This window comes from Salvia hispanica, chromosome 6 (genome assembly GCF_029641045.1).
Source record: "Salvia hispanica isolate PSC_SH4W2 chromosome 6, Shi_PSC_v1, whole genome shotgun sequence".
Lineage (NCBI taxonomy): Eukaryota > Viridiplantae > Streptophyta > Magnoliopsida > Lamiales > Lamiaceae > Salvia > Salvia hispanica.
Genome location: NC_142697.1, coordinates 19,025,668 through 19,156,462, shown reverse-complemented (window position 1 = coordinate 19,156,462; position 130,795 = coordinate 19,025,668). Strand labels below are relative to the sequence as shown.

General features: G+C 36.5%; 15 protein-coding genes, 2 long non-coding RNA genes and 4 pseudogenes across 30 annotated transcripts; 9 read left to right on the top strand and 12 right to left on the bottom strand.

The window, feature by feature from the left end:
* The first annotated feature begins 11,280 nt into the window (after nucleotides 1-11,280).
* On the top strand, nucleotides 11,281-12,938 carry LOC125208622 (uncharacterized). Of its 2 annotated transcripts, XM_048108275.2 has the most exons (5): nucleotides 11,281-11,482; nucleotides 11,840-11,924; nucleotides 12,029-12,351; nucleotides 12,437-12,590; nucleotides 12,672-12,938. In XM_048108275.2, exons 1-5 carry the CDS (start codon nucleotides 11,477-11,479, stop codon nucleotides 12,689-12,691), a joined length of 588 nt encoding a protein of 195 aa, XP_047964232.1. In that variant the 5' UTR covers nucleotides 11,281-11,476; the 3' UTR covers nucleotides 12,692-12,938. The 2 variants fall into 2 exon arrangements, with proteins under 2 accessions (XP_047964232.1, XP_088917135.1); XM_089061009.1 differs by lacking the exon at nucleotides 12,672-12,938 and having other exon boundaries at nucleotides 12,437-12,665.
* Nucleotides 12,939-13,074: 136 nt separating this feature from the next.
* On the top strand, nucleotides 13,075-16,510 carry LOC125204804 (uncharacterized). Of its 2 annotated transcripts, none has more exons than XM_048103538.2 (9): nucleotides 13,075-13,624; nucleotides 14,478-14,558; nucleotides 14,642-14,730; nucleotides 14,886-14,960; nucleotides 15,255-15,373; nucleotides 15,450-15,527; nucleotides 15,652-15,729; nucleotides 15,861-15,932; nucleotides 16,146-16,510. In XM_048103538.2, the coding sequence occupies exons 1-9, from the start codon at nucleotides 13,502-13,504 to the stop codon at nucleotides 16,253-16,255; spliced, it is 825 nt and encodes a 274-aa protein (XP_047959495.2). In that variant the 5' UTR covers nucleotides 13,075-13,501; the 3' UTR covers nucleotides 16,256-16,510. The 2 variants fall into 2 exon arrangements, with proteins under 2 accessions (XP_047959495.2, XP_047959494.2); XM_048103537.2 differs by having other exon boundaries at nucleotides 15,825-15,932.
* Nucleotides 16,511-17,360: 850 nt separating this feature from the next.
* LOC125207909 (vesicle-associated membrane protein 722) lies at nucleotides 17,361-19,745 on the bottom strand. The gene is made up of 5 exons (XM_048107422.2): nucleotides 19,321-19,745; nucleotides 18,545-18,686; nucleotides 18,321-18,441; nucleotides 18,138-18,200; nucleotides 17,361-17,797 (listed from the first exon to the last, which is right to left on the bottom strand). Exons 1-5 carry the CDS (start codon nucleotides 19,508-19,510, stop codon nucleotides 17,645-17,647), a joined length of 669 nt encoding a protein of 222 aa, XP_047963379.1. The 5' UTR covers nucleotides 19,511-19,745; the 3' UTR covers nucleotides 17,361-17,644.
* Nucleotides 19,746-22,600: 2,855 nt separating this feature from the next.
* LOC125207195 (uncharacterized) lies at nucleotides 22,601-23,502 on the top strand. Of its 2 annotated transcripts, none has more exons than XM_048106437.2 (3): nucleotides 22,601-22,808; nucleotides 22,896-23,047; nucleotides 23,186-23,502. In XM_048106437.2, exons 1-3 carry the CDS (start codon nucleotides 22,655-22,657, stop codon nucleotides 23,450-23,452), a joined length of 573 nt encoding a protein of 190 aa, XP_047962394.1. In that variant the 5' UTR covers nucleotides 22,601-22,654; the 3' UTR covers nucleotides 23,453-23,502. The 2 variants fall into 2 exon arrangements, with proteins under 2 accessions (XP_047962394.1, XP_047962393.1); XM_048106436.2 differs by having other exon boundaries at nucleotides 22,601-22,817.
* Nucleotides 23,503-23,628: 126 nt separating this feature from the next.
* On the bottom strand, nucleotides 23,629-27,292 carry LOC125207193 (guanine nucleotide-binding protein-like NSN1). The gene is made up of 9 exons (XM_048106434.2): nucleotides 27,153-27,292; nucleotides 26,821-27,065; nucleotides 26,387-26,483; nucleotides 26,096-26,269; nucleotides 25,594-25,820; nucleotides 25,192-25,456; nucleotides 24,918-25,097; nucleotides 24,278-24,489; nucleotides 23,629-24,039 (listed from the first exon to the last, which is right to left on the bottom strand). Exons 1-9 carry the CDS (start codon nucleotides 27,169-27,171, stop codon nucleotides 23,815-23,817), a joined length of 1,644 nt encoding a protein of 547 aa, XP_047962391.2. The 5' UTR covers nucleotides 27,172-27,292; the 3' UTR covers nucleotides 23,629-23,814.
* Nucleotides 27,293-37,533: 10,241 nt separating this feature from the next.
* LOC125204319 (uncharacterized) lies at nucleotides 37,534-44,716 on the bottom strand (annotated as a pseudogene). Its single transcript, XR_016133019.1, has 10 exons — nucleotides 44,412-44,716; nucleotides 43,720-43,914; nucleotides 42,356-42,600; nucleotides 42,050-42,294; nucleotides 41,600-41,746; nucleotides 41,388-41,512; nucleotides 40,436-40,640; nucleotides 39,208-39,458; nucleotides 38,462-38,631; nucleotides 37,534-38,021 (listed from the first exon to the last, which is right to left on the bottom strand). The product of XR_016133019.1 is annotated as an uncharacterized LOC125204319 (transcript).
* A 2,608-nt stretch (nucleotides 44,717-47,324) lies between these two features.
* On the bottom strand, nucleotides 47,325-57,772 carry LOC125204722 (uncharacterized). 3 transcript variants are annotated; one of them, XR_007173621.2, is made up of 8 exons: nucleotides 57,415-57,772; nucleotides 56,137-57,330; nucleotides 52,556-52,626; nucleotides 52,243-52,319; nucleotides 52,060-52,142; nucleotides 51,898-51,990; nucleotides 49,727-51,043; nucleotides 47,325-47,339 (listed from the first exon to the last, which is right to left on the bottom strand). It is a non-coding gene; the product is annotated as an uncharacterized LOC125204722 (long non-coding RNA). The 3 variants fall into 3 exon arrangements; XR_007173622.2 differs by lacking the exon at nucleotides 47,325-47,339 and having other exon boundaries at nucleotides 50,742-51,043; nucleotides 52,556-52,719; nucleotides 57,415-57,770; XR_016132709.1 differs by lacking the exon at nucleotides 47,325-47,339 and having other exon boundaries at nucleotides 50,742-51,043; nucleotides 56,209-57,330; nucleotides 57,415-57,769.
* On the top strand, nucleotides 54,425-55,177 carry LOC125204720 (uncharacterized). Its single transcript, XM_048103435.2, has 2 exons — nucleotides 54,425-54,676; nucleotides 54,758-55,177. Exons 1-2 carry the CDS (start codon nucleotides 54,446-54,448, stop codon nucleotides 54,983-54,985), a joined length of 459 nt encoding a protein of 152 aa, XP_047959392.2. The 5' UTR covers nucleotides 54,425-54,445; the 3' UTR covers nucleotides 54,986-55,177.
* Nucleotides 57,773-61,255: 3,483 nt separating the features above from the next.
* Nucleotides 61,256-62,522, bottom strand: LOC148923321 (putative inactive poly [ADP-ribose] polymerase SRO2 pseudogene; annotated as a pseudogene).
* Nucleotides 62,523-64,223: 1,701 nt separating this feature from the next.
* LOC125205594 (transcriptional corepressor LEUNIG_HOMOLOG-like) lies at nucleotides 64,224-71,436 on the top strand. Of its 4 annotated transcripts, none has more exons than XM_048104632.2 (18): nucleotides 64,224-64,382; nucleotides 64,941-65,038; nucleotides 65,399-65,496; nucleotides 65,676-65,785; nucleotides 65,896-66,182; nucleotides 66,278-66,353; nucleotides 66,450-66,558; nucleotides 66,967-67,016; nucleotides 67,106-67,354; nucleotides 68,435-68,506; nucleotides 68,752-68,973; nucleotides 69,153-69,291; nucleotides 69,381-69,487; nucleotides 69,709-69,858; nucleotides 70,164-70,319; nucleotides 70,424-70,543; nucleotides 70,642-70,839; nucleotides 70,993-71,436. In XM_048104632.2, the coding sequence occupies exons 2-18, from the start codon at nucleotides 65,007-65,009 to the stop codon at nucleotides 71,134-71,136; spliced, it is 2,319 nt and encodes a 772-aa protein (XP_047960589.1). In that variant the 5' UTR covers nucleotides 64,224-64,382; nucleotides 64,941-65,006; the 3' UTR covers nucleotides 71,137-71,436. The 4 variants fall into 4 exon arrangements, with proteins under 4 accessions (XP_047960589.1, XP_047960590.1, XP_047960591.1 ...); XM_048104633.2 differs by having other exon boundaries at nucleotides 64,240-64,427; XM_048104634.2 differs by lacking the exon at nucleotides 64,224-64,382 and adding an exon at nucleotides 64,434-64,660.
* A 3,231-nt stretch (nucleotides 71,437-74,667) lies between these two features.
* On the top strand, nucleotides 74,668-76,255 carry LOC125207746 (cyclin-dependent kinase inhibitor 3-like). Its single transcript, XM_048107222.2, has 3 exons — nucleotides 74,668-75,098; nucleotides 75,773-75,919; nucleotides 76,012-76,255. The coding sequence occupies exons 1-3, from the start codon at nucleotides 74,806-74,808 to the stop codon at nucleotides 76,079-76,081; spliced, it is 510 nt and encodes a 169-aa protein (XP_047963179.1). The 5' UTR covers nucleotides 74,668-74,805; the 3' UTR covers nucleotides 76,082-76,255.
* Nucleotides 76,256-77,618: 1,363 nt separating this feature from the next.
* On the bottom strand, nucleotides 77,619-80,074 carry LOC125204443 (BSD domain-containing protein). The gene is made up of 5 exons (XM_048103106.2): nucleotides 79,822-80,074; nucleotides 79,635-79,738; nucleotides 78,627-78,724; nucleotides 78,084-78,257; nucleotides 77,619-77,987 (listed from the first exon to the last, which is right to left on the bottom strand). The coding sequence occupies exons 1-4, from the start codon at nucleotides 80,027-80,029 to the stop codon at nucleotides 78,113-78,115; spliced, it is 555 nt and encodes a 184-aa protein (XP_047959063.1). The 5' UTR covers nucleotides 80,030-80,074; the 3' UTR covers nucleotides 77,619-77,987; nucleotides 78,084-78,112.
* Nucleotides 80,075-91,622: 11,548 nt separating this feature from the next.
* Nucleotides 91,623-98,286, top strand: LOC125205763 (eukaryotic translation initiation factor 3 subunit A). Of its 2 annotated transcripts, none has more exons than XM_048104866.2 (14): nucleotides 91,623-91,751; nucleotides 91,978-92,051; nucleotides 92,594-93,075; nucleotides 93,529-93,744; nucleotides 93,853-94,221; nucleotides 94,308-94,337; nucleotides 94,502-94,729; nucleotides 94,820-94,981; nucleotides 95,688-95,909; nucleotides 96,015-96,221; nucleotides 96,306-96,512; nucleotides 96,670-96,750; nucleotides 97,220-97,421; nucleotides 97,636-98,286. In XM_048104866.2, the coding sequence occupies exons 2-14, from the start codon at nucleotides 92,006-92,008 to the stop codon at nucleotides 98,064-98,066; spliced, it is 2,883 nt and encodes a 960-aa protein (XP_047960823.1). In that variant the 5' UTR covers nucleotides 91,623-91,751; nucleotides 91,978-92,005; the 3' UTR covers nucleotides 98,067-98,286. The 2 variants fall into 2 exon arrangements, with proteins under 2 accessions (XP_047960823.1, XP_047960824.1); XM_048104867.2 differs by lacking the exon at nucleotides 91,623-91,751 and adding an exon at nucleotides 91,803-91,902.
* Nucleotides 98,287-98,371: 85 nt separating this feature from the next.
* Nucleotides 98,372-99,873, bottom strand: LOC125205768 (P-loop containing nucleoside triphosphate hydrolases superfamily protein). Of its 2 annotated transcripts, XM_048104874.2 has the most exons (5): nucleotides 99,766-99,873; nucleotides 99,255-99,296; nucleotides 99,137-99,179; nucleotides 98,971-99,050; nucleotides 98,372-98,877 (listed from the first exon to the last, which is right to left on the bottom strand). In XM_048104874.2, exons 2-5 carry the CDS (start codon nucleotides 99,268-99,270, stop codon nucleotides 98,447-98,449), a joined length of 570 nt encoding a protein of 189 aa, XP_047960831.1. In that variant the 5' UTR covers nucleotides 99,271-99,296; nucleotides 99,766-99,873; the 3' UTR covers nucleotides 98,372-98,446. The 2 variants fall into 2 exon arrangements, with proteins under 2 accessions (XP_047960831.1, XP_088916183.1); XM_089060057.1 differs by lacking the exon at nucleotides 99,766-99,873 and having other exon boundaries at nucleotides 99,255-99,758.
* Nucleotides 99,874-100,124: 251 nt separating this feature from the next.
* Nucleotides 100,125-102,103, bottom strand: LOC125205766 (uncharacterized). Its single transcript, XM_048104871.2, has 5 exons — nucleotides 101,732-102,103; nucleotides 101,162-101,270; nucleotides 100,991-101,082; nucleotides 100,631-100,889; nucleotides 100,125-100,539 (listed from the first exon to the last, which is right to left on the bottom strand). Exons 1-5 carry the CDS (start codon nucleotides 102,088-102,090, stop codon nucleotides 100,309-100,311), a joined length of 1,050 nt encoding a protein of 349 aa, XP_047960828.2. The 5' UTR covers nucleotides 102,091-102,103; the 3' UTR covers nucleotides 100,125-100,308.
* Nucleotides 102,104-103,608: 1,505 nt separating this feature from the next.
* LOC148923320 (serine/threonine-protein phosphatase 7 long form homolog) lies at nucleotides 103,609-104,471 on the bottom strand. The gene is made up of 2 exons (XM_089061462.1): nucleotides 104,046-104,471; nucleotides 103,609-103,977 (listed from the first exon to the last, which is right to left on the bottom strand). Exons 1-2 carry the CDS (start codon nucleotides 104,454-104,456, stop codon nucleotides 103,609-103,611), a joined length of 780 nt encoding a protein of 259 aa, XP_088917588.1. The 5' UTR covers nucleotides 104,457-104,471.
* Nucleotides 104,472-108,980: 4,509 nt separating this feature from the next.
* Nucleotides 108,981-111,253, bottom strand: GLY2 (Metallo-hydrolase/oxidoreductase superfamily protein). 2 transcript variants are annotated; one of them, XM_048104872.2, is made up of 7 exons: nucleotides 111,121-111,253; nucleotides 110,935-111,057; nucleotides 110,620-110,826; nucleotides 110,407-110,485; nucleotides 110,003-110,116; nucleotides 109,308-109,484; nucleotides 108,981-109,195 (listed from the first exon to the last, which is right to left on the bottom strand). In XM_048104872.2, exons 1-7 carry the CDS (start codon nucleotides 111,165-111,167, stop codon nucleotides 109,121-109,123), a joined length of 822 nt encoding a protein of 273 aa, XP_047960829.2. In that variant the 5' UTR covers nucleotides 111,168-111,253; the 3' UTR covers nucleotides 108,981-109,120. The 2 variants fall into 2 exon arrangements, with proteins under 2 accessions (XP_047960829.2, XP_047960830.1); XM_048104873.2 differs by having other exon boundaries at nucleotides 110,665-110,826.
* Nucleotides 111,254-111,634: 381 nt separating this feature from the next.
* LOC125206343 (protein transport protein SEC23 A-like) lies at nucleotides 111,635-113,763 on the bottom strand (annotated as a pseudogene). The gene is made up of 5 exons (XR_016132874.1): nucleotides 112,495-113,763; nucleotides 112,159-112,365; nucleotides 111,995-112,066; nucleotides 111,754-111,899; nucleotides 111,635-111,668 (listed from the first exon to the last, which is right to left on the bottom strand). The product of XR_016132874.1 is annotated as a protein transport protein SEC23 A-like (transcript).
* On the bottom strand, nucleotides 113,729-118,451 carry LOC125206342 (ABC transporter B family member 21-like). Its single transcript, XM_048105609.2, has 10 exons — nucleotides 118,213-118,451; nucleotides 118,043-118,097; nucleotides 117,795-117,970; nucleotides 117,448-117,669; nucleotides 117,120-117,358; nucleotides 116,523-117,048; nucleotides 116,164-116,437; nucleotides 114,927-116,068; nucleotides 114,579-114,842; nucleotides 113,729-114,506 (listed from the first exon to the last, which is right to left on the bottom strand). Exons 1-10 carry the CDS (start codon nucleotides 118,417-118,419, stop codon nucleotides 113,865-113,867), a joined length of 3,747 nt encoding a protein of 1,248 aa, XP_047961566.2. The 5' UTR covers nucleotides 118,420-118,451; the 3' UTR covers nucleotides 113,729-113,864.
* Nucleotides 115,767-116,628, top strand: LOC148923319 (uncharacterized). Its single transcript, XR_016132720.1, has 2 exons — nucleotides 115,767-115,905; nucleotides 116,013-116,628. It is a non-coding gene; the product is annotated as an uncharacterized LOC148923319 (long non-coding RNA).
* A 1,966-nt stretch (nucleotides 118,452-120,417) lies between the features above and the next one.
* On the top strand, nucleotides 120,418-122,268 carry LOC148923318 (uncharacterized; annotated as a pseudogene).
* The last annotated feature ends 8,527 nt before the right edge of the window (nucleotides 122,269-130,795 follow it).

The following is a 130,795-nucleotide window of genomic DNA, read 5'->3' as shown; positions in this document are numbered from 1 at the left end:
CTTCATCTCGTCGTGGTGGTGATCGGGGCAAGGGAATTGCCCAAGACCAAGATCAAAGTGGTCGTCGGAAATCAAGGCACCCTAGTCGTCCTGAGGTTATGGATGAGGTTTCCCGACAAACCACTATACGTTTGCAAGTAAGTTGTTCGAACATTAATTTTACAAATTCTTTTTAAATTCACAAGTCACAACTATATATAATATATAAATATATTCTTGTTTTTGGTACTATACATTATTTATACCGTTTGTATATAATATTTGTAGGCCGAAGAAGATCATAGGGCTGCCATGGTACTTAGCCACATGAGTGGCGGCGCTGGCGGCGAAGGTTACGAGTCTTATCACTCTTATGGCAACGTGAATTTATCATCCGACGACGACGATGGTAATGGCGGAACTGGAGGTGGAGGATCTGAACAATATCCTCCGACGAGCGCCAGACAAGTTGGTGAAAATGATGAAGCGGTTCCTCCTCCTGAAACTCAAACCGGGCGGGGTAAGACTAATAAGAAGGCGTTGAAATCGGATATTTTTGTTAAACATTGTAAAAAAGTCTCGGTACTATATCCAACCACTCAACAAGAGACTAATGAATTTGTCGCATATTGTAACTATTGCGATAAATTCTACCCCTTTTTTGCCGGTGGGGGCTATGGTACTCTCCATCGTCATTTAAAGGCAAAGCATCCGATCGAATATGGAACCGCCAAATCTCAAACCCAACTAAACTTCCCGTCCGGTGCGTCTGAAACAACAGGTACGCCTCTTTTTAAATATGATCATAAAGTCGCTCAAGATGCTATGGTTAGATGGGCTGCAATGAAGCATTTGTCTTTCAATTTTTTTGATGACAAAAAATATGAAGTTACTATGCAAACCGCTTTTAATGTCGGTGCTAAATGAATACCCGCAACTTCACATCAAAGATCTAACAACAGACAATTTTTTGAGAAGCAAAGAGAAGTAACACGTTTTTTGTCCATCTTGGGTCACAAAGTAAACATTTGCTCTGATGTGTGGACTGATGCTTTTCAAAGAAAGTCTTATATGGGCATTACATGTCATTTTTTGGACAATAGTTGGACGTTGCACAAGCGTTTGATTGGTTTTAGACAATTTCCTACGCCACACACCGCACCCGCGATTGTTGCTTCAATTATTCAAGTTTTGAATGAATATAGATTGTGCAATAAGGTCTTTTCTGTTGGTTTTGATAATGCAACCGCTAACACTGCAAGTATTGCCGACTTAATTGCGGCTTGTGCCCCGGTTATAAATGGTAAGTATTTTCATCAAAGATGCATTTGTCATATTTTAAATATACGAGTCTTATATGATTGACAAATGGCTTAAGTATTTCAGTGAGATTCCAATGGTGTTTTTTATTGCAAAGGTTTTGGATCCAAAATGGAAATTAGTCGGTACCTTGAAGATTTTAGAATTTTATTACAACAATTTGAGTTCTATTGACCTTCAACCACTTCGGTCTTTGCAATCGGACACCAATGAGGACTACAACATAAATTTGTCCGAAACATTCCAAATAAACCTCCCCAATCTCGCTGTCATCAAACATGCATTTGAGTTTGAGTTGCGAACTCTCTTTGCGAATACGAAGCCAAGTACAACAGTACCTACCAAGTGAGACAACGACCCATCCCTCATCAACAACACAGTTTTGGGTTCTTTCAAGTTGATGACCCCGACGCACAATCCCAATTGGCCGACCTATACGGTTACACCACCAGCGGCAGTTCGTCGACAAGGCCGGTAAGTGAGTTAGATTTATATTTTGACTCATGTTTTTCTTTGAATGAAGATGAAGGTCCCGTTCCCAACCAAATCGACATCCTTGATTGGTGGGGAACACATGAGAAAGATTTTCCCATACTTTCTAAATGGCCAAGGAGATTTTTTCAATTCCGGCTTCCACTATCGCCGTCGAGTCCGCTTTTACTGTTGGAGGCAACGTCTTGGATGATAGAAGAAGTAGACTATCCGGCCAAAATATGGAAGCCACCATGTTACTTGACGATTGGTGTTCGGCTGGCATTAGAGACCAAGAGCTAGATTGGAACACCCAAGTACAAACCGACCAAGACTACTACCCCGACGAAGAAGAAGAAGAAGAAGAACAACAACAATGAGGTGGAGTGGGAGGTCTACCGCCGATTGCCAAATAGGTAAGTAAAGTAAGAGAACTACGTGGACTTTGATTCCTTAATGTAATTGAGCATAAATTTAAGTTGGGCTCAAGTCCTTTTCCTTTATTTCTTTTTTTTTTTTCAATTGTTTCAACTTTAAAATATACAAATACAATTATATAATTGTATTTGTATATACTCTAATCGGTGAAGAAGACTTCTCTATAAGACTAAATCCGGGGGACTTTTGACAATTCTACCATGATTGTTGATGGTTAAATTAAACTCAACAATTAAGGTTGAATTGCTAAAGGTATCCTCAATTTAGTTATCTAGAAACATCTCATTCGCCGACTAAGAGTATATATATACTATCTATTTACATTTATAATTTATTGTTTTTTACTTCAAGTTTTTTTATTTAAATTGTTATACAAGCTAACAAGCATGTATTATGTTATGTATTAAGTCTTTTGACTCTTTTGTAATTTCAATTTTCAACATTTGTATTTGTAATATCGACATCGACATATCGTTAAATTTGTACAATTGTATCAATAAAATTCCAATTGTCCAACTCCAATGTCGACTTCTACTCTATTTGTCAATTGTCATTCTCGTTTTATTTATTTATTCGATAGTAAAAGACTACAACTACAAGGTGTAATTTGTAATTAGTACTATAAATGAATAATTTTTTTTAAAAAAAAAAAAAAAAAAACCGAACTTGAACCGGCGGTCCAAGCCGGAACCGGTCCGGAACCGTCTGGAAATCGCCGGTCTTGAACCGGCTATGAACCGTGTCTGAACCGGTTCAAGAACCGGAACCGCCGGAACCTAGGCGGGCCGGTTCAGGTTCGGCATTTTTTCGAACCTGAACCGTGGTGACCTTTATGGACCCTAGTGCGCCCCTATTTGAATAATAGTAAAAGTAAGTTACAACAGGCGGTTATTTGAACCGTGGTGACCTCTATGGACCATAGTGCGCCCCTATTTGAATAATAGTAAAAGTAAGTTACAATTAGAAAAAAAAAAAAAAAACAATTAGTTTAATACGGATCAGACAAAAAGGAAAAGATTATCTATTGATATAAAATAATAATACTACAAAAGATGTAATGTGTTTCACCTTAATTCATTCAAATAAAAAAAGGCTTTGTAATTTCACCTTAATTTCGTAGTACTACAAATAAAAAGAGAGAGGCTTTATTTGACTGGCGTGTATATTGGTCATTGACTTATTGTATTGAAATATTAGAACTATAGATTCATGTGCACATAGTCATATTCCCAGTTGATACAGAATTCTAATCCTAAGAACGATACCACTACAAGAAGTACAAAATCAGGAGTACATGAGTAGTGTTTATCAGGAAAATAAATATAAATTTCTATTTGAGAATTTTATATATTAGTTATAATTAAACATTGAACAATTTATTATACCTCAGAGTTTTGCTCGTCAGACTACTATTTCATGCAAAAGCTATGGGTCATGTAACATGTTAGTGGAGTACTATTGTAATGCTATTCCCAGCTTATAATAAAACTGGAAGTGCCATTTCCCATTATTTTTTATAATTAAGGTTTTCTTGTAACTATAATTTAATTTTACAATTAAAGTATGGTAAAAAGGTGAGAGGAAGAAACAGGCAACAACAATATGGGAGGTTGGTACGGATTTGTGGCGGATCCTGGGGGCAGGAGGGGGTGACTGCGAACCGCCCCTCCCTGGTGATACGCTATCATCATAGCCCTGGAAGTAATTTTCCATTATCGTCTCTTCCGATAGCTTTCGACGTCGCTCTTCCCTCCTCCGTTAGCTTCCTATAAATTTTATTTCGCCCCCTTGATCCTGAATACGCTACTAATAAGAATTATGTGGGACCGTACCCGCTACATTAACATGTGAGTTATGAGTGATGGCAGTCACTAAATTCTCTATCTTCAATTATTATTCTATTATTGCTTTTTAATAATTTTTTGCCTATAAATATAATATAGGTTTAATTGCTTAAGAAAAGAAAACGAAAAGGTTCGGCTACACAGTAATTAATTAATATTATTAAATAAGAATTTAATATTATTATACTTTGTTACTACTCCCCCGTCCTTAAAAACTAAATTAATATGTAGTTTGACGTGTTTTAATGTATAATTAGTAAACTAAAAGAGATAGATAAAGAGTTATGGAGAATGGCTCCACACATTAGTAATGTAGTTCAATGGTATAAATTGTAAATCAAATGATGTATAAAAGTAATATGTTGTGTAATTATTTTAAAATTATTTTAAAATTAAAAAGTTCATAGCAAGAAAATAGTTCATACTTTAAAAAATTTAGAGGAGTATATTTCACCAATCGGCACCTTGCAGTTTGCAAACGCATAGACTACCACAAGGAGAAACAATTGAAATGATATTTCTATGAATCATCGTCAGATATATTGAAAACTGCCACGCATAACTGAATGTAGATGCTAGATTAGGCAAATACAATTATCAACACAAAAAATTCACATTTACATATTTTATGAATATTTTTTAACACGGATTTTGTGAAAATGTTGTACTACTACTACTTTTTAAACCTTTTTCAATGAAATATGACCTTCAAGACCGAAGACACTAGATTCTTATAATTCAATCCTACTACCGTTCATTTTATTTCTATAAAATCAACACTAACTCTTCCTCTCCCCACTCAAAAAACATAAAAACTCCATTCGTTCCTAAAAAGTACTATGAGCTATTTTCCTTTTAGTTGGTCCCTAAAAAGTACTACTATGAATTTTCTAATTTTAGACACTCATTCCTCTATAATGAAGTGAGACTCATTCTTCACTAATAATACATTAAAAACTTTTATTTCTATCCCTCAATTACTTTTTCAATTATACTTTAAAACTCGTGTCGAACCAAATGTTCATACTCTTTAGGGACGAAGGGAGTAGTATTTATTAAAAATCGTATTATCCATAAATACCATACTCCTTATGAACTGATAAAGTAATAATAGTACTTAAGATAGGGGAGTGATCAATTATTAACTCATCATTTAATTGTTAACTACAACAAATTTAAGGCCATAGGATTTTAGAAAACGTGCGGTCTACAATTTGCCACGTGTAATTTTCGTTTTTATTAATAAAATAAAATAAAAAATTAAAAAAAACTCCAAATTAGGGTTTTGGATGAAAATGTCAATATAGTGTTTAAAAAATATCAACACAATGCTTTGAGAATGAACACAATGCTTTAAGAATGTTAACTCATTGCTTATATTGACATTCTACATGTATTATATTGACATATTTTATATAGTATGTTGACATTTCTGCTGTACGAAAAAATTAAAAATTTTCAATTTTTTTTTTCAAATTTTAACGTCGGAACATATGCATGCAGGATATCGTTGGAATCCTTATGAAATTATCTTTAATTTGATATATGTTATATGAATTTAAAGTTTTGGGATTTCTTTTAAAAGTTAGTTATAACTAAACATGTAGTTAATTGACATTAATACCCCTATTGATATTTTTTGGAATTATTCATATGGTCTTATTGACGTTTTTCATTGACATTTAGGGATTGATGATCTAGGCCCTTAATTTGAATATCTAATGACTATTATTTAGTTGTAGTTAGCAATTAAAATATGAGTTAGCTATATAACACTCTCGTAAGATTAAGATAATATGCAAAAGCTAATGTAGATTCCCATCATCTCTACGATTAAAAAGATGACTATGGTAAAGAGATATACAGAAAATAAATATCATCTCTAACAATTCGAAAAGAAATATCATCTCTAACAATTCGTAAGATAACTATGGACAAAAAAAACAACTTTAGATTCCCTATCATCTTTTTCAAAGCGTTTTACATATAGTTTTGGGACCATACCCAATTCAAAGGTCAAATTCTCAACTAACCAATTTTCGACTTTCACATTGTGCAAATAAAGCATTCAAACATAACAATATTATTCGGACATAGTGCATTATATTAATGTAAATTCTTAACATATTCACTTTACACACACCGTGGTGAGAAGTTAACTAATTTCGACCGAATAATTTGAAATTGTTAAAAAGTGGCTTAAAAATGAACCCAATATACTTATCAATGTTTTAAAAATTGGATTAAACGGTTTAAACCCAACTGGCTCGATTGGTTTGTCGCTAATGGGCGAAAATGGAAGTACATGGTGTATTGAAAATTTATTACGGAGTAGTATTTTTTATGGAAACGTGTTTTAGTTTAAGGGATTTAAAAAAAAAACCTTCGCATACACTCTAGTGCAAAAATCAAACAAAACAATTTCCCCACAAATATTCAGTGAAGCGCCACATATTTGAGGTGGGACAAATGTCTATTTGACTTTGCTTTCAAATTCAAACACAACAATGACTCTTATGAGCCAACCAAGGAAATTAGCTTACTATAATTAATTAGTAGCATGTGTAAAGAAGATCAAAGAAGATCAAAGATGAATCTAAGCATAAGAGTGTAATCAGTAGCATGTGTAACGAGAATAATTAAGCCACAAAGTTGTATCATGATATTCTTGAGACTCTAAAAAATGTACATATAGGCAGTGACGGAGCCAGAATTTTAATGATGGGGGCCCAAACTGTCATTAAAATTCGTTGAGTTTGTTTAGTTCTAACGATGCGGAAACAACTCGAACGTGAACAATATAAAAAGCCGCGCTGAGAAATGGATGATGAGAAAATTAATTAGTGAATAGTTTTTTTTAGCGCAAAGCACATATTTTTACTAATAATTTATGATATATTTTTATACTCCTAGTATTCATTATCTACTATTATAGATTTTTTATAATAAAGGGCATCATATTAAAATTGATTTTATCAATATCATATAGTAATATTTTATACTAATATTTATGAAATCAAAGAATTATTTTATAATCTTAAATTATAGTAATAATTATTCTTTTATAATTATAAATTAAAATGATTTATGTAAAAGTTTACTAGTGAAAAAAATCAAGTTAATGTAAGAAAATTCATAAAATATAAATGAATATGAGAAAACTAACAAAATTGCTACTTGATAAAATAAATTAAAAAACGTCACAAATGAATTATGTGTATAACTTTAAAATCAAATTTACTAATATTATTTATTAGTGTATATTTATTATCACAAGTAAATATTATTTATACAAAATTACTACTTATAAACCTAATAAAACATAAATGAATACAAATAGAAGAAATAGATTCTAAAATAAAAAAAAAATACCCAAAGGGAGGACTAGGGACTCGAACTAGGGACGTCCCTGATGAAAGGCCGAAATTCTAGCCAACTGTACTAGTAATTTATACTTTTAACCTTAGTTACATATATTATATATACTAAATAATAAAATGGGTGAGGGACCCAAGGGCCCTCCTGGCCCCACCCTGCCTCCGCCCCTGCATATAGGTACGGGAGTGCTTCAAAAATAACTATATTAATTATTATAACATCCTTTCATAAACGGCTCGGTGGCTCGGTGGACTGGATCCAAAGTTAAGAAATTTGTAGCCCCATGGGATGGGCTTCGCAAGGCCCAATACATAACTTACTCACCACCAAAACATTCAATGGGCTTCGCAAGGCCCAATCCATAACTTACACACCACCAAAAGGGGTTAATCAAAGTATCAAACCTTGCAAGTGAATGCGCTATTTTCGTTGTTCAAATATGGAGTATTTAAATTCGATGCAAGAACAAATTTCCAATGAACAGTTGAATTGAAGAAATCTAGAGATTATAAACATGAAGTGATTCCCTTCTGGATCAACCACATTACTTTCAAAATGGTTACATATGCCCATGCAATCACAGACATAAATATCAATCATTTAATTCATATGTTCGAATATATTAAATGTGATCATCTCCCAGAAGTGAGATGGATATGTAACAACGTGTACTAAAATCCATCCACAGGAAAAATTAATAGGCGACCATGCATTGTTATTACTTTTTCCTAAATAACTACTTTGTCATTTTTTTTTATGACTCACCGTACTTTAGAATTATTTATCACTATGTCATACACATTTTAGTTTTTACTTTACCACATTCTTGTATAAACTTCCATGGCTAAATATTTTTTTTAAAATAACTTTTTTAGAAAGTGCTCCATATAAACCACCCAAACAAAAAAAATACTAGTATTAAGGCTTGAGAAAACAAAAACTATAATACAATATAATTACTACTATAGTATTAATATTTAGGATATGTTATAATTATTTAAACATTAAAAAAGTAGTTTTACATACCAATATTATAGTAAAATACTGCTATAAATATTTCGTTATCTGCTTAAAGATTAGTCATCTAGGTCATCCATAATATTTTACATCTCTTCTAAAAATCACATTAATACTCATATATTATATTACAACATATTTCATAGCAATTAGGCCATCCACATCCCTATCTTTTTTCCATCTCTTTTAATCTCATCTCTTCATGAATATTCAAGGGCTCCCACTGTAACTTTCACCTTATTTCTTAACTAAGAGACAACGCATGCATCCCTCCATCTCTTAACCATCTCATCCCTTAACTATTCATTCAATTTCATTTTTTATTTTTATTTCCAACAAATTCAATTAATAAAAACACACTTTATTATACAAAAGAAAATTACAATTTAAAATCCTAAAAAAAATAAAAAAGACATAATTTAAAATACTAGAAATTAAAAATTGCATACTTAAAATAATTTAAAATCGACGTTGCCGAGCATCCTGGGGAATCTTGGGATGAAGAATGTGGAGCGTTTGAGTGAGAATAAAGAGTTTTTTTATGGTGGATAATTTGTGGGAATGATTTGGTATTTATAGAAGTGATTGGAGACTTAAAAAAATTGAAAAAAAAATAGAAATTTGAAAAAAAAAACGACTATAAGCAGCTAGTATAATTTTTGGGATTTTTTTTAAAATTTTTATTTTTATTTTTGAATTTTTTCTGAATTTAAAAAAAAAAACAAAAAAAAAACAATTTTAACGGATATAAACGACGCCCACTCGCGGGCCGGCGAGTGGGCGTCACGGACGAATGGGAGAGTGCCACGTCGCCACGAGACAGCTCGTGAACCTCCTCTTCCGGAAGAGATAAGAGACGAGATAGGGACGAGACGGAGCTTGCATCGCCGTCTCGATGCCATCTCGTCTCTACGAGATGAGATGGGGACCGCATCGAACACGCGATGCGGATGCCCTCGCAATCGATCTGCTTGTGGTCTGTCCTCTATAATCTTACAAACTTGGTATACACCATGTCTAATTTCTGGTGGACTCAATCCTACATGTCGAAATCAAGTTGACGTGGCCGGAATTAATCCCACATGGCTAGCACAAGGAAATTAAAAGCAATAAACATAATTGGGTCAAAATTAAAATTAAAGAATTTGGTGATTCAAGACGATATGTAGTTATCATTTGTATCCCAAACACTTAATTTCGTATTGTCATTTGTACATCACCACCCACTACCCTCTCACCAGTCACCACCATCGACCTTCCGATAATAAACACATAGTCCGTACATATAAGATTCCATTTTAGAATAAATAATCCAAAATTGTGAAAATAAAAAATTCTTATGCGTTGTTTCCCACATCTTCGGATCAAAGTAATACACCAAGCTAAATTACAGCATTAGAGATTGAGTATTCTAACGATAATTTGACAGAATATACTCACTCCGTTCCATAGTAATAGAGTTAATTTGCCGATATTACTCTCTCCGTTCCATAGTTTTAGAGTCATTTTGCCGATATTACTCTCTCCGTTCCATAGTTTTAGAGTCATTTTGCCATTTTGGTACGTTCCATAGTAATAGAATCATTTCCTTTTTTAGTAAAAGTCAACACATTTCTTCACACATACTTTACTCTCTTATACTTTATTCTCTTTTCATCTCTCTACCTTTTTCATTTTCCACTTTATTCTCCCTATACTTAACTCACCTAATACAATTTTCTTAATCTCCGTACCGAAAAGAAACGTCTCTATTACTGTGGAACAGAGGTAATACAAAATAATCTATCCGTTCTCTAGAATATGTGGTAGATACCTCGAAAATAGTTTATTTATCCAAATTATCGCCCAAATAAAAATTTTGTATGTGTCTATACTCTATAGCATAAATAAACTTGGTGGTATAAATTAATTGAAACTTGAAAGGCCCCATTGTTGGTAGAATAAGACATGACAAGTATTTGTTGATCAATACAAGCGACATTCCTCTTCGTGGGATCCATAATCCATTACTCGATAACCCTTAATTGCTGCCACGTGTTAATATGGGATGCAAACATTAAGATCCGTTGAAAAATTCCCTTTTTTCTTAATGTTATTTTAGTACTAGCACCTTCTATAATCGGAAAATTGTGTTTAACTCTCTTAAAATTAATTATCTGCCTCTACTTCTACACATGCAATGATGCAAACATAGCTAGCTAGTTTCTTTAATGGCAATATAGGTGTATGTTTCTTTTTATTTTAGCACCTTTACTTGATATTTATTGAAACTTACGTTTTGGTTGGTTTAAGGTTTATAATCTATGTTTCTTTTTATTTTACGTGATATGCTAAAAAAATTACCTATAAAATGCATGCTATGCTCATTGTTAAAATACATGCATTACAGCTTTAGCATGCTCATTGTTAAAATGGCAGGCGCATGTGCAAGATCAGTGATAAAATCATCATGTTTGACAATCGAACAAATTTTAGGTATATTTGACAATCTAATTTTATAGTACTACTAGAAATTATATCTATTGATCTCATTAACTTAAATAATCATTTTCTTAGCATTGCATCTTCAATTGAACAACAATTGAGAACAACGAACTCATCAACTCAATGGGCTTATAAACTTTTAAAAATAGTTTATAAGTTGTGTGTTTTCTTTTTGAAAAAGTAGTGACAAAGTAAAATAAAAAGATGGGTTGTAAAATAGGGCCCACTTATAATTAAAGAAAGACCACAATAGCACTACAATTGTATGGTGAAATGAAGTGCCAAATAGTTTAATTGTAACACAACGATCATTCTATTTCTATATATAACCAAAACCTTGGCATGTTAGCTTCACCAATACATATTCACTCACACTACGCAATCACTTGACATTTTCGAACTCGGTTCAAATTAATTTTCACTCGTTTTGTTTATACAGAAGGAACTAAAACAGCCAATATCGCAGCTTGAACAAATATATTTGTGTCACACACATCCCAATACTGCATTTATTTGCAAACGGCGCCAACTAAAATATATACGTCATGCAGGTGAGTAAGCGTTTGCAGTTTCTTTTTCTTTTTTCTTATATCATACTAATAAGTACTTAGTACTAATAAATTATATGAATTTTTTATAGGAAGATGATTAAAGTATAACTAATCTTAAATGCATAACTTGAAATCATGAATTTAGTTTATTACATGAACGAGTTCACTATAATTTATAGTGAAGTATTTACTCCGTAAAATATTTAGTTCATTATAATGGCGTTTTGTTTACTCCATGTTTTCAAATTCGTTTGATCTCTATAGTGAACTAAATCACTACTCCTCCCTACCCTAGACTCGTTAATTAGTCTCCGCATAGTACTTAATTAATTACTCCTTACTGTGTGTATGTGACAGATCCTTCAGTGGCTGTTGAAGATACCAGAGCAAGAACCTCCAAGAATAGCATCAAATTCAACTAAAAAGGAATGTGATCATGAGGGTGAGATAAAAAAAAATAAAAATAAAATCAATAAAGTAATATCTTGCATCATATAGAATTAGTTATGAATGAGAATGAATTTCCAATTCCTTGTTGGCACTCAGAAAAAAAAGTAATGCCTAAAGAGTTAGTGATATTGGTGAGCAAGCGGAGAAAAGACGTGCCGAAGAGCAAAGTGAGCTGTGAAAATTTGATTCTTCTCCGTTTCTTCAACCAAACACTTAACCTCAAGGGACTAGGAGCCTTCAAGGGATACCAAAATCCATTGCAGAAGAAGCCGAAGAAGAAGACATCAGAAAACAAGGTTTTACCTATTGGCGAGCCTTGGTCGAGCAGCAATCAGGTTGCTGGTTCAGAGAAGACGAAGAAGAAAAAGAAAGCAGTTTCGAGGATGAAGGAGTTACTCAAATGGGCTGCCACTGCCAAGGTCACACTCACACTCACACACACATAGACACATTCTTGATTTATTGCTTTAAATTGACAAGGTTAATTGGTGTGGCCTTGATCAGGTTTTGAATTCGAAGAAAGAAGGTGTAATTGGTTCAAAGCAGCTGGGGGAGGTGGATGATGATGTGGAAGAGTCTCCCAAGATCAGCTTTATCATAGATATGGAGGAAGCAGCTGCAGCTGGCATTGGAAACTGGATCACCTCTGATTCTGAATGTATATATGCCCTTATACTACTCTCTAATTCACATTCAACTTCAACGCCTTTTTTCTAATCTCTTCATTTGATTTTGCTAGTTGTGGTGCTCGAATTGTGAGGCTGTCTCGATCACGCGCTTCATCTCTGCTTCTTCTACTATTTATTTTGTAATCTGACTCTAATCAAACATTTCTTTCTACTACTACTATATCTAAGAATTTCATACGCATAATAGTAGTATGTGTTTGTAAATGGATGAATGTATTGTAACATTTTTTTGGTTCTATTACAAGGAATATTGTAACGTTTTTCTTGGATCATAATTGGGGAATTTACATTAGTTAAGATTTTTTATGTTGTGGAAATCGTTCCTCGTTCTCTCGTCCAAGTCAATTGTGTCGAACCAATTACAATTGCAGAAATAGTCCCTCTCATATTTTTTTCTCTTCATCCAATTATGATTGATTGCACACACCACTTGGCAATATGTTTGGATCTTCCGAATTTTTACATCGTTCTCCCAATTCTCTGTCCCATTATTAGCATCTTATTAAATAATAAAAAACATATGTAGGTAGATAAATGTTAGTAATAATTGTCTAATTAGCGTAAATTGCAATATATTTTTGTTGAAGAAAAAATGATTATAAAAATGATATGTAATGCGATGCATAGAATTATGAAGAGCCCAATTGTTGAAGTAAATAGCGACGATGTGACACGTCGAAAAATGGGCCCGTAAAAAGCGGGCCGAGAAGCCCAAGAAAGCTCCAAATTGAGGGGTGGTGGCGTGCGTCATTTAGTTCACCCATACTTCTCAACTGACTGACTATGGCTATATACATTTACATACATCATTCCCATTTCCATCCTTCACACTCCCAAGTCTTTCTCTCTCTAGGGTTTTAAGGGTTTGAGTTGAGGAAAAATGGATAGATACAAAAAGGTGCGGAAGCCGAAGCCTGAATCTCCAGTTAACGAGAATGAGATCCGTATCACGTCTCAAGGCCTTGTTCGTAACTACCTCACCTATGCCTCCACCCTTCTTCAGGTTTATCCTTCTGCTAAGTCACTCCTTTCTGTGTGTGTTGTTTCTGTTGTTGTGTGAGTTAGATTGTGACATTTCATCTGATTTCGAATTTGTTTAGAAGGATTCTAGGCGTTTGCTATGTTTTTTCTTCATCTATTTTATTAGGAGAGCCAGGAGTTTAGATAATGTGTACAATGTTCATGCATGTATCTTCTTATAATTTTGTCGTTTAACACATAATTTATGCATTTGATATTTGAATAGAACAAGCATGCTATTTCCTTATGCGTTCTTCATTTTGCTGTTATTGCCTCCAATGTGATTATTTGTCATTTCTGAATGGACTACTAATTTACTGTGATGACTATTGCCCGATGACCGGTTACATCGTGAGCCTTGACATGATAGCTCTAGGGCGCAGTTTTGGATTTCAGTTCTTGACCTGCATACTCACAAGTACTATCTGTTTCTCTTGTGTTGATGAAGGTGATTAGTTTAGTCTTGCTTTATGTGATGCGGAGTATTGCACAATGGCTTGTTAATGTGATAAAAAGTAGTCTCGTGAGGGTGTACTCATCATTCTGTCTCAGACACAACATGATTTATTGAACTCTATCAATATGCGTGTGTTACTGATCTTCCACTCCAGTTGTATTTCTAGCTTTATCACATGACCAAAGGGGGATAGAATTTCCTGGATATAGCTTGAGGGCCTTCTTTCTTTGGAGTGGTCAGTGGTGTTTGTATTGGGATCATTTATGTTTAGGAGGATTTTTCACGCATGTCTTTATCAGTTTATCTGATAGATCTTTTGTTGTTCTATCATACTGTAGTTACTTGCTAATAATTATTATGTTAACAATCTATTTCTCAGGATAGACAAGTGAAAGAGATTGTCTTAAAGGCAATGGGTCAGGCGATAAACAAAACTGTGGCTATTGCAGAAATCTTAAAGGTTGCTATTTGATTTCCTCTGATACTTCTATCTTTCTACCTCTTATACAATGTGAAGGACTCAGTGCTTTCCTCTGGATATAGAGAAGAGTTCCTCAGCTCCATCAGGACACTGGCATCAGCTCAGTCAGCATAACTGATACATTCGAACCCATTGAAGAGGGCCTTCAGACGTGAGTTTAAAGTTTTTTGCCCTTTTGCTGCAACATTTCTGTCCTGATGCACATTTTGTTGTAGCATCTATCTCTTTATACGATCAGTTGTATGCATTATCTGCATCGACATATTCTGCAACTGGAATGTCTAATGCAGATATTTATGTCTACAGTGTGGAGCAGACTCGGCATGTGTCCATGATTTCAATTACTCTGTCGAATAAAGAGCTTAACCAGAACTCTCCTGGGTAATTTCTCTTCGATAGTATATTAGACCCTCTATACAAGGAATATTGTGCATGTGCTGGTTGCATAGGCTTTCAACCTGATCCTTAGAGTTGCTGACTGTGGTTTTCCCAGACATGTTATGTGATACTGTCATTATAGTTAGGAGCTTGTGTTAATGTGTTATGCCTTCTTCCATCAATGCATGTCTCTTTGTGTTTAAACAAATCTAATTCCTGTTTTAAATAAGGTTGTTTCAATTAGAAGTTTATTCTTTGTCATCGTCTCTAATATATTATCAATTTATCATGGATCAGGTATCAAGGTCCATCTAATGTGGATCATCAAACTAAACAGCAGTATAGCAACTATAAGCCACAGCAACAACATCAACCTCCTAGGCCAGCACTTGCAAATTATAATGGTGGTAATGGAGGTAAGAAATTAACTGAGTTGATTATCATAAATATTTGCATGTCCAACCATTAATTGCATGTACTTTTTATTTCTAGATACATATGGACAAGGAAGAGGCCGTGGTAGAGGGAGGGGACGAGGTTGGCACAGAGGTGGATATTCAAACTACCAAGGTACTTCATTCTTTAACTACAAGTCATGCGGTACTATAAACTGCCTTATAATTTGTGGGTCCACTGATGCATTTATGGCTTTCATATCTTCTTTGTTATTTACATGATTCTTCTTCCCCTACAGAAAATGGTGGGTATTCAGGTGGCTATTATGGAGGCTATTCTACTCCAGGTGGCTATTCTGGTGGATATTCTAATTCAGGTGGCTATTCTAAACTGCCTTATAAATTGTGGCTCCAGTGGTGCTTATGTGGCTTTATATCCTTTGTTATTTACATGATTCTTCTTGCCCTACAGAAAATGGTGGGTATAATGGTGGCTATTCTAATCCAGGTGGCTACTCTGGTGGATATTCTAATTGGGGCCGGGGTGGAAGCCGTGGGGGTTGGGGTGGAGGCTATCGTGGTATGTTCTTTTAACCTTGAAACTATTAAGTCCATTTTTAGAGATGTGTTAAAAATACTTTAAATTCTTCAGTTAAACTTTAGCTGGTATGGATTTTCCATATCTTGTTATTGCAGACTGATAGATAATTGAAAGGTGCTATAGTTTGACTATTTCTGGACTGTTTGTATACACTCCATGAAGGTTAATGAGCATATCAATTTATTAATACAGGTGCTGTATCTGGAAGAGGTAGAGGTGGAGGTGGCAGAGGTTATGGTGGCCATGGTCGTGGAGGGATGGGTGGCCGTGCGACTCCGAGGGGTGGTGGTAACCAAGCATAGTCGTTGGTAGTTGGTTCTTGTTTGTTTGCTCTGTGGAGAAGTGCTTGCCTAGTTTGCTATGTTTGAAAAGTCGGTTTGCAGGTGATGAAATAGTGGCTTTATTTCTTGAGGTTGGTTGGCAGGTGATGGCTATTTTGCCATAAAATATCTCTGTGAAGGGCAAGCAATATTTTCAGATGTTTTCTTTATGTAAATGTCCAAGAGCAAGCAACCAAATTCTGACTAGCTATATAATTCTTTTGTTTCGTTTTTCCATTTCGTCTCTTTCATTTGGCTAAATTTATAAACATATTAGAATCTTTATCTTAAGATATTTCAAGAAAATGATATATGTAAATGACAAAATATAATTAATTAAGATACTGAAATAATGTGGTAATCAAATTTTTATTTTAGGGGCTTTGTTATCTTTTGAACTTATTTGACGTCTTTAAGACTGTTCCAGATCTTATTATGTTATATAAGTATACTGTCCTATGTTTTTAAGAACTTGTAAAATTCTGAACTGGAATATTCATAATTCAGTGCATACTGTGCATGTAAAGCTCATCGAAACAAAACTTGGTTTTATATTAATGGCTAGAATATTATTTTGATTATTAATTTATGATTGTAAACAAGGATAATTTCAGATAATATATGATTATTAAAGTTATTTAGTTAGACAACTCCACTCCACATGTCTTCGGGCAAAATAAGCCAAGCCAGCATGTACCACAACTAAAAAATTGAGCATACAAATGAAATTTTAGCCAAGGCACCAGATCACAAAATCAGATCATCCAGGCAAAAGAGTCAAAACACTAAACCAAATGATAAGGACCAAACTCCAAATTATAGTTATGAGCATATGAGTTAAAAATATAAAATGCATTAACAAAAAATGGAAAACATGGCAACAAAATACAGATATTCCAGAGAATGACTACCTAAATTCTTTGTTTGAACAGCATTGGTCAGCCAGATATTACAATCGTAGAAAATTATGCAAATGTATGACTATGACTCTATGAGATATCATGAACTTTCTGACAACCTACTGGTTTATTGTACAACGCGTAACTTATTGACTAAGCAACTGCAATGACAATAAATACGGAGTTACTAAAAATAGAAATACTAAAATTTCATTCCCAAAAATAAAATGCTTCTCTGATAAGCTATTTTCAATGTAAAAATCCAGAGCTCGTTGCCGCAAACGACTCTTCTAATACAAGTCAGAATACAAAATATACAACAAATATTATCTCACAAAAATACAGGATAGAGCAAAAGGGCAAAACATGTCACCAAAAAATTTAGGGGAAACAAAGCTCGTGACGCAAAGAAGCATTATAGTGTGTGTGTTCTGTCTGTCAATGAGGACAACTTATATATGCAAACAGGCACTTACTTATTACTGCAATTGAATCCACCACACACCGATAGAACTATGATTAAAATCAAGGCAATGATAATGGCAAGAACAATAAGCTTTATCTTCATATTCTGCAGCCACATCTTTCTTCTCATCTGAGTTCCCTGTGCCCTAAAATCTTGAGCCTGTCCAGTAAAAGAAATAACACATCACAGATTGAATCACCTAATATTACTACGAAAAATTCTGAAGACAACACATATATCAAGAGGATACAAGAATTAGGGATACAAATAAAAGTGATGCAATTGGCAATGGCACCCTAGGCTACCAACCAGTAAGGTAGAATCAAGCACCCAACATCAACTACAAACAACCAAAACCGATACACCACAAACTAATTTAACTCATACTAACTAAAACATTTCTAATATATGAGTGAAGATGCATTACTAATTAATTGCCCATCCAAGAAGTTCATGTTTTACAAAAATCTCTACATGAATGTAACATCCAATTACGGACCTGGGAACGAAGATTCTCAGTTTTATCAACAAGGAGCTCAATTTTCTCTCCGCGATCAAGCACCTGGAAAGTCAAAAGAATTGATATTAAACCACATAATATTTACAAAGGACCTACACCCAATCCACATCAATAAATGAAACACACGATGATATAATAAGATATGCATCCACAACCACTTGCCTTTTCAATGTTTTCCATCATAACTCCTTTAACTTCTGAAACTTGAGCTTTCACCTTCGCAAGTTTACTGATCTCGTCTGGGTGATCAACACAGTACTGCATTTGCTCTTTCAATTTGGACCTAAGACATCATAAAATAAGGTTATATGTCTGCTATGAGAAATACTAATAATTAGGCCAGGGTAATATTGATATGCGAAAAGGAACTTAATGACAAAAATTACCCAAACTCTTTATTCAGGCTGTTGGCAACAGCTGTAGCAGCCTTTCCTCCACCATATTTCTTGGTAAAATCCTCCTTGATTCGCTCAAGAAATGCAATAGGAAGCTGTCTTCCAACAGATTCAACAGCCACAACACAATATGCTATCATTCAAAAAAAAAAACAAGTGAACACTAGTCCACCAAAATGAAAACCAAAAGCATAAACAATTGAGTATATGAGCAATGTACTAGTACACACAGAATTTATGCTGAGGTGATAAATATTGATCAATCATTTTACTGAGGCAAAGATAATCCAAAATCAAATTGTCCAAAAAGTGTAGGATCAATCAGTAAACCATCTTTGTGAACTCTATCCTCTTATAACGCAGCTGCGGGAATCATCAATTAGAAAAAGCAAACGTTTCATGCAATTTCCATATGAAATTAGATTTGAAAGAAATCAATTGCGCCAATATATTAATCCTACATGAAGTGAAACAAACTTTATATCTCGCTGAACTTTCAAACCGATCCATAAACACATCCGATAACTTCAGCATCTATTGAAAAAAAGAAATCAACAGGCAATCAAGATCTGACTTCTTCAAACATAATAAAAAGAGTATTAATCAAAAAACCACGAAAATTCACTGCAATCCTCCAAGTATCAGCCATCAAACGATAACTACGCATTAATCAAAAGCAGACACATATTTGAGAACGAATGACTACGGCACAAGAAATGGAAGGGAAAAAATGAAGAGATAGACAGATCGGAGGAAGCGGCGCTTACTGAATCCATCCTCAACGAGGTAATTGAAAGTATGGCCGTCGCAGTTGTAGGTGAACTTGTTGTTAGAGGCCGGGAGTTTCTGAAGGCACTGCGCGGCAATTCCGGTGAAGTTGCCGGTGAACTCAGTGTACTCGGCCAGGATCACGGTGCCGCGCGCCACGAAGCTGTAGATCAACGACTGCTGCCCCATATCTGCTGCTCTCTCTCTCTCTCTCTCTCTATCTCGCCGGTAAACCCTAGGCGAAGCCTCTACGGTCGTAGCTATAACCGTAGTCCGTAGAGATATAGATTGGGGAAAATGAGAAATAACGGTGTGAAAAAAAGAGTTGGTGTATTTATGTAAGGGGAGACAAATCTAGAGAGAGGAACATTTGGGAGAGGAAAGCGTGGGACGAATATTTGATATTCAGGAGAGATTTCATGAGAGAGAAATTCAAAGTAGGAGTTTCAGTTTTGAGTTGTGACTCTTTTCATTTTGTGCGAACAACGATTTGGTGTAAGTTGTTAAACCACATCTGCCACTCTTGCCACGTGTAGTTTTCATTGTTTTCATCTTTATTTTTGAAATTTTGAATATATCGACTGTTGCTGCTTTGACGAAATTGATCTATTACCCTCATTGTTATTTCCAAATTTGTTCTTTCCATAATTGTTTCCTTCACATTCCTTTAAATTTTTCGAATTTTCGAAAAAGTAAAGTAACAGTCTTTATTTATTATAGACTCTGAATTGAATTGAATAATCCATTCTTAATTAAAGTTTTCTGGATAACTCGAAGATGAAAAAAACATTTGTTGCTACATTTTGCAGTCCATAATCGAATAAGCATATTTATTTTTTAAAGTACATATGTCATTTTCTATTTTTTTTTTATAAATTTTGTCTATGATGAAATGTACATCTCTATTAATAATATTTTAATATTTTTTTTCTAACTAGTACAGTAGTATACAATTTCTGAAAGTTCCTACGGTTTTAAGTCCTTGCACTTAATCTTAATCTCTCGATTTTGTTAATATGTTAATTATTTGTAGTCATGCATTGACACTCATCTCTCAAATCTCGTATCAACAAAAATATAGATCAAATATGTGGAAGCATTAAACACAACAATAATAAAAATAAAACAGAGTCTAGATAAAAATTCAAACAAATAATTACCCTCATTCAAATTTCTAAAATAACTGGTTATACATATTCACTTTTGAAAGCAGAATAATCAGTATACTATATAATTCATGTTCAATATAAAACAAAAAGCTAATTAAAAGGTAGTAGTAAAATTTTGGGGTATTGTATATAGTATAAACACAAAATTCATATGTGTTGGATTTCTGGAATTACAAGAGATAACCGGGCGTAATACAACCCAAGAAGGAATACAGAAAAGAACTGAAATGAAAATTACAAACGGAAATCGAAACTATAAACCGTAGAACAAGAAATAGCCGAGTCGAGGAGGCATCTTTTCGCAAGACGAGATACGCCCCGGTAGTGCTCTTCGGATTGGCGTTTCGTCCCCAAAGATAAAACGACTGCGTCTCTGGTGAAGCAGCACCGCTATCAACAGAGCTCCGGCGAACTGGATGGAGGGAGGAGAGAGTGTATGATACAGAATGTGGATTCTAGTTTCTGTGTCTAGAATGCTAAAATAACTAGCCTATTTATAGGCTCAGTCCACTGCAGGGGTCAACACAGCCTTGATGGCTGTCATCAATGCTAGACCGTAACGGTCGTCGGTTACGAGACGTTACAAGCCGATACAGAGCTTAGAGTCTGAATCTAGAAGCTTCTAGATTCGTTCATGACGTGGACTGTCACGTGTCAGCCACGTTGGCTTACCGCGTCATACTGACGAGGTGTCATCCCGCTTGACTCGCTGACGTGAAAACGGTGGTGGTCTAAAAAGAACTAGACCCACTAGCCTTGGGCCAAGCCCAAGCACCAAGCCCACGGGCACAGGCTCGCAGCTAGCGGTGCGCGTGTGGGCTCTTACAGCCCATCTTAGTCCACTATAATTATTACATGTAATAATCATTTTTTATTAAAAACTAGTTTAATAAGGTTGTAACTTTCAATGTGGGATAATTAACTCTCTTAATTATTCCCGAAGCTTCTCTCATAGTTCATTAAGTTTGCAATTTTGCACAACTTTAATCCATTATTTCTCACTCCACCGGGAATCGGATTTGAGAAAATGAATATACCACGGTCATCTACTCCGAATGTAGATCGACGCTATATCATTTAATTTCACAAAATTTGTTGGATATTTTAGTGTAATTGGATTAACTTGATTGATCGGTTATTGTTATAATGATACATCATTTAAGTATGGAGGTGCGGAATGCACGCTTCGCCCCTAAACAGATGAACGGGGGTCCGGGGGCAGCGCCCCCCGGTAGCGGGGTCCAAGGGGCAGAGCCCCTGGCTGGGGTCGAGCTGTTTCAACGAAGTTGCTGTTTCAGAAATTCATCCGAAAATGTAATTTCTGAAAATCGAAGGACTAATTTGCAATTTCGAAACCTTTTTGAAAATCGGTTATTTTCAGTTAAATCCCAACAGATGCACTGTTTCGTCAACAGCTGCATCGGTTCATCTTCTTCAAAATCCGATCAAGTCTTCTGGTTCATTATTTCGAATACACATAAGAAGGTTCTGCATTCTCTGAATTTTATCCGATCAAATAACTTTGGTAGAACCACCGAAATTGATTTGATCTGAAAGTGTTTTGTACGACTTTCAGATATCTGTTTTCTTGTTCTCTATATTGAATCTCCCTAACAAAATTAAATGTCTCGTTGAAATTATAATTTGATCAAAGGGACTTGACCGGCATAGATACCAGCAATATGTACGATGTGTGCTATCACGCGGGGCATGTATTGGGTTCTGGACAAATCGGTGGTCTAACACAATCCTTTCACCCATTTTAACACCTATTCTATTCAAAACTCAACAAACTCATTAAACAACCCAATAATACTTAAACATACTAGTAATAAAATGATTTCGCACAAATTTTATGTGAATTTAATTGTAAAAGCTTAATCTACTTCTTTTGAAGCTAAATGTGAACAACCATTTAAATTATTCCTTAAAAAAAACCTTTAAAACATACCTAACAAGATAAATAATTGGGTTAAACATAAATATGATACATGCATGTTTCATGAGCCGCAAATCAATTATGTTTGTAGCTTGCTTGTACGATTCCATAGTTATGACCATTTAAACTTTCTTGAAAAATATAAATTAAATATCTCATCTTTCTATGCAAGCAGCAGTAGAAGAAAAGGCTAGGAATCAAGAGCTGCATAAACAGGAGAGCGAGATGGCATGTCCAAAAACATATACAGCAGCATTTCCAGCTTCAATAAATCGTGGTTTGTTTGTCGTCCCACCTGCTCATGCATCGATCCCCAACTCGAACTCATTCCGATCCCTTCAAACTTCCAGGCTCGATTTATTACGATGTAACACTAGTGGTGATTCCGGTACACCTTTTTGCTGCATGAAATATGCTAAAATTATTTTAGTTATAAGGTCATGCCAATTGATTAAGCATTTTGTAGGTGAGAGTGGATGCAAAATGTTAGATGCATTTTTCTTGGGTAAGGTTATTGGTGAAATACTTTATGAACGAATAGAATCAAGCGTGGGTGAGTTTGTGGGCGTCATTGGCAGATTGCAATCCGACCAACTGAAGCATGTAACACAATTTCAGGTATCTATATCAATATGATTATTTAACATATCATGTCACATACCTTACTAAAGCTCTTTGATTATTGTTTTCAATTTAAGAGAAGTTGTTTGATTCATATCACATCACATCACATCAGAATTAATTTGGAATGTGCAGGAGGAGGTGTTGGAAAAGACAAAGCGAGCGAAAGAAGAAGCAATGGGGCTGGGACTAGCTTCGACAGTGAAAGAAACGGCCGAGGAGGTGATATCTGAGGCAGCTCAACAAGTGACAGATGAAGCACTGGGACTCATATCTGAGGCAGCTGAACAGGTGACCGAAGAAGCACAGGGGATCATATCTTCGGTCACACCTTCTGTCATTTCCAAAGCCTCATCCTTGCTGTTGGACCGTGCAACCCAAAACCCTTTCAACAAGGACTGATTCATTCTCAAATTCTACTTCAATTTTCTACCATGTCTTTCTCCCCTTGTGTCTAATATACACGTTTGCTGGTTTAATTTTTCGTTTTCATTTTCTAGTAAATTGTCAACTTTTTTGTAGAAATAATATGCTATATGTTATTGAATTAATTTTAAAATTTGTTAACAATGTTAGGATAAAATACAAGCAGCATATAAATAATAAATCTATGTAAGATCAAATCCATGTGGGGGTATACAGTAATTTACCAAAACTTATCACACTTTCTCTAACTCATCTCTAAACTCGCAGAATGGGCTCTCTTTTTGGTCATTCCTTGTCCAACTCTATACTCTAGAAGGTAAGTCGAGTTTGTTGTTAACTTAATTTGCTTCGACCTCATCTCCAGTTTCCATGGCTGACTCCTTCACATAGTCAATCTTGAAGTCATAATCAGCGTTGCCATCATGTTCCATTGTAGATGGCTGATTGTTGTCCTTTACCCGCCTTTTCGCATCTGCTTTTCTCCTCTTTGCATCACCTTGTTCGTCTTCTTCTCCAGATTCCATGGGTTGATCTTCATCATTGCCCTGGGGCGCCTCTTTATCCTGGGTGTCGTCAATTATGGTGAATTCAAAGTAATTGCATAACTGAACAAGAGCTATCTTGATCAATCCATTAATAATAAGTCACGCTGTCTATATCAGACATGCATTTTCTCATCAATAAGACGCAGAGATCACATCTGATCTAAAGTCTTTTGAGGAGATAGACACAGGTCAAGATGATGTATGCCCTATGATCTATCATATGAGATGTACTTCAGAGTTCAGAGAGAAAACCAACCTCGAGCATCAGCATATCAAAATTCAAAGGGGAATTTGAAGGAACTTCAACTGGATTGAAATCATTCATGGATTTCAAACTGCCAACAAAGGTTGTTTCACTGCCATAAACTTCATCTACATTAAACTCCTTCCTGATTTCAGTGACAATCCTTGCCTCGGAAGGCTCATCTGCATTCCTCGTGGGAGGCATGGTATAATATGGAATTTTACCTAAAGTGGTAAAGAAAAACAAGATTAGCAGAGCTTTGTATTATAGGTAAGAAAACACAGTACACAAATAACCCCAAGATAAGTATTTCCACTGAAGAAGTTTTCGTAGTTTATTTTTTAATAACTGGACTGGGCATATATATATAAGTAAAAACTGAACATATGCATTCCTGGAAAAGTAATATAAATGAACTTTTCGCTCCTTATGGGAATTAAAATTTTGAACCCTGGTGCTACACTCATCCACTACAGATCTTCATTATTAAATGGCTGAAAATGGTTCTCCATTCTCATTTTAAATAGGTTCTCAACTGAACTCTTCCCGATGTATGTATATCCAATTTAATTTCATAGTAAAGTGAGAGAAGAGGTAAAAACAACTCTTTTAATGATTTTTTCCATTTAAGTGGTGGAAAGTAGACATGTACCTTCATTCCAGTCGTGCAAAATGATCCTAGCAGTAGCATCAACATCCACACCACCACCCTTTTTGAGCTTTCCCCGAACTGTAGCAACCTTCTCAAGGAAGTCGTCAACAGAATCAAAACTCGGGATCTTGTAAAGAGTTACCAATACATTATCTGGACAAATCTTTAGGATTTCCTTAACTGCACAGTTAATTAAGTAGCTAAATCGTTAACAACCGAAATGTGTTATACAGCATAAAACAAGTAGCTATGCCAGAAACCAAAGTGGACCTACCAGGACCAATGGGATCATCCAATTTTTCAATTCTTTTGCAATTCCTAAGAGCAATTGAAGCATCATTTGCTGCAGACTTAAGCATCACCAGACCAGGACAGTCCAATAATTTAATGTTTTTATCAAGATGAACTTCTTGCATAGATCTTGTCAACCCCGGAGTTGCTCCAACATCGACAACATGAGATCTTTTCAAGCTATTAATTATACTACTTTTACCAACATTGGGGAGTCCTACAATTCCAACAGTAATTGACTTCTTGATCTGCATCCAAATAAGTAATAATAGAAAAAATGTTCGTGCACTCAGCAAAATGAAGTTAATACATGTGATCTAACAAAACAATAGGCTTCCGATCACATAACCAACAATGCCAGCCTATTAAAAAAGCTTAACCGTACCTCGTGACTTCTTGAGTAGTGTTTCAGCAATTTAGTAAGGGTTTCAGCTCCAAGGCAGTCACTCGTTTGCAGAACATTGCTAGCCTTTCCACCCTTACCAGCCTTTGGAGCTGATTTCCGTCCAAGATTTGACTTCTGTTTCTGAGTGCTGCACTTAAAGGCAACTGCCGGTAACTCCTCCCTAAGGTATGTGAGCCACTTCTCTGCAGCCTCCCGAGGAACAAGATCTGTAAAGTATATAAGCACGGTTTTAAGGTTGCCAGTTTAAAATGATTTCTACAAACTTCTGTTGATAAAGAATCGCAATAGTATCAAAAGAATCTTCGTGAAAATCCAGAAAATCCCAACACATAATCCAGATAGTCAACTGCGTGTCGGTAGTACAAAGTTCACAAGTCACATAATGTTCAAATTTACGACAATCCAACTACTTAATGCTGTGAGAAATAGCTACCATATTCAAACACCACAAGCAAAATTAAAACTCATAAATAAAGTATACCTATTTTATTAAGGAGGAGAACAAGTTGCTTATCAGGCCCCGCACTCAACACCATCTTTTCCATGTCAACACAGCGAGTACCAAGAGGATCACGAGCATCAAGAACCTCCAATATGACATCAGAAGCCTCGATGACTTTCACTAACTCCTTGTAGAAAGCTCTATCCGGATTATCTGCAACAAAGCTCAAAAGAGCAGAAGGTCCATAAACTGAACATATAGGCAGAAGGATTATAGAGAAAAAAGCATTTCAAACTACAATAAAACCAAAAACAGATGTCCTCGACGTACCTGCTTTCCGAGTAACACTAGTGGGATTCACATTCATCCCCTCCTCTCCCCCTTTGATTTCTTCATCCTCCAAAAGCCCCAATTTTCTCTTCTTAGCCTACAAAATCACTAAAAATCACAATACATACAACTTGAACAACAAGAAATGAACCAACAGCAGCTCACCATGCAAATCCAAACATAAACCCGATAAGGCCATGTTTGGTAGGGGTGATAACTCATCTAGGGATGGAATTTTATGAACAAAAATGCCATAAGTATATTATATCGCAAGTACAAGCTAGAGCAAGCCTATACAAACAGAGTGACTATGTTCAAATAGCTAAAGTAAACAAAATATAAATTTTATCAGGAAAACAGTTTGCATTGTGATTCGAGCAAAGTGAATGCATCGACTGAATCAGATAGAAGGAAAATGGAAGATAATCGCATACCCTCTCCTTTCGAGCGGCTTTCTTTGCCTCGAGGTCGTCAATTGCGCGTTGGCGGCGGACCTCAAGAGCCTTGAGCTCCTGCTCCTTGAAAGGCCAATCGTTGGGGATGCCGGGATCTTTTTCAACTTTGGGCCTTTTGTTGATCCCCAATTTCTTGGCCTCTTTGGTTTTCTTCTTCTCGTGCTCCTTCACCTTGCGTATGATCTTGTATTTCTTCCTCAGCGGCACCCTCTTGCTCTTGCTCTCTGTTCGCCCAATTCATTCAGTCAATCAAATATTAAGATAAGGAACTTGTGAATTGATTCAAAAAAACTGAGTATATTTTTGCTTACTTTTGCTCTTCTTCACCATGTTTACGTTCGGACTCGCGACTGGACTGAGTTGAGCGTAAGAGAGAGGGGGATATGTAGGGTTTATGGTCGGTAAGAAAAGAAGCAAAGCGGGTCGAGTCAAACTGTTCTACATGGGCGGGTCGGGTAACTGTGAAGATGATGGGCCTTGGTGACTGGACGGCCCAACGTAAGTGAATATTTGTGTAGTGAAAATAATTACTAGTTCATACTATATGGTATTACACTTAAATCATCTATAATCCTATATGGCAGTACCACAGTTTTTAATTTGTTGATATTTTAATTATCATTTGATTCCTTTTGAAATGATTTTTTTTAGAAAATTAGAATATAGGATGAAGAATAATTAATAACCTATACACAGGATTTAAACCAAGAAGCTCCAGTTAAGATACTATTGCAATTTGTTAACTTTTCCACTTAAGTTAGACCTTATTAGTTATTTCTAAAAAATTTAAACTAGTAATAAGTTATTGTCCTATCGCATCATATCTACAGACTACAATCCTACATGACATTGCCATATATGGTTTTAATTCTTACGTTTCTAAATGTTTCGTTTATGCTTTAATTATAATCAATCATTTTTCGAAAATTCCAATAACTATCCAAAAATCTGCTCGTACTCAATTAGCATCCATAAACTATTCAAATTTACTCGGTTAGTTTTCACGTTATTATTCACGAGTTATTGCTGGATTATACGAATAATTTCTGATTGATTTGTTTTTTAGATACATAATTTCAGGTTTTTAAAGTAATTTTGAAGCGAAATTTCGAATCATGTTGTTGTCATAAAATGTGCTGAAGGGGATGAATGAATAATACAGAGCACAACTGCACAACTATCCAATTCGTGAATATATTTGCTCGAATAATTTTTACGAATTGGATCGAGCTCCACGTAGGCTTGTCTACAAAGCATTATACTAGTATTTAAATTATATATTTATACTTATCGTGAGTATTAGTTTCAGTTAAACTAATACTACCATTTAATTATAGAATAAAAAAAATATTCGATTACAAATTAATATTTGCATTAAAATCTATATTTAGAAAGCTTGTGTGTGGACTTGATCAAGCTCTTGAAATCCAAATTAATGAGTTGGACAATTGAGAGTGAGCCCAAAACAAACGAATTATGCTATGAGCCTGATAAAGCTCGACTATGCTAAAAATTTAAGTAATTGAAATTATATTTTGAGACATCAATACCACCAGTTAAGGGGGAACGAATCTAAATTTTAGGTGTGGCAGGAAATGGGATGGGCTATACAACCAGAAATTTAAAAACAAGAAAATGAAACTAGCTTTGATCCATTATATTTATTTCAATAATTCTCCCAGAATTGTCCAGATACCTTAAATTTCAACGCCAAATTATACAAATTGAGTTGAATCAGGATTGAATCAGGATTGATTTTGCCATCTAATATTAAACTGAATGTGCAACAAATTTTGGGTTAAAATTGGTTCTATGAATTTGGATCAAATTCGGGTTTGACTGCTAAACATGAATATAATGAATGCCCATTTTCTGAATACAGGAAATACTTCTCCTTACCAATTTCCTATAAAAAAAACTAGTAGGATATATTTTAATTATCAGTAATTACTTGTTTATTTTTATGATACCACATCTATTAATGCCTGTAGCTAGTCTACATAGTAATATAATAGTACTACTACTATATTTTATTGATATTGTGAATCAAAGAAACGGTGATTATGAAATGATAAGGTGATAATAGGGAGTAGCTTTTTTGTACACATCAACTTTAGTTTTTCTTGGATGCTGTCTGTGAGAAGACAAAAGCAAAGTTCAAAGCCATTCAAATTACTATCCAGGCAAAACAACAAAAGTTTTGCCACCCACCACTTTATAGACCATTAATTCTCCTAAATCTTTCAATATGATTATTTAATTAGCATGATAATATGCATTAGAGAGAGGCACAGTACTCCCGTGGATCATCAAGCATCCACACAAATTAAATCTTAATTACCAATATATTATAATTAAAATTATTAAGTCCTGCAATAATATACAAAAACCTATCAAATTCTCAACACAAAAGATATGTGAATTATAAGGTTTTCCCTCCTATATCCATTGCTAAAAACCCTAAACCTGAAATCCCAATAAAAATCCTCTGAATTAACCCACTAAAGTACCAAACGCACAAACACAACAAGAACTATTTTTCTGAATCAGCCTGTAAATTTAGCATTTCACAGTATTGGATGAAAAGTTGAATCAAAAGGCTTGATAAATAAAATTAGTTGATTACTGTTACTATTATAAAATGCAGCTGCGGCTTTAGAGAGGTGGAGATAATTGAAACATACAGTAATACAGAAGATTGGAACAATAGTAGTATCACACAAAAAAGTTCTCAAATCCAACAAATACTACCGCAATTCAAACACCACCATCACAACATTAATTTAGCTGAGACATGAACAAGTAATAGTAGTATATATAATCTGAGTATATATGTCTCTCTAGCTATACAATTCTAAGGAATTAAACCTTTAAATTAAACAAAAGTTTACACATAACAATTAAAAAAGGTATAACAAAACTCCTCACTGAGCACACATAGTAGTATTGATAACGAGACTTTTATATATAACTATGTAATGACTCGAGCGATTACGAAAATAAAACAAATCATCATCATCATCATCATCTTCTTTTGTTCATATCCATAGCAATTACCTGTTTTGAATAGGGTTTGGGCCACTTGGAACTTCATGATCGCCTGCTTCAAACTCGCTGCGTTTCGATTTCCGACCTTCCCTCTTTTTGGGCCGAAAACTATTTGATTTTGCAGCAGATGCGGAAAGGGTTGTGTGAGAGGGAAGACTAGTACTCGTAGTTGAAGCCATGCTTGATGATGCGGAGTTCACAAGCGCGGCGAGGATGAAGATGAAGACCATAAACACCACGGCAAGGTGGTGGGATTTTCTAGCTGTTTCAAGAATTGATGATGGTGAAGAAGAAGAAGAATTGATTTTCAATCCTTTTGCCATGCAAGATTTTGGAAAACCTACACCCCCCAATAGATGGTGAGAAATCAATATCCATTAACCAGAAAAATGGATATGGTTTGAGGAAATGAAGGCAGCCAAGCCAAAGAAAATAAACAAGGAAGGGAGGGGGGAAGAGAAGATTTTATTGAGGCTAAAGTGGTGTATGGAAAAAGAGGGTTTGAAATTCCTTACACATTTGGTGAGAGAAGGGAGAAGAAAAGGAAATACTATAGCTTAGGATGGAAGTTTAGGAGAACAAATATATGGGGTGTGAATATTTATCAAATAAAGGCTGCAAAATGCGGACATTGACTTTGGTGCCCTACTTTTTAGGATTTGTATGCCTTCATTTCAAGTTTTACGAATTGATTTTCTTGGCCAGATATTAATTCTTTAACGGCTACATTAATTTCGTGTCAAATTAAAACTCCAGCAACAATTAATAACTTATAAGTTGAAGCAATATTCAGATTTCCAACTTTTATGGCAAAAAAATGAATATCACAAATTTACAAATTACTTGATATATAGTATATATGCTAACTAAAGTGTATTATTCACAACTTTCGTGCGCCATAGTAATTCCATTTTAATCGAAGTGACAACAAGAATATTTTTGTCATTGTAATTGATGATATTGTTCTCTTTGTTGTACTAAAGAATACCATATCTTTGGCGTTTTAACTTGCCGATGAGGCCTAATTAATCAAGTGTCAAAGTTGAGACACCACCACGAGAGTCTTCTTAGTAAGAGATATTGGGTATGCGTATGGTATACTGTATTTCCAACATCTCATTTCTTCTTACTCCTCTTTTGTGATACATGCTTTTTGGACACCAAAGTTACGCACACATTTAGAATATATCGAACTAAAGCAGACATACTGATAAGATTTTCCTGGATTTGTTTTATACTCCATATAGTATAAAAGAAGAATTAGGTGCATCAAACATAAAAATTACTCCATTGGTTGTGCTTCTTTGTTTACTCTTCTTTTTTTCTTTTTTAAGAAGATAACTTCCTCTTTGTTGGTTTATTGGAGATAATAAAAACTGATAACAAATGCTTTGACTGCTCTGTCCTTGGGCTTTTTACATGTTTGGAGAATTGCCATTGCCTTTGAACGTTCTCTATATCATCTAAAATCTTTAATTCCAATTCTCTTGCAAGTACCTCAGCCAATGTATTACTCCCTCCGTCTGCCATTAGGAAACTCATTTGAGTTCGGCACGGGTTTTAAGAAATATGAAGAAAAGTGGGAGAGAAAAAATAGCGGAATGTGATATCTATTTTTATATTATTAGTTTTAAAATAGAATGTTAGTGGAATGAGTTAGTGAAAAGTGAGGTACCTACCAAATAAAAATGAACCGAAACTTCTAATGATGGACGGAGAGAGTATTATCTGTTGAAATTTGACTGAGTGCTATGCGTAAACATATTTTATACTACGTCTTTATAAGATGCTTAAATATTTGAACTATTAACCAATAAAGTGTAGAGACAGAAATTAAGAACCGTGAATGAGGTCAAATTGAAATGATAATGGCATGCATGTCTAACAAATTTAGTAGAGTTACTTTTCTAAATTGAAAAGAAGGATAAAGTTGATGATTTATTTTATCTCTTAAATTTAATTTAGTTTTAGAAAACTGTACTATTTGATTTTCGAATGAAAGGAGAAGTGTGCAAATGCTGTTGAAAAAGGGGAAGAGAGTAAAATAACCGAAATCGAAAGTGGAGAAAAGAAAAAGGAGAGAGAGTAAAATGCATGTTACGTAGTCTCTCAATCACCTTATCATATGCAAACAAGGGCCCCACAATTCCTTTAATTTATTTATTTTTTTCTTTATGTTATATTTTTCAAATGAATATAGTTAAACCAAAAATTAAATGTATACTTAGTCTAAATTATCCATAATGAAAACAAAATTGGGTTTTGTTTAATATATTTCACATTAATCAACATCTCTTTACATATTCATTATTCTTTAATTAGACACAAAGGAAGCTTAACAGAATCATATAGCACCATATAAAAACACTTGCTTCTTATCTTTTCAGAATCCAAATCCTTTCAATAGAATAAAATTGGACATGTATGATTCACACGAGCACACGCAATAATTAATTAGTGAACGAAGAGAAACGGTCAAATACTAATAAGGAAAAATTTGGCCTGCGAAAGAAAAGGATTCACCAACTCTCATGTGCCTATTCTTCCAATTTTAGACAGTTTATTTCTAAAGTCAGTGGAGAAGATCTCATTACATTATCATTAAGAACATCATGGATTTTGGTCCCCCAAAAATTAGGAAATGATTCTCAACTTTTTGAGACAAGACACCATAAGAAATAGATAAATAATGCAGTGCTGAATGATAAATCTATATTGATGTTCACTAAAGGTTTTACCCGTATTAGGTGCATTAATTTTCAAACTATTATGCCCAAATTTGTCAACAAAATTGATGTAAGCAATACTCAATTATGCAAAACCTACAATAGGCTTAGTGTCACTATGAATTCTTTTCCATGTAATAGCTGTGCAATATTATTTGATGATTTCGAAAAGAAAGTATTTGATGATACACGCATGATTATCATAAGAAGAAATAATACTGTATAAAATTTATACATAAAGGTGGTGTTCGGTTGTCATGACTAATAATCATGAGACTATCCATTTAGGATTAAGTTGTGGGATTATTTTAGTTGGAGGGGGAGGCTATGACTAATTATCATGAGACTATCAATCTAGGATTAAGTTGAGGGGGTCAATCTTATGAACCAAACATGATATATATATAATCAGGAGATTTAGTCTTGCTAACCGAACACCCCCCAAATAGGTTGTTTGGTTTGCAAGATTGTATCTCGAGATTAAATATGTAATGTGTTTGGACGTTCATGAGAATGATTCCCACAACTCAATTCAAGATGGATAATCATGTGATAATTAGTCATGACCAACCCCCTTCTAAAATAATCTCACAACTTAATCCGAAATTATATCTTGGTATTATTTTATCTAGCAAATCGAACACTGCCAAAAAAGCAAAAGTTCATTATTTTTACGAAGAGAAATTAATTTATGATAATAATCCCTATTTGGGATTTGTTCATTTCCTTCTAATTGCTACAGAACGTTACTCATATACTCCATGTCACACACACAACCTTGTGGCATCATCAACAATCCCATCAATAAATAAATAAACTTACCTCAAAAAAATCCCAAACCTAAACCACGTCTCATTTTCTTTATCACCGTGAATAATAAGTTGTCCCAAATTTTTGTAAGTGCTCCTTTCACTAAAGTAATAAAGCGTTTTCACCAAAACCTTTTTCCACTTCAACCCAATATCTGGTTGGATTAATTAACTCCGGTCAAGGTTTACTCTTCAATTTATATATATGGAATTTCAATAGTCCTTCATAGGACTTAGGAGTATTAATTATTAGTAGTACCTCTTGATAAATAAGATATTGACCTCTAACAATTTGTTTCAAATTGACACTGTATTGCATATCTATTTAAGCAAATTACTACCTCTTGATTCGGAAAATAAAGATTAAGTAGGCTGTATTAAGTAAACCACTAATATAACAATTATAGTATTATATTGACACAAATTGTCTTGATAATGACTATTGATCTACCCTATATTATGCCACTTTTATTTCTCCTTGATTAATCTTTCGATTCAAGATATCCCATCCCATCACTTTCTAATCGACTGATTTGCTTCTTAATGAGACAAATCAATGCCAGATAATCATGCTTAATGTAATGATAATCATTTATTTTTATAATTGAATGGTGGCCCAAATTCATTTTTGCCTGGTCATTTATGGAACTTAAGATTTCAAAATCTTAAAAAAGTCTATGGATGGAAAGATTATTGTGTTAGAGCTAGATCTCTTGATGTACAAGAGAGTTCTCTAAATGCAAATCTTTGGTGCAATTGCCTAAAATCTAGAAGAATTTTTTTTTAAGCAAAGAAAGAACAAATGACATCACACATTTTCTCTTTTGGAAATCAATGGCTTAGAAAAGAGAACGTTTCCAATTATTTTGTTGTGTAAGAATTTACTTTTTCCTCATTTTACCCAAAGCGTCTATGGAATAATTAAGATTCAATAAGTCTACTGATGGAAAAATCATTGTATTAGAGTCTTTTGGGGACCCAACTTTTGCTCTCTAGAAAAGATGATCTTGTCTACCCTCCAATCGTACTATTTCTTAACTTAATTATTTGAAGAAAAAAAATGCATCAGCATGACCACAATCCTATCATACCCCTAGACCATCACGCACTATGGTGCTCTCTCTTAGGAATCCAACTGCATCCAAAAAAAGAATGTGTCCAATAATTTAGTAATTTTGTACGTGATAAAGTTCATAAATTTAAAATTTTACTTACTGTCAAATTCTGCATGTGTGTGATTTATATGTATGACGGTATGAGTTAAATGTTTTCTGCATGTGTGTGATTTACATACTATCTTTGCAATTGTTATCAAATGTTTTTTGAAGTCTTGAGTTTCTATTTATCAAAATATCTCTCAAAGTTTTACTAAGTAATCTCTTTGTATTGTCCCAAAAGAGGACTCAATGATTATTCGGTCACCGAAACTAGAAGTAAAAAATTTGGTGGATAAGAATCCCGTAAAAACTTCTTTCGAGCAATGGACCAAACTAAGTCATTTTGCAAGAACACACCTGATCCTACATGCCGTTGCTCACGATGACCAATACCTGTGATTTAATTTAACAGATAAAATGCTTTTAATGGGGGAGCTGAATTTTAAGTAGATGTTATATGTATACAATTGTAGAAGTGGATAGTCGTCCACTGGTGTTTTGTATTGTTGTATAATCTGCATATTTTGTTGTCCCTCTTTCTACTTTGTAAATTGTAATTGGGAAAGAAGCTTAAGAGCATCCGCAGCGGTTTCGTTTTGTCGTCCGTCCGTCCGTGCCGCTGAGCACGAGCTCGTCCGTCCGCCGATGAGAGCTGTCCGTCCGTGCCGCTGAGCAGCCATACGTGGCGTCTTCTTATTGGCCAACGGCTATGCCGTTGGCAAATTCGATTTTTATTTTTATGTTTTTTAAAATTCATAAATAATTCAAAATAATACCAAAAAATAAAAAAAAATATTTTTGGATTCCAAAAAAATAGAGCCGTTTATAGACGTTTTTTTTGGGATTTTTGTGATTTTTTTTTTAATCCAAAAATCATCTATAAATACACACATTCATCATCCACTTTCCACATCAAATTATCTCTCATTCATACTTTTTCATACTAAATCATCTACATCTTCCTCTCTCACCCAAACTCTCTCTAAAAAATTAAAAAATGGATTTCACCAATCTCATTGCGGAAGCGGAGCGCGAAGAACAAGAATATTATGAACAATATCATGCCGCCTATGAAGCCTATGTCGCCGCCAATACCCCCGCCCCTCCTCCTCAACCAACTAGAGCAAAACGTCGCTACATCCCTCGTGATCGAGAGGGAGCCCATGAAAGGCTCGTTGCCGACTATTTTTCCGACCAGCCGCGGTATCCAGAAGATTATTTTCGGCGCCGTTTTCGCATGTCAAAATGGTTGTTTATGCGTATTGTCAACACATTGTCCACTCGCGTTGAATATTTTCAAGAAGGTGCAGACGCAACCGGTCGGCAAAGTCTCACGGCGTTGCAAAAGTGTACTTGTGCCATCCGACAACTTGCTACTGGGCAAACGGCTGACCTCTTCGACGAGTATTTGCATGTCGGTGAGTCAACTGGAATCCTATGCCTCAAGAATTTTTGCGACGGCGTTCGTTCTGCTTTCGGCGAGGAATTCCTTCGGGCACCCACCACCGACGATTGTCAACGGTTGCTTCGTCTTCACGAAACAGTCCACAATTTTCCCGGTATGCTAGACAGCATTGACTGCATGCATTGGAAGTGGAAGAATTGCCCGACTGCTTGGAGGGGGCAACACTTAAGCGGCCACAAAGGTGGCGGCCCAACGCTTATCCTTGAAGCGGTCGCCGACTACCGCCTATGGATTTGGCATGCATATTTCGGTGTTGCCAGATCCAACAACGACTTGAACGTGTTATATTCTTCACCACTCTTCGATGGTGTTTTGAATGGTGTAGCACCGGCGATCGACTTCACCGTCAACGGAAATGCATACCACATGGGTTACTATCTCGCCGATGGTATTTACCCAAGGTGGTCGACTTTCGTGAAGTCGTTCAGCAATCCACAAGAGCAAAGACGGATTCTTTTTGCGCAGCGTCAAGAGTCTGCTCGAAAAGACGTCGAAAGAGCTTTTGGTGTCCTTCAAGGCCGATTCAACATTGTGAAGTCCCCTTCCCGACTTTGGTACGTTAAGAATATCGCCGACATCATGTACACGTGTATTATCTTGCACAACATGATTATAGCTGACGAAGGACCGATGGCGGGTAACTTTTACGACGAGGATGAAGCCGGAAGCTCAACCGCGAGGTCTCCCCCACGCCGAGGTGTGCATACAACGGTGAACGAGAGGATGAAAAGAAGACACACAATGCGCGATACAAGAGCCCACACTGAGCTACAAAAAGATCTAATCAATCACATTTGGGCGAAATTCGGCAACGGGTAGTGTAATTTTTAATATTTAGGATTTTATTTGTGTAATTTTTAATTTTTAGGATTTTATTTGTGTAATTTTTAATTTTTAAGATTTAAATTATGTAATTTTTAATTTTTAGGATTTAAATTATGTAATTTTTAATTATTTTGTAATTTGTAATAGTATTTCGGATATTTTAATGTATTTTAATATTGTGGAAATGTTTTTATTTAAATTGAATAATATAATGGTGGGACCCTTGAGCTTGTCCTTAGCTAAGAGCACGGATGTGGGTGTTGTGCTCTTAGTTAAGGACAAGCAATAAAAGTGGATCTGAGCCCACTTCCCTACTCTTAGCTAAGAGCATAGATGGGGATGCTTTAATGAATTGGGTTTGGGTACCTAGAGAGTGAGGTCCACTTTATAAAGATGAGCGAAAACAAAGCATTGATTATTGAAAATGAAGAAGTTTCTTTAGAAAGATTTTCATGTCGTGTAAAGATTGGTGGGCCACAGTTTTCTGAAATGTATTTTTGGCTTTTAGAAAGAATTATTACTCCATTAGCTATTGCGTGTCGTTTTCCCATGTCCCCCACCATTGCTTTCACTTCCACAATTTCAAAAAATACTACGAGTAGTACTAATCTTGCTCACTAAAACTACAAGACACGGGCATAAAACAAGGTTTAATCACACAATAATTCGAAACCAAAATTCATAAATCATATTTTCAATAACGTACACAGCAATCAGGAATCCAAGGCCAGCATATGTAATTATAACATCCTTGCAAGATTTTTCTGAGAACACACACGAAGTAACAACCCCAAACCTATTGATCGGAGGAAGGATCGTCTTACTATTTGAGCTGTGTATCGTCATTAGTACAAGGCTAAGATCATACGAACTGCGGAATGTAAATCACACTTTGGGTGGACTATAAGGCGATAACCATACGTCCATTTTAGTATATATATTAATGCATGAGCAAATAGCAGATTCTCATTATCCTGCAATATTTTATCATCACCTTGAAAACAACTTTACAGTCAAAGTAATGTATCTTTGCTTGCATGGCTTATTGGAATCACTTTTCTTTAGGGCCCAATATTCCATTCTCGTTGCCCAGCTCTGATCACTACTCCCCACACTAGCTAGGTCCCAATCACAGATTTCTAGCAGAAACCTATCAATGGACGAAAAAGAATCGTGTTATTCTAACAATTTTTTTCCAGTTATTATAAAGTTCAAACTCAGCTAACTGTAAGAAGTCCAAAACCTTGCCTTAAAGACAGCAATCCCTTGATCATCTATCCAATGTATAGATATGCTAAGCCTCTTAGTAAAGTACTCCTACATTCGTTCTCTTATTTAAAACAAGATAGGATCATAGTAATGAAATGCACCAAACATAAACAGGTTTTCAAAAGAATCCTCTAAGTTCTTCAGAAGTGAAGGAATGTTCCATAGTAGATATGGTCAAACTGCAGGAATTCAAGTTTTTATCTTGAATCTTCTAAAAGGCAGTTTATCACTAAAAAGAGCCTTCAAAATAATTCACGATTCATTATCTTAATAAGCAAAATGACAAGGGAATTTTGAACAGATAACCTGGCACATTTATACCTTACTTCAGTCGTAAGGAGTTCCTAATACCAGAGTAGATTAGCCCCAGTGACCTTCCTATCAAGCTGACAAGGAAGAACGATATAGCATCACTGACTTTTGCAACAACTATTTTGACAATTGGCATGGTGATGTTGGCCAGTTCAAGGAAGAGACTAAAGTAGTACCTCCTGCAACAGAAATACTGTGTGTAATTGAGTTGAAAAGTTAGAAGATTGATTCTCATAGCTGCATCTAAGGAAGAAGGAAGATGCAAAATTATGGATCCATTCAACATATTATAGAAATTTTTTAAGATTACGATCAAGAAAAATGAACAGGAGCAACAACTCATCGGCAAACTATTCTTCCAACTTTACAAAGCATTTTCCCCAAAATAATCCACATGTTTTTAGTTTTCTTCACTATAACAATAGAGCACATGATGATACAGATGACTGAGGTACATATTAGACGAACTAAAAAAAGATAGATATCCTCTTTCTTCACGAGGGCCACAAGTCAATGTCAATAGGAAGCATTTCCATTAAACAAGATTAGTTTATAATTCACATTTCCACAAATATCCTGATATATGTTTGTAAGCCATATTTCAGCTTCTGGAAGTGAAAATTTATTCACATTTATTCTGGAATGAGCATAAAAAATGAGTGCATGTATCAATATTAAACAACCACGGAAGGAAGAAAATCATGGATTTATTAACTCAGTCACGCGAATAGTCATGGTAACAGAGTAGAACGTACAACCCAACCAAGGCCCTCAACTCCTTGGTCCTTTTAACAGGTAAAGAGATGCTATTGATGGTAGCATAACTTAGTGATGATGATATGGGGCCTGATCTCACAAAACTAATCTTCTTCAACCAACCAAACTTTTCAGTCTCATTGCCTCTGGACTCAATAAGTTGGCTTTTAAGGATACAAAGGTCAAATCGGTCCTCATACATAGATGCCACTGCAGCCATGTTTTGATGCAACCATTGCTGCAATGCCACCTGTCAACAACCAGAAGTCATTTCCTGTCATAATCTGTAAAAGAAGATACAAACGGAAGCAAAATCCTATTTTCGTAGTTTTATAAATGCACCACTTGCTAAACCATATCCTAGCCATCAGCCCAGTGGAGTAAGAACACCAGTCTCATCCTAAACATACATTAGCTAATAGACCTAATCTTGCTTTGAACTTCATGTGTCGCCCACTATTTAGAGAGCTGCACAACCATCCAGAATTTGATAGTGACCCTCTGACCCTTGTCTACTTAATGAAGGATAAGCAGTTTGGTTAACTAACTTTGTGCTAGTCAGTTAATCTGGTTGGGTTGGAACTTACAAGATTGTTTTCATTCTTTTTTAGTTCATCAGAGGTCATCTTATATCTGCACTTACTATCTACATGAGGACTAACCATTAATTGACAAGGCTAAGATAGGAATTAGTAACAGGTCCCCCTAGTCTGGATAGTAACTATAGCAGATTTGTTGGACATGACTTTGTTATTAATGGGGTTCATCCCGGTTTCGTTTATTGAATTAATTTTTGGGATAACATTTACAAGCGTTATCTGGTTAACAGATTTCATTTTACACCTTGTGAGTTGTAACTTGCTCAGGTCCTGACTCTATCAGAATTGTATTTGTATTATCACTATTATCTAAAATGAAGTACATTGTATCCTCCAAAATGAAGTGCAATATGCAAAGTTTTTCACTACATACATATGTTACTGCATCAAAAGAAAAACATATACATATTATGCTTCATCGAACTCACTTTGCTTGAATCAGAAATCATGGCTATGAATTAAACACATCCAAATATATCTACGTTGAGAGAATTGTGGTAATACAGACTCATCCTGCTTCCAGAGACAGTCGAGAGAAAAAATGAGTTCATAGTGGCATGTATAGAAACCTAAAGGATGGAAATTACAAATGGAAAATAAAAATAAACATGAGTTCATAGAGCAATACCTCATTACGTAATCTCTGAAGTGCTCTGGTGGAGAGGGTACAGAAGCTGAAACCAAGATTGTTCATTTCATTGGATAAGCTACTATCCACAGATATAAGCTCCAAGTACATGCTTGCAATGCCATCTGCTAACGTGATAAGCAAATCCTCTAATATAGCTACTCCATGCTCAATGAACAAGGTAGAATTATAGTAGCCACCTTTCCTGTCAATGCATATGTATAGGTACATTCAGGGTATTGCTGGAGTATGGTCATATTGGACATTCTTATACAGTGTTCAAGAAGCATTTGACATCACTTTAAATCATCATAACTGTCCTAGCTATTAGACATGGTCGCATGGTTCACTATACACAAAGTCGAGCACATTAACACAATCAACTGTCTAACACATGAAAAGTAAACTAAAAGTCTAACGGGGCTGGTATGATGGAATGGAAAGGGGGAAGGAAAGGAACCATGTTGAAGAAGAAATGGATATTCCTAATCTAGAAGGAATGGTGATTCTAAGAATTAAGAGGTAGGAATGACCATTCTATTCTCTCATTCGTTTCATCACACCAAGCACCCCCTAAATACCCGAAAATAAAAGGTGCTAGGTACAGTAAGTGACGCAATACAAGAAGGATATGAAGAAAGATCTAAAAGATTCGAAACTCATAAAACCTTTTCAGATTTGAAAATTAGTGATTGGCTCGATTCCCACCACAAAATATAGTATTTTTTAAATGACAAAGAAAGGAGTGAATTTCAAAATATATTATTTTAAAACACGAATCTTAAAACAAAAATCAGAAATTTGTGCTTGTTTTGTTGTCGTGTGTGTGTGCGCGCCTTGCAGGTTTCAATACAATGTAATTCCTTCCCAAAAGTGAAAATATGTGTTGGTTAAAAAAAAAAGCAAAAGAGCCCCAAAATCCCCCCAAAACACAAATTTATGTTACTTTTACCTGGAAGAACCAAATTTAAGGGCATATATCAACTCTGCATATAGATCCTCCTTGCCTGAATTTCTGATATTTAGAACTATGCTGTCATATCCATTCAGCTTACTTTTGGCCAAAGAAAGAAGGTCCTGGGGAAATTAAAGAAATTATAGTAATGGATTACTTCCTTTCATGTCTTTTACATTATTTGTAGGGGAAACATCACATAAAGATACCTTGTCAGGTTTTCTGGAGATGAGGCGAATCTCCTCTTCAAGCCATGCCATGCATAGAGGGCTGCAGCAGTTTTGAAAAGATTCAGTAAAGACAGCCAAGAACTCGTTTGTAGACTTTGCAGCAGAATTTGCAGAAATATTGGTCACCTGAAAGATACAATTCCAATCCTTTACTGGTGGAGGAAAAACAACATAGTAGTGGCATGGAAAGGAAAGAAAAACTATGTAGTTTGGCTAAATATTTTCCCATATTCACAAGGACAGCCACTTGCTCCATAGCTGTCAGGATAGTGGGAAGAAGAAAATCTAAAAGATCCCTTTGCACACTTACCACTGCCTACCTTCAACTATGACTTCAAAAGAAAAGAGTAATAAAAAAATTGCCCTTATCATGATGAAAGTAGTAATAGTAGAATACAAATAAAAAGAAACAATACACAAAATGCTTGCCTCTTTTTTGAGCCGCTGAAATGATCTCCAGAGAAGTCTAATTCTAGGACCTTCAGAAACAGCTTATAAGCTTGATGGCTGTGTGGCAGGGTTTTGTTCAAGTTTCCCTATGTTTTCACTAGGATTTACCACATTATTAAGAGCAGATAATGAATCCATTAGCTTGTTTCTCACAACATACCAGGCAAACTGCAACCAAACCTCATCATCAATTGTCACTGAACTGCAATTAAATAAACCAGTATCTCAAAATAGAACTTTAATTTCAATGAATAATGGTGCTTCTATCATCTTCTACTCAGATACTCGTCAAGCTATGATGAGACATACAAGTAAGGATAATAGTAGCTAAAAGGAGGACTTGATCAATGAACGGAACCCATTCTGAAGTAGCAGCTGCAGCATCAACATTGGCTAGGGCATTCAAGCAATAACACCTTGTAGTCTTCCTCATTGGACTTCCATTCAGGATTTTTCTTTGAGGTGCAATGATCTTGCGGGCTTTCCAAGAAGACAATCCACTAACTATTTTCCTTCCATTATAGAAGCCCCTGTAAAGGAGATGAAGAGACAAAACTGAGCAGTTCATGTAAGCAGCAGTCAGTGGCGAAACCACATGAGGGCCAGGGGGGCCCATGGTCCCCCCACCAATTTTAGTATTTACTATATTATACATGCATGTATCTTTAAATCAATAACCCATACATAGCACATGTGGTTGATTACTCCCTTATTTGCATCAGTTTTAGGCGACGAAGAAACAAAAATATCTCACAATCATGAAGAGTAAGTTGGGCCTTCCAACATTAAAATTCTGGCTTCGCCACTGGCAGCAGTGGCATGCTTCAAGAAGCTTAAGATTTTAATGAAAAACCAAAAATTTTAAATATATGCACTTTTGGTATACAGACAGAAACTGCCACACAGAATGTTACTACTACGATTGATGCAAGGAGCTCAAGTTTATGGATTTTTGTGAACCTATTCATTGTTGGAAAACACAGATGCACAACTTGCATGCAATACATCATTCCTACGATTACAAAAGGTCAAGCAAAAAATATGACTTGTAGAAAATAACACATACACCAGCCAAGGTAAAACCAAAACAGGTGATGGATTCAATCAGCATAATAAGAAACGCCGAATATAAATATTTTATTTTAGAAATCATGAATCTCGTATAAGAAGTCAAATGTATTGCAGGGTTACCAATGGGTAGAATCAGCTATTTTGCTGAAGGATAGGCAAGACTGAGGGAATATATAAAGCATCAAGATCGTCATGAAGCATATAACACGAAAGACAGAATTGTTTTTATGTGCCTCAGATTAATAGTAATAATAAATTACCAATCTAATATTATATGCATCCAAGCCCATAAGTCATTGTATGCAGTCTCATTATTCTTCCTTCTCTTTATTCTTCTTTTCTTTTGGTTTTGTTGTCTTTCAGTTTCTCGGTTCTCTGTTCTAATGCTTCTCGTGAGTCATTATATATTGGAGAGAAACTACACGGTATTTTCCTAAAAGTAAAGCCGGCATCTCAGCTATAGTTTATAGTTTCGAGCCAATTCAATGAGGTTGACGACCATTGGCCCTTCCAACCCGCTAACAAGATGTTGAATGCTATTATATAAGAAAATCAAGCTATAGGGAAGAAGATCAAACCTTTTGGCAGGGAGAGAGGGATTTTTTGGCAGACAAGACCACTCTTCTAAGAGAGTACCATGAACTTGCAGCTTCACATGGGGTAGAATGGCTACATATTCTGTCATTTGCAAGGTACAATACGAGTGATCAGCTAGTCCTTTTTGTAGACACCATAGAAAAAAGCTTGATTTCTTATAGGTTTTAGATTAGCACCTAAAAGAAAAACCAATGTTCTGTTATTACTCCTTATTTAATAACCATAAAAATTGCAATACACATGAAACACTGATTCTTATACAGTAAAGTTGCATAAGTGATGGGTAGCTGAGCAATCAACTTACAACAAGATACCCTGTTTTCTTAGGTTTACATGCGATAGCAACTTGCTGTTCACTTTCATAGTCAGTCAGAGTTAAAACCTAATGATAATCTTGGCAATCAGAGAGCTAAACAGACAAGGGGTTTCAAGTGTTTCAACATTCTTCTTCTAGCCACTAGGTCTATGACACTTTTACAAAATAATCAGTGTTGACCAATACGCACGAAACAAATCGAGCCAATAACACACAAAGCATAACAAATTCAAAGCGTGTAGCTTACAACAAAGGAAAATAACGCCAGATATAGGCATTGTGCGAATATAAGACTTATAACCCCCCAACCCAACTTCAGAATTGGTAAACTGCAACCAGCCACCCACGACACCGCACCTGTCCACATCGGACCGGTTGGAGCACCCCTAGCCACTGCAATAGATCCAACGAAAAGAGCCACAGCGCAGCTGAAAACTTCCACTAATGCTCAGGCCTCAGAAAAATATGTAAAATTACAGTGGAAGAGCAAATCAGCTCTACATTTGTTCATTCAAATCTAAACCCCAAATGGCGCTAGTTCATTCAAATGATAAAATAATTCGAAATTACACTGGTTTTCAACTTCCATGAAATTTGGATTGGCCGGTACTAATACTTTAATTTGTACAGAAAGTAAAATGCACATAAGAAGTCAATAAAACTTTTACCAAAAACAAAATTATGATTCGTCAGCCACGATGAAAATTCAGGAACTGTGCTAAATAGTGAATAGGATGAGGAGAGTGAGGACTCCAGTAGTCATAATCCATTTTTACTTTCATACTCACAATAAAATAAAATAATATTATAAATATGAGCAATTTTAATAAGTGATTATGAGTCCATTTTATTTTACTGTGAGAGAAAAACAAAGAAATGTGACAAGATGGTAGAAAGCTAAGAAGTTATGGGGACCGGAATGGAAGTGTGCAAACCTCACCTATAACATCTTCTGTTACATCCACAAGCATGATAAGTACCTATAATATTTTCTATTCTAGAGTTTTGATATATGTAAAATGAAAATCCATTCTTAATACAAAAATACTGAACCAAGCATACAAAGGTCATTTTTAGGTCATCGAAAGCTTATTTTTACGTCATTATAATAAGGATGGCATAAAATGATCTTAACATCTGAAACCCGAATTTTATAATATGACCTAACACTTCTTTATAATGACCCACCTCAGGATTTGGTCTGGATTTTGTATTGAGATGCATTTTTTGTATTGATTATTTCCCTTCTATTATACACACAAACATATGATAAGTATGATATGTTTGTCTGTGTGCAGCACGAGATGTAGTATTGCATTTTACTAGTGAAATTTTTCCTAATTTATTCTCTTTCTCTAAAATTGATCAGCACTAATTATTAGTGGTTTATTACTGTGGTGACTCGAATTCTCGATCTATTGATTAGAAGGAGTATTTACTAACCGACTACAAATATGTTTCCATTATATTGGATCGTGTACTAAAATGATGGAGTATATCATAATCATATATTTTCAAATTTGGCATCTTAAATCTTAATGACCTTTTATCCAGTGTAAATAGCATAATCATACTATGATTTTTTGTTAAAAATTTAAACTCCTATGTTGTGGACATGTAAAAGATACCATATGCGAATTTTGATGTGACACGTAATTAACCGGATGTCAAAGTATTTTTGTTGAGACATATACTTTTCATAAATGTTTGAATATTTTGTTGCATTTTTATATGTGTTGGGTAAATGTTTGAATATTTTGTTGCAATTTTATATGTGTTGGGTAAGTGTTTGAATTAGGGACGGAGCCAGGAATTCAATTAGCAGGGACAAAAATAAATACATGAAGAAATTTTAGAAGTTTGAGGTGAGACATTTATAAAGGAAATTACAAAATTTTAAAATTTCGTTAACAAATTAGTATAAGCTAATTATATTGAGGTGGGGCAATTGCCCCTTAATCCCTCCCTGGTTTGAATACTTTTCATAAATTATCGATACTCATATTAAAATAAGGAGAGGTTGTAAAGTTGAATTATAAATGGCTCGAAAATGAAAAATATGGTGCGATACTTTTTCAGATTGATAAGTTTGTATTTCATACCTATGGATTTAATTTGTTAGTAGTAAAATGCTAATTAGTTGCAAATGCAACATCACCAGCTCAATGGAACACAATATTTTATGACTCGCTACATTACAATAAAAATTAATAGACCTTAAATAAGAATACCAAAAATGTAAACACGAGGCTTAATTTAATGACATGACAATTGGCCAGATATTTGAACCTGTCATGTAGAAGTAGTAATGCTTAAGACAAAATTAGATCATTTCCCATACAATAGTATATAGTATTTCGGGAGAACTGTTGTGTTGAGCGACGATTCGTAAGCAATATGCGGGCGAATGCTGATGTGGCAATGTAATCATTATTTTTTTAATTCAATTAATATTACTGATAGGTTGTATTTTTTCTGAATATATTAAATCCATACAGCTACACCCAATTACTTCATCCCGTCGATTACTACCAATTCTCCGTCTCTTCAATAAATTTACACTCACCATTAATAATCTAGGTAGCCATTGTAAAGGGAACTTTTGAAGGAAGTCTCTGTTCTTTCTTCGACTATGCAACTCAGCAATGATTTTTTCACCATAAGATTAATACTTCCCACAATTTAATGAAAGGCAATTCATTCTTCCAGTCAATGAGTTTCAGTAAATGTTTTTGCACAAAATGGATTTCTATTAATTCTTCCTAAACTTTCTCGAAATAGTTTTGCAAATGTAGTTCATTTATGCAAGATGGATTGTAATTCTGAAAAAAATAGAGCCAACATTCATTATTACCGTTTTTTTAACGTGTTATCAGATTTTGCAATTACATCCATTTTAGTAGCATTCTCTCGTTTAATCTAAATTACTGTCACAAACTCGGAGGAGAAATTGTTTTCAGAAATCTATTAATATATAAAGGGGCAGTTTTTTCTAATGCCACCTGGCAGCATTTGGCGGGAAAATGAAGTTTTTTAGTTTTGTTTTTCATTTTTTTTTGCGTTTTTTATGTGAATATTGTTGCTGTCATTGTTGGTTTCAATGCTGTATGTTTTTTTGGTTATCGTTTATTATCATTTATTTAGCCTTTGTTTGATTGGTTTGTGCATTTCACTTTATAGCATATGCCTATTTTATTACAATTCCAAAACACAATGAGGTCACACTTTTTAAAGGTGATTCATATATATATATATATCTTCTCCAAATTCCAATGCTTCATTTTCCTACACAGGTGTAAAGGATATATTAGTACTGCACATTTACAACATTAACAAGTGATTAAGTGAAATAGCAAATACATAATGATTAGGATATGCTGATATTCAACATAGATTAATACATCTACTATTACTCACTTTGCAAGTGTATGCATATAGTGAACTGCACAAACATGGAAGGGACTGAGAGAAATATCATAGACATAAATCAACAGGATATGCGTATCTTCAATACAAGATTAACACAACTGATTAAAACTCACTTTGCAAGGATGCTCCTATAGTTTAGCTTGATAAAGTTAGTATGATATGCATATGTACAATAAAAGATGAACTCTATTGATTACTACTGATTTTGCAAGGCATAAGTTGAATCTGTGTACAGTATTAGGGAGGATATAAATATAAATATTGGATCAGTTAATAATGTTCACTAATAGGCCTTTAAGAATAATATGCAAAAAAAGTTAAATCTATAATTTTGTAAACACACGTTGATGTAGGTCATTTAAATTACTGGAAAAATTAGGTAAAGCTCGGCCCATTTAATTTCATAAAGTTCAGAATTATATAATTTCATATAAAGCCTACTTCTTCTATTATATTACTAACTTAATCATGTGTATATAGGTGACTCATTTAGTTGTGACACAAAAAATCCCATAATATAAAGGAGCCACCTCTCACTCTGCAGAATAAGGAGAGAGAGAAAGTCCTAGAGAACTGGAACGCTGATAAGGCTAATTTCATGCATCGGTTATATGATGAAAAGTCACCTTTTTATTGGGTCTAACACAATTTTTAAGCTAGGTGTGTGAAGGAAATCGCTAGGTCCAGGAAGAGCTGAAGGCAGTGGACCAGCAAAGAAAAGCGAAGGAAAGTGAGCAGAATTAAAGAGAAATATGGCTGGACGAAGGGAGTCAAAAGCTAAGGGCAAGGAAGACTATTCACACAAGAGAGCCTTGCTGGACCCACTTCCACGCCTATATATAGAGGAGCATGCAACACACGATAAGGATGATTTTGCTCTCAGCTCACACACTCACACACTCACACACACTTGGAAAAATGGGGATCCTCACGAAGGGCGAAGATACAATCATTTACATTCAGTTTTTGCACTGTTATTCCGTCGAACTTCAACGTTTCTGAAGTCGAGTGGTTGTTTGCTACTTACCGTTATCTATGCATTTAGTTTACGTCACGATGGTGTTTATTTTGTGTTGATTTACGTTGATTCTGTGTTTTGAGGTTTTATTTCAGAAGTTGAATGTTATTCTCTGTTTTGAATGTTATGTGCTTGATCTGGGAAATAGGTTGTGAATCTGTGCCGTTGTTGTTGATCTGTGGTTGATCGGCGAATCTGTAGCTATGGGTATAATTTTGGACGAAGTTTGTTTCAGATGCTTGGATCAAGAGTGGATTTAGCATCCGAAGTGTGGATCTGAACAGGGGAACCGAGTTTGCATGGATTTTGAACTTTCTGCTTTCTTTTTACTTTGCTTCGTCTAGTAGTCGTAGATTTGCCTTAGTTTTAATTGTTCTTCGATTTTGTCGCTTTAATTTTTGTTGCTTCGTTTCGAATTACATTCTCACTCTGTTTTACTGGATGTTTCATGCCAATTGTTGGAGAAGATGATGTCGCTGTTAGTTAGTACTTTAGTTAGTTGTTTTCCAGTTTTTCATCCGTATTTTACCTTTTCAGTAAATGGTCCCCACTGTCATGTGTTTTCCCAGGTCTAGGTTAATTTAGGAAGTAGTTCTTTCGATCCAGTTGTTAGATTAGCATATCTCAATTACCAAGTCTAGTTAATTTCCTCAACCCAAATTGCGTGGCAGCAGCCAACCCAAAAATAGTTCCCGAGTCTTTGAACATGTTTATCTGCGCATTCATCTCTGTGGGATCGATCCCTACTTCCCTGTGCTAATTTTAGTATACGTGGTTGAGGGTTTTGAAGAGGTATTCTGTGTGTCCGACGACCGAGATCTTCCAACGATCCGTGAGTTCCTAGACCATGTGATCTAGTGGATTCACTGGACCCAGGAAACTTGATATTCCTTATTGTGCACACAGTCAGAAAAAGTACTGCCTTCAAACGCCAATATCCACAAAGAGAGCACTGATAACATGGCAGGCGTGGGTGCCTAAACTGATGTTTAATATTGGAAGGGATTAATAGAATTATCCTCTGGACTAATAAATATATTTCATGTTTAATAGGGATTAATAGAATCTGTCTAGCCACTTGATTTTTTTTTGTTCCAAAGATGGTGATTAATACATGGATGTCAGGGCTAATGCATTTTATTAAAATCATATGATTGAAGAACCTATACATTCAAATTTTCAAAACTATCAGACTGCTTAAATGTGTATAAATTAATGAACTTACTTTTGTTTTGATCCTTCCTCTTCCTTAGTGCACAAATTGGTGTATATTCTTAATGTCTTCAAGCCTGTCTGTAATTATATGTTATGGTAACCTGCAAATCGAATTAATTGTTGGTGAGTATGTTAATATAAATTATACCTCCTCCTCCTCCTCCTCCTCCTTCATTTTGTAGATTGTAAGATGTCAAAATTCTGTCTTCATAGAATATATGAAGGAATCCTGCATATCCATAAGAAATATGGATTAGGTTCTTAAAAGGTTTAAGAAATATGGATTAGAATATTAAAGGTTTAAGCGTGCATATTCTTTGTTCTTTCTCTGTGTAATGATTCCATCCAATATTCTCTCTCTTTCTCCTTCACATTGAGACGTATTTGCAGATTAGGAGAGGTATATAGGTGTGCATCTTATGCCTGCTTGGTTTCTATTGGTTGCAGCAGGATTTTCTCTCTCTTCATCCTTGAAAATGAGAAGCGGCTCATCCTTGATTGGGGTTTTTTTTATCTCTTGGTTAGGGGTGGGAATACGGGTATCCGTGGATACCCGACCCAAAAAAACTGGGTACCCAAACCCGAAAATCATCTAAATGTCTATCCAAAATTCGACCCGATGTATTTTCGGGTACTCCAATACCCGCCCTGGGTATCCATACCCGACGTATCGGGTACCCAAATACCCGACTCTTTACATGTGTAATAACTAGTAATAAAAAAAATCAAACTTTATTATATTAATATAAATAAAGAAATATTTAAATTTACTGATATCTTTAATGGTGCATTTATTTTATAGTATAAAACTACAAAAAAATGGGTTATTTTTATTTTAAAGTATATGATTATAATTATGGGGGTTGGTTATTCAATATGTAAGTAAAATAATAAAAGTTATGCATTTAATTAAACTGTTGAAACAACCAATAATATAATTTTAAAAGTCAAAATAATTAACTAAAATATAAAAACCACTTGAGTTGGTTATGCAATACGTAAAACTTGAGAGTTTGGAGAAGTCGTGACCTAGAATAAGAGAGATCGACTTATTTTATATAAGTTAAGAGAAAGTTAGTCTAGTAGTAAATAAATTAGCCCAGCTCTTAGAAGTCTAAAATGGCTAAACCTAATTTAAAAATACTTTAAATAATAAATTGGATATTCGGGTAATATCCGATACTCATTCGGGTTACCCGATACCCGATTTATCTTAAATTTCAATATCCAATCCCATACCCAATCCCATAAAATTGGATATTGGGTATCCAATACCCGGTGGATATCGATCCCGATATCCATATTCCCACCTCTACTCTTGGTATACCTGCAAAAATAGGATTGATGTTAATAGGGAAACATCAACTACTACTCATTTATTACTCTGTCAGGAGGCCCAATTAGTTGGCCCTATATTTATTACAACATGCATGAAAATCCACATTGATTGAATATATTTAGTAGTTCTATTAAATAGCATATTACTTTATATCAACATATACTTGGATATCTATTTTTTTTTCTTTTATTTTTGATTTTGTTTTATTATCATCTATTTTTGTTATCTGAAAGGTCTCACTCGTGATTATATCTGATTTCTTAACTTAATTGTTTTTATTCTGATGTGTCTGCAAATAAACAACAACAAACAACTATAAATACCCCATTCTACTGCAGTTTCATTCACTTTGCAATCGCTTCCTCCCTAGCTTAGAGTACCATTCTACTTTTGGTATATGTCTTTCTTCCTTCTATGAAATCTGTATAATTCTTCTACACCACTTCTATACTGCCTAATCTTAGTTTTAGTAGTTTTAACTAAATGATGGTGTTCTCATATTGCTACTCTATTTTAGTATACTGCTGCTTCAATCTTTATATGTAGTTGAAAATTTAGTAGTTCAGTATAGTACATCTCATCTTTGATGTCTTGGTATCTTATGTTGTTTCCATATTTATCTTTGTGTTTTAACCTTTTCCTGTTGATCATTACTATTTTCCACTTTTATCATTGATAGATGATGAATATCTGCATTTGATAAGAAGAAACTTATGTAAAAAAAAATGGATGAATTTTGTGATAGATTATGTTCTTTTATTAGAACTATATTTTAGACAATGCCAATACCTCAAATGTTATATTCATTTCAAGGAGAAGAAGTTTAGCTTAGTTGTTCTCACCTTTGATGTGTTATATCTTCTATATGTTCTCTCTTTTCTTTGTTCTCAACTTTGTTCTATTGATCTTGATTTCTTCCAATTTGATTTGTGCACCTGTAAAAATGAAACAAAAGTCAGTGATTAGTTGTGCTTATTGTGTAGTCTGCGATTAGAAATTTTTACCTATCTTTCAGAAATTGTAGTTCTCTTCCCTGCATATTGGTCATCTTCTTATATTCGTTTCGTGGAATATTTATGTTGTCCACCTGAAAGCAATTGAGATTAATATTAGTGTGTATTTATATCTTACTGTATTGTCTGTTTTACTTTATCAGAATCAATCTCCACTATGGCTCCCTATGTTACCTTGCTTCAGAATCTTTACACTGCCATTACTAACTCAATTGTTAAGGTTCGTTGCGTTCGTGTCTTTGGAGGTGTTCCTGATGACAACAAGGACATCAATATAGAATCTGTTTTCCATGATACTAAGGTATATTAAAAATTTCATTGTATTCAACAGTATACTAATTTTTTATCTGCTATATCCTGATCTATCCTAATCTTATGTATAGAGTATATAGTTCTATTTCTTCATTATTTTTCTGCAACTGTACATTACTACTTCCTTAGTCATACTTAATTGAATGCTACTTCAGTTTAGTATAGAAAAACAGACCTATATTTGTTTATTACTTATGTTTTCATTCTTCTACATCTTTGCACTCTTCCTATTCCACAGATTGCTTGCTGCACAGTTTAAGTTTGACATTTGGCATTCAATGTCATCATTCTTGATCCTTTTTGGAATCTGTACTAATAGTGTTTATAATAGATCTTTACCTGCAAAAGAAAAGACATATAATTTATTGTATGTTAGGATTCTGATTTATATTTATATATCTAATATGTAATATCTTTCATATTGATCTTTTTCTTCTATCTGATTTATTTCTAATCACTAATATCTAAATTATTTTTTCTTATCAGGGGACATACATTCAAGCCAAAAGAAAGAACTTCAAAATCTGGAACACAAACTTACTGAAGGAGGCATCTACTTCATAAAAAACTTCTTTATTAGGGATAACACCCTTAGAAACAAGGCTACTAATCATCCATATAGACTATGGATGAATTACAGGACTGAGATGTATAAAGTCAGAGATACTGAGTTTCCAGCCATGGTTTTTTCATTTAAACCATTTGGTGCAATGAGAATGCAGACCAATCATCCTTTTTTGGTATAAATGTTTTGATATATTTTGTTGTTCAGATCTTATTTTTTAATTCTAAGTATACTGATGTCATCTTTCTCTTGGCAGACATTATTGGGGGTCATTACTTCACCTGGAAGAGTTGTTAAGCAAAGTAGATATAGGTTGATTGAAGTTGAAATAAGTGATGAGCAGTATGTCTTCCTTCATTTTTAAACATTTAGGTATCATCTATATAGTTAACTGTGTCTATATTTGAAACACTTTGATATATTTGTAACAACCATAACAAAATATTGTGTACAATTTGGGACTCTAATGTGGAATCCTATTTGTCTCAATTGTCAAAGGCTGAAGGGATAGTTCCTATAATTATAGTACAGTTTTGTAAGCCTAATGTTTTCAGAGGTATGTTTCTATCTTATTGTTGTTTATTGATGTTTAGTTAAATGGCTGTCATGTATTGGTTTTAAGATTTCTTTATTATATTTTTAGGTGAGATTGGTGTATCCACTCATTATCAAGCTTCTAAAATTTTAATCAATGCTGATATAGATGAAATGAAGGAGTTTAGAAGCAGTTACTGTATTTTATTGGATAAATATTAGTGACTTAATTGTGTATGATAATAATAGATTTGATTTGATTTGATTTATATTATATAGGATTAAACATAATGATACATTCCTTGAAACTATTTCTGTTGGTCAACCTGGAATGATGGTTAGTAGAGAGTTTGATGATATTGATGTCAAGGCTCTCAGTGATGTTGTTTATTTGGAGGTATATAATCATTTCTTAAAGCAGATTGTGTTTATTTTCCATATTGTCTTTTTGTTTAATGTTGTAGCAGTTTATTTCTGATTTTGGTCATCGGGATGGATCTTATTGGGTTTTTGGAAAGTAGAATCAATCGAACCTCATTTTGGAGAATGGTATTATTTAGCATGCAAGACATGTGTGAAGAAAGTCACGATTTTGGATGACAAGAAGTTTAGGTGTGACTTTTGCATTAAGAATTTTGATGTAGCTGTGAAGAGGTACTAATCTGATTTCTTTTTTTTTTTCTTGGTGTGTCTTTGGTTTCTTTTCTTTTATTTTGCAAGAAGTTATTAATTGACTACATTTTTCCTCTTATTTAGGTGTAGGTTTGTTGCGAACATTGTTGATGACTCAAGTAATGCATCCCTTTTGCTTTGAGATAGAGAAGTTGTTCAACTGATTGGAAAAAGGGTGAATGACTTGATAAGGAGTAATATGGAGGTAATCTGCCTGTTTAAATAAGAATTTGTGATCAGTAGTAGTTATATTTTCTATTTTAATGTGTTTTATTGTTGTTATAGCATTGTGCCATGGAGTATGTTCCTAAGAAGATTGAGGAGCTGCTTGTGGGTCAAGAAGTGATGTTTAAGATTCAAAGTAGGAATATCAAGGAATATTATCGTAGATATCCATATACGGTTAACAAAATCTGTAATATTCCAGAAGTAGTGGAGAAATTTGTTCCTCAGAACATTGTATCACAAGTTTTCAATACTGATGTCAAGTTAGCTGATTTACTCTTCGGATTTGATATTGTTGAGGTATTTTTTTAAGTAAATTAACTGAAATAAGTATAAATATGCATTAGGGCAACTGTGTTTCTCATTTATGGATTTTTTTAGGTCTCTGGAAAAGGTTTTGTAACTCCTGATTTATCAGTTGTTACTAAACAGAAGGGGATTGAATGCTTTGCTGAAGGAAGTGTGAAAAGATGCTTGGTAGATGAGTTTGATAGTTGTGATGATATCTGTTTTGAGAAGATAAAAAAGAAGATGAAGAAAGTGAATGTGTTTGAAGATGAAGATGAAGCATCTGTCAGCTATACTCAAGATTTGTCTGGTGCTGATTAGAGTTGGGAAATTTTTAGAGTCAATCTGTTTTTTATTTCTTGCTTAAGTGTTTTGAACATGTCTGAAATTTCAGTTGTGTTTTTTGGGGGTTTTGTTGTTGCATTATGTTATATTAGGTAACAATGCTGGATTTTGGCTGGGATCATTATCTGTTTTGGTATTAGTATACAATTCTAAGTTGGTTTTTATTTCTATTGATGGCTGTTGGATGTCTTTTTTGAATTATTTATATTGCAGAAGTCTTATCTTTATTTTGGTCTCCATTACTTAGCATAGTCATGGCAGGATTTATTTGAATCTTAAATATGTTAAATCAACAGAATCATTCTGTTCAATGGAGGTTTATTGAGTAACTCATAGTTAAGTATTCATTTCTAATGAATAATGCAAAGATGATTTTCAAGAAATATCAAAGTTAAATATCAACTTAAAATTCCAAAGTCTGAAAATCAGAAGTTATTAATTCAAATCTAATAACAACATTCTTAATTTTTAATCAGGATCCTATTCTTTCACTTTATTTGCAACATGTGTAGTATTCATTTACAAATCTGGTGTAATAGATATGAAAATCTGCTTGAATAGTTATTTTTTGTAAATCTAATTATCTGCATTCAAAATAATCATCTATTACATCTAATTATCTGCATTCAAAATAGTCATATCATTATCAACTAATTCTTAAAACTATTTATCTCCTTTATTGCAGAGATGCATAATTTAAAACAAAATATTGCTCTAAATTTAATATATTTCAGATTTCAGATGTGAAACTAATTGTGAACTATATATCAGGGTAGACATATCTACATTTTTTTGTCATTCTTATAAATACCTTAAATTTCTATTTATCTCAGTAATGAAGTTCTTCAATTTACTTTTCAAGCATGCATATCCAGTAGGATTCAAGCCCAAAATGAATCTCAAACCCTAATTGTAAGGCAATTGAATGGTCATGTTGGAATTTGTGTTGCGTTCCATGTAAACACCTTTTTAAGAACAGAATTTCTTTAAATAAATGACACATCTGTTGTAGTAAAATCTAATTGTCATTTACATGTGTATGCAATGAAGAAGTTGAAGGCTTCCACAATAATCAAGGGTTGCTCCTATGAAGGTTTATCAAATGAAGCCCCAGGTCAGTATTTTACCTCTGTTTGCATTGATGAATCCACTGTAGATTCTTTTTTTCCTTCTTCTTCTTGCATAGGTCAGTATTTTACCTCTGTTTGCATTGATGAATCCACTGTAGATTCTTTTTTTCCTTCTTCTTCTTGCATATAGCTTTGTCTTTCAAGTTTACTCCTGTAATTAGACAGTTGTAAGTGTTTTTTTTTTTGGAGAGTCAGTTGCAGTAAAGTATAAGATCCAATGATAGTATTTATAGAATGTTTATATCAATATAGTTCATAAATTCAGAAAAACTGATTTTGTGCTTCTTCTTTTGAGCAATTTGTAAATGATCTTTTTCCTCTTTCAAAGTGGTGAATTCTCCCATTGTTCAGCAGTGAAATTTCTATAGGAAAAGCATTTGATATATGAAGTGAAAAGTCATAACACTCTATAATTTGTAATAGACTTCTAAATTTTCACAGTTTCATAAATTTTAATAAATCCTCTTATATCCAAGTTTGTTGCATCAATCTGAAATCTCATAATGATATAAACATAAGTGTGTATTTCGTGCCCTTTTTAAGAAACAACTAAACTTGTAGAAGCTGAAATTGTTAGAGTCACGAATTATTAGAATGGAAAAGAAACTCAGCTCAATTGACTCAATTGATATGCCAGCTGGAGGCCACGCCAGCTCAACAGAAATGAGATAGAAGGAAAGTTGAGGGATCTAAATGCAAAGAAGAGAAGAAGGAAAATGGATTGGGTATAAATGCAGAGACTCTCATCTTTGAGAGTATCCATGAAATTTGTGTGAGCTTGCGAGCTGTGGTCATCGTGAGAATCCGGTGATCCGGTGATTCTCCGTTGAATATATCGTGTTCCTCTTATCATTGTATCTTTTGATTCCATTTACATTTAAGTTCCATTTGTGTAATCCTCATCATCAATGAAGTTCTTATACATTCGTTCTATCAGTTTGTGTATATGATTTTGGTTTAAGTTGCATCAAATCATGGAGGTGTTGATCGATTGGAGTTCGTCGTGTGGTTATTACTCTGATACTGAAATAAGGATGCAACAAAAAATTTTTGTGAAATGAACTTATTATGAAGGTACTTATCTTATCTGGCATCTTAGGTTGCAGCTTTTCGAATTTTTGTTGTGTTTTTGTCCAATGTTGTCGATCTTTTTGTTGAATCGTAGAAAGTGTTCCACCATTCTGGCCGATTCTGGAAACAAAGCCAAACAAAAGGTCAAAATAGGTGTATTGTTCGACATTTTTGAATAATAATTGAAATCTACCATAGTGTTACCTTCAATCGAAACCGATTTTGATATAATTGATTTTTATATCGGTGGTTTTTTGCTGTTTTGGATCGGCTTTGACAGCACCGTTCGTCGTTTAAGTTTAATCGCCTATGGAGGAGTCGGTTAGCCGTCGGCGGGGGTATCCTTCGTCGTCAATTGATTTTTAGAAAACTAGGGTTTGAGATTGTTTTGGTAGTCATTTAGGTCTAAATCGTTGGATTAACTGTGGGAAGGGGTTGGTATGGACTTTGTAAGGTGTAGTAGAGTCTGCTCCGGCGGTGATTTGGTGGTAGGCTGCAGTTTTTCCGGCGAGAATCGGTGCTGGTTTCTATGGTTTGGAAGAGGCGCCGACGAAGGAGGTGAGAGAGTGAAAATGGTTTATATATGGTGTATAAGATATGGTTTTATTCCTAAGTATGTTAATTAATTGTGATATAGTCTAATTAGTATAATTAGTTCATCACTAATGATAAGGTTCAAATTGGGCTCGGTATTTTTGGGCTTCCATTGTTTAGAAGCATGGGCCAATTTTAATAAAGAAGTTGGGCTTAGACCATTGTGTGTTTTATGACCATTGTGTTGGGCTATTAGATGGTCTAAATAGAGTTTTATAATTGTGGTATAATAATTAGCTTTAAAATTTATATATAGTTTCTATATAAATTCAAAAATTTAATGAATTATTATATTTTGTTGAAATTTTTTATTTAATAATTTTGTATTAATTATTAATGTTGCTTATTTGAATTGAATGTCAATATTATTTGATCTAATTTGGTATATCGTTGTCTACGAAATGAAAACTATTTAGATTTTTTTCCTTATTTACGATTCTAATTTAATTTAAGATATATTCTAAAAAAATTTAAGATTATATTTTAATTTATTTGAAATATTAAATCTTGGGTTTTTCTTGAGTAAATTTGTTTAGGATTGTTTATTAATCTATGATATATTCTACAAAATTTAAGATTATATATCCCTTTTTTTAAATGTTAAGGCTTGGGTCTGTGGTTGAATAAATTGGTTTTGGATTATATATTCATATGTTGGGTATAATTTTTCATGTGTTCGCTCATTTCATTGTGTATTGGTGTATGTTATTATGTTGTATTATATTATAGGGATATTGACATCTAATATCACGAAATTTTCAAAAAGTTGGATTTTTCCCACGAACTTTAAAATTGGCAAATAATATCATGAACTTTACTCCGAGTTTGTTTTTTCCCACGAATGAAAAAAATTCATGTTATTTTAATAGATTGAAGAATAATTTTGGAGGGTGTGCTTCCAGAAAAATTATCTTCAAACATTGAAAACCTTGAAGCTTTCAAAATTGTTGTCGAGAAATTACGAAAAAAAATCCGTATCATAATATTATTTGGGGGAATTTTTTCATTCGTGGGAAAAAACAAACACGGTGTAAAGTTCGTGATATTATTTGCCAATTTTAAAGTTCGTGGGAAAAACTCAACTTTTTGAAAGTTTTGTGATATTAGATGCTAATATCCCTATATTATAAACCTAATATTTGTGTTTTTAATTAAATTTTTTGAATTGGGTTGAGTTTGGGTTTGAGTAAATCTGATTGTGTTCGTATATTGTTTTATTTGATATGTTTGTATGTGTTGGTCCTATTATTTGTAATAGTTGTTATAATTATATTATAGAGACTATTAAAATAATTATTTGTTGTAGTCTTATATTAATAAGGATAAAATTATATTCATTATATCGTGTACTTATGTTTATAAATTAAAATTGAAATTTATGTTATTTACCTTCTTTTTTTTTTTTTTACTTTTTTAAGTATTTTGTTGATTAAGATAAGGTGAAGTCTATAATGTTATAATGTATAATATTCTGGTTTCATGAGGAATTATATGATTATATTTCTGTTTATTTTTTGTTGAATTATTCTATTTGCATTTGTTGAAAAGTTTGGTGAAATTTATAATCTTAATAATAATGAAACTATTTTGTATGTATTTAATAAAGGCAAGTTGTCAATTATTTATTTGTTAATATTGTTGTATTAATTTTTTTTTTGTTTGAAGCCTTTGTTGGTGGATCTGTTGAGAATCCTATTCTTATAAACGATGTTATTAGTGATGAATTTGGTACATCTATTACGGAAGAGTGCACTGTTGTGTCATCATCTTTGTTTCAATATGGAGGTATATTTCTATCATTATGTAGATTGTGTTGTATCAAATTGTTGTCATGCTGAATATTCCCTTTTATTATTTAGTTTAGTTGTTTAAAAAAATATTTTTTTTAATGCAACTGAATTAAATTAATTGTTTTCCTATATGTAGATTATTGGGATATTGGTGATGCTTTGTGCTCATGTTCGCATATGGTGTGATTTTTTGGTATGAAGAACGGCTTAGCAAACTTAATAAACCCTAGGTTCCAAGATATTTCCTTTGTCGATCTCATCCATTTCATTACAATATGTTGATAGATTGATACACGTAGAAGTAGAAATATTGGTTTTAAATAGATACAATCTTATTAATACAAGGTTTAAGTGCAAAAGTTTATATACATGATTTTTCAGTAATTCTTTCATTACATATACAATTTTTTTTAATTTCGTTTCATTCGTGATAGATATATTTTTATATTTTTTGAAAATTTTATGGCCCGTGCATAGCACGAGTAGTAAAACTAGTTGATAGGAAATGAAAAACTTGAATAAGTGAGAGAAACTAAAATAAAAGGAAAGTGAAAATAATGAGCGTAAAATTAGAAGTAATAGTGGGTTAAAATATCACTATGGCAAGAGAGAGAAATGATGACATCAACAATCGCCTACCAAGCGCTCATTGAGGGCGCAGCGTATCAATCCTCAGTTTACTCCCTCCGTTCCCTATTAGGAGTAGCATTTTGATCGGGCACGAATTTTAGAAAAATGTAATAAAAAGTTGGTTGAAAAAGTTAGTGGAATATGAGATCCATTTTTTTATATTGGCTTTATAATAAATGTGAGTGAAATAAGTTAGTGGAATGTGAGACCTATTTATCATTTATGGTAAAAATGAAGTGCTATTCTTAATTGGGGACGGACAAAAATGGAAATTAGTAACTCTTATTCGGGGACGAAGGGAGTAGTTTTTAATGAGAGAACATCTTTTTTGGTCCACGAACTTTGTCAAAGTATATTTTAGGTCCGTGAACTTTGAAAATATAATTTGAGGTCCATCAACTATGGGTTAATTTCATTTGAATTTTGAAGTACTTTTTTACTATTTCCTAGTTTTTCTGGGTGAAAATACCCTCAATACCTTAAAGAGTATATATTTTTAATAAACTTATCATATACTCATATTACTTATAAATATCTTTACAATATATTTTTGACGAATTTTCTAAATATAATCTGACCTTCAATATTATCACTTTTTTGTGACATGCAAGTCAAATTGCTTCTTCAATTTTTTATATTAAAGAATTTTAAAATTGAATAAAGAACTTTCTTTAATAATAAAAAATTGAATAAGGATCTTTTCTTGCATGTCATAAAATTAAGTGAAAAGATTAAAGGTCAAATTATATTTAGAAAATTCATCAAAAATATATAGTAATGATATTTATAAAAAATATGAGTATATGATAAGTTAATTAAAAATAGAGTAAATGCCAAAATTGGTCCTGAACATATGACCATTTTGCGTTTTTAGTCCTAAACATTATCTTTTGGATTGTGTGGTCTTGAACATATGGAAATTTGATCATTTTGGTCCTCCGTCAACATTTCCGTTAAAAACTAACGGTCAACGAGTTTAATCCCAACTTTGACCAAATTTAACTTTTAATTTTGATTTTTTTACTCCCTAATTAAAGAGGAAAAAAAACTTCGAAAATGTGTGAATTCAAATAAGCACCCCAAATTGTGTATTGTAGAGGTGGGATGAGATTGTCGACTCCAGAGTCGAAATGTGTGGAGCTTGGCCGGAATTTCCGCGATCTAGCCACGGTTTTCTCCGTGTACCCCAATATCACGCGACAGAGCAGCAGGTGTTGCACTCCAAATTCATCTTCCTTCGCTTGCAACGCACTGCCAAACATCACCAATTTTGGTGATGTGAGAGAGTCACCAATCAACCGGAAAATTCGCCGGAGATAAATAAACCCCAATGCCGTTGGAAACACGGTCTTCAAAATCGGCACACCTCCCAAATCCATGAGTGACAATCCCCAAGATCTCATCCCGCGCACCGCCGTACCAAGCATACCTAATATTGGCATCGCCGCCGCGCTTCATCGCTACCGCGCGAGAGTAGAGGCGGAAAGCTTCAAGCCTGGCATGCCTGGCGATGCTGGAGGAAGAATTCATGTGTAGAGCAACCACATTAACTCCCTCGCCGAGAACCCCTAGTCCAGCCCTAAATTAGGGAATTAATTAAAAGTTAAATTTGGTCAAAATCGGGATTAAACCCGTTGACCGTTAGTTTTTAACGGAAATGTTGATGAGGACCAAAATGATCAAATTTCCATATGTTCAGGACCACAAAATCTAAAAGATAATGTTTAGGACCAAAAACGTAAAATGACCATATGTTCAAGATCAATTTGGCCTTTACTCTTCAAAATATATACCCTTAAAATATTGAGGGTATTTTCGTCCAAAAAAAATTATAAACAGTAAAAAAGTACTTCAATTGATATTAACCCATAGTTGGCGGTCCTCAAATTATTTTCAAAGTTCACGAACCTAAAATGATATTTTGACAAAGTTTGTGGAAAAAAAAAGATGTTCACTCATTTTTAATTAAACACGTGACAAATTTTTGGTGTTTTCGACATTAGTGCACATTTATTTCTTTGCCATGTTTTATTCATATTTTCTTCCTTGTTTACAATTTCAAGACACATGTCCCATAATTTTTATCTTTCCACCATAGCACACTCTATATAATAAAAATGGATCTTTTTCACTCATAAATACTCCTTCCCCACCTATTAAAATTATAAGTGATATGTACTCATATTTTATTAGATTGTCCCACTATACGTGGGTCTAATGCAAAAAAGAGAATTGTGTACACACAAAAAAATTAATCAATTTTAGTAAACCTTACCATTCTACACACAAAGCACACATTTCTTATTCACGACAATTCAATTAGGCAACTGAGACTCTGAGAGCAGGACATAATGGGTATTTACAATAACTAATTAAGTCTATCAACAATCAATATCGTTTACTGACTACTGTGGTCTTATATATATATATATATGTCTGGACTTACAAAAGTATATATATATATATATGTCTGATTTACAAATGTAAATCAGAACATAGTCTAATATATTAAACCAATTGCAAAAAGCTAACGTAGAGCCACTTAAAACAACTCTAACTTATCTAGGAAAAAATTTAAAAATCGATGTATTTATATTCAAAAAAAGAAAGTTCAAGGAGAAAATCATAAAGCATCAAAAGTTCGCGTATTATTTTAAAGACAAATGACTAGTCATATTGTTTAACCACATTTCTCTATGTGGAAAATAATATGTAAATTACATTAACTTTAATTTGACTCAAAATTATATACGAGAAAGAAAAAAAACTCAAATTATTTACGAGAAAAAGCCATACAATTTCGAAGTTCATATACTAATAAAATATCGAAAATCCATTTATTTATATAAATATGAGTATTTTCTAAAATATTGTTTAGCTTGACTACAGATGTGACCATATATTTATTAATCCAAACCTCAAAGTCATAAGAGCATCTCCAATGGTCGGCTAGCGACCGGCTAGCCGATTCGTCGCGCTGGCCGATCGGCTAGCCGAACCATTGGAGTCGGCCAGCGTAAAATCGGTCAAAATTTCGGCGTGCGCTGGCCGATCGCTCGGCGCTAGCCGATGCGCTGGCCGCCATTGTGGCGTGCCGATCGGCCAGCGCCGATTTTCGATTTTTTATTTTTTTAAAAAAAAACCTATATAAACGCGATTTTCTTTCTCTCTAAATTTCTGTACAAGAGCAACATCTAACGATGGACAATAACAACTAGGCCCAATACAAAATTAAGAACTAAAACAGAAACATGTCATACCGTCGGGCCGGGGGCCTCTCCGCGCCCCCGGACCCCCATGGCAAGGGGGCGTCGCCCCCCTTGACTCCCTGACTAGACCCCCGTTCGGCTAGCGGCAAACTAACATAGATTCAAGGCATACTAACATTTTTTAATGTATTTTTTTAATAAATTAGTGAGGAGTAGAGTGGGGCGGTGGCTCGTGTGTGGAAGCCCAAATTTTTTTTTATTATGTAATTTTTTTGATTTTTAGTTAATGTACTTTTTTTTATTTAAATAAAATTAACGAATTTTTTCCGTATATATGTCGTAAATTTAATTCCGTATTGTGATTTTAATTCCATAAATATAGTATTTTTTGAATTATTTTTATTGCGGTTGGCCTATGGCTGACTTAAATCTGACGTGACAGGTGGATTTCTAATGCTGCTGACGTGTGGCAGGGGGAGAAACTGCTGACCGATTTTTGGTCGAAGTACCATTGGAGATGCTCTAAACTTTTGAGTACCCAAGCCAATTGATTTAAGAAAAGAGATAAAAAAAAAACGAAGCACCACAGCTTGCAAGACCAATATTGCTTCCAGATCAGCAATTATGGTGAGACCCATATCACAATCAAAGGCGCTTAAACATCGAACACCTCTCATCATCAGGCCAGCACTGGGCCCGCGTGTAAGTCCACTGCCACTTCACTAATATTAAAGCTGTTCGATATATAATGCGCTCACACTTCTACCACTCCGAACCTCTTATTTGAAGGAGTCCTCACTCCGAACCTCCATCCGAGCCTCTGCACCTATATAACCATCGCGTTTGATCCCCCCTCCCAGAGCTCAGGCTCAGATCCCGACATGACCTCTTTCCAGCAATTTTTCGGACTTCCCGTAGCCGATATTTTCGCCTATCACCCTTTTAATCAGTTATGCTCCCTTCTTCGCACTGGAATTCATGAATTATAAATTCGGTTGTTAACATCTCCGTGAATTCTGCTCTTTATTTGTTTATGATTTTAGAATCATAAAATTTATATTTGAAAGAGGTGTTAAAATTGAAATAGTTGTTGAGAAGCATGTTAGCTTGAAATTGAGAGGTATACAACTGTCAGATTGTTTGGGAGAACCAGGAGAAGCTTGATTCTGTATCACGATAGATTTGAAATTTGGAATTCTGGTGATTCGACGGACAAACTTTGACGAGGTTTTAACTTTTAAGCGTCTGTGATTTTGTGAAGTCACCTTAGGAATAAGTATGCGAACTTGACCATTTTATGTTCAGTTGAGATCTTATCGACAATTTGTGAATTTAGTTAGATTCCTGTTAATTGTGCTGTGAATTTAGTTTGAGGTCGGTTCTGATCAGGATCCTGCATGGATCGTAATCGCTGGGTTTGATCTCTCTAATTTGTGAGTTTGTGTGCAAAATTAGGGTTTCTAGCTCTTTTGAGGTAATGGGATTTCTGATTAAATTGCATTTTTAGGCGTGCTTGATTACGTTTTAAAGCTGGATTGAGGAGCTAATTCTCGAAAGAAAAATAAATCAAATCATGGCTCAGAGTAACTGGGAAGCTGATAAAATGTAAGGATTCTCAAACATTTAGTTCATACCTTCTCTCCTTTATTTTGCTCCCATTAGCAAATAAGAAAGCTTACCTGCAGAATACTTTCTTACTGTAATCTGTTTATTGTTCTTTCTTTACCCTTTTACGCCCGAAACTGGAAAGTTTATATGTTTATGATTTCCTGATTAGGAACACTACCCTTTTTCCAATAGTTAGCATTATTGATGACTAAAGCCTTTGATTTAAAGGCTCCAGAGCTCTGTTTTCTGCTCATTCTTTTGCCCACTGAAAAGAGCTTACAGTTCTAAATGTGTTCTTGTTTTGATTACTAGGAAGCACCGCTGAATAAGACTCACACTTTCTATAATGTTTGACAGGCTTGATGTATACATTCACGACTATTTGCTGAAAAGAAAACTGCATAATTCTGCAAAAACTTTCATGACAGAAGGAAAAGTCGCTACAGATCCTGTGGGTAAGGGATTTGTTAATTATTTTATGTGATTGGACTATTTTTTCGTGTCTTGTGCATTTGGATAAGCATCTTTTTGTTAATTCTTTGCCTTATGCCTGCAATGCATTCTGCTTCCTCACATTAGAGATACGTGTGTTGTGGATAATATCTTTCTTTCTAACTACTAGTTCTGTTTTTAGCTATTGATGCCCCAGGAGGATTTCTTTTTGAATGGTGGTCTGTTTTCTGGGACATTTTCATCGCAAGGACAAACGAGAAGCATTCTGAACCTGCTGCAGCTTACATAGAGGTTTGTCAAATTTTGCAGCTGTTATACAGTTTCATTATGAACTTGCACCATGCTGTTTGTGTCAAACGCACCATTTAATAGGTTCTTGTGATTTTTGCTACTAAACTTAGACACAACAAATCAAACAAAGAGAGCAACAACAGCAGCTTCAAATGCAGCAGTTGCAACTCATGCAGCAACGCAGTGCCCAATTACAGAGAAGGGATCCTAATCATCCACCACTTGGTGGTCCCATGAATTCTGAGGGGATGATGGGCCAACCATCTGCCAGTGTATTGGCTATGAAGATGTATGAAGAACGGATGAAGCATCCCCACCCCATGGATTCAGAGACATCTCCAGGCCTCATTGAGGCTAATAGGATGGCACTTCTTAAATCAGCTTCTGGTCAGCAAGGGTAAAACTGATATAACCAAATTCTACACCAGTGAATTTGAAGCTATTATATTGATCTAAATTAATAATTAGTTTCTTTTCCCATGGTTGAAACAGGCAGTTGATACAAGGCAACTCTGGGGGTATGTCTGCAGCCTTGCAGCAAATGCAGGGGCGACCACAACTGGCTACTGTAAGCACCAAACCATATTTATTGTTGGATTCTTAGCTTTGGTCTGCTGCCTTTCCCAGAGCATATTAATGTAAATTTGTCACGTGACATGTCCAGGACAATAAAGGGGAAGTTAACTTGGGTGCCACACAAAAATCTTTGCCTATGGACCCATCGTCGATTTATGGGCAGGTTCTCCAGTCAAAATCTGGACTGGGTGGTGCAGGTAATATTACTGACCTCGCCCAAACATTCTTTTGTCACAGTTTCACTCTTAGTGCTGTCATGAACTAGTTTACGGAATGTCTCTTTATCCATGCTAAAGATAAGTTATCGTAAAATGTAAGCAGTATAGTTATCGTTTCTACTACTACGATTTTAATTTTTTTATACTGTCTTCTGCTTGACTGGGGGAGATAGTTTTTTAACATTAAAATGGTTGCTAAAGAGATGGAAGTTCAAATTTAATTACATGCTTAATTATACTCCAGTTGTTTGGTTATTGTAATGAAGTAACAAAATTAATGTTATCCAGTTTGAGCATATTATGATTGCGTATAGCTCCATCTGGCATCAATGCTTAAAGTCATATGCAAGTGCTCTCTTGCTCTTTCTAATCTTTTTTTATTGTTAGGATTAAATCAAGGAGTAACTGGTCTTCCACTGAAGGGTTGGCCTTTGACAGTGAGTTTGTTGTGATTTTATTGTCTACTGTTCTTTGACGAAGAACCTAATCGAAACTCATGAGTTCTGATACTTACCATATCACACAGGGAATTGACCAATTACGGCCAAGTTTGGGTTTGCAAGTGCAAAAGCCCAACCTGCCTACCCCAAACCAGTTCCTTTTGGCATCACAACAGCAGCAAGCCCTTGCACAGGCTCAAGCACAGGGTAACCTTGGTAATTCACCTAACTATGGATTTGGAGGAGTGCCGAGAGGTAGTTTTAATGCAAAAGATGGCCAACCTCCTAGAAATGATGGATCTATTTGCTCCCCCGTGCAGTCAAATTCTCCTAAGGTTACTGTCTCTTTATTTCTAAATAGCACAATATGACAATTGAACTTTGGCTGTGCTATTTTTTTTTATTTCGGCATTTGCAACTGCTGTGGGTCTCAGGAAATGTATTTTCTAAATCAAGCTGCAATATATACCATGGTGGCCATTGTAGAAATTGTATATAGTGCTAGCATGGTAGTTTTGGTGCCCCAGTTTAAATTTTTCTGCATTACACAGAGTATCGACTCTTCCATCTTTTATTTTCTAGTTTGGTTGAGGGTACAAGGCGGGTGTGTGGGATGGGATTGTTAGGTCTAAATTATTTTGCCTGATACTAAATTTTAGTTAAAAGTGTACCTTTTCGCTTTTAATAAGAGTCGACTCTGTAAATTAATATCTGTACTGTACTTGTGAATCGTGATGATAAAATATTCCAAGTTTTGATGGGTATGTGTCATATCTCTGTAATTTCTGCAGAAAGAATAGGGCTTTGATTGTAAAGCATGATGCCAACACAGCTTTGATGGGTGGTTAAATTGTCTGCTCTCTTTTTTTCCCCTGGCTTCTTGGTTGAAGTTAGTTCCAACAACCAGTTGCTAGCCTTACCAATTGCTCCCTCCGTTCGCCATTAGGAGTCCCATTTCTTGGCGGCACGGGTTTTAAGAAATGTTAAAAAAAGTGGGTGGAAAATAGTTAGTGGAATAGGGGTCCCACTTGTATATATTAGTTTTAAATGAAATGTGAGTGGAATGAGTTAGTGGAAGGTGGGACCCTACCATTTATGGTAAAAGTGAACCGAGACTCCTATTCGCGGACAGACTAAAATGGCAAAACGTGACTCCTATTCGTGGACGGAGGGAGTACATGTCTTGGGACTGACTAATGGAAATATGTTTACCCTAGATGATTAGGTTTTTCTCTTATTACTTGCTCTACTACATATAATAAATAATTCTTACCAGGACAGATTTGATTTGTTTTAAACTGCTATGTTAAAGATGTGCTTCTACCCATAAGAACAATATAATTGACTCCCTTAATGATTAGTGGCATATAATAAGTTTGTTTGTACTTGGAAGTAATATTACTCATTCCGAGCAGATGAAAATGGGCCAAATGCAGCAGTCGTCCTCACAACAACAGGATCAGTTGCAGCAGCAGCAATTGCAGCAGGTTAGTTAATCCAAGGGCATGTGTTGATCCTACTTAGTTATCTGAGGGCATGTGTTGATCATATTTAGTTATCTGAATGTTTCTAATATTTCAGTTATGGCAAATGATATCCTGTAATCTCTCTGTTATTAGTTCTAACTGCTCCTACCGCAAGCCTCAGAACATTTACTTTCTATCCTTCTTCCTGATGATGCCTTGACTTTTGGCATACATAACAAACTGATGAATACTTTACTGTGAAACAGAATAATAGGAAAAGGAAACAACACTCTTCGTCTGGACCTGCCAATAGCACAGGTACTGGAAATACGGTAGGCCCCTCCCCAGGTTCACCACAATCAACACATACACCTGGGGATGGGATGACCACAGCCAGCAGCCTGCATAATGCTAATAATGTATCCAAGAGTATGATGATGTATGGTGGAGATGGAGCTGGTGTAATTGCATCATCTACAAATCAGCTTGTGAGGCTCAGTTTTGTCTTGAATCACTCAATTCATTTTGAATTTTATTTTCACCTAACTAGTTGGTATCTTAAATGTTCATGAGATTTCAGTACTTTTTTATATTTCATTTTTTTTTGGAGCATTCAATGCGGAGTCTTCATTACAATACATTGGTTTTTTGTACATATTTTTCATAGGATGATTTGGAGAACTTTGGTGACGTTGGCTCCCTTGAAGATAATGTAGAATCCTTCTTGTCTCATGATGGGGGAGATGGTAATATGTATGGTTCTTTGAAACAAAATCTTACTGGGCATAAAACTGAGACTTCTAAAGGTGGGATATGATATCTAGGCATGTTGCTGTTGACTGCTTCATACAGCTTCTATTTCTATAAGTTACTTAAATGATGTGTCCTATTCAAGGTTTTTCATTTGGAGAAGTTGGTTGCATTCGGACAAGAAATAAAGTGACTTGCTGCCATTTTTCTTCGGATGGGAAGTTGTTGGCTAGTGCAGGGCACGACAAGAAGGTAGGGTAACTATGCTCTTAAATAGTGTTTCAGTTAACTGGGTGTGTTCCATGTCATTATACTATATTGCTGTTTGCATTTTTGCCAAAAGAGTTAGGTCTATTGAATTAATTTAATGCTGTATTATATATTCATACATGGGTAACTAGATGAGCAGTGATCTATTTATGGTTAGATACATTTTCCCATACTTTTCTACTCACTCTTTGTCCTTGGATTAGGCTGTTCTTTGGAACATGGATACTTTACAAACAGAGTCCACCCCTGAAGAACACCAGTACTTAATTACTGATGTTCGCTTCCGGCCGAATTCTACTCAACTTGCTACGGCTTCATTTGACAAGTCTGTTAGATTGTGGGATGCAGCTAACGTAATGACCTCTTGCCTTCTGTTTGATAATTTTTAACTTTTTAGATTTTTTATGGCTGGCAGAAAATGCTCACACACACACACACATATAGCAACCTCCCCTCCCGTCTTATGTAGAATTTAATTTGGACCACTGATCTTTGTATGATGTGCAGTGGTCATCACAATATTCATCATTTTTATTTATACATAAAGATGCACACACTGTTTATATACTATGAAACTGTATGCTTCTGATTCTGATTATACTGAATTCATATCCGTAGTTAGAGGCACTTATTCTGCTCATTTTGTTCTTTTGCACAGCCAAGCTATTGTCTGCAAGCTTACACCGGGCATAGTTCCCACATCATGTCCCTTGATTTCCATCCAAAGAAGAACGATCTTTTTTGTTTCTGTGATAGTAAAAATGAGATACGTTATTGGAGTATTAGCCCATTCACCTGCACTCGCATGTCCAAGGTTGGGTATCTAACTTCTATATGTTGTCTATAAATATCTTCATCCTCATTAGTTTCAGTTCAGTGAGGCGCAATTCCAAATATAATCTTGTTGACTGCGTGCAGCAAGGAGGAAGTGCACAAGTGAGGTTTCAGCCTATAACGGGTCATCTACTGGCAGCTGCTTCAGACAAGGTCGTTTCAATCTTTGATGTGGAAAATGACAGGCAAACACATTCGTTCCAGGTTTTTTGCGTACTATGGACATCTTGGTTTGGGCCTCTAGGGGTTGAGCAATGCAATTAATTTATTTTCATCTCTTATAACTTTTGGTGATTCATTAGGGACATTCTGGTGTCGTCAACTATCTTTGCTGGGATCTTAACGGTGACCTATTGGCTTCCGTCAGTGAAGACAGCATTAAAGTTTGGTCATTGGCCTCTGGAGAGTGCATACATGAGCTTAATTCTAATGGAAACCAATTTCATTCTTGTGTTTTCCATCCAAGTTATTCTGCTCTCTTGGTGATTGGAGGACTGCGGGTAGCCAACTCTTTCTTTTTCTCTTTCTCTCTCACACACACAGACATTTCAAGCCACTGTCAAGCACATATATGCCCTTGCCTATTTTGGTTGTCTAATATGTTACTGCATATAATATGTTACTGACCTCTGAATAACCCTGTTGTGTTGTAGGCTTTGGAGTTGTGGAACATGGTAGAGAACAAAAGCATGACGGTTCCTGCACATGAGAATATAATAGCTTCTTTGGCACAGTCACCTCTGACAGGAATGGTTGCCTCAGCTAGCCACGACAGCTCTGTTAAGCTGTGGAAATAATGGTGGATAATTTTTCTTGGGAGATTTGTAATCTCTTTGGGAAGCTTCAGAGTCACTAGCTTGTATCAATATTGCAATATGCCTCTTTTGAGTTTATATATATACAGCAAATAGAGAAGCAGAGTGTTGAGGAGCCAACAAGAGGGAGCAGAGCAGGATACATTCACTAAACATTTCATTCATCTCTGCTCCTCTCCAACTAATTTACCTAGTGAACCACTAACGAGTTTGTACCAACAGCTGAAAAATGTGCAGTTCTGCTCCACAATCGAAAATTGCCATTGATTTTTTGCTACTTAACCAGTTGTTTCTCTGCTTAATTTGTGGTCGGATCACAAGATGCACTTGTATTATCGGTGATGAGGCTGGGGAGTTTTATTGAAATAACACCTGTATATTGAAGCGCTATCTCTACTATTTTTCTCCCTATCTATGCAATGCCAATTACAAAAATGAATGATGTTTCCACACAATACTGACATGATCATGGAGAACAATAAGTCAGCCCAATAACTTACTTTTGGGCTTTTCTCAAAAAAGATCCCATATGAACAAAAACAATAGAAAGAAAAACAAGAATAAACTGCACTGATCATGCATGTTTCGGACTTCAATTTTAGTGTCATTTCGAGAGGAAAAAAAATTCGTAACCGGGTACCAAAGCTTGATATCACTGTTTGGCCTTATTGTGTTGTGTTGCTTATCTACAATTGACTACAAGAATTGCTCCAGATGCACATTAGGACCTCCATTGACCTCGTCTGCTCTCTTTCGTGCAACTTCTTGATCGGCCATCTTCAACTGTTGTTGGAGTTGATTAACTATAGTTGTCATTCTGTTCCTGAGTATTCCTACGGTAGGATCAAACAACTCCAAAATGAGATGTTGGAAAGTGTTCGCCTACATTGTTTCTTAAAACCAAGGAACAAGTATGATCCAGAACGTCAAAAGGAAATAAAATACTAAATCTCTTAAAAATCCAAAGTGGTACTCCTACAATTTATGTTATCACAATATCATAATGTAAAAAATTAAGCCTAAATTTATTTTGGTTCTAAATTTTTTATTATTTTACGATTTTGTTCCAAAACTTTATTATGATAATTTTAGGTCCTTGACATTGAGAATTGTTTTTTGACCTTGAAGTGAAAGTGTTGTTAATTTCAAGATCAAAGCGATTTTCACTTAATTGGTAACTTAAACGCTATAAGTCCAATTTTGTTTTAAACATATGGTATTTTTAATCCTAAACATATGAGGAGAAACGGCATCATATATGTGAATTTAGGCTCTAGTTTCGCCTCCAAAGTGCACGCTGACGTTCGAGTTCATGGTCGTGCATCAAGAGAGATTTTGCAAATTAGTTAACGATTTGGTTTTGTTTGAGGGCGTAAAAATTTTTAAATTTAAATTTTTTTCAATACTCAAATATATTTATCAGTGTCTAAATCGTCTCCTTCTACGACACTCAATTTGGTTTTGGTTGAGATAATGATGAACGGTTACCAGGTCTCTATTTCCGACGCTCAAGTTCGTTTTGACAAAAGAAATCGTGTTTTTGGGCTTGAATTGCTTGATTTATAGTACTACTTATGTTTTTGCAAATCTTTATTCGGTGGTTTTTTTGGTTCAATATTTCTTGATCCGTATTTTTGCTGCATTTCCTTGTTCGAAGCTTGACCTCTTCTTCTTTGTTGCTGATAATTCGATTTTAATTTTGCCCTCGATTTCTTGTTCTCGCTTTGCCAAAATTTGTTGCGTTTCAGACTTAGTTGAAGCAACAAAATGCAAACTAGCTCTAAGTTGCAAAATCAGGTTATGTTTATTAATAAAGCATTACTTTAGAAAACTTAACGATCATACTAGTATCGTTTTAACTAAAAAAAAAGAAATGGTTCTACTATTATAGAACATATCAAAATGACAAAATGACTCCACTACTATGAAGCGGAGGAAGTATATGACAATAAGGGTAATTCTATCGTTTAACGTCTTATAATAATTTTGATAAATAACATACATCATACTACTAAAAACTTTGGTCAAAGTCTATTCCGCAACTTTCTGAAATGGTAAATTAGTAATTTCAGAGTATACTATATATCATAAATTTAACATTTTTCTCAATTACTCTTAGTCTATGATTTGAGAGAAATTATGTATGCTTTTTAGCAAACGAAAAATATTATGCGAACAAAATATTTCGCTATTTAAACAACGTCATTCAATACATTCAATCAATTAGGAGTATATTCTTAATTTGTACATATGTATATAGAGATGTCAGTGTAGCCCGCAATCCGTGGGCTGTCCCGAATAGCCTGTCAAATTTATAGGGTTAGGGCTGGAAATTTCTAGCCCGATAAAATAAAAACTCGATTAGCCCGCAACCGATTAATCTGCAACACGTTAGGGCAGACCCAAAAACTCGATGGGTTGGCCCAAAAACCTGATAAAATTTCTATTATTCTATTTTTTTTACTCTTAATTCGATACTTCATTGATTAATTTGATAATATATATAACTACAAAAATATCTTTCAATTTTATATTAAATATACAAATTGCATATTGAATTTTTATTAATATAATAATAGATAAATAAATTATAAACTTCAAATTCACTAAAAAAATATTTAAATTTCTAAAATATGCATTAAAATTTCACGAAATATATCAAATATTAGTATTTGATCATATTTATGATTGAGTTTAAGCATATATCTCAATTTTATCATAATTAGATAATTTACATTTTATGAACAAAACTAATTTTCATCATTATTTATTGGATTAATTGCATGTTAATCTTATCGGCAACAACCTGATTAGCCCGTTGGGCTAGCTCGAAACGCGAGTTTCTAGGGTTAGGGTTGAACTTTTATAACGCGAAAAAAATCACAATCCAATTAGCCCGCACCCGATTGACCCGTAACCCGAATAGTGTTGGCCCGAAACCCGACGGGCCTACCCGATTGATCCTCACTGCTATATGTATGCATTATGTTGATAAATTCAGAGTTTATCATGATGAATTTTTTTTTTGCTATGAGACAAATGAGAAAAATATCAAAGTTATATATAATTGGCTATTTTTAAAAATTGCAGGATTAATCAGAATTTGACCAAACTACATCATTTTTTTTTTCATTTGCCCTAAAAACTTAGAGTACTCATCTTGATTTTGTAATCTAGAATTATTTACTACTCCTTCCTTCCACCAAATGTTGTCCATATTTATTACTTCGTTCCGTATATAAAATATTATTTACTTTTAATTTTTATTTTGAGTAAATGGATCTCAAATTTTACTAATTCATTACACTCACTTTCTGTTATAAAATTAATATATAAAAGGAAAATTAATATATAAAAGTGATAACATGATTAACCTTTTAAATTCTTTTTTCTTAGTATCTTAACGCTCTCGCCAGAGTTAAATGTGAACAGAGGGAGTACTGTATTGCTAATATAGGTGGTGTAAGGGTAATAAAAACATTTTACATAATTGAGAAGCGAGGTGAAAATACACCAAATCAAAACATACTGTACCCTCACGGATTTAACACAATTTAACATCGCCTCTCTTTCTCTCTCTCTCCATGGAAATTTGAGTATAGTTCTCACACATTTTAACGGGCTTCGAGGGATCCATATTCCATAGTAGCCATGGGAAAATGCACGAAGAAAGCAAAGATGACGTCTGACGTAGCCCTCACGGATGTCTCAGACTCACACTCCTACCTCGGTATCCGCACCCACACCAAAGCCCTACCCCTCTTTCAGCGCCTTCCATCCGCCGCCGCCTGTTCCCTCCAGCTCCGCTCCATGCAGCCGCAGAATTCACGACGCAGCTACGGTTGCAGAGGTGAAGAATACACCGAAATTGGAAGGCATGAGAATTTTTCACCGCCACATTCTGCTCAAGGAGAAAATAATTTGGATTCTGATGTTCCACAAAGGTTCTCTCTTCCTCTCTCTCTTGATCCCTTACTTTTTTGTATGCAATTAAGATTTTTTCACAATCAGTTTGATATGTTTTAATTAATTTTGTCGTTGTACTCACTCGAATAAAATTCTCCTTTTTTGTTTTCGCCAAATTGTTGTACTTGACCTAAATCCCTCGACATTATAAACTCATTTCTTAGTTTTTCAACGTATTTGGGATTCAGCTTTACCAAACTCGAATTCCATGTATGTACTATGTGATTTGAATATTAGTAGTAAAAAAGGTTAATACTTTTTGAATCTGGAAGTGGTGGTTGAAGTATTAGTGAGTGAAAGCAGTTGTTTCGGTTAGTGAGTGATGCGATTCACCTCTCTCAGTGAATATGAATGAGTTTGGGACCTTTCAATAAATATTTCTACTATTTAAATTCGGAAAGTTGCCAGAAAAGGAAACTTCAGAAAATAGCTTTTGCAAAATGGTTAGCAGCGGCTGTCACAGATTGGTTGTTTTAATGATATGATGTGTAACAACATTTATTTCCATGTGCATCACAAAACCCCACTTGCCTTATGCTATAGATACAAATTAAGCACTTTCACTCCCATTGACAAGAATGTATATAGGTAGGATTTATGGTTGCATTCACGTTCATATCCAGTGGCACATTTGTAATTTTGTTGACTGCAGTTCCACCGGGGCCATAACTAGGACAAAGCAAGCATGTTCGAGTCGAAGGGCACAAAACGCATATGTTAGGATCGCTCCTCCTGCGCATGAACTGGAGGAGTTTTTCGCCCGCGAGGAGCAATTGGTGCAACGCCGTTTTGCCGAAAAGTATGGCGCTTTACACCTTTTCTTTAGGTGTCATGAAGCTCATCTTCTTCAATTCATCACTATATTTTGTGTTGTGTGTGTTTGAATTGCAGGTACAATTTTGATATTGTGAAAGATTTGGCGCTGCGTGGACGCTACGAATGGGTAGCAGTGAGACCATAAAATGAGTGTGTGTGTTTATTTGGAAGAGAGTAGGGGTGTTTGTTTGGTCACTAACAATACGCATGTAGAAATTCCCTAGAAAGTGTAATCAATCATTAAGCTTGCTTCAAGTTTCCTACCCTTGTAAATACGTATTTTTCATGTGTAATTCTCCTTTACGAGCTTCCTTGAAAATCCTGCTGTTTTATGGCAGGACTGCTACTCTTTCAATAAGAATGCGACAACGGGTAGTTGGAAGAAATAGTACTCCATAAAATTGTGTCAGACCAAAGACTTTCTAGAAAAAAGATTCCAGTAAATAATACTCTCTCCACTCCATCCTGATTCCTGAGTAAAGCGTTCTTTTTTTTATATCATAAAACAAACTTCATACTTTTGGGCACAAAATTGTAAAAATGATATTTAGATTGTAAAGTGAATAGAAATGAAATATGAGAGAGAATAAAGCATTGAAAAAATTGAAGTAAAAAAGAGTAAATTAGTTGTTTTTTGCAAATAAAAAAAAAAGAAAGAAAATATGAAGTCCCCAAAGGAATACTAATCACTGGATGGAGAGAATCAAGATCATTGTTGAAAATGACGAATTGTGACATAGATCTATAGATAGGTAAAGAGCAACAAGATTGAGTGAGAAATCACGGGTAACATAAAATTTCCCAAACGAATCTCACACGATTTGATCTGAACGTTGTCAGCAGAGAGTGGGGGTTTACATGAAATGAATTTTCACTGTATTTTGTCCCTTGTCTCTCAAACTTGTGGTGCTGCACAGAGAGGGTACATTTTTCAAATTTTTACCTGACCAACCTACTTGATGATACATGTACGTATACATGTAAGTATACATTTGGGTTGGTTGTTCACATGGAACATAGACTCGAAGCAGAGTATTTATTGTCACGAGTCTGTCAAAATGTCTTGAAATTCGAATCATATTCTCTCTTGTGACACAAGTGATACTCCATCTTACTTCTTTTTAAAGCTTTGATTATGATTGAATATCAATTCCATCATCGCAACAACGAGATTGAATTAACACACATGACCAAATAAGTAGTACTACTATTGCAACTATTTATTGCTCAACTACCTGTCATTCATTCTATATAAATGAACGTTCATCAAACAAGCAGTATACTGATTGTAGGGTAGAGTAAGTACCACGACCAACCAAGGCAAAAACCTGTGTGCGGCCTGACCGCACTCTCTTATCTCTATCAAGGCAAAAACTTGCATAACTACAGTTTATTAATCCTCGATTAGGATTTGATTAAACACCTAATATAAGATTTATGAATCTTCAAATCCACCTCACGCTTCGATGGATTCAAGAATTACGAGTTTATTTGATCATAAACAGTGTGTATAATTTTTTAAATCAGATTACTTTAAAATGTAGTTCTATCATTTAAAACTTGCAGTTCATGTACCTGATAGATTGGTAAAAGTGGATCCTTCCCAAAGTCATTTTTCTGGTCAGGGAGTAAAATATTTTCAGAAAGTTATTCACTCTGCAGAAATACAAAACAAACACTCGAAAGGGAAGATCAAGATATACAAGAACTTATGAGCAAACTAGTATGCAAGATATACAAGAAATGATGAGCAATTGGTATTGCTTTAAGTTTCAGCATAGACTACAGTGTTACATGGGGAATTTCGTTACATTCCAAGTTTCCACGGACGATGTCACGATAAACTAGCATAAAAAGAGCCAACAAATGATTTTTCGATCAACTGTGAAATCGTCTAATAAACTCAGCTGTAAAAGAAGCAATGTATATCCACTAGAGTATTTGAGGATTACCATTTACCACAAATTCCAGGAGGCCTCCCAGAAATAGTTCCATACTATATTAATAATTTCTCTCCACGCACATCCCAGAGGTTCCCCAACCAGATAAAGCTGAAACATCAAGTTATGCAACTTAATCATACTTAGCGGAAGAAACATAAAAGAAACTTAGTATGTGACTGAACAGGGTGCAAAGTAGTACCCTACCATAAATTTTACAAATTTGAAGACAGCATCTATTCCACTGAAGTTGCCAAGTCCGAAGGAGGTACCAATTTTGTGTCAGACATTTCAACTTCACAGGCACTACTGTTAGACACAGTCTCACTTTCCAATCTGATCTGCTTGAGCCTGGCTACTCTTACAGCATGAAGCTCATATCTGGCCATAAAGCAAGATAAGGCATATACATAATCCTATGAAATTTCATGTAGTCATGCTCAAAGAGAAATTGCATGAGAGTATGAGACATCGTATGACCATGCCCACAAAAAATGACAGATTTGGTGTAGGTGGGACGTTGGGGGTTGCTATGCAACCACATAAAATTTATTAGTTATGCATATCTTAAAAAAGCGCAACAGGACAAATCTAAACACACCATTTAAGTTTTAGCAAAGTTGCAGTTTGTTCATTTGGTTTCTTTGTATCATTATTCAAATGATCTGAAAAAGCTCAGGTTCAACTAATTAAGACAAACTACTACTATATTACACAATTTACAGAGCTTATATAGGTCAGAGAACTCACTCCACCACCAAACTCCTAACAAGAGTAAAATATATTCTCCAAAACTGCTTTTCCTTCAAATAGCGAGGGCATAATTGAAATCGTAGTTGCGCAAGTTCCTGAGGAAAAGATTAATAGTGTTTTTGGTAAGAAAATAACTAATCAAACATTCTTAGAGTTAGTTTCCAGAAGAAGAAAAACAGAACTTCTACCCTAATTTGCAATTTTTGTATGACCATTAATACGTTACAATTACAACACCGCCATTTAATATTTTGCAATTACATCGTCCTCAATATGTTCAGCAATAAAATTGTGACATTTCATTGGTAAAATGAGGCTGCTTTAGTGGTACACTTTAGACAAACTTCGATGAAAAATTGCAAATTCTGCTAAACTTCATCAATAATAGAGTCATTTAAGCATCATTTGCTTAACTACACACTTGCTATGGTTGCCATGAAGCCAATCAATTAATTGAAAGGAAATCAATCCCCGAAGATGATGTTGGGAAGCCTAATACTTCGAAAAAGGGCTACTAATGATTCACATAAGCAACAATACCATGATAAATTGATAACCTTCCCTTTGCCATCATCGCCGTCATAACTCTTATTTTATTACCTTTCTTCCATACTAGCCTCTTTAGTTTTCAAACCAAATGCGAATGCAACAAAAATTACAGTACATTTTAGATACACAAGGCAATCTGCATCACTCTCCAATCACTCCATCTCAAATTACTTCACCAAACAGAAAAAGGTTCATAGTTTAACAGTTTGAGACAGCCCAGGAAAGCATATACTCTATATATCTAGTGAATGGCCCTTCTTCAAATCCTTTTCTCCAGTGATACTTTCCTATTGAACCACCTAACATCACATGTTGGATAATATTTCTCTAGAAATAAGGTCAGCAATCCCCAGCATAAGCAAAATTAAGTAAATTCTCAACAAAATTTATGATGCATAATACTCCTGGGAGGAAATCTTCAAAATTAAATAAAATAAAATAAGAAAAGAATCATACCTTGACTCTGGAAAGGACAAGCATAGCATGAGTTTCCTGCCAGTCAGAAAGATCCATCCGTACATTCCCAGACTTTCCAACATCAGAGCCACTTTCTTCCTCGTCTGCGAAACCACCAAGCATTCAACAATGTCTAAACCTAAATAACTTACACACACGCTCACATAGAGCAATCGAGAGAGATTACCAGGAAGAGCGAAGTTCCTGAAGGTGTCAATAGAGAATGATTTGACCAATTCGATTAATTTCTCTGTGATTCCATAGATTTTATCCTCTTCTTGGGGTTGTAATTTGTTTTCGGAACTTTTGCTAGCGCTGGGAGCGGCCGCGACGGAGGGCAACGACGCCTTATTCAGATTAGAAACAGTTCGCCGGAACCATTTGTATGCATCCATTGCCACAACGCATCATCAGTCTCTGCAATTTACAACAAGTATTGGGCCATATATTTGGGGCCATTCTGTATGATAAAATTTGGGCTAGCAAGATTCTTTATTTTTTTCGATTGAAATAAAGACTAATGAAGAATGAGAGCACTCCCAATGGAGTTCCCTAAAAACTCCCTTATTTCTCCCTAACTCCTGCCACATCAGCGCCACATCAGCACCAAAATTTATCCCCAGTTTTTAGCCAAGTGCTACATTGGTTTCTCCCTTATTTCTCCCTTATTTCTCCCTAACTCAACATTTCATTTTTACATCATTATTTTTTATATTATTTAATTTTCCCTACAAATGTATTTAATAAATAGACTAATAATGAACAATTCATCGTTGTATTAATCATTGGAAAATATAATACAACGAGAAAAAAAAAACTACAAATAAAAAACGCAAATAAACAAAGATTTAAAAAAAAAAAATCTAAGACGGAGGGGCCGGAGGGGCGTCGGGATCGAGCCCCAGCGTACTCTGCAGGTGTTGGATGCATTTCCAGAGGGCCGCCTTTTCTTCAGGGGTCCCGCCGCCGGTGAAGTACAGCGTGTACATCTGGGTCAGATTGGCGACATTGCTCGAATAAGTGGCTTTTTCTAAGTCGATGACGGATTCCGACGCGACTTCCGACGTTGCGCCCTTCCCCTTCCGCCTCCCCTTCGCCTTCTTCACTCCCTCCGGGCGCTCGTGCGGACCATCCCCACTCAAGTCGATGTGGGCCGCGCTCCCCTCGCTCTCCGAAACGCTAAGTCGCGAGCGCACCGATTTCCCGTGCAGCGCGTCGTGCATTCCCGTCCGGAATTTGGGGAGATCCTTCAGCTTATCGTAGATGTTCCAATACTTGAAGCCCTTCGTCGACAAGTACTGGCTACTATACATCCGGATGGCCTCATCTCGGACCATGTGCTCGTTCTGGCCACTCGTCATGTGAGTCATCAAGTTAGAATAAATACCGTTGAAGTGCCCGCAGTCCCTCATGAGGCGCTCCCAATGCCGACGGATCGCCTCGCTGCCATGGTCCTTCATTGAGGCAGTCTTGTGGCTCCTGTACTTCGCGGCAATCCGCTCCCAGAATATGATCTCAGTCTGGTAGTTGCTGCGCTCCGCGTCCTGTGACGTGTCCGCCCAGCAGTCGGCTATCAGCTCGGACTCTTGCAGAGTGTAAGTAGTCCTTACCCGCTTCGGCCTCTCATCGGAACCCGTATCAGTCGCAGCCGACGACGCCGGCGCCTTCCCCCTCCCGCTCCTAGAAGGCGGCTCGGTGGGCGTTTCTTCCACCTCGAAGTCCTCCGCGCTCAGTGTCGCGGCCTGAGATTCTTGGTCGCCTGGGGTTGATCCGGGGGTGTCGAACTGGGGCCGATACACATCGTCGGCTGGAAAGGGCATTCTGCCGGCAGAGTTGAAGTACGGAGAAAGTCTCCGCGCCGGAGGAGTCTGCAAAGGAGACGGACCCCCGTATGGAAGTTGGCCGGGAGGAGAACCCATCGCCAACAACGACTGCATCCACTGCTCGTTTGCTTCATCCGTGTTGGGAATTTGTGAACTCGACTCTTTCCCCTTACCCTTATCCTTACCCGATCGGGAACTTTTCTTCCAAAAGCTCATAATTTTGATGAAAATTGAAGATTGGGAGAAGAGATTGAAAATGGAGAGAATGAAGATTGTGGGTGATGAATGGAGGAAGTGGAGGAAATATTTATAGGGGTGGAATGTAAAATAGCCGTTGGGTTCAAAAAAAAAAAAAAAAAATTTTAATTATCGCCGATTATCGCCGAGCGTCGCCACAGTGGCCGGCGATCGCTCGGCGATAATCCGGCGTTAGAACGCCACTCGGCGAAGCAACGGCAACATTATCGCCGAATTATCGCCGACTTCGCCACAATGGCCGGCGATAATTCGGCGATAACCGGCGATTTATCGCCGAGAATTCGCCACCTCCATTGGGAATGCTCTGACTGTGAAATGATTTATTTAAAAAATATAAACTATTTCTTTTTAATACGTCTAAGTTTCTAATTTTGGAAACTCATTTTTCTATTAAGACTTTAAAAACTTTTTCTCAACGTTAAAAACTTTTTCTTTCTGTCTTCATTTTACTTATTTATTATGCATTAAAATTCATGTTAAACCTAATGCTCGTATATTTTTCAGGGACGGATGGAGTTATAAATATACTAATAATCACGGATTAAATTATAAAATATAATAGTTACAAATTATAGTACTAGTATATTACATTTATAGCTACTATTTTAGAATTGTTCAAATCTATTAAAAATCTGTGCCTTTTTTGGTGGGAATCATCATAAAAATTTTGACAGCATCGTGCTAAAAATTTGTGACCTTATTGTAAAGTCTGTGAAAAGTCTGTTGTGCCCTTTTTGGTGGGAATCATCATAAAAATTTTGACAGCATCATGATTAAAAATTCATGACCTTGTAAAGTCCAGTTGATTAAAAGTAAAGCTTATGTCAGTTTTCTTTGTATGTAATGAGAATTGTGTGTGGTAGGTTGCAGCAATGTGTTTTATACTTGCATGGGCTTTTGTAAAAAAATTATCCTAAACCCTACTTAATCTACTATCAAATTATCATCTGAATAATTCAATTCAATAGCCACCAACAATCTAGCACTTTCAAACTATGTTAAAGAGACAATAACAAGGACAAAAACAACACTAAATTATTAGCCAAAAATATATAAACATCAAGCACATTGTTGGTGACAAAACACATGAAATCAATGGTGTAGAAACATCCAAAGAAACCTAAATTACAACTTGGCGCAACATAGATATTTAGCCTAAACACATAGTAAACTTTGCAATAAAAACCATAAGAAGCATGCTCTCGTAGATTTGGAGTTAATTTGTCAAGATGTTGGCCGGAATTTCTTCATTATCTTCTTCATCTTCTCTTTCTATCTTTGTCCTCTCTTTTTGCGTGTCTGAAAATGTTTGAATGTCCTCCCAAAACTGCTCCCAATCCTATTTGAAAACACTGAATTTCGGTAGTTGGTGCGTCAGGTCACCCGGTCGGGTGCCAAAATGGCTCAAAACTTACCCGACCGGGTGAGAAGCCTTTGGACTCCGCATGCATTGTTAGATAACACCCGACCAGACGAATTGCTTCTAGACTTCTTACACTTATGAGATAGCACCCGACCAGGTGCCCGTTGCACCTCTCGACTGGATGGCTGGTCTGTACTGTAGAAGACACCTCCTAGCTTATTTCCAGCTCCATTTTACACTGCATTCTACTTCCTACACTAGAAAACACACTTTTGCAAGCATCAAACCATGTTAATCAAGTATAGTTAAAGGAATAAAGATGAAAATTTTGATTCATACCAGTGCACTTTTGTTCAGATATGCTGTCGGACTAACACTACAGTAGTAGTCCATAATGGGATCACCTGCACTTCCGAAGAAGGGAAGCAAGTGGGGGTCATGGGCAGGACTGGGAGTGGAAAAACCACGTTGATCAGCACCTTGTTTCGTCGCGTCGAGCCACATGGCGGGCGGATACTCGTAGATGGACTTGATATTTGCTCTATAGGCCTTAGAGATTTAAGGATGAAGCTCATCATTATTCTTCAAGAGCCAACTCTGTTTAGAGGAAGTGATAGAATAAATCTTGATCCGTTAGGCCTTTACTCTTGATTATGAGATTCGGAACTGAATTCTATTAATAATAATCTAATATAAATGCATGACCTATTTTTTATTAATCTGATTGATTGACCATGGATTAATAATAATCTGATTGATTAACTCAACAATGAACGAAATCAATACTATCTAAATCCAATTTCATTATAATATGAACCAAATTAATATAATCTAAATCAGTAATTCATTATCAACCTAAACAAAATTTATACAATCTAAATCATGAATTCATTATCATAAACAAAACTAATACAATCTTCTCTCGGCAACGACAACCTCCTCATCAACGATAGCCACCTCTCCGTCAATGACGACCTCCACCTCTCCAACTACAGCCCTCCATCAACGACAGCCTCCACCTCTCCATCTACAACCTCCTACTCTCCATTAACAACCACTTTGTCATCAACAACCACCTTTCCATCAACAACCAACTCTTCATCAACGGCAGCCACAACTACGTCTCCATCAAACACAGCTACGTCTCCATCAACCAAAGCCATCTGTTCAGCAACCAAAGCATCAAAAGCTATCGTCGAATTATGTGGCATTGCGTAATCTCATGGTATCTAAGGCCCTGAGACGTAAAGATATCAACTCCTCCTGTTATGTTTGTAAAGTTGCTTGGAACAACGAGACCAAACAAAGAACAAATGAGACATATCGCAACTTAGGCCCCTTGCTCATTCACAAAGGGATAGAGCCCACAAATGAGTAACAGACGAAATCTCTTGCCATTTGCTACCATGTAGCATCACTGGTCAAGAACCAAAAGATATAGAATTTAGTTAACAACTAAATTTAGATATCAATAATCACAAGTAAGCTCAAGAGGTGTAAATCATGACAAATTGAATTCAAGTTTACTTATGTTTCATAGTTTGACAGAGTACAATTGAATTAGAACTGAAGTGTACTCATGTTTCATAGTATGACATAGGATAATTGAGTTTAGTAATTTAAGCGGTGTTATCCATAAATATATTAATCAATAACCGCTTGAAGAGATTAATCGCACTTAGAGGCAAATCACAACCAATTAAATTTCAAACAACAAATCAATGGTCAATAGCGCACAATTCAATTAAGATATCAATAACTACTTGACATATCACAAATTATAAAGCTAATGAATATATATATATATATAGTATATCTATAATCGAACTTGAATTTAAACAACAAAATCAGTAATCAATAGAGCACAATTGAGTTTAGCACAGTAAATTTAAGCGGTACTATCCATAAATACGTTAATAAATAATCGCTTGACAGAGAATAATCGCACTCAGAGGTAAATCGCAACCAATTAAAATTCAAACAATAAATCAACAGTCGGTAGCGCACAACTGAATTTAGAAAATTAATAATTGCTTTACAGAGCAAAATTTAGTGAGCTAATGAATATATAAAACTATAATCTCACTTGAATTTAAACAACAAAGCATAAATTAATAGAACACAATTGAGTTAGCGCAATAAAATTTAAACGATATGATCATAAAGACAGATTTTAAACCGACCGTGAGGAGGAAGTGCTCCTTGCACATGTTGGTGTTCATGTTCGTCCATGGTGAAATGGAGGAAAAGAATCAGACAGGAGGAAATGAAACAGAATGGGTGAAACGAAGCACCCATGAAATGGGGGAAATGAAACAGAGGGCGGGAAAATATATTTTTGAATGAGAATTTTGGAGGAATCGCTCTCCAACTCTTTTTGATACTCCCTCCGTCCCAAGCACATTAGTCTCTATAGTTTGTTACATCAATTATTGAAAATATAAAGCATAATATTGAAAAGATAAAGAATTCTTTGATCACCTAAAGACACTTAACTTGACAGGGTTGCTTTGGCGAAAAAACTTGGAAGCTGGGGTGGGGAGGCAAGATGATATATGATATCAACATCAATCTTTAGAGATTATGTGATATCTAAAAAAATATAATAAACTTTAAAAAGAAAAAGGAACAAAATAAGAACAAGTTGAGAATGCAAGAACAAAATAGCTACCATGTTGAATAATTTTAAAGTGAGGATCGCGTATCATTGTACAAGATTGTACCTAGATCCAGTGGACTAATTGTCCATGACGATTACCCAAACAAAAAAAATCAATAAGACATCGATTTACATTTGCATACAAACACATGAAACATAACATATTCTACAAAAAGAAACTTACATAATTTCGTAGATTTTTAATTAACTCATCAATCAGATGAGAGCCAATGAATCCGGCTCCATCAGTAACCAAAATTCTTTTTCATCGATTAAAAATGGCTCTGATGTCAACAGTCGGAGTATGAGAGACAAAATCGATGGGAGATATCTAGAGGGTGCTGAAGAGTTGGAGGGTGTTGAGAGACAACACCAGAGGACCCGCGAGACTATGGCCTGACAGAGGTAGCTCCAAATGGCTCATGAGACACACTAGTGTCATCCATATTAGCCGCGACCATAACTTTCCTCTGTTTATCTACATTTTTCCGATGCCTATTAGTAATGCTATGGCCACCAAAGGAACCAACTAACATGGTATTCCGCCCTCGGAATTGAGAAGTCCCAAAATTCCTACATGGTATGCACGTAGTGTTAGAAATAAAGGGATAAAATTCCCAAGCCGTTACAAGCAGTACTCTAACTATTAAAATCGAAGGAAGATAATAATAATAAGTGGAATGAAAATTACAACGGAAATAATAAAACAAACCGAACTATAAGTCGAGTCGAGGGAAGCCCTCTTTCCGCAAGACAAATTACGCCCCGGCTAGTGCTCACGGAATGGCGTATTGTCCCCAAGATAAAACGACTTCCTCCTAGCGTGTAGAAGCACCTCAAACCCGCAAGGCACCGACGAACTTGATGGAGTTCCGAGAATCGAGCTATGCAATGCTACTATAATATAGAGAACTAGAGAGAAGAGAGAATGTTTTTAGTTGGTATATTTTCCCTCTTCCAAACTCCACCTATTTATAGGATAGGGGAGGTGATGCACTATTTATTAGCACTAAAAATACCCGCAAGTATACAGGGTAGATCTAGTATAGCTAAAGGTCAATACCGGGATATCGAACACGGGGAATATAATTGCAACTGACTATTATGTACTAAGTATCAAATACTATCTAGAGAAACAAGAGATTTGGTTTAACTAAGCATAAATAAATAAAGTAAAACGATAAAAGCAAAGAAGATAGAATTAGGCAAATAGAGGAATTTCAAGGATAATGATTTCACTGACTCTTTAGTTATTCTAATTAGTTCTACGTTCATCCGACTCAAGTTTTACCACGATCTCTCCCTATCATGCATCAATACTCATGTCACAATTATTGTATGAACATATAAGATAAACCAATCAAAGCTATCACCGATCAAAGATTGACAATAATCAAGGTAACAGCCAATTAGTCGAACAAAAGTTCAAGAAAAATCAAATGGAAATGAGTTTTGAACATTAAACATAAAAAGAACTTCATAAAAGTCAAATACTATCAAACCTCAAAATTCTATTGTTTAGTAATCCATAGACATATGAACTAAAACAATAATTAAAGCACGAGACATAAAATAAACAAACAAAACCCAAGGATGAATCTTGAAGTCTTCATGCTCCTCTTGCCTTGCTTCAATCTTCAAGAATGATGGGTTAAATTCTATGAATGAGGTTATGTGGTATATATAGGCTTGAGAAGGATTTAAATTTGGTAATAAGTTTCCTCCAATCATTAGAAAAGATGTAATTTTCGTTCCCCGTAGTAGAAGGAAAAGATTTGGCTTCACAAGGTAATATCTTCTTTCCGTCTTTGAATTTCCGCCTAGACTGCAGCTGGCAGCTTTGCGCGACTTTAGTAGAACGGCCATAACTCTCTCCACATAACTCCGATTGATGTGATCTTGGTACCAACTTGAAGCTCTTTTCAAGACGAAGATAATGGTTTGTAGAAGCCCTTATCAGACTTTAGGAGGACACCTCAAAGGTCTTAGCATTAAAGGACATTATAAACCAAATGGAGGTTACAAGAACATGAAAGGCCAAAGGACTTAGGCAACATGAAAGGCCAAAAGCCTCTCCTTATTTTACACGTTTTTTAACAATCCCCCACATTGGTTAGAGCACTGCAAGCTCAAACCAACACAAGACGTGTATGCATGCATGCAGACTCTTCGCTCAATTCTCGAAGAACAATATTGCATTTGGAATAGTAGCTTGGGGCTTTGAACTTTCCATAGTCAACATTATCGGGCATACCGGAAGCCTGGTAGACGTGATGCCTTGAAACCATTCATCCTTGGTGTATACCGAGACAATAATATTGACACAATACTATTTACAAACTCATCAGTTCTCATGTTTGTGTCCTTTACTAGCCATGGACACCACTTTGGATTCATAAGTGATTCACATGTTGAAGCGGCCCACACTTCTTCACTTACATAGGTGATTCTTTTCCAGGTATCCTGCAATACCCACCTCCTTGAGGTTTCTAAGAATCATTAAAAGTCAAAACTTAGCCTCTTACCACATGCAGGTTACAACACTCAATGCTTTCTAAAGAATGGGCGAAGATTAAAAAATCTTCCGAGTGTTACAACTAGAGATATAGCTTTGTTTTCCCATGGAACCAAGCCCATGGGATCTCCAATCGTATGGTTGGGTTACCACTATAATCATCTTTTAAAATGTGGTTTTTAGTCCCATTCCTTTTAGCAATTTATACATTTGATTACGGTTTAAACTTTTCGTAACGGATCCGCTAAGTTATCCACTGACCTCACATAGTCAACTGTGATAACTCCACTTGTGATCAACTGCCTCACGGTATTGTGTCACCGACGAATGTGTCAAGACTTACCATTGTATAAGCCAGTATGTGTTCTCCCTATAGCCGCTTGGCTATCACAGTGTATCACTACTGCTGGCACTGGCTTCTTCCAACATGGAATATCTTCTAGGAAGTTTCTAAGCCACTCAGCTTCTTCCCCTGCTTTGTCTAAAGCGATAAACTCAGATTCCATGGTGGATCGAGCTATACACGTCTGTTTCGTTGACTTTCACGAAACAGCTCCACCCCCCCACAGTGAACACATACCCACTCGTCGAAAACGAGTCTTTTGAATCAGAGATCCAATTTGCATCATAGTACCCTTCAAGTACTTGGGGATAGTTTGTGTACTGCAGCTCAAAGTTAAGAGTATACTTCAAGTATCTCAAAACCCTACGCAGAGCTTTCCAATGTTCCTTGCTTGGGTTGCTCGTAAATCGGCTCAGCTTATTCACTGTACACGCAAGATCTGGTCGGGTGCAGTTTGTGATAAACATCAAACTCCCTATGATCCTTGCATATTCTTCTTGAGCTACAGGCTCACCCGTGTGCTTACTCAAATGCACGTTGGGTTCCAATGGAGTCTTAGCTGGCTCACAATCAAACGAGTGAAACTTCTTAAGTACTTTCTCAACATAATGAGATTGTGTCAAAGCAATTCCCTCATGATTCCTTCTAATCTTGATTCCGAGAATCACATCAACTAGATACATATCTTTCATGTCGAAATTTATCTTCAACATATTTTTGGTTTCGTTGATAATGACACTATTATGTGTCTTTATAAAGACACACAATAACGAACCCTTTATTTGTGTTCTTAATGTAAACACACTTATCACACTTATTGATAGTGAACCCATTCACATTGTCAAACTTCAAGTGTCATTGTAAAGGCGCTTGTTTTAATCCATATAGAGACCTCACTAGTTTGCATACCTTAATTTCTTGGCCAAGTACTACAAATCCTTCAGGTTGCTCCATATAAATTTCTTCCTCCAATTCACCATTCAAAAAGACAGTTTTCACATCCATTTGGTGAATCTCAAGATTGTGCAAAACAGCAATGGCAAGAAGCACCCGGATAGAAGTGATTCTCGTAACGGGTGAATACGTGTCGAAGAAGTCATATCCTTCTTGCTGCTTAAAGCCTTTCACAACTAGGCGAGCTTTGTACTTTTCAATAGTACCATCAGTTTTATATCTCTTTCTCAGGATCCACTTGCACCCTAAGGTTTTACAGCCTTCTGGCAAGTCTACTAACACCCATGTGTTATTTCTCATAATTGATTCAATTTCACTATTGATCGCTTCTTGCCAGAATGGCGCATCTGGGCCAGACAACGCTTCTGCCAACGACTTTGGTTCGTCATCCAACATAAAAGTTATGAAGTCGGGACCAAATGTTTTAGCAATTTTAACTCTTTTTACCACGTCTTGGTTCTACATCCTCGGGACTTGACCTCGTCTTTTTTGGAGAATTAGAATTAGTGGATTCATCCATCATTCTTTCACTAGAACGATCCTCCTACTTCTTGCAAGGGTACACATTCTCAAAGAATATAGCATTCCTTGACTCAATTGTTGTTCCTTCAGCCACGCCAGGCACAACTGACCTTTGGACTAGGAAACAATAGGCACTACTATTAAGTGCATGGCCAATAAAGATACAATCGACTATTTTAGGGCCTATTGCAACTTGTTTCGGAGGTGGCACTTCTACCTTCGCTAAGCACCCCCACACTTTAAGGTATGAATACGAAGGTTTCTTGCCTTTTCACAACTCATAGGGAGTCACATCCCTATTTTTCAGTGGAATCTTATTCAGGATATAATTTGACATTAAACAGCCTCCCCCCACATGTTATGGGGTAAACCTGAACTGATCAACAAAACATTCATCATCTCTTTTAGTGTTCGATTTTTGCGTTCAGCAACACCATTTGACTGAGGAGAATATGGAGCCGTGGTTTGGTGAATTATACCACTAGCATGGCATAATTCTGTAAACGACGCCACATACTCACCACCTCTATCACTTCGAACACACTTAATTCGACAATTAAGTTGATTTTCGGCTTCATTTTTGAAGTCTTTAAACGCTTCAATTGCCTCTCTTTACTCCTTAACAAGTAAAGGTAACAATATCTTGTGCAATCATCTATAAATGTGATGGAATACTTTTTACCACCTCTTGTTCGCACAAATTTCAAATCACATACGTCTGTATGGATTAACTCAAGAGGGTTGTGCTTCGCTCTACCGAATGGAACGACAACTTAGCCATTTTGGCTTCAACACACACTTCACATCTTTCTTGTGAGTTAAACTTGTCAAATTTTAGTAAATTAAGATTTACTAATCTTTTTATAGCATTTAGATTTATATGTCCCAATCTATTATGCCATAAATCAGAGCTCTAAGTATTTCGGATGTCTGGGACATGCAGCACATCCTTAAGGGTAAGAACCTTTTCCAGATCTTAGTTTTAGGAACACATTACTCACACCAACTACCTCAGAAGAGGCTTGGTTTCCCATGCGTACTTTTCTACCTCCAACAGATTTGTAAGTAGGAAAAACACTTCTCTCGGAGCACACATGACTTGTGGCACCCGTATCAACAAACCATTCATTTGGATTGTTACCATGGTTCACGTCGGAGACCATTGCGACCACCTCGTGATCTTTGTTGTTTATAACAACACGTTCAAATAATTTGCACAATATTGTCTCCAACAATAAGTTCACAATTAAATTGAACCATATGTGCATTGGTATATCCAATACCACATGCATCTCAATTATTACTATCAAGTCTAAATTGGTCTTACTTGTAAAATGACAGACGATAAACACAATTCTCAAGAGAATAAATTTAAAGGAATTAACCACTTCATTGCGCATCGACATTGCCGAATCCTTTAGTTTGCCATAGATTTATAAAAATGAGGACTTGGAAATGAATATTACTACTTAGAGCAAGATATAAAAATTAAAGTAATTGATCATAAGTTAATTTAACAATTTTATTATACTCCAATTCGAAATAAAAGACATAATTACTACTATAACCCTGGTAATCGTAACCCTACGCAAGTCTCACGCTGCGCCGCAGAGGGTTCGTTTCCAAACAATTACAGACGCCACCGCCGACCATTCATCCATCAATCTCATAGCCGCCGTTGTAAGATTTCGTATTTTAACCCAACAAGATTTTGTTAATAATTGGTACTATTATTTTTTTCTTCATAAACTTCTAGTCATCAAGGAGTACTATTTTTGCAATTGAGGGGAGAATCTGCTGCAATCAAACCTTTTATTCTAGTTCTTTTGTGGTGACAATGTTCTTCTGACTAACATCACTACTGCCACTATTTAGTTCAGTTGTTGATTTAATTTCAAATTTGCAGGCTACCTACTGTTGGATTGCCTTCCATTATGGCTACTTTCGCCAGACCTGAGAATGCCTTAAAGCGAGCTGAAGGTAGGTTATATTTGCTTATGTCACATCTATAGTTGTCTTGCAAATCAGTGTATATATTGTTGTTTTAACAATTTAAGCTCAAAATCCTCTTACCCGATTGTAGACATTGCAATACCAATTTTAATGTGTTGGGATTTACCTCTATGAATTTCGTATTTAAAGTGTTGAAATTAATGAGCTTTGGTGTACACTAGTTTTCTCTTATAAATTATGTATAATTCATGTTTAGCTAGTCCATGATGACATATATTAAGCATGGTTTTTGCTCAATTTACATCAAATAAGGAAATACAGTCTGTCTTGCTGTATGTGATGTGTGAAGGGTTGGAGGGAAAGTTTAGTGGGTGCTTGTGCAAACCGAAAAATGTTGCAGCCTAGCCTCAAAATCTTCTAAACTCGACTTGTTATGCTTATCTAATATGCCTTAAAAGTCCTACAACAATAGAAGAAACTCAAGGGATTTTTTTTTGCTATAGTAGTCTAGTGCTTTGGATGATATTTTTTCCCTCGGCTGTCATTGACATGTAAATATGTTGATGCAGAGTTGATCAATGTGGGACAAAAGCAAGAAGCACTTGAGACTCTTCATAGTTTTATTACCTCGAGGAGGTATAGAGCCTGGACAAAAACACATGAAAAAATAATGTTCAAGTATGTGGAACTGTGTGTTGACATGAGGAGGGGAAGGCATGCCAAGGATGGACTTATCCAATACCGTGGTATCTGCCAACAAGTCAACATAACTTCGTTGGAGGAAGTGATAAAGCATTTCATGCAGTTGGCCACCGAGAAAGCTGAGCTTGCACGTAGCCAAGCACAGGCCTTGGAAGAGGCTCTGGATGTAGATGACTTAGAAGCTGATAAAAGGCCTGAAGATCTGCTTCTAAGCTATGTAAGCGGGGAAAAAGGTAAAGATAGATCAGACCGTGAGCTTGTTACTCCCTGGTTCAAATTCTTGTGGGAGACCTATAGAAGTGTTCTTGAAATTCTCCGCAACAACTCAAGATTGGAAGCCCTTTATGCTGTAAGTTTCTTTCTTAATTCAAATTCAGTTTAGTTCTATTTATATTCATTTTGGTTCATGATCTTCTTCTTTTGTATAAGCATGCTGCCATGCTTTAAACCCATATTCTATATGTTCAAGGCAGTAGTAGTCACATTCCTAGTCATTTGAATATAGCATGGACCTGAATCCTGATGATGTTATTTTATACAGAACAAGATTCTTTAGTGGGTGCCAACGTTTTATGAGTTTTACGTTTTTAAACTGTTCTAACTAATTTTGTGATCCTGCTTCTACTTTTAACTTTTATAGATGCTTATTATTCATTTTTATGTTCATGTTTTCAAATGGAACGTGTTGAAAAATTAATTTCTCATTTGATGAACCCATATTATGTTCTTATTTGTCAACAATTTTTCTTCTGGATATTTGTGTTAGCATTGTCCTCATTGACTTCTAATTTTGAATTTTCAGATGACTGCACATCGCGCTTTTCAATTTTGCAAACAATACAAACGAACTACTGAGTTTCGAAGATTATGTGAAATGATCAGGAATCACCTCGCAAACCTTAACAAATACAGGGACCAGAGAGATAGACCTGATCTTACTCTACCTGAGAGTTTGCAGTTGTATCTGGACACCAGATTTGAGCAACTGAAAGTCGCTACCGAGCTCGAGCTTTGGCAGGTTTGTAAGTTAGCTATTTTTAAACCCATAACTGCATCTGGCTATTGCTAATAATATGTACATGCCGTTTAATTTTTTCTAAGCTTGTTTTTTACTTGTGATATGCAGGAGGCGTTTCGATCTATTGAGGATATATTTGGATTGATGTGCATGGTTAAAAAAACACCTAAATCTTCATTGATGGTTGTATACTATTCTAAGCTTTCAGAAATTTTCTGGATGTCATTCAACCATCTTTATCATGCTTATGCGTGGCTTAAGCTTTTCTCACTTCAGAAAAGCTTTAACAAGAACCTGAATCACAAGGACCTTCAGATGATAGCTTCATCTGCTGTCCTAGCTGCACTTTCAGTACCCCTTTATGATCGCTCTTATGGAGCGTCTCATTTGGAGATTGGAAATGAGAAAGAACGAAATTTTAGAGTAGCAAACCTTATTGCATTTGATGTTGAGTCAAAACCAGAGAACAGAGAAGTGGTAATAATTGTCTTGGCTTTATCTTTTGCATTGTGATGTTATTTTGATTCGCTGATTATGTGACTATTCTGTTTATTGCTTTTCAGCTTTCCAGGTCGTCACTGCTCTTGGATTTGGTAAGCTACAATCGTTGATTAATTTCAAATCATTTCATAGGCCTACAGTTTTGAGGTTTAGATTCTAGAATATGACTTAATGGGTGAAATAATTGAGTTCCTAGATATAGATTTTCCACCTTTTTTGTATTTCAGTTCTTAAATTTCTTGGACATTTTGTTCAGGTGGCCAAAGGTGTTATGAACTGTGTAACTCAGGAAGTGAAGGATCTTTACCATATTTTGGAACATGAATTTCACCCTTTACACCTTGCACTGCAAGTACAACCCTTGTTAACAAAAATTTCAAAGGTTGGAGGCAAACTTGCTTCTGCTTCCTCTGTTCCAGAAGTACATCTGTCTCAGTATGTTCCTTCTCTGGAGAAGCTTGCTACTCTTCGGTTACTTCAGCGGGTATGCATTACCATATCTTACTGCTTCTTGTGGAATACTTTTGATATCTTACTTGATATTTGTTCTTTTTTGTTTGTTTTATACATCCAGGTCTCAAAGGTGTATCAGACTATGACCATTGATAATCTATCGAAGATAATTCCATTTTTTGATTTCCCAATGGTGGAGAAGATCTCTGTTGATGCAGTCAAAAATAATTTCTTGTCAATGAAAGTGAATTACAGCAAGGGTGCAATTTTCTTTGGTAATAAGGTAACCATCTAACTTTTCTGTCTTTCTGAATTACCTACTGAGCTTGGCTGATCAAGTGTACAAGTATAATTTGATGCTACAATACACCTTTTTGTTTGTGTAAGTGAATGCTCCTTCCCAGTTTTTAAATTCCTCTCATGTCTAGGAGTGACCAATATCCATCTGCACTATCCTTTCCATCAGTTCCACTAGGAGCCAAAATGTTGCAAGTTATTTCAACTCCTGGTTTGCTAACTTCCTTCAAGAACTCCTTGCTTCCTAGTTACTACCAATAAAGCAATCAATTTTTGAGGCAAACTCTTCTTCATTAGCATAAATAGCAAACCTGTGTTGGTTCACACAATATTAAGAGCATTTTTAAGGCTTATCATGTTCCCTAGTCCCTTGGTAGTTGGTATGGCTGTTATATTAAATCAACAAACAAAAATATTTTTTTCGCTTCTAATGGGATTCGGACCTAGGTGTTGCGCGGTTTTTACTCGTTTTTTTTTCTATATATATCTCTATATCTAACCCGTGCTTTATTAGATACCGTATAATGTATATGTATGTCTGGGTTTAGGTTGACATATAAAGTTTTTTAGCTTCATCTTCTGTTTTTCATTTTCTCTTTCATGTTTCTGTTCCCCGTGATTTTCCTTCACAAATTCCATTGGATGCTGTATCTCAAACTATGGCAACTTATATGTGAATGTTTTCTCATCAGAGTCTTGAATCAGAAGGCATACAAGATCACCTATCCACTCTTACTGAATCCCTTAGCAAGTCCAGGGTCATGATCTGCCCTACTGGGAAGGGAATCCCAAAATTGGGGGAATCACTTTCAGATTTAGTAGAAGTAGTTGAAAAAGAGCACAAACGTCTGCTTGCACGCAAGTCAATAATTGAAAAGCGCAAAGAAGAACAAGAGCGTCAGCTGTTAGAGATGGTATGTCATTTTTGCTTTGACAATGTGATGGCTTTGTGTGAGTGAGGTAGTTAACTCTGTTCTTTAATTTCTAATTCAGTGTATGACTGACTTCTATATTTTAAGGAACGTGAGGAGGAGGCAAAGAAGCTGAAAATACAGAAAATAACTGAAGAGGCAGAGCAGAAAAGGCTTGCTATAGAATTTGAGCAAATGAAGAATCAAAGAATTCGCCGGGAAATAGAGGAACGCGAGCTTGAGGAAGCCCAAGCATTACTGCAGGAAGCGGAAAAGCGTGGAAAGAAGAAAGGAAAGAAACCAGTCTTAGAGGGGGTGAGTGAACTGATTTCTTGAAACAGATGTCTTTGCTGTTTTGCTAACCATATTTTCTGAATTAACAAATTTATATGGATTCAGGAAAAATTAACCAAGCAGTCTTTGATGGAGCTAGCTGTTAGTGAGCAGCTCAGGGAGAAGCAAGAGATGGAGAAAAGGCTACAGAAGCATGGAAAAACAATGGATTATTTGGAGAGAGCAAAAAGGGAAGAGGCTGCCCCGCTTATAGAAGCTACATTTCAGAAACGCCTAGAAGATGAGAAAGTTCACCATGAGCTTGAGCAGCAGGTATGAATCTGTCATCTTCTTTGGGGGGAACTTTCTTTTACTAGTAATCCTTTTGTTGCAGGAGATTTCCTGCACTGGGATAATATTGGTTCTTTCTCGCGATTGAGGATTTATATAAAAATTAACTGCACTTGTTCTTTTTTCCAATCATATACAGCGAGAGGTTGAGTTAAGTAGGCAACGCCATGCTGGAGATCTAGAGGAGAAAAGAAGGCTGAGCAGGATCTTGGAGAACAAGGTTTTTGAACTTCTATGTTAATGGATCATTTAAACTATTGTCGACAATGATATTGATCTTCAACTTTTTCTTTGTTAACATATACTCCCTCCGTCCCAGATAATTCGGGACACTTTGACCCGGCATGGGTTTTAAGAAACTTAATGGAAAGTGAGTTGAAAAAGTTAATGGAACGTGGGTCCTACTTTTAAAGTATTAGTTTTATAATAAAATGTGAGTAGGAATGAGTTAGTGGAATATGGGGTCCACTACCAAAAATGGTAAAAGTGAAGTGGGACAAATTATGTGGGACGGCCCGAAATGGAATACTGGGTCGAATTATCTGGGACGGAGGGAGTACTATTATTTTTTTCAATTAATTGTTTGGAGTATTCTGTATATTCAGAGTAGTAAACATTTGCCCATTTTTAAAGATCTTGTTTCATTTATATGTTGTATATAACTGGCATATTTACTTGGTCTTGTGCAGAACATTTTCCAAGAACGATTGCTAAATTGTAGGAAAGCTGAACGCGACAGGCTTAGACAGGAAAGAGAAGAGAGGATAAGCAACATAATCCAGTCGCGTAAAGAGGAAAGAGAAGCTAAGAGAAAATTCATATATTTCTTGAGAATTGAGGAGGAGAGACAGAAAAGATTGCGTGAAGAGGAGGCGGCTCGGAAACTTGAAGGTACATTCTTGTTAAATTTTGAAACCAAGCAATTTATTTGTCCAGAGGGTAAATCAATACCACCTATTTCTGGGAACAAGGTTCCTCCTAGGCTGAATTCACGATTTATCATGTCATACTTTCTGTTATTTATTTTGTACTTGAAATTAATCTCCTTCTCTTAGTTGAGTTGGTTTTAATACTTAATTCGACTTTGGATCACTGGTTACTGCAGAGATGGAGAGGCGAAAGAAAGAGGAAGCTGAACGAAAGGCCAAGCTGGATGAAATTGCTGAGAAGCAGAGGCAAAGAGAGAGAGAGCTGGAAGAAAAAGAAAGGCAGAGAAGGGAAGAGATATTGGGGAGGTCAGCTGCTGCTGTGCTACCTAAGACTGATCTTTCTTCTGCACACCCTGTGGAGACTCCACCTACTGCTGTTCCAGCCGCAGCTGCAGCTGCACCTATGCCTGGACCTGCCAAGTTTGTCCCGAGGTTCAGAAGAGCACCGGCTGAGGTTGGCCAAGCCCTACCTCCAGCCACTGACAAATGGTCCAGTGGCAGCCGGACTGAACCTCCAGCTGGTGACAGATGGCGGGATGATCGCAGGCCTGCTGCTTCTGGTGGCTCAAAGACTTGGCAATCCTCTAGGGAGGAAAGAAGACGTTGATTTGCTGCTCATCTTGAGATTTCGATTCTCAATTTTGAATCATGGATTTGTAGGATGAGAATTTTTTGAGGTACGACTTGTGTACTTTTGTTCGCATAAAGGCCGAATAGACATACATTTGAGTCAGTCTTTGGTTTTCGGATAAAAAATTGAATCATTATATATTGGGGTACGATGTAAAGACACCCTTAACGTTTAAAGTGATTCACAAGTTGAAGTATGTCTTCACTGATGGAATATATATTTTTTCAAGTGATTCTCACTATATACTAATTGCATTAAAACAGTTGTGCTTACACAAGTAATTTAAGCAAGATAGTGATGATGGGAGTGAAATGTTTATAATTGAAGTTTGAAGCCAAAAAAGCAGAGACAACTAGTTAAGATTGATGATTAGGATACAAGTGAGGCAGGCTTGAGGAAATTAAAGCTTGTATGGCTTTCAAAGTTTGGTGAGGATGAAGTGAAGCGTCAACTTTGAGTATCCCTTCTGATTCATCTATCTGCAGTAAATCCAGTTGAGATTGCAAGAGCTTGGCCGGCATGAAATGTGCTGCTCGTTTCTCCAATCGAGCAGCAAGAACCTCTGCATCAACGCTCAAAAGTACAAAGTTGACAGCACAAGAAGCTCCAGCTGGTACATAGTCAGGATCTGCGCATCGTAGAATTTGCCTGTAATGCTTCTGCAGAGCAGAGCATCCAAGAACGACGGTTTCCCCATTCAGCAAGCTCACCCTTAAGGCATCACGTAAAGTTTCAAGCCAAGGGAAGCGATCTTCGTCTGTAAGAGGGATCCCAGCCTTCATCTTGTCTGTTATAGTCACAGAAAGAAATTATTAACAACACATGATAATCATGAACCTACCTACCTATAACTGTATGTATGAATGTAAATGTAATGCACCTTTGTTTGACTGCGGGTGGTAGTCATCGGCATCAAGAAAACGAGCATTCATAACTTGTGCCAGCATAGCCCCAATAGTTCTGCATCACAAATTCAATTCATTAAGATATGGAGTACTACTAATTGAGTAATGACAAGAGGAAGAGAAGAGATATGGATGACTGACGATTTTCCTGCACCACTCACTCCCATAATCACTATAGCAATGCCTGTCCAATATTGATAGCATATATAATTAGTGACATGATAAAAAAAGATCAAGTCCACTGATTTGAATTTCCTACCTTTATTAGATGCCATCTCATGCCAAGGAATTGGATTCAAGACTGCAAGCCATTGAAGTTGATGTATGGCAAAGAATTGTTGTTAGTTATGTTGTGCCCAGAAAATCTAAATATTCACATCAAATACATATGAAAGAGCCCATTGATTCCATAGCTCTGAGCAATTATAAATGTTGAATCTTTTAATGAAAGAACATATGAAAGAAGAAACTGGTTTTAAATGCCTGCAAAACCATCAACCAGTCTTCAATTATTCGCATGAAGAAATTTAGCAGTTTGCTTCTATAATGATCCTCATCCTGTTCAGTTCAAAGATGACACAAGCTAGTATAATGATTTCTTCAAGGTAAATTTTTTGGCAAGAAACAATTAAGCAGTCAGATCTGAGGCATATATAATTTCCAGAAAATTAATTACTAGTTCCATGTAACAAAGATAAAACCGCATCGTTGCAAGATCATGAAAAGAAATTGTGAATAAGATGGAACATTGTTGACAAAAACAGACGTACCTGAGTTGCAGATAAAACTTCAAATTATTTAATTGCTGGCCCTTGGCTTCTTTGTCTCCATGGATATTTTGCGTAATAAATTTGACAGCTAAGTACTAACTAACCGGTATTCAAATTGAAATGATGACTTGTCTGCATCTTACAAAATTTATCCTATCTAATCAAAGTAATTTTGTGTGGACTCATTCCAATTGGATCAAAGTTTTGTCAGCCCATATATGACCTAACACACACAACAGATTTATTTTGTTAAAATTGTTGATTAGTGTACTTAGTTGGTACTTTGTATACTAGCATTCGAGAGCTTCTAATTATCTTATCATTAGCTTCAACATACATTTATAGTTTGGCAAGGTCACTAAACAAACTTTCTCAACGTAGTATTCCCATAAATGTAAATGTGCTCCTTCATTTAATCCATTCCAAGCACAACATCTCTCTCTCTCTCAAAATCGGCCAAACTTATTGATATAGTATTATTTACATGAGCTTTATTGTTAGACTGAAAAGTAGAAGGGAAAGTATAATTAGTATTTATGGGCATTACAACTTGGAGGTGGACTCATCAAACACAATCAAAACCTTGCCAATAGCTTCTCTATTCTTGAGGGCACCAAATGCAAGATTTGCCTGATGGAGGCTATAAGTATGGGATATTTTAACAGTGAGTAAGCCATCAGCCAGCCAGGATAGCAATTCCTTGACCGAATCTTCCAGAACACGCGGTTGGTGTATCCTATGGCTCCCCCAGTAAAGTCCATGAACTGTCCAGTTCTGCAATAAAACACATTCATTCATTTCTTTCTTTCTTTCCTGCAATAACAAAAACCTGCAGTTGTGGCTTCAACTTTCAAGCAAGCATTACCTTAACAAGAGCAATGTTTGCTGGGACTATTGGCACTTCCCCACTTGCAAACCCTATGATCAGGATTTGTGCTCCCCAGCTCAACAGCTTCAAAGACTCTTTTGTCAGCTTCCCTCCGACTGGATCGTACAGAACATCCACCCCTCTAAGCTTTCTAGCCTTGAGAAATCCCTTCACACTCTCACTCATATCCTCTTTGCTTATATCAACAACATGATCGACACCCAATGACTTGAGGAATCGCACCTTCTCACTTCCCCTGCCCGATTATTCAACAACACGGACAGATTACTACCACTCAACCATATATACATACTAGTTCTATCACTTTGATTATATCTCAGTCATTGTATTACTTACCTAGCAACAGCTATAACAATGGCGCCACGGACCTTGCCAATTTGTACAGCAGAAACACCGACTCCTCCAGCTGCACCAAGAACCATCAATACCTGCATCCATCACAAAAACAGTATATCACTACCATTTTGAATAAACAAAGGGCAAAAGAAAGTAGTAGCTCTATACTACCTGACCAGCATGTAGTTGTGCTCTATGAACAAGTGCCACATGAGATGTACTATACGCAACCGGAAATGCACCAACAGCAACCAAGTCACACCCTTTTGGCACCAAAAATCTGTATATAAGAAAATCAAAATAAGTTTTTTGGTCATATCCTATATAGTTAAAAACTAGAAATCATATAAATGCAAAAATATGAATTATTATTTGATTTTATATCAACTCATAACCCATATCCTGATATCAGGACACAAATTCTACATCAATAATGCTTCTAATACTAAATAGTAGTAATACAATGCAGCACATGCAATTTTGTTTAATTAAACTATTCTGAATGTCTTTTAATCACAACCTATACTAACAACATACTACCAATAATACATAGATATAAGCAACAAGTTGTCTTTATTTTGACAAAAACTCAACAGCACAGAGCCTAGTTGAATACAATCAGACTCAGCGAAGCATATGAATTCAGATTAGACATATTGATTTATGGAATTTGACATGTAAAAATAATTCAGAAAGGAAGAATTTAAACTAAATTTAGAGAATTGAAATGGAAATGGTTACAGCTCAGATTGATCGGCGACGATGAATTGGGCGAATGATCCGAGGGCGGCAAAGGAGCAAACGGGATCCCCGATTTTGAAGTTAGAGACAGCTTCTCCGACGGCATCGACGGTGCCGGAGTAATCAGAGCCGGGGATAAAGGGCAAGGGCGGTTTCTCTTGGTACTTGCCCTGGATTTGGAGGTAATTGGCGAAGTTCAAGCTGGTTGCTTTGACTCGGACTCGCACCGATGTGGGTGAATTCAGTTGGGGAATCGGGTGAGCCCTTGAGAGGGTCAGGGCTGAATCATCACTCCCCTCCGCCGGCACTGTCGGGTCACCCAGTTTTCTGCACACCAAAGCTTCCATCTTTTTTCCCATATATGGAAGAAATATCATAGTGAGAGTATGGCTAAAGGAGGTCAAATTGAATTATTTGTTGAGCATTCTGCAATTACTCAACAAAATAGTCATCATGTCATAAGTTACGATGTTGGTACGTCTACGAGAGCACAAGTAGCAAGTTTCGCTGCAACACAAGATTTTGATGTTGGAGGCGTGCGTTTAGGGGACAGTGACAATTGTGATGTGGTTGATGACATTATAGGTCTTGATAAAGCCGACTTTCTTGATCCACCATCACCTTATGATTCAGAAGATGTAAACATTGTTAGTACAGACTCAGATGGTGATCCGTCAGATGATGATCCAGTTGGAGAAACAGCAGTTGAAGAAATAGTGGATGGAGAAACAGCGGCTGGAAGAAGAGTAGTTCCACAGTTCCCACAGCGTGGAATGAACTATTTTCGCACCTTACCAGGTACATATGATAGTTTTGATCCAAAGAACTTTGAGGCTGCTGATCCTAGTGTGCATTATTGGAGTGAAAAGGATCCTAGCAATGTTGGTTTGCATTCCAAATTTAGAACGAAGTTGGAATTGAAGACCGCCGTTACTTTTTGGCATTTGGAAAAAATCCGACAATATACAGTTGCTGAAAGTAAAGGAAAGAGATGGCATGCGGTTTGTAAGTACCCACAAGGAAATCCGGAAGATAAGTCATTACCGAAATGTTTGTGGGAGTGTCGAGCAACATTGAGAAAGCATGATGAACACTGGCAAATTAGAGTGTTTACCACTGCTCATACTTGTATGGGGGATCGCAATTATGATGGGCACGCCAATCTCGGGTCGTCCATGATAGCATTGAGTGTTCGGCATCAGATAGAAAACGATCCTGCTTACAAGGTAAAAGCTATTGTGGCGGATATTGAAAATAGATTTCATGTGAAAGTTAGTTACAAGAAAGCATGGTATGCTCGGAGGTCAGCTATTGAGCTTGTATATGGTGGTTGGAGTGGTCATTCAAAGTTTTACCGTCTTATTTGAATGAAATGCAGAGACAAAATCCTGGTACAATTGTCGAATGGTTGCACGATGACAGATTAAGCCGCGGTGTGAACAAGGTTTTCAAGTACGTATTTTGGGCTTTTGGACCAGCTGTGGAGGCTTTTCAACTATGCAAACCAATTTTAACAGTTGATGGAACTCATCTACGTGGACGATGTCGAGGTAAAATTCTTATTGCCGTTGGATTTGATGCTAATAAGAAATGTTTGCCGGTTGCATTTGCCATTGTTGATGAGGAAACCAAAGAAAGTTGGAATTGGTTTATGGAACGCATAAGACTACATGTAGCAAAGCATGAAATATGTGTAATTTCGGATAGGCATGTGGGAATCATAGATGCAATGAATTCTCCCATATGGAAAGAAGAACCTAAAGGTCATCACAGGTTTTGCTTGGTACATGTTAGAAAGAATGTTCTGCAGAATCACAAAGGTATCATGGTTAAAAGGTTGGTTTGGAAAATGGGTATTGCTACCAAAAAGCGCAAGTTTAAGAAAAGACACCAATATCTTCACCTGTTCCACCAGTGTGGCTGACAGAATGCCGACCTCGAACTGCAGACTGAGGTGGAGGTGGAGGGACAAAATCTTCATCAGAATCATCTACTAGATGAGCATCCATCCTTGAAGATGACGACTCTCCACAAGCAGTTTTCTTCTTTCCGCGACGCTTCCCTTTTTGCCTCACGGGCATGACAGTGTCAAGTTCAGATCGCTGGGAAGGACGGTAGTCCATCATCTCAGGCTCCCCACATACCTCCAATCCATCTTGAACCAAATTCCAAATTGTGCTCAGATCCGGTCGTGCTGTCATATCTTGCTCACTTAGAAAGTGACGTATTCGATGAAGGGTTTCCACCTACAATTTTCAAAGTTAATTAGATTTCATCATATGAATTTAAATATTTAATATTTGTTTCAATTTACCGCGTAGTTCTGAGAAGACGCCGATTCATGGAAGCCCTCTTCAGCATGCACACCAGGTTTAGTTAAGTACACCACAGTTATGCTACGAAACCAATTCATATATTCATCTGATGCAATAGGCTCATTTGAGTACTGTAGATCAGTCCATACCAAATTGTGCCTATTGTCCCACTCCTGTATATAATTGTGGTAGTACGTTTCCCAATTTCGGCCAGATTTACCACGGCGATCCTGTTTCACAAACTCTACCGGGTGGAACCGGTTGAGAATCGGAATATACGGTTGGACGATCCCAAATTGTCGCAACACTCGTTGTGGCAAGTGTGGCTCAGCCAAATTCCAACAAATAAGGGTTGTTATCGACGTCCATATAGGACGACCGTCAACACATATATCCGGCAAGTTTCGCATGACATAAGGCCGCCAAATAAACTACATATGAAACAAATTTAGTCAAAACAAATTAAGTCAAAACAAAAAATAATTTAAAGTTACATAAATTACTTGGTTGTCGTGCATTATGGAGAACTAATCTCTGAAATTTTCAATGCAATGCCCGGGTGCTTTTACATATGATGCCGGACCACTCCATCTAAAATAAATAAATTATGAACGAATAACACAAAAATTAATGAAAATTATGCTTAAAAGAATAATTAATGAACAACTTACGCGACTGCACATGGTGCGTAGTCTACATGCACGGGATTTATCATCTTCGGTCTAATATTTGGGATTCTCTCCCAAGCCCACAATTGTAACAAAGTACAAGCTCCGCCGACTTCGGTCCTCTTACCGAGGGCAGCTTCACATAAGTTGTGGTACAAGCAAGCAAGAATCGCACCACCCCAGCTATAGCTAGAACATCGTTCTACATCCATGAAAAATTGCAAGTAGAAGAATGGAATTTTATTCCCGGAGGCGTTCGGAATCATCAGACCACCAAATAAAAGCAGACAATAAACACGAGCACGTTGAACATATATATAATGCTCGTGTTCATCACTCAACTCAATCCTTAGTTGATTTGATAAGCTTGTCTGTTTCCAAATCAATTCTTTCAACTCACCTTTATCTGGTGTAAATCCAAGATATTCCAAAGAAAGTTGCATCCAATAGCTGGCTTCCTTAGTTGGGATGTAACCAGTCAAAGCATCACCGTCAACGTTGAGACCCCATAACACCTCCACGTCTTCCAATGTAACTGTCGCTTCCCCGATTGGAAAGTGAAATGTGTGAGTCTCTGGCCTCCATCGTTCAATCAACGCGGTGATAAGATGATGGTCAATGTCCTTTGGTTTACCACACCTCAATACGCCGCCAAATCCCATCTGGTCTATTATTGCCAAAACACGGGGATGTATGGGAACATCCCAAATAATCCCTTCATATCTTCTACATCTTACTTCTTCTGATTCTACTCCTACCCATATATTTTGAGAAATGTGTTGTCTTTGAAGATACAATACGGAAGGGTCCTCAGGACCACATAAGAGTCTTCGGCGAGAAGTTGATGATGTTGCCATAGTTTAACTACACAACATTCACAATTCAAATTAAACAATACACAAACCTAAACACATTCAATAATTGGATACTATTCAACCCAAACATTCAAATTTAAACCTAAGATCATACTCATGTCAAAGCAGCCTATATAACCATAATTTTCCACCTACACAATCAAGTTGCCCAATTTTTATGCTTGAACAACACTACCTTGTTTGAATATTAATCAAATTTATACTCTAACTAAACACCAATATCTCAATTATTAATCAACAATAATGTCATTCAAACAAGCCACTACGCTAAATAAAAATGCAACACAAAAATTTAACTCAATTTACAATCCATTACAAACCCTAAATAACTACCAAAAAATTACTTCAAAATTGTAAAAAATAAGCATACTAACCTAAACATGTATCAAATATGCGGGAGAATGACACCAATTCACTCCTTGTTGATGCAATTGATGGAGGGAGGGCGAAATCAGCGAGAAACAGCAGTTGTGTGTGAGTTTTCGCGATTTGGGGGAGGAGGGGGAGGAGGGTTTCGCGATTTGGGGGAGGAGAAGCTGGTGTAATTCAGTCTGATTAAAAACGCCAATGACATCGGCGTTTTCCTCCTGAATTTTTTTTTAAAAAATATTCAATCACGCCAATGCCATAGGCGTTTCTAAAAATTAAAATAATGTATTTTTGTTTTTCCAATAATTGGTTATAATCGCCATTGTCAGTGGCGTTTTTAATAAACACGCCAACCGGAATGGCGTGTTCTAATACGTATTGTATTTAAATTAAATCAAAAATAAATTATAAAACGTCATTTTGGATGGCGTTTTACCTTAATAAGACGCCAACTTCGTTGGCGTTTTTCCCATAGATGGAAGAAATAACAAAGTGGGAACATTTTCGTTATTGTAGTGGTAGGCTCCCCCAAAGATCCGATTTTCTCCTCTTCTAATCATCAACTCTTTATAGTTTATACACGTTAATTTCTTAAATTTGAGTACTTTTTTTTTTATATATAAATGATAGGAGTAATATTTATTGGAATATAGTGAATATTAAAATTTGAAAATGGAAAAAAAGATATGTAAAGATATTTAGTTCAGCTATTTTTATTTTAATACTTGAAATTTCAATATGATAGTAAATGTTTCAAAACGCTTCGCAGTATCAAGTGTTTGTATGATTGATTTCATATGTTGAGTAGAAAATTATGAAATGAAAGAGAAAATCTTAGACATGTTGATGAATATGTCACCCCGATGATAACTCAACTCGCATGATTTGAGATTATTGAAATGTTCAACAAATGAAGCTCGACAAGTTTTAACGTTACGTATACAAATTATGTGGGGAGTTGTCGTTCGTGCACCTGTCCATGTTTGATTATCAAGATTCTTGCAAGGTAATTTGATTCTTCAATTTTTAAATTCCAATGTTTGTTTGATTTTTAATGAAATTAGGAAAGTAATGAGAATCCTAAAAATGTGGAAAGTTGGGCAAAATAACAGGGTTTTGATTCCCCAGCCTAACCTAGGTATTCTTTTTCCAAATATGAGGATTTTAAATGATACGGAAAAAATATACGCAAAAAATTTCTTTCTTTTATTCTATTTACTCACGGTTCTTTTCTATTCTCCACACCTTCACTTTTGATACGCAGTCGTGCAATTTTTGTCCAAATTCTTCAATAACAAGTAAGATTTTTGCATCTTATCAAGAATTTATGAGTTACTCCCTCCGTCCACGAATAAGAGTCCCGTTTTTCCATTTTGATCCGTCCACGAATAAGAGTCCCGGTTCATAATTACTATAAATGGTAAAGAGACCACACATTCCACTAACTCATTCCACTCACCTATCATTTAAAATTAATATATACAAGTGGAACCTCTATTCCACTAACTTTCTTCCCCCCACTTTTCTAAACATTTCTTAAAACCCGTGCCATTTAGAAATGAGACTCTTAATCGTGGACGGAGGGAGTATGTTCTAGGTTTCTGCAATTTTTTTTTGCTGAGTCGCATGCATATGACGGCTTCTGTTGTGTGTTTTGATATATGCCCATATTTTGTATGTATATAAAATGCGTTCTGTTCATTTACATTTTTTTCATAATTAGTGTATGCCTTTACCAGAATATACAAACTGTACTAATTGATTTCATACATCTACATGTATCAATAATTATTAAGAAAAAACGACTGTGCATGGTCCATGAAATCTTCTCACTAAGTACATAGCTTTTGATGTCACAATATTTCAATTCCTATTATTGTTTGTGAGTATGTGCAAGTTCATTGTGGTAGTTCAGAATTTATTAGATGCATGTAATGAGAATTATAATTTTATATTTATAAAATATATTTAAATAATTATTTAATTAGTATTATTAATATTAGAAACATGATATATATTTTTTGATTAATTGTTGTATTTTTTAGTTTAACATTTAAAATTAATATAGAATTCAAAATCTTGACATTTTCCAAACACAGAAAAGTAAAGTTGGCAGGAATCATACGTGATTCTTAGGAATCACTTTCCTAGGAATCATTTTCCATGTCAACTTTCTTTTCCTTTAATTTCCTAACAACCAAACATGACCTAAAGTCAAACCCAAACACTATCAATTACTCCCTTCGTCCCACATAATTTTATTCAGTATTCCATTTTGGATCGTCCCACATAATTTTACTCATTTCACTTTTACCATTTTTGGTAGTAAACCCCATATTCCACTAACTCATTATAAAATTAATACTTTAAAAGTAGGACCCACATCCCACCAACTATTTCAACCCACTTTCCATTATATTTCTTAAAACTCGTGCCGGGTCAAAGTGTGTAAAATTATGTGGGACGGAGGGAGTAATTAAATCCTGAATTTGAACACAAACTCGACCTGCTACATTTAAATCCATATATGACACGAATCCGTTTGTGACATGATTTTATTCGCATTGACGTGATATAACAACACCAAAAAAATAACAATGCAAACCCGACAACATAATGACATAATAATAATATCGACACGACAATCACACAAAGCGATTAAAACATGGTAGTGGAGATTGCGTCAGTGACCGCAAGAAAGTGAACGAAGGTAAAATATGAAAATGCGAGAAAATGATAATCTAATTTTAACTATAGAAATAATCTTAATCTAATTTTGTAGGTATTCGAGTAGTGTCGCAAATTGGCAGTCTTACTCACCAGTGACCAAACTTGTGCAACTATGACGCAAATATGTTGAATAAATTTTTAGAAGAACATGTGCATCAATGCGAGGCTGCCATTTTTGTCGGTGGTTGTGCTATTTTGGTCTAGTTATAAGTTAAAAGAGAATTCTAATTTTAAGGCATGAAAAAGAAAAGTGAAACCTTGGGCTTACAAGTATATACACAAACAAGTAAGCTAAGGCAAAGTGTAAAATGGATCAATTATTGATAGTCTTTCAAGCTTAATATAAAAAAGTACTGGTAATTGTTTTGAAAAATCCAAGAAGAAACCAGGATAAAAAAACACCAAACTTATTAACATGAGCCTTACACATCTTCATCCTCTCCACTCATCTTTAAGCTGTCGAATCTTCCGCAGTGCTTCAACAGCTGACTTGCACCCAACTTTCTCCTGCACATCATAACATACACTCAAACATTTTAGCTTATACAAGAGATAGACATGGCTATGGTATCCAAGGATGGAGTGCTTCTAAACAAATCACAGGTAGCACAGTCTATACCTGAATCTCCGGTAGATCAACACGCATGAATGGATTGGTCTCGAATTCTTCCTCGATGGTTGAGGGTACAGTTGGAAGACCTGTCTTTCTCTTCTGCTCAGCCCATGCTAATTTCTGTGATATGCTTGCATTATCTGGCTCCACAGTCGAGGCAAACTGCAAGTTCTTCTTTGTATACTACACAAACATGTTTAATTTAACTTCGTAATGTGTGCTCAATGAAAACTGCAAATTAGCCACTGCAGAATAACTCCCCAGAACTATTTTTCAGATGAACTTATCGATATCAAATTTATGAAACTGCAACTTTGTAATATCTCAAGTCTTAACTTCATTTAGTCTATTTCTTCATGCTTACAAATAAATCTACCACACAATAATACCATACGGGTAAGAAAGCAGTGTGTACCCTTGGTATTTTGTGAAGCAAAGGATAGTCTCTAGGTATAAGAAATTTCAGAACCGGTAAAAGTAAATGATTATCAAAACATCTAACTTACTACCTAGAAGGCCTAATTAAAACATGACTTCTCTTGCAAGGGATATTGATATTAACCATGAGAAGGCATTACAAATCCTAGCATTTGAATGTTGGAAAAACCACACGACAGAAAAAATATTGTGCACATAAACAATTACTCACTCCTGAGAGAAGAATAGTGAAGAAAAACCAACACAGTACAAATTTATATTACCTCATGACCACAATATACTCGAGTTGGCTTCGGCAAAGAACCAAGGGTAGTACACAATGACTGATACATCTGCTCAGCTGTGCCTTCAAAAAACTTTCCACAGCCAGCAATGAACTGCAAATTCATAACATGCAGGTTTCAATATATCATCAGATCAAAATAAACATGAAATTTAATTGTATCACTATGCACTGCTTATCACCAAGAGCATGAGTATGAGCTCCATAGTCACAGTGCTTTTAACCTGGAGAATCCAGTTTTCTATTGATAAAAATGCCTCCAAACAGTTTACTAGGTCATCCATCAACTTGACAAGCTACTTAGATTTGCTTCTTGTAAGTTGTTCACAAAAATGTCTATATTATTAAAGCAACTCTACAAAAGTAAAAATGATTTTGGCTCACCAAGGTATCGCCAGTAAAAACAGCAGGGTCGTCTCCTTCTTTGCCAGTCACATAGTAACTTATATGACCCTTGGTGTGGCTGAAATCAGAACAAAACGACTTATTCATTGTTGTGGCAGAGATAATGTAGTGATTGTGCAATTAATCAAGGATCGAAAACTCATACAGGAAGCAGGCAACGTGGAGTAGTGATTTAAGGAAAAAAGCAAGTACCACTGGTATAAGGGTAATCCAACAAATAGAAGCAGCCAATAATACCATGGTGTATGGAGAGACAATATATTGATGTGAGCCCCAAGAGATAACTTATCACCGTTTTCAAGTTTGTTAGTGCATGCCTGCACATTATCAAGGGAACCCCCAAATATTTTGATATCAGGCACCAACTGCTTCATCTTCTCATTGCCACCAGCATGATCCCTACACACCAACAAATTCCAATAACATCAAATTGAGCTGAAAGGCTATTAAATTAGAGAAGGAAGAATTTTAGAAATTGATAAAAGTGAAAAGAGATTAGAGAGAGACCAGTGATGATGGGTGGTGAGGACAAGCTTGAGGTCAACACCGTTTTCCTGAGCTACTCGTAGAATCTTGTGAGGCTCCACTGGGTCTACCACCGCTGCTTCTTTCGTCGCCTCATCGATAATCCTGCAAACCTAATTCCAATTAGGTTCTCAAACAATGAATTCTCAAGAGTTGGGATTTGATTACATGTAAGAGTAGTTATCTTCCAAGCATGGGATGTGAAGGATCTGCATATTGCAATTCCAAAGATTCTCTCTTCGCGGTCCTACTGCTAATTCACCTCTTTTCGATATTTCTAGTACTCCTCAATAACTTTTTGTCATTATTTTGAGTAATATTTTTATTCATTAATTCACGGGCATTCCGTCGATTTTTTTTTTTTTTTTTTATAGCTTTGTAGGAATATTATTAGAAACAGAAAATAATTGAACAACAAATTATTGAAGCGAAATTTATGAAATTAAGATAAAATAATTATAATTGAAGTGAAATTTATAAAATTATGATAAAATAATTATACTAGTAAATTTATTACTGTTTGATAAATGCAAGTAGTGACAAAAAGGGTAAAAATTAGGTATGTAGTAATCTAAATTAATGTCTACACTAAATTGAGTCAACTTAGTAGTAATAAAAAACCAACAAAGCATGAAGGCAATCAAAGTCCTGTAAGAATTGTATAGCAGCTGCCTAAAATTGATTATACGATTTGAGCTGCATTGTGTACAAGTATCCTATGTTAAAAAAAAAAAAAGAAAATAAATCAAAATTGAGCATCCATAAAAAAGGGATGATGAAAATAGGGTGTAGAAGAGAAACAAGGCCATCTTAGCTAGGCTCGGGGGCAACACTTTCAAGCTTCGCATCCACTCACAGAAGCTAGGATCATCAAAGTGAATAAAACTACTCTTTAGCTTCGTTCTCTCGTCTGCGTTCAGCGTTCGAAGCTGAGGAAATCTTGCTTCCTGCAATCACCACCACTCACACCCCATCATTATATCACACTTTTTTCACCAGCCTTACTTCAACATACAACAAGAAGTTGAAATTGCAAGCAAACCTGTTCGTATGGAGGATCTTTGCGTGCTGGTATCAAGCGAGACACAAAATATCGAGCCTGTGAGCTCCCCTCCTGTATCAGACAACCATATCCCAGGCTAAATATGGAATTCCATGACAATAACCACTTGTGTTTTCATATTTAACATAAACCTGCTCTCTTACCTTAAATGCAAGAATCCTAGGAGCTGGAAAACGCAGCTCAGTTAGCTCTTCAGCCAATGTCCTACAAGCAGCCAATGCTGCTGCACTCTTTCTTTCCTGTGCAGCAAGCTCAGCACCCTGAAAAAATAACAATAAGAACAGATATTCTTGGATTTGGATGTGAACAATTTAAGGCTCTTTTGTTTTAGACGTCACCTGAGATCGGTAGTTAGGATGAATTCAATTTTTGGCGTTGCTCATCATCCCTCTGGAATTCTGATCTCATTGCTTACTAAAACTTTTGCTTCTTACCCCCCCACAACAACCAAAACAGCAAAAACACCACATTTACACCATCATAATGCAGATGGAAACAGCATGGATGGTGATGTTCAGAAATAGTTTAGTTAGTATAGGTGTTTTTTTTAGCTCAGAAAAAAAAAGTAAAAGAAGTATTCCATCCTTCAGCAGTATATGCATATCAAAAGAAGTGCCAGAAACAATTTAAACTTCAAAACAAGACAGATTAAGCAATTAGAGAATAAATGCAAGGAAAGAGAATCCAATACTTGAGCAAGTAATGAATTCCAGGAAAGCACCCTAACATGGTGTTGCTTAACAGCTTAAGAGATGCCAAATTCTTGAATGGAAAATGCAACAACATGGTCACTATTTAGAAGTAATTTGATATGCCCATTGGCTAGGTCTTGTGCTTGATAAGCAGTTGAATACCGAATTGCAAACTGAAAGTGCACAAAATTGCTCTTGATATCTGCACGATTCTCCATTGACACGGCAAAACTTTGGGTTTCTTCAACACTCAGCATCTGAATAGCGACAGCAGTGTCATTCTTAAAAGATTCATGGCTATCCACACGGGCCTCCTCACCAGGTCCAACCACTTGACTGACAAAGATACTGTCAGAACACCTGATTTCCAATAAACCATGAGAACCTGCAGCCCTTGAAGACACTCTCTGCAGATTCACACCAAATGCTTCCCCAAAATCATCATGAAGAATCAAAACGCCTCCAGAAGATTTTGTAAGAGGCTGCAGTAGAGGAACCCGTACAGGACATGTCCCAGGACATGTCACAACCTAGATTGTCCATCCATTTTAATTCTGATTTCTGTAAGTGCAAATAGTTTGGATGATTAAGAGAATGAGGTACGGAACCAGGGCCATAAGTACATGGTCCACCAGCACACACAATTATCCGGCTATTTCCACCAGGCCTTTTAACAACCCCTTTTGACATTTCAGCAGATGGCCCCTGAATTATTGCCAAGGCAACCTCCACTTCAGCACCCAGGCAACGGTCTCTCTGAACTTCAGGTAGATTCAGTTTATGGTATCAATGACAACAGTATTGCATGCGCTACAGAAATAGAAGCATGGATAGTTGACAAATATATCCCAGTTCCATAGATCAATGTCCTTAAGGCGTCCTCACTTGGTGATTTGTCACCAGGAATTACATCAGCAGATGCTACGACTCTTGAGAGAAATTATAAACTGAAACCATGCGGCCATACAGCACAATTCCAGGTTTAGTTGTAGGGGGCAAGGAGTCCAGAAAAGCATTCAAAGAGATCTGTAAATGTTGCACATGTTGTTCGTCTAATCAAATGGAGTACATTATCTTTATAAAAGTTCTATTTTGTTTTGATTTAACTAATTAAATCTTGGTTTCATGCATTACATATTGCATAAACTCAGTAAAAATTAGGATGTCGCATGAAGCGCAACTAATGATGCGTAAAATCCATGTTTGATGTTAATTAAACTCTGATGCTTCCCTTTCTCCACAATCACTCCATTGTTTACAACCGCTATCAAATCGGCCGTCTTGATCGTGGACAGCCGATGCGCCACAATCACCGTCGTTCGGTTCACCATCACCTGATCAAGCGCGTCCTGCACCACTCTCTCTGACTCTGCGTCTAGCGCGCTCGTCGCCTCATCCAGCAGCAGAATCTTCGGGCTCTTCACGATGGCCCGCGCAATCGCCACACGCTGCTTCTGCCCCCCCGACAGCTGCACCCCGCGCTCCCCCACAACCGTGTCGTACCCCTGTTGCAGCCCGCTTATGAATTTGTGCGCATTCGCCTGCTCCGCTGCCGCGATGATTTCTGCCTCCGTCGCCTCCCCTTCCTTCCCGTAGGCTATGTTGGCGCGGATCGTGTCGTTGAAGAGCACCGGCTCTTGGCTCACCAGCCCCATCTGCTGCCTCAGCCATTTCAGCTGGAATTTTTGGATCTCGACGCCGTCTAGGGTTATGCGCCCTGAATCTGGATCGTAGAATCTCTGTAACAGTGATATCACCGTTGATTTGCCGCTCCCGCTCTCTCCAACCAGAGCTACTGTCTGCAAATTGAGTATTGATAATCAACAATTCCGTCAATTAAATCTACTTTTACCTAATCGTAATGTATATACCTTTTGGCCATGAATCGTTAAGGAGAGGTCTCTGAAGATCTGCACATCGGGTCGGGTCGGATACTTGAAGCTCACATGTTTGAGCTCGATCTCTCCCTTTACACTCTCTAATTTGATGCCGGATTCATCACTGGGGTCGATCTTCGATTCCCTGTCGAGAATGGTGAATATTGACGCTGCTGCAACCTTGGCTTTGTTTGAATCCGGTGCAAAAGAGCTGGATAGAGAGATTGCTTGTGCCATCATGGCTAGAGCGAAGAAAACCTGCAACGTTTAATTAGTTAGGATTAGGGTTAGAGAAGAGAATTGAATGAATGAATGAATGAATGATTGGTTGGTCGTGGTTACCTGATTTACTTCAAAGAAAGTGACTTTGCCATCATCAATGAGTCGAGCTCCAGCATAGAAGCTGGTAGCATAAATCAGAAAGGGGAGGGCAAAGGCTATCCCAAAACCTACTCCACAAACCAATCCCTGCTTAATCCCAATGCTCATAGGCCCTTCACATTTCTTCCTATACATGTCCATTACCTTCTCCTCCGCACAAAAGGAAGCAACCGTCCTTATACTCCCCACTGCGTCATTCGCCACCTGGCTCGCCTCCTCGTACATCGCCTTAGCAGCTGCGCTATACCTTTTCATGAACTTGAGCAGTACATATCCATTCGCTCCAAACAAAGGCATCATCGCCATGATGATCAGAGACAACTGCCAGCTACCTTCAAAGGCAATGGCTAACCCAGCAACCAATGATGACAAATCTTGAATTATCTGCCCAAGCGCGTCGCCGACCAGACCTCTAACAGTGGCAGCATCAGCAGACAGCCTTGCTCGGATGATCCCACTTGAGTGCTCTCCCTTGTCGAACCACCCCACCTCCATATTCACCACCTTCTCGAAGCACATCAGTCTGATCCTCCTAATCAGCTTGTTCCCCGCCAAGCCAAAGAGATACGTCCTCGCTGGATATGCGATCAGAGACACCACCCCGTGCACCATGAGTATGATGGCCCAAAGCTTTGCGTCTTTGCGCAGCTCACTTGGGGACTCGCAGAAGGTTATGATCACGTTATTTAGTAGTAGGCCGAAGATTGGCAAAATAGAGCCATTTATTATGGCAAAGACGGCTCCTGCTATGAGCATTGGTGTTTCTGGCTTGTTGAGATTGGCAAGGCGGCGGAGAGGGACCTTCGGAGGCATTTCAGATGATTCGTGATCTGATTTCTCTAGTGCAGATTCAGAGACGTTTAGTGTTGTTGCAGGTAGGCCAATTGTGAATGGCAATGAGTGGTGACGGCTGCTAGATGAGCCCCGACTCATGGAACGTGTGAGTGACATCCTTCGACTTGACTGCGATCTCTCCAAATCCACACTTGTTTCTGATCTTTCTTTGCCTTTGACATGCTCTGATGTGTCTCTGTTTACTTCCTGCAGGCGTATGAGCTGAGAATACGCACCTTCAGGATCTTCCAATAGTTCAGAATGTGTCCCTGCAGTTACAATCAAATTAGTCTTCTCTTGCAAAGGAAATGTCTTGTTTACCGTACAAGTTGAGATAAAAGAGTAAAGAGAGAGATAGTAGTACCTTTTTCAACCACCTTGCCTTGGTGAATGACAACGATCATATTGGCATTCCTAATTGTGCTCAACCGATGTGCAACAATTACAGTTGTTCTGTTCACCATTATTCGGTCTAATGCCTCCTGCACTACTCTTTCTGATTCTGCATCTAGTGCACTTGTAGCCTCATCCAACAGTAGAATCCTTGGATCCTTCAAGATCGCTCTAGCTATGGCTACTCGTTGTTTCTGTCCACCCGAAAGCTGAGTTCCGTGTTCACCTACCATGGTATCAAGTCCCTGCAGAAAACAAAGTCATCTTGTATTAGTATTAGTTTGTTCAAAATGAATTAGGGAAAGAAAAGAAAGAGGTCATGGTTGTTGCCTGGGGCAATTTATCAATGAATTTAGCAGCATTGGCTTGTTCTGCTGCTGCCCTGATTTCCTCAATTGTTGCACCATCCTTACCATATGCAATATTATCTTTAATACTAGCTGTGAAAAGCACAGGCTCTTGACTCACAAGCCCTATTTTGGACCTAATCCATTTAAGCTGGAATTGCTTCAGATTGATGCCATCAATCAAAACTTCACCATGTTGAGGGTCATAAAACCTCTCTATCAAACTTATCACAGTTGATTTCCCACTTCCACTTTGCCCAACCAGAGCCACTGTCAGACCACTCGAAATCGACAGATTTAAGCCTCTGAATATCTGCTCATTAGGCCTAGCCGGATAGCTGAAATGCACGTCTCTAAACTCTATATTCCCACGGATGTCTTCTGGCATCTCCCCACTTGTGTCGTATGCATCTATCTCGGGCTTCCTCTTTATCGTCTCAAACATCTTGTACGCTGCTGCTCGCCCTGCAGCAAATGCCGACATGCAAGGATATGCTTGTCCAAAAGACCTACACAACATACAACATCAATATATAATATAAACTGCAGCAACAGCAACATCAATAGTATATGTACTTACGTTGAACCAGTAACCATGGCGATGATCACGATGATCACGTCACCACCAGCATATCTCTTCTCCAAGACCATCTTGCTTCCAAACCAGGTAACCAGAGCATAACTGCATAATACAATGAACATGACTGATCCGATCCATAGCCCACTCGCCAGCCCTTCGTGCACCCCTGATTTGTAGGCTTTGATGAGGGACTTATCGTAGTCAGCCACAGCTTGCTTCTCCCCAGTAAACGACGCAACCTGAACAGAATCATAGACGCATATGTCAACGTGTATTTTGTCTAAAAATGTACTATATGGAAGCAAAAGATTGTTAACAAGGATGAGACCGTTCTGATTGAGCCAATCGTCTGTTCAACTATAGCTGCGCACTTAGCATACACTTCTTGGCCATGAGATGCCATCTTCGACAGGAGTAGCGACATGACACCTCCTGATATCACCATTAGAGGAATGGATGATAGCATGACGAGCGTAACAAGCCATCCTCTGATAAACGCGATCACGAAACCTCCCAACAATGCTGATACTAGCTGAATGAACCTGCCAACCTGCAGGAGGATGCATATACAACATGTAATCTTTTCTCTCCAGAAATCATAGGAAAAAGACGCTGTTCAAGAATTCTTGTTTGGGCAGTTCATAGAAGCATAGAGATGTGAGAGAAAGTAGGTACCTTCTCACCCATGACGTCTTGAATAAGCTGAGTGTCACCAGACAATCTTCCAACCACTTCTCCTGTATTACTTTGCTTATCAAAGAAAGCAACATCTTGCCTCAAAATTGATGACAAATATAGACTCCTAATTCTTGCAGCCTGCCTTTCTCCAGTGATCATCCAACAAGCCACCTCTATAGATCATTCAAAGTTAAGTATGTTAGAGTTCAACAATATGATTAAGATGGCTACAGGGTAAAACTTACGAAGAAATGCTGCCACGCCACATCCCATAGCCAAATACACAAACTTTAGTGACACCTAAGGATTGAAATGCAACATGAAAATGTGAGATACAAGTGATGATCGAAAGCACAAAATCATGAAGCTACCATAAACAAGTAGGTAGAGAATGAATATGATGAGATGTAGATACTTTTGAGATAATGGAAACAACACCGTTGTTCTGGATTTGGCTGAAAGAATCGAGGAGTTCCCCGAAAAGGAATGCCGTTAGAGACGTACACACTCCATTCCCAACGGCACCCACTGAACCAACTATCATCAACACTTGATCCACAGGATCAGCAAAGGCGAAGAGCCGGTAAAACGGCACAGTGCTGCCTACCTCTTCCCTTTCCATTTCAATCACTGATAACTAACTTTTTTATTTCAACTAAAAACACACACAAGTATATATAGTGTGTGTAGAGAGAGGGTGGTGCTAGCTGCAAGACTTGTTGATGAGCATGGCAGTATTCAGCTGATGCAGGTACAGGTCCATTGAATATCAAGACTTGCAGAAATTTGATTGATTCTCATCATGAACATTAATTAAGTTTTGATATCCTACATTCTATTCAGGTGCTTGATTGTACATAGTCAACATATATCTAATTCCGCTTTTACAATTGGTGGCTGGTTTTGTTGCAATAAATCAAAGCTATATAATTAGGATTGAGATAAATGATTTGCGGACGCAGAAATGAATACGAGTAGGGGCTAAATATTCAAAATTTTATTTGAAATTAAATTTTCAAATAATTTAGATTATGAATAGAGGTTTTTATACTATAATATGTATAAATATGAACATATTTTGAAACTTTATAATAGAAATTTTAAAAAATTTAGATTCATTAGGGCTAAAGCCCTCCCTCCTTTATACGTAGTTCCGCCCAATGAAGTAATACTCCTATAACGGTAGGGTTCAGTTTCTCCAGCAGCAAAAAATGCAATCGAATAAAGTTCACGAGATACTTTTGTCCTTGAATTTAACTATGATGCGTTTCTAGAAGATCTAAAAAGAAAGAAAGAAAGAAAGCTTCATTATATAAATGCTATGGAAAATGATAATCAGCATTATTGCTGCATGTACATTTAATATTAATAATAATGTAATATATGATCAGATGACATAAACGAAAATACATGGATTGGTGTACAAACTAAAATATAATGGAATATTAGATATCCTTTCGTCCCATAAGAATATACACTATATTCTTTCTAATCTGTCCTGTAAGAATATTCACTTTCCAATTTTAAAAACTCTTTTCTCTTTAATGAAATGAGACGCATTTTTCATTGACAATATCTCTTTGTCTTGTACATTTATAATTTATTGAAATAGAGCACCGTTTATCTTGTGCATGCACTAATGCAGGATTGGAAAAAATTAAAATTATAAATTACTTACTACTTATTTATTATTTGATCGTGAATATTCATAATGAATTCGTTACTTTATTGAATGAGTTCGTGATTTTGAATTCATAAAAGCGAAATATTCCATTTATTTTAATCCATGGAATTTTTATAGCGAGTTTACCATGTTTCATATATGATTCATCATTACTTACACTCCGTGCTTCATTTTTTAAAATGTGTTTTAGTATGATTTTTCCCTTAAAAATACTCCCTATTAAATACACAAACAATATAGCCTAACTTTGATTTTACGGGGATTTGTTTTTTTGGCTATATCCATTTTAAAAAAAACTTCGTCGGGGGGGAAAAGGGAGTCATAACATAAACAATATTTTTCTGTTTTTGTTAAAGAAAGTAGGCTAAGCTACGAATAGGAGGCCTAACATAATAAATAGTGCAGATTACTACATGTGTTTTCGCTTTCGGAATGAAATTAAACCTTATTTTCTCCATCTCTAAAATTCTAACTACCTCGATATATAGCACATAATATGCTTAGATATCAATGTTTAATTTATTGACGCAGTATATGTAGTTCGAAGGGGCTGGGATCCCCTGCTGTGGAGGGGTGCACAACATGGGATATTGTTCCTCACACCTCATTATTTTATAAACCTTTTGTTTTTGTTTGATGAATAAAATATTGGGGTATGAGGGAAAGCAGAGGTGTTTTGCACCCTTCATAGCCGGGGATCCCATTCCACCTCTCGAAGACTATGTCACAAGTTGTCTCAACTGTTGGAAGATATCGTAGAATATTCAAATTGATCCCTAATTGATCTCCTTCCATAGATAGAGTATAATCCCTGTAAAATAGGCAGATATTAGTTTTCATTATGTGAATATTTCTAGACCTATAAATAGGTGAACTATTGTAACGTTTTTATTCATTCAAGAAAATACACAATTTCAATCCCCAAACTCTTTCTTCATGGCGTCAGAGTAGGTTTTAGGGCTCAGAAAAATTTCATCCTAGCCCTAACCATACCAAAACTCGGCCAAGAGGCTGAAATCAAACCCAGAAAATCCATCCCTATTCACAAAAAAAATGTCAGACACAGATGATGAAAAACCCACAACCGAACCCTCAAAATTGAGGTCAAGCAAGAACGTTACCGTGGCGTTCAAACTCAACGGGAAGAATTACCCGTTATGGTCACGACGTATGAAAGTCGCGATAGGAGGAAGGAGAGGATACTCCCACATAGTCGATGAGCCACCAGAAACCAAACAGCAAGGGATATAGAGATTGGGAGGAAACCAATCTCGTGGTTTTCTCGTGGATAATCGACAATATCGAACATGATATTATTGTCGATTTTGCTCACCACCAAACGTCCAAAGCTTTGTGGGACAACCTTCGAATCACGTTCGAAAGCAAGGCAGATTCATTCCATATCTACGACCTGGAAGACAAAGTGTTATATATTAGACAGGGGAACTTAGACCTTGAGACGTATTACCGTCGAATCCATGGATTATGGATTAATGTCGACAGAAGGCAAAAACAACCGGTGACATGCTGCGATAAGGGGATCAAACAGTTCAGAGATTTCACAAGCGAGAAGAGGCTTTACAAATTCCTCACTGGATTAAACCCGGAATATAATGCAATCCGGCGAGATATCCTCAAACTTGAGCCGTATCCCTCAGTCGAAGAGGCCTACGCATTGGTGAAGAAGGAGGCGACTCGATGCAATATCATGTCGCCGACATCCTCTTCACCAATCGGAGATGCCACTGGCGTAGGGAGCGCCGATACATCATCGGGGGAGATCGGATATGGATTTGGAGCACAGAGAGATAGACCAACCAATCGAAATGGACCGCATCGTCCTCCACCTGCCGGAGCCGCCGCTCACCAAGCCGGAGGGAAGCCGGACAAGAGAAAATTGTGGTGTTCTCACTGCGGCAAGAACAAACACACGAAGGAAAGTTGTTTTCTCTGGGTAGGATACCCAGAATGGTGGGACGAAAGGCAGAGAGCTCGAGCCCAGGCGAAGTTCGCCGAGGTCGGTATAACCGAACAACAAAACCAGAGCTCGGTTCACAGCCGCGAAGGTGGAACCGGAGGGGGAAATCTACCTCACAACCCTCCGAATCAAGAAGCCGACACCGGGAGCGGCAGCGGCGGCGGAGTTGGCAGCGTGCGCGTCGGGAATTTCGTGGAAAAGGCCAGCGAGACAGAATCGCACAAATGGGGAGGAGGCGGCGGATATTTGGGAGGTAAAGGGTTTGACAATTTGTCAAACCCTAATCAAACTCGAAAATTTTGTTTTGCACCCCATATTATGCCTAAATTACATTTGAGACCCCATTCTGTGAACAGTTATGAGAAATACCATCCGAGAACTGTTAATTTCGAAATGACCCCAGATATTGACCAAATTAAGACCCATAATCGTTTTGCACCGTTATTGAATATTTCCGCTGCATTTAGTGTGCAAAATATTGATAGTGCTAGAAAAAAGAGTTGGATTTTTTACTGCGGAGCCACTGATACCATGACTCCGGAACGATCTGATTTTATTAATTTTGGTGAAATTACTAAAACCTATATCCGAACTGCAAATGGAGAGTTAATTACAGTGGAAGGGTCTGGAACCATAGAAATATCTCCAAATCTCCGATTATCGAACAGTTTATTTGTTCCTAGCTTATCTCAACGATTGATGTCTGTGAGTCATGTAACAAGGGAGCTGAATTGTACACTGCTAATGTACCCAAGTTTTTTCATATTACAGGATATTCGGACAAGGAGGATCGTTGGGCGTGGCACTGAGAACCAAGGACTCTACTATGTGGACGGGGTAGCTCACCATGGGAGTGCAATGCTGGCTCACGGATCCACAAAAGAAGAGGCTTGGTTGTGGCACAGAAGACTAGGACACCCTTCCCATGGTTATTTTAAACTTTTATTTCCCGATTTTTTGTTGTCTAGAGATTTTTCGTGTGAGACATGTGTTTTGGCCAAGAGCCACAGACAATCGTTTAAACCTTCTAATACCCGTATGCAATCTATGTTTGATTTGATTCATGCTGATGTGTGGGGTCCTGCACCTGTTATTGGGGGGAATGATTTTAGATATTTTGTGACCTTTATTGATGACTGCACACGAATGACTTGGATATATTTCTTGAAACATAAATCTGAGGTAGTTGAAAAATTTATCCTGTTTTTTCAAATGATCCAAACCCAATTTCACACTACCATCAAAGTCCTTCGGTCAGACAATGGGAGGGAATTTGTTAATAGTACCATGTCAGATTTTTTTAAGGAGAAAGACCTAATTCACCAAACCTCATGTGCCTATACACCCGAACAAAATAGGGTGGCAGAGAGAAAAAACCGTACCATCCTAGAAGTAACTCGTGCTCTCATGATTGATTCCAATGTCCCTGTTAGAGTTTGTATACTAGAAATCACGTTTCGAGTGATTGAATACTGTAAAACTCTTATTTTATTTTCCAAGGAATAAAATAGATTATGTTTGTCATAATGTTGTTATGTTTTACATTTAATGGATGTTAATGCATGTTTAAATGTATAAGTTAACTTAACAAAGTCTAAGTCTTTGTTTTAGTAGACCGGTTGTGGGCGTCGTCCACTTTAAGATAACATGGTCAGTTCTAAACAAAGAAAAAGATGAATTTCACAACCTAGATGGAATTTGACTATCCATCTAGAAAGGTTGCAATGTCAGTCCGCATATTTCTAAGCCTTACTGAAATAAGATGACATTGGTGTGGTATAGCACTGAACGGATCTAACAGCAAGACTTGTCCTTGGGCTATCTACTGAAAGGCGAGGTCTTGATAATATTTGTTTCTTAATCAATGTAGGTTAGCATTGAGCATACAGTATTGATTATGCACTACTTTGACTTATCAAATGGTGCGGGTTTTTCGTAACCCAATTATCCTGATATATTGGGTAGTGGTGATCAATATCTAGCGGTGCTAGGATTGCTATTATATTGAATCGTGCGCGAGGAGAGTCTCGTTTGATAATGTCCTCAAGAGGAGTGCGAAACAAGGTTTTATTATTCGGAACCTAGCTAGTTGGAGTTTGATTACTCTATAAATAATAAATAAGCGTTTCATGCTAAGTCCACTCTTGGAATTAATAAGAAGTTAATTAATTAAGTCAATAGCAGACATTAATTAATTAATGGACATTTTAATCTTAAGCACGGGAAATGAAAGTTAAACAGAAACCCGGATTACTTGTAATTTTGGATTTGGATGGGGAGAGTTCAATATTACTTCTGTAGTGGCTGCTCGTAATATTCCAATTATAACTTTTATTAAATTGTGGGTTCAATTTAATTAGTAAAAAGTAAATTGGATGAGCCCATATCCAAAACCTTCCATAGATCCCTGTCTGGGCCCAAAAGGAACTTAATATAAATAGGAGAATAAAGGAGACAGAAATAACATATTTTTCATTATTGAAATTTTTGAAAATATCAGCCCCATCTGCTGTAGGAATTTTCGAATTCTACTCCTATTCCTAAAAGGATTTCTTTTGTCTTCTTTATTTAAGTCCTAGTATTCTAGTAAGATCAGCCCACACTGATTTTGGGATACAGTTCGGGAACCAGAGAGAAGATTTGTGGTCTAGTACTGTAAGCATCACGTGGAGAAGAAGCTAGCCATCTTCAATTCTTTGGAGAATTAATTAGGTATTTTTCTGCTCCGTAGAAAAGCATGTTTTAGGTTTCAATATTCTTAAAGCATGATTAATTCAAGTTATGAGCATGATACATGTGATAATTACGTGAATAGGTTTTGTCTAAATAATCTGCTAAATAGATTTGATTATTATGTAATTGATTTATGTGAGCACTTCCGCTGCCAGTTCCTTCAATTGGTATCAGAGCCAGTCTTTGGCTCTGATTATTTGGATTTAAATTTCGCGAAATTCATGTATGCATGTCTTAATTGATTACGAAGCATGTTCTTGTGTTTTTGTTATTTATGTTTATGCATGATGAACTCAAGAACATTCGAATCATAGAACTTGAATTATTCGAACGAACGAGATGTGCGATTCGTCGGCGCTTGCACCGGGATGAATCGCACTACGTGCGATCGGAGTAGGGTTATCGAACTGAGTGGGAGCCGAGGGCGACGCGCCGGCGAGCAAGGGCTCGCGCGCGCCACCAGCCAAGCCCGACGAAACCCTAGCCGACGCTCGATAGAGATCGACGTTCGCCGACGATAGAGTGGGAGCATCAGGTGTAATCCACCGGCGATGCACGGACGATTTCGGTTTCGTGTGCACCGTCGACGAGACCGCCCAGCCATGCAACTCCCGGCTAAACGCGACGGGATCTGGGTGCGAGACGACGGATGTGTGGCGACGTGAACGCGAGCAGAGGAGCTCGTCCACGCCGCCGCCATGCTCGGGTCTGCCTTGAATCCCCGGCGCTAAAACACCGACGATGCGATTGGGTGGCGAAGCCACCGGAAATCGCAAACCTTAACCCTAACCCTAGAAAAACCTAACCCTAGTCGCCTAGCCCTAGCGGAGCACGACCGAGAGCAGCATCGCCGGTGACGGCGGCTGCTGGTTCGCGCAAGGCCGCCGGAGCAGTGGGAGTACACCGGAGCTGCGCGGCCTTTGCTGCGCGGCTGGTTGTTGACGGCGGTTGGGAATGTATCGGCGGCTTTCCGCAGAGAGATAGGGAGGAGGAAGCAAGGCGCCTTCGGGCGCGAACTGCCGGCGGCGGTCGGGCGGCGAATTCGCCGCCCCGGCGAGCGTCTCCGGCGGAGTCTTCAAATCTTCGTCGTGTTGATTCGTGCAAACCTCGAATCGTAAGATATTGACGAAAGATTAGTTTAATGATTATTTAATTCATAAATTAATAGATATCATTGAAAATAATATTATTTAATGAAATAAAATATTTTGGGAAGATTTCCCTAGATTTTAGGAATATTTGGATTATTTTCTAATATCTATGAATATTTTATATCCTAGATGATATAGATAAGAATAATTTAATAGTTTCCTAAATATAATATATATCTAGAATCTATAATAAGATAGATATATATAAGATTACATTAAATAATATAATTAATATTCTTCCTAATCTTGAACTTGGAAATTATGTGAATTTAATTTTTCATGTCTAATTAAGATTATAAATAATGTACTTTATTTTAGATATTTCTTATAGTATGACATGAATAAGAATTAAATTCTAGATTAATAATTCCTAAACTAAGATATTAAAGATAATAAAAGATTTAATTATCCAGTCAATTAAATACCAACCGAATTTAATTAGTCTTAATCTGCCTTAAGGCTAAAGGATAAATAATGAAAAACCATAACTCAAATATCTAAGCGATAATTATGAACTAAAAGTTTATATATGGTCTCCATCGGTTGGACTGCCAAATTTTGTGAAGCTGATTTTCTAATATTATCTTCACCTACAAAGTAGGGACAATAATCCTATGAAAACAGTAAGTTCATAAGGGCGGACTTCTCACATAATAAACAGAATGAACTAGAAAGTGGTTCCCAATATTATTGCCACCTGCAAAGTGGGGACAATAATCCTAAGGAACTGCGAGTTTCAGGGTTCAATCAGAATTTATGAGATAGCTTGGTTTTGTTATCAGCACATGAACATTGTTATGAGAGTGTGTTGTAGAAATAAAATACTGTAATGCTAAATCCGATGGTCGTGCTTAGGCAGCATTAGGCGTGTTGACCTCCAAAGGAGGAAGATATTGATGCGTCGGTGTTGTGACCAGTAAAATTGTCAAAATTTTAATGCGTATTAACCTCCAAAGGAGGATATAATTTATTAATTTTGCTGTGTAAGATTTTGAAAAGTTTTATGGTTAATCTACTCAATTTCCTTACATAAGTTTATGACAAATAGTAAATTCTTCTGTTTGCAGTGCAACAAAATCCGTCAGTATGTCTTTTAATCCTCTTTCTGCCATTTTCAAAGAAAACAAACTCGAGGGCCAAAATTACGTCGAATGGAAACAAAACTTGGATATCGTTCTCACAGCTGAAGAGTACAAGTTTGTACTCACCACTCCACAGCCTCCAGTCCCCGCGACTAATGCCTCGGTGGGAGTTCAGAATGCGCATAAACGGTGGCATAAGGAGAATGAGATAACTAAGTGCTACATGTTGGCATCTATGTCTTCAGTACTCAAGCATCAGCATTCTGCCATGACAACTGCCGCCGAGATTATGCAAAATCTTACAAATCTGTTTGGTACTCAGAATCGAACGGCTAAGTCTCAAGCCTTTCGGAGTATCATGACGAAGTCTATGAAGGAAGGCACGTCTGTGAGGCAACATGTCCTCGAGATGATGAGCCACCTCAATCAGATTGAGGTTTTGGGAGGGATGATTGATCCCGAGTCCCAGGTTACTATAATCCTTCAGAGTCTTCCCCCTAGCTTCCAGTAGTTCAAGCTCAACTTCGAGATGAACAAGCGGGATTATACTTTGGCTGAGCTACTGACTGAGCTTCAGTCGGCGGAGGACCTTATGGTTCAAGCTAAGGTAGCCATGCTAAGTTTGGCGCCTAATTCCTCTGGCTCTAAGCCTAGAAGAGGAAAGAAAAAGGCACCGAACCTAGTGGCAGCTAAGAATGCTAAAGGAAAGAAGAAACAGAGAGGTGACAAGAAGCCAACTGGAAAGTGCTTCAAATGTGGAGAGAAAGGTCATTGGAAGCCAGATTGTCCTAAGAAGGGCAAGGCTACAGGTATACACCATGCTCTAGTAGTCGAGTCATGTTTGGCTTCGACATCTACTCATACTTGGGTTATTGATACTGGAGCAACTGATCATATATGTTTTGATCCCGACTTAATGCAGGTGACAAGACGGTTACATGATCGTGAGATCGAAGTCCAGCTGGGCGACGCTATGAAAGTGGCGGCCGTTGCAGTGGGAGACGTTTATTTACGTTTTTCTAGTGATAGATTTTTGATTTTGAAGAATGTTTTGTTGATACCTTCTTTTAGAAGAAATTTAATTTCAGTTTTTAAATTGTCTTTTGATGGATATTCGATTTCTTTTAATGACAATTGCGTTATTAAGAAAGATGGCTCTTATATCTGTCGTGGTATCATGGAAAACAATCTATACACAATCACTTCTACACAATTTAATCAACGTAAATCAGAACTCAATGCTACATCGAAAATTTCTAAGAAAAGAAAAGAACCTTCAAGTTCAATGAATGATACGTACTTATGGCACCTTAGACTTGGTCATGCCAACGAAAGAAGGATTCATGCGATGGTTGATCAAGATCTTATCAAAGGTCTTGAGAAGGAACCATTTTCGAAGTGTGAATCCTGTCTCGAAGGCAAGATGACTAAGAGACCTTTTAGGTCAAAGGGGAATAGGGCCAAGGAAGTACTTGAGCTCATTCATACTGATGTGTGTGGACCAATGTCAACCGAGGCAAGGGGCGGCTATCGATACTTCGTCACCTTTATAGATGACTTCTCGAAAGTTGGATATGTCTATTTGATGCGCTACAAGTCTGAAACTTTTGACAAGTTCAAGGAGTTTAAGGCTAAAGTAGAGACGCGTCATGGTAAGATTATCAAATGCCTGCGATCTAATCGCGGAGGCGAATACCCAAGTGCCGAGTTTTTGGACTACTTATCAGTAGCGGGAATTCATTCCCATACGACTGCGCCGGGCACACCCCAGCAGAATGGCGTAGCTGAAAGAAGGAATATGACCTTATTAAATATGGTCCGCTCGATGATGAGTTATGCACGGTTACCTATTTCGTTTTGGGCACATGCATTACTTTCGGCAACCTATCTCTTAGACCACTTACCTTCTAAATCAGTTCCTACTACCCCATATGAGTTGTGGAATGGGCGGAAGCCCAATCTGGAACATCTCAGAGTGTGGGGGTGTCCGACCCATGTATTGGAAAAGGATCCAACTAAGCTGGAATATAGGACGAAGGTATGTGTGTTTATAGGATACCCTAGAGGAACGAAAGCTTATGAATTCTATAGTCTCAGAGATCAGAAAGTGATTGTGAGCACTCATGCCACATTCTTAGAGGAAGACTATGTAATGAATCATAAGCCCAGCAGTGAGATAGCTCTTGAAGAGCTAACTCAAGTCACAACTTCCATTAACCAAGAACAATTACCCAGTGTAACAACAATTCCAGAAATTTCAACTAATACTCCAGATATTGTAGTGCCGCGTCGCAGTGGCAGGGTCTCTCATGAGCCCGAAAGATACATTGGTTTGGGAGAGTGCATGGATCACTCCTCGGACAACAATGTACTTGATCCCTGGAATCTTGCAGAGGCGCAGACAGATGTCGATCATTGCGAATGGGTGAAAGCAATGGATTCGGAACTACAATCAATGGTAGACAAAGACGTCTATGATTTCTCTGTCCTACCCGAAGGTTGTACTGCCATTGGGAGCAAGTGGATATACAAACATAAACGTGGACCCGATGGACGAGTTAAAGTCTTTAAGGCAAGACTAGTGGCTAAGGGGTATACCCAAAAGGAAGGCATCGATTATGATGAGACCTTCTCCCCAGTGGCCATGCTCAAATCGATCCGTATACTTTTGTCTATAGCAGCTTACATGGATTGGGAAGTATGGCAGATGGACGTTAAGACCGCATTTTTAAACGGGAGTCTTGAGGAGACCATCTACATGGAACAACCCGAAGGCTATGTGGTAAAGGGCAAGGAACACATGGTTTGGAAGCTTAAGAAGGCCATTTATGGCCTCAAGCAAGCATCTAGATCATGGAACCAGTGTTTCGATCAAACTGTTCAAAAGTTTGGATTCGAAAAATGCCCCAATGAAAGCTGTGTGTATAAGAAGGTTGAAAAAGGAAATGTTGTGTTCTTAGTTTTGTATGTAGATGACATTCTTCTAATTGGAAACAATAAAAAGATGTTGTCATCAGTGCGAACTTGGTTGATGTGGATCCATGTATTTTGTGATCCATTTCCCAAGGATTTACCCAATTTGTAGGTGATTGATCTAATATTTTTGTGAAGTAGATTTTCTATTGTATCAATAATGGCAACCCAACAAGAATTTAGGAAACTAAGATGATTAAAACAAGAATTAACATTGGATAGAGTGGAAGATTGAGATACATAGTCATTGATGAGGTAAGCTAAGACACTTACAACATACTAACATGCATCCATGGCTAGATCTTCAAGGACACCACAAACCTTGAAGCATACCTCTACTTGATCCATACTTCACTAAGAATTGATGAACCAAGCAACCTAAATCTAGGAATTGGATAGGAAACCCTCTCAAAGAGGAACAAATCTCTCAAGCATATATTCAGCAAAAACCTAAGGAAAAGAAATGACATCAAGAGGTATTTATACTATGGGTCCAAAAATAGAAAGTTGGCCCACAAAATCTAAAAACGGCAGAATCGCCCGGTCGGGCGTTTTTCATAGGCGAAAATGCCCGGACGGGCGTTTTCACTGTTCCCGGGCGAATTCCCACAGTGAGCCGGGCGCACGAAACGCCCGGCCGGGCGTCCTCCTCTACGCCTTAATCAAATCGCCTGGTCGGGCGATTTTCACATGTGAAAACGCCCGACCCGGGCGTTTCCTCTGGAAACTCCGGTTGGCCCTCGTTCTTCAGCACGATCCTCAACTTTGGCTCATCCGTCCTCCTAGGCTCCTCCCACGTGGACTTTTGAATGAAAGTTGCGAGTCCATCCCGAAGCCGCCTTGTCATGGCTTTCGTCATGGGTCCGCCACATGAGGTCGTATCATTGGTTGTCCAGCCAGTTCGAGATGAAAGATATGGGTGATGCGGGACACATTCTTGGTATCAAGGTTCTTAGGAACCGAGCTAAGAGAATGTTGTGCTTATCCCAAGAATCTTACATCGATACAGTACTTAGACGCTTTAGCATGCAAGATTCCAAGAAAGGTTTTCTACCTTTTAGACATGACATCCATTTATCTCAAGAGATGTGTCCTAAGACAACATCTGAGATAGCAGAGATGAGAAGAATACCATATGCCTCGGCAGTTGGTAGTCTCATGTATGCTATGCTTTTTACTAGACCTGATATCTGCTTTGTTGTTGGCATGGTAGCAAGATATCAATCAAATCCCGGCCAAGGACATTGGACTGCCGTAAAGAACATACTCAAGTACCTTAATCGGACTAAGGACTATGTTCTAGTTTACAATGCAGCCGAGCTCTGTCCTTTAGGATATACAGATTCAGATTTTCAAGCTGATGTAGATTCGAGAAAATCAACTTCCGGATATGTGTT

Excerpts from the sequence above, each read along its gene's own strand:
- LOC125205763 (XM_048104866.2), top strand. The coding sequence starts at position 92,006 with ATGGCTACTTTCGCCAGACCTGAGAATGCCTTAAAGCGAGCTGAAG. Across the intron at positions 93,745-93,852 it reads CCGAGCTCGAGCTTTGGCAG|GAGGCGTTTCGATCTATTGA; the intron begins GTTTGTAAGTTA and ends TGTGATATGCAG. Across the intron at positions 97,422-97,635 it reads GGCGGCTCGGAAACTTGAAG|AGATGGAGAGGCGAAAGAAA; the intron begins GTACATTCTTGT and ends TGGTTACTGCAG.
- LOC125208622 (XM_089061009.1), top strand. Across the intron at positions 11,925-12,028 it reads AAAGGAATGTGATCATGAGG|AAAAAAAAGTAATGCCTAAA; the intron begins GTGAGATAAAAA and ends GTTGGCACTCAG. Across the intron at positions 12,352-12,436 it reads AATGGGCTGCCACTGCCAAG|GTTTTGAATTCGAAGAAAGA; the intron begins GTCACACTCACA and ends GGCCTTGATCAG.
- LOC125207746 (XM_048107222.2), top strand. The coding sequence starts at position 74,806 with ATGGGAAAATGCACGAAGAAAGCAAAGATGACGTCTGACGTAGCCCTC. Across the intron at positions 75,099-75,772 it reads GATTCTGATGTTCCACAAAG|TTCCACCGGGGCCATAACTA; the intron begins GTTCTCTCTTCC and ends TGTTGACTGCAG. Across the intron at positions 75,920-76,011 it reads CAACGCCGTTTTGCCGAAAA|GTACAATTTTGATATTGTGA; the intron begins GTATGGCGCTTT and ends TTTGAATTGCAG.
- LOC125207909 (XM_048107422.2), bottom strand. The coding sequence starts at position 19,510 with ATGGGGCAGCAGTCGTTGATCTACAGCTTCGTGGCGCGCGGCACCGTG. Across the intron at positions 18,201-18,320 it reads TGATGGAAAACATTGAAAAG|GTGCTTGATCGCGGAGAGAA; the intron begins GCAAGTGGTTGT and ends TTGACTTTCCAG. Across the intron at positions 17,798-18,137 it reads CTGAGAATCTTCGTTCCCAG|GCTCAAGATTTTAGGGCACA; the intron begins GTCCGTAATTGG and ends TTTACTGGACAG.
- LOC125205766 (XM_048104871.2), bottom strand. The coding sequence starts at position 102,090 with ATGGGAAAAAAGATGGAAGCTTTGGTGTGCAGAAAACTGGGTGACCCG. Across the intron at positions 101,271-101,731 it reads GTCGCCGATCAATCTGAGCT|ATTTTTGGTGCCAAAAGGGT; the intron begins GTAACCATTTCC and ends TCTTATATACAG. Across the intron at positions 100,540-100,630 it reads CAAACATTGCTCTTGTTAAG|AACTGGACAGTTCATGGACT; the intron begins GTAATGCTTGCT and ends GTTTTATTGCAG.
- LOC125207195 (XM_048106436.2), top strand. The coding sequence starts at position 22,655 with ATGGCATGTCCAAAAACATATACAGCAGCATTTCCAGCTTCAATAAAT. Across the intron at positions 22,818-22,895 it reads TAACACTAGTGGTGATTCCG|GTGAGAGTGGATGCAAAATG; the intron begins GTACACCTTTTT and ends AGCATTTTGTAG. Across the intron at positions 23,048-23,185 it reads AGCATGTAACACAATTTCAG|GAGGAGGTGTTGGAAAAGAC; the intron begins GTATCTATATCA and ends TGGAATGTGCAG.
- LOC125206342 (XM_048105609.2), bottom strand. The coding sequence starts at position 118,419 with ATGGAAAGGGAAGAGGTAGGCAGCACTGTGCCGTTTTACCGGCTCTTC. Across the intron at positions 117,049-117,119 it reads GCCATGGTTACTGGTTCAAC|GTCTTTTGGACAAGCATATC; the intron begins GTAAGTACATAT and ends TATGTTGTGTAG. Across the intron at positions 114,843-114,926 it reads CTTTCTTTGAAGTAAATCAG|GTTTTCTTCGCTCTAGCCAT; the intron begins GTAACCACGACC and ends TAAACGTTGCAG.
- LOC148923320 (XM_089061462.1), bottom strand. The coding sequence starts at position 104,456 with ATGCGAAACTTGCCGGATATATGTGTTGACGGTCGTCCTATATGGACG. Across the intron at positions 103,978-104,045 it reads CGTCTTCTCAGAACTACGCG|GTGGAAACCCTTCATCGAAT; the intron begins GTAAATTGAAAC and ends TGAAAATTGTAG.
- LOC125204804 (XM_048103537.2), top strand. The coding sequence starts at position 13,502 with ATGGATAGATACAAAAAGGTGCGGAAGCCGAAGCCTGAATCTCCAGTT. Across the intron at positions 14,731-14,885 it reads ATTGAAGAGGGCCTTCAGAC|TGTGGAGCAGACTCGGCATG; the intron begins GTGAGTTTAAAG and ends TTATGTCTACAG. Across the intron at positions 14,961-15,254 it reads CTTAACCAGAACTCTCCTGG|GTATCAAGGTCCATCTAATG; the intron begins GTAATTTCTCTT and ends ATCATGGATCAG.
- LOC125205768 (XM_048104874.2), bottom strand. Across the intron at positions 99,051-99,136 it reads GTGAGTGGTGCAGGAAAATC|AACTATTGGGGCTATGCTGG; the intron begins GTCAGTCATCCA and ends TTTGTGATGCAG. Across the intron at positions 98,878-98,970 it reads CCACCCGCAGTCAAACAAAG|ACAAGATGAAGGCTGGGATC; the intron begins GTGCATTACATT and ends TGACTATAACAG.
- LOC125205594 (XM_048104632.2), top strand. The coding sequence starts at position 65,007 with ATGGCTCAGAGTAACTGGGAAGCTGATAAAAT. Across the intron at positions 65,039-65,398 it reads AACTGGGAAGCTGATAAAAT|GCTTGATGTATACATTCACG; the intron begins GTAAGGATTCTC and ends AATGTTTGACAG. Across the intron at positions 67,017-67,105 it reads TGAAGGGTTGGCCTTTGACA|GGAATTGACCAATTACGGCC; the intron begins GTGAGTTTGTTG and ends CATATCACACAG.
- LOC125204720 (XM_048103435.2), top strand. The coding sequence starts at position 54,446 with ATGGAGTATGTTCCTAAGAAGATTGAGGAGCTGCTTGTGGGTCAAGAA. Across the intron at positions 54,677-54,757 it reads TCGGATTTGATATTGTTGAG|GTCTCTGGAAAAGGTTTTGT; the intron begins GTATTTTTTTAA and ends GGATTTTTTTAG.
- LOC125207193 (XM_048106434.2), bottom strand. Across the intron at positions 26,270-26,386 it reads TAGTGTTACTCGGAAAGCAG|ATAATCCGGATAGAGCTTTC; the intron begins GTACGTCGAGGA and ends GCTTTGTTGCAG. Across the intron at positions 25,457-25,593 it reads ACTACTCAAGAAGTCACGAG|ATCAAGAAGTCAATTACTGT; the intron begins GTACGGTTAAGC and ends ATTTGGATGCAG.
- GLY2 (XM_048104872.2), bottom strand. The coding sequence starts at position 111,167 with ATGCAGATCCTTCACATCCCATGCTTGGAAGATAACTACTCTTACAT. Across the intron at positions 111,058-111,120 it reads GAAGATAACTACTCTTACAT|GATTATCGATGAGGCGACGA; the intron begins GTAATCAAATCC and ends TTAGGTTTGCAG. Across the intron at positions 109,485-110,002 it reads GAGTATATTGTGGTCATGAG|TATACAAAGAAGAACTTGCA; the intron begins GTAATATAAATT and ends ATGTTTGTGTAG.
- LOC125204443 (XM_048103106.2), bottom strand. The coding sequence starts at position 80,029 with ATGGATGCATACAAATGGTTCCGGCGAACTGTTTCTAATCTGAATAAG. Across the intron at positions 78,725-79,634 it reads TTGTCCTTTCCAGAGTCAAG|GAACTTGCGCAACTACGATT; the intron begins GTATGATTCTTT and ends TCTTTTCCTCAG. Across the intron at positions 78,258-78,626 it reads GTTAGGAGTTTGGTGGTGGA|ATATGAGCTTCATGCTGTAA; the intron begins GTGAGTTCTCTG and ends CTTTATGGCCAG.